At 43.7% G+C, this 144,179-nt stretch overlaps 1 protein-coding gene and 1 pseudogene across 2 annotated transcripts; both read right to left on the reverse strand.

The window, feature by feature from the left end:
- Nucleotides 1–6,316: 6,316 nt before the first annotated feature.
- NPFFR2 (neuropeptide FF receptor 2) lies at nucleotides 6,317–95,095 on the reverse strand. The gene is made up of 3 exons (XM_082253731.1): nucleotides 94,775–95,095; nucleotides 41,399–41,498; nucleotides 6,317–7,178 (listed from the first exon to the last, which is right to left on the reverse strand). The coding sequence occupies exons 1-3, from the start codon at nucleotides 95,091–95,093 to the stop codon at nucleotides 6,320–6,322; spliced, it is 1,278 nt and encodes a 425-aa protein (XP_082109857.1). The 5' UTR covers nucleotides 95,094–95,095; the 3' UTR covers nucleotides 6,317–6,319.
- Nucleotides 95,096–110,764: 15,669 nt separating this feature from the next.
- Nucleotides 110,765–112,674, reverse strand: LOC309557419 (catalase-like; annotated as a pseudogene). The gene has a single exon. The product of its transcript is annotated as a catalase-like (transcript).
- Between the last annotated feature and the right edge of the window lie 31,505 nt (nucleotides 112,675–144,179).

Consider the following 144,179-nt stretch of genomic DNA (forward strand, 5'->3'; position numbering starts at 1 on the left):
TAGTAGTCTGTTTTTTTTAATAACTCAGAATAACTCCTTCAGAACATCTGTTTCAATCCTGTTTACAAAAGTTGCCACCTTTTATGTGTTGGTTACTACATTGCATACACATTAAAATATATTATATATTGTTATGTTTTTTTTTTTAATAACACATCTAATGTTTTAAAATGTGACATTCAATTTAGGAGGCATTCGTTTATGAAGTTTATTTGTTTTCCAGCCCATCTTTAGAGGGTTTTTTTTTTTTTTTTAATGCCCTGTCCCCCAGAAACATATACTTACATTTCCTTTGCTTCCTTCCTTCTCAGCTTAATCGTTGGGACCAAAAAAAAAACTTGTAGCTCTAGGTGCTACTGGAGGAACATGTGATTTACCCCTTGTAACATAGGTCCGAAATTTTTGCTTTTTTTTTTTTCTTTTGTTTTATAAAATTTGCCAGTCTCTACTCTAGATGCAGCTAGTAACAAAGTCAACTTATCTGCATAATTTGGTTTGTGAGTTCCTGTTACCCCACAGGGGGTAGGCCATGAGGCCGCCCTTAGTAAGGAAGAAATAAATAAATTGTATCCTGCTTGAGGATTGAGCCAGATGCCTTCAGTGATGGGACAGAGTAGTGGATGGCTGCAGGTTTCACTAGGAGGCTGGAAGATGCATGGAACTGTGGAGACAGATAGTTCTGTATGGGCTGAGCTTTGCCTTCTGCACAGTTAGGTCTTGTAGTTCTGCATTGTGGAGTAGATTCTGCGGCCAGGACACACAGCCCTCTGAGGAGCTGTGATGTGCCTAATAAAGACCTCTGCTACCCCACCTTCTTTTCCCTGCCAAGTTGCCTGGACTTAATCTGCTGAAGCCACTATTGGCTGGTGAGTTCCCTTAACCATTGCTGTGCCCCTTGCAACGGATTTAACCCTAAGAGCATTGTGTTACAGACTTGGCTCTGATCCTGCCAGAATCCTGCTATCCCTGCTGTGTGCTCAGCCCTGTGTAACAAACTTAGCCCTTTGCCTACTAGAATTCTGCTTTTCATTGCTGTGTGCCCAGCCTTGTGTTAAGGACTTAGCCCTTTGCCTATCAGAACTCTGCTATTCCTTGCTGTGTGCCCAGCCCTGTGTTATGCACTTAGCCCTTTGCCTACCAGAACTCTACTATCCCTTGCTGTGTTCCCATCCCTTTGTTATGGACTTAGCCCCTCTGTTCCAACCCACACCTTCATTGCACCCCTCTACCTCTCATATAACACCACTAGTGTTAGGTGATAGTCCCCATGCTGTCAAATGGAGTGATTAGTCTTTAGCCCTGTGTAAGCTTAGACTAGCACAACTCAGATCTTACACAGGCCTACTGTTCCTTCCTTCTGGAGGCTGAATGAAGCAGTAGGAGAGTGAAGGATGGAAGGTCTGAGCTACTGGGGAGCAGGGCATTAAGGAAAGTGTGCTGCTGTATTTAGCTTTGCATTCCCTAATTTTCATTTTTTTCAAAGTAACAGCTTAAAATATATGTGAATTGAAGCCTTAACACTGCATAAATGTTTTAACATTTTAATTAAATGTTATTTTCAATATATTTTTAAAACTGCTCATTTCATCAAAAGAAACGCCTGGTGATCCTGCCATGTAAGCTTTTGTTCAGGTGACTGTTCTCTGTCCCTGTCTTCCAATTAAGCTCCTATGCTATGTGGGCTTCTGACAAAAAATTTACAAGTAGTTTAAAATTCCAACAAAAATTTACAAGTAATTTAAAATTTACAATTCCTGACAAAATTTACAAGTAGTTGTTTTTATAGATTCCTAATTTTCATTTTTTCAAAGTACCAACTTAAATTGAAGCCATAAAATCTCATTAATGTTTTAACATCTTAAATGCCACATGTATGGTCTTCTTTTGGGATCATCATGAAATCAACCATAAGAAATGCCATGCAGCCAACACTGGAGTGCATGTAATTTCAATGTCATTGTAGCTTCCTTGAAACAATGAACTAATTTCAATATTATTAGTTTTGCAAGCTATCTTCTTGGAACTACAGAATAATGCCTCACTATGTAATGGAGGTGAGGAGAGTTTGAGGAGTTTGTAGACCAATTCATGAGAGCAGCCTAGCGTGAAAACTCTGCCCTTCCATAAATACAATATTGTAACTTTACCACAGAAATTACTGTATGGTACTGGAAGGATCCTCAGATGTAAATAAATTAAAGGAAAAGCTCACATTTTCTTAAATGTAATTTGCAAGTAAAAAAAGGGCACTTTTGAGTTTTAGAAAAAATAATAAATGCACTATTTTGAAGGCTTATATGCAAGTAATTGTCCATAAAAGGGGTATGGGGGTCTGAGTACTGCCGTGGGGTTTAAAAAAATGTAAAAGAATAATTTTTTCAGGAGCAGTGATTTTAATTATGCTTCAAGTGCAACAATAAAAATGAAAAATTCCTTTAATTATAATGCCTGGGGGGTCCCCTTAATGTGCCTGTAAAATGGTGCATCTGTAGCATGCATAGAACATGCTACAGCAAAAATGACATTTCTAAAGAAAAACAAAAGAGTCAAATCCCATTTAAAATGACTCGCGGTTACAATTGGCGGCACCCAGCTATTGAAAAAAAAAAAAAAATGGCATGGGGTCCCCCCTCCCAGTCCCACCCTCAGGGTCTGGTATAGATTTAAAGGGGAACCAAGCCAAAAATTAAAAATAGCATAGAGCCCCCCCAAAATCCATACTAGACCCTTATCCGGGCAGGTCAGGAAAAGGAAGGGGTTGAGCGAGCTCCCCTCTCCCCTTCTGAACCATACCCGACCACAAGCCCTCAACATGGGAGGGTGGGTGCTTTGCCCCCCAGCTCCAAAGCACATTGTTGTTGGCAGGCATCTGTGGGCATCGTAATTGACGATAGATTTACATCGAGGGACACTATTTTTTTATTTTTTTTAACCACTTTACCACCGGAGGATTTTGCTGTCTTCCGTCCAGGCCACTTTTTGCGATTCGGCGCTGTGCGACTTTAACTGACAATTGCGCGATTGTGCGATGCCATACCCAAACGAAATTTACGTCCTTTTTTTCCCACAAACAGAGCTTTCTTTTGGTGGTATTTGATCACCTGTGCGATTTTTACTTTTTGCGCTATAAACAAAAAAAGAGCGTTTATTTTGAAAAAATAACAATATTTTTCACATTTTTTTATATGAAATTCCCCCCCAAAAAAATGTAAAAATCAAATTTTTTTTAAAATTTTGGCCAATTTGTTTTATGCTACCTATGTTTAGTAAAAAAAATCGCAAAAAGCGTATTTTGATTGGTTTGCGCAAAAGTTATTGCGTTTACTAACTAAGGGAAAGATTTCTGTCATTTTTGGTGTTTTTTTTTAACGCGTAATGGCGGTGATCTGCGATTTTTTTTGCGGGACTGCGACATTGCGGCGGACAGATCGGACCCTTGACTGACATTTTTGACACTTTTGGGGGTACCAGTGACATTTCTACAGTAATCAGTGCTATATATATGCACTGTTACTGTAAAAATGACACTGGCAGGGAAGGGGTTAATTTTATTGGAGAGGGAGGGGTTAATGTATGCCTGGTGCTTACTGACGTGTGGGGGGGAGGTGACTGTGTGACAGAAGGACAGATCGGATGTCCAGCTATGCTGAACACTCCGATCTGTCAGTCCCTGTCACTATGGAGATCCGCCCGCTGTGTTTTCACACAGCGGGCGGATCTCCAGACTCGATCCCCGACGATCGGGGCAGAGCTGCGGCAATCGCCGCTGCTCCTCCCCTGGCCCGACTCCCGCTGTGAATGAACACAGCGGGAGCGAGCCTCCGGTGGCGCGCGAGCGCCGCCCACAAGGGGCGGAGTCCAGCGACGTAGGTCTACGTCGCTGGACGGGATCGCGGCACTTTGCCGCAGTAGCCTCCATGTGAGCGGGGCTAAAGTGGTTAAAGGACTTGTCAAAAACTGTATCTTGTGGTTATTACTTTTTGACACTTTTCTGGTGAATAAGTAGGGGTACTATGTGCCCAATACCCATTTTAATGGGGGGCATGAATCTGGGAGCACCTTGTTAAAGGGGGCATCCAGATTCCAATAAGCCAACTGCCCACAGAGCCCAACAACCACAGCCCAGGGTTGTCAGGAAAAGGCCCTTGTCCTTATCAACATTGGGACAAGGGTCTTTGGGGTTGGCTTTGTCCAATCAGGGTGCAGAATAAACTGTGCAGTGCTCAGTGCATTGCAGGGTGTTCTACGGGGCGAACATCCTGCAAATTTGGGTTGTTAAACGAATGGCCAAACAGGCAAATGTTGAGCCTGAACTCATGCTCAGGCAAAACCGTTCACCCATCCATAATAACAGGAAACTGTGAATGAATGACACAGCCATGTGCTTTCAAATTGTGACAGTGGGTGCAGGGAGATGAGATCCTGCCCGCTGTAACAAAGAGGGGAGTGCTGGCGGCGGGAGTTAGGTCACTTGGAGCATGTTACCTGTTGCACCCTCAGTATGGGTGTAACATGTAACATGCTCATAAAGGTGAACTTATCCTTTAAAAACAAAAAAGCCTGAAAAATGTGTCTAAAGCAGCCAACATTCAATTTTACTTGTAAGCTGCTGAAAGGCCAGTAATCCAATTTAAAGCATAACTAAACTCGTAGATTTAACAGTTTAAAAAAAACTGTTACATTTCTGGAATAGCTAACTGTAACATTTGCTTGTGTCCTCAACCAAACTGTCAAACATCCAATGGCTGGTGTCATAACTGATCACATGCGCAGCACTATGACAGTTGCAGATCAAAAAGAAGGAGCTTCCTTGGCTGTAAAGGAAAAGGATAGGAGGGTTTAATTCTGCTTTAAGGCTGTCAGCAGATCGGCCTCTACAAACTCAGCAGTGCCTAAAAATGCCTAAAAATAGAGAGCAACTGAGCATGTGCATAGCAGGTTGAGACAGAGTATTACTGAATTTTAAACAGTATAGGCACGTATCTTTATGTGTTCCATAACTATGCCTAAAAAAGGGGAAAGCCGGAAGTGATCTAACAGGGTTTAATTTTCTGAATTAAGTTTCACTTTAATTAGATACATCAAGATACACCAAGACTATTAATGACAGGATTATAGCTGGTTCTACATCACCTGTTAAAGGGTAACTCCACTTTCATGAGAAAACAAAATATCAAAAAAAGAAAAGAATAATATAGCATATACAACTGCGACTCAAGTCATATTAAATGTTATTAAAAAAGACCTTTCCTTTTCAATCTGCAACTCTGTAATTTTCTGTAAAATGCAATGCAACATGGCTACCTGGAGGTGTTCTGTACACAGAATGTATACAGAACGCTCCCCCAGAAACATAATTTCCTAAATGTGTGATTGGCTTACTGATTTTCCCAGAACTATGCACTAAGATACAAGTCGAGTTTCAGGCATCCCCTGCAACAAAAATGTCATTTTTAGTGAGATACTCCCAATAGGAAAGCCTGTCTAAAAGTATGCAGACCCTGCAATTTTCCTCTTTAGAGACCTTGCAAGTGCAGCAGCTGGTTGACAATTATGAAACCACTCCCATTAGTTTCACTTACCATGTGGACACAAACAAACACACAGGGGTTTCTTTGGAATAGGAAAAGGTAGGAATCTGCAACAAAGTTCGTTAAAATCCTTGTAACGTACATAGATTACCCAGTAGGGAATGTTTTTTTCACAACAAAAGTGGCGTTATACTTTAAGTATTTTTTTACTTTGACAAAAAAAAATCAGTTTACTTTTATGAAGCAATCGGTTTTTCATCAATTATCTTCACAGCCAAAATCATCCATGATAGCAAGCCAATTGTTTTTAGATGCCTTTCCATCTGTATTAATAGCTGTTTTTCTGACATGTATGGCATTTTTACATGCCACCCAGGAAACACACAATGGGTTCAGGGCACCGATTTAGAATGGTACATTGAGAGGAGCCAACTTTCTGAAAATAAATTACATTTTATGTCTTTGTGCAAGTATTTACTTATCCTATGTAATGTACAAATTTCTGACCTTCACAAAAAAAGAAGCAATAGCTTTATTTACAAGTGCTTCAAAACTGTTGTTGCAATACATAAAAACTGACATTATATACAGGAATTCAATGTAATGGCTGTACAAAGCTGTTTACAAAAAGTATGGCACTAGTCAATGGAATAATGTCAATGTGGCTATGTTTGTGATTGTTACTTGTTTGTCATAGCAAATATGGTGGTAATTAAAAATGTTTTTTTTTTTTTTTTTTTTTTTTTACCAAATGGAACACATGCATTAAAGTGTTAATGTTTTATTTTTTAAACCATGTCTTTCTGGATCCCATTATTATTTGACATCTTCTCCAAATCCTCCATGATTAAATCCTGGTCACTTGTTAGGGGCCTTCGTTTGTCAGATTCCTTTTCATCACTGCTCTGCTTTTCAAAAGCTGAGCCTTGACGCCCAGCATTTTGTGATGTGGCTGGTAAAATTGCATTGCCTTGTGCCCGATGTGAGTACATGGTTCTCCTCTCCAGCTCTTCTGAACATAGTTGAAGTTTGAAGGCAGCTTGGAACCCGCGGCGAAAGTTCTCATTAAAGAAACCATAAATGATTGGGTTGATGCTGCTATTAAAAAATGCCAACCAGTGTGCAAAAGGGTAAATGTAAATATTGATAATTTGGTACTGGTGCTCACTCAAGTTGGCGTAGTCTGACAGCATCATCAGTGTCCACAACGGTAGCCAAGATAAAATGAATAGCAAAGCAATAATAATCAGCATTTTAATAACTTTTTGCTTCCTTCGGGAAACAGCGTGCCTTTGCTGTTGGTGATTCTTACTATCAACATTCAGTTCACTCTTAAATAAAGTAATTCCTATCCTGGCATACATAATAACGATCAGGGAGAGAGGAGCAAGGTAGATATTGGAAAAAAGTACAGTGGTATATATCTTTCTCATGTGTGGGTTAGGCCAATCCTCACGGCACCAATAAATAGGAGTGGTTTGATTGCTGTTACCTAGGACAACTCGGAAGTGTTTATCTTCCTTGACATGTGACATAACTGCAGATGGACACATAATAGCGATGGCCAAAACCCATATGACTGCGATAATGACAACAGCAGTAGAGATGGTCAGCTTCTGCTTGAAGGGATAAACGATGCAGCGAAACCTGCAATGACAAATATCAAAGCAGAAAGGCATTGCAAAGTTAGAGTATTTCAACTGAAATATAAGCATTTTATTAGCTAGAGGTAATTAGATTAATGAAACTGAACAGCTTAAAAACACTTCATTTTCTTACACAAAGTATACTTATATCATCGTAATAATTTATTCCTCAGGGTACTCTCACACTAATTAATTTTAAAAGAACTAAGACAGCTCTTGCTGTAAAAAGAGAAAACTTTGTGCAGCCTGAGAAGTTCTACAAACAAGTTCATAGCAAATCAACTAAGAGTGCATATCCAGCTATTTATGATGGCTACATGATGGATGTTCTCTGTTTAACTGCCAAACTGAGATAACAAAACATGGGATACAGAGTACTTGGCTCACCCACACGAATGCTTTAGTGACACTATTCCCCACTAGTGATGTCGCGAACATAAAATTTAATGTTCGCAAACGGCGAACGCGAACATCGGCAAATGTTCGCGAACCGGACGAACCGCCATAGACTTCAATAGGCAGGCGAATTTTAAAACCCACAGGGACTCTTTCTGGCCACAATAGTGATGGAAAAGTTGTTTCAAGGGGACTAACACCTGGACTGTGGCATGCCGGAGGGGGATCCATGGCAAAACTCCCATGGAAAATTACGTAGTTGAGTCGGGTTTTAATCCATAAAGGGAATAAATCACCTAACATTCCTAAATTGTTTGGAATAACGTGCTTTAAAACATCCAGTGTGTGTATACGATCAGGTATGATGTTGTATCGATCAGGTAGTGTAAGGGTTACGCCCGCTTCACAGACCAAACTCCCCGTTTAACGCACCGCAAACAACCGCAAACAGACCAGAACCGACCAAAATGGGACAGGAACTGGGTTTTAAGGGTTAGGGTTAGGGTTAGGTTTAGTGTTAGGGGCTAGGGTTAGGGTTACGGTGAGATACTTAGGGTTAGAGTTACCCCTACACCTCTAACCCTAACAGTCTAACCCTAAGCACTAAAAATAACCCTAACCCTAGCCCTAACCCTAGCCCTAACCCTAGCCCTAACCCTAATTCTAATTTTTTTTCTGGTTCTGGACATGCTACAGAGCTGAAACTTCACAGGTACACTTTTTAGACCCCCCAGACACTAAATCGCACAAAAAAAGTTCTTAAAAATTGTCCTTTTTGATAGAGAGCCAATTATTGGAAAAATTAAAAAAAAAAAATTTCTTTGGACACTTTTTAGACCCCCCAGACACTAAATCCAAAGAATTTTTTATTTTTATTTTTTTAATTTTTCCAATAATTGGCTCTCTATCAAAAATGACAATTTTTAAGAACTTTTTTTGTGTGATTTAGTGTCTAGGGGGTCTAAAAAGTGTACCTGTGAAGTTTCGGCTCTGTAGCATGTCCAGAACCAGAAAAAAAGATAATTTTTCAGTAGAGCAGGGATGGTGGGAACCCCTTTTACACCTATATGATCTTTTTTTTCTGGTTCTGGACATGCTACAGAGCTGAAACTTCACAGGTACGCTTTTTAGACCCCCCCCCCAGACACTAATCCAAAAAAAGTCATGCCTGCCACCGTATATATCAGTGGTGGGTGGGCAGTGGCACTGCAGTGGGCACAGTACACTCTGTGGACCTGACAGTCACTGGCACCCAGGCAACTGCAATTATAATAAAAATATATATATTTTTAATTTTCAAGCTGCTGTGCCACCGTATATATCAGCCCAGGCAACTGCAATAATAAAAAATATTTTTTTTTTTCAATTTGCAACAAGATGCTGTGCCACCGTATATATATCAGTGGTGGGCACTGCAGTGGGTACAGTACACTCTGTGGACCTGACACAGCACTCACTGCAATTATGACAGAGGAAAAAAAAAATATTTTTTAAAATGCAAGGTACTGTGCCTTTGCCACCCGAAATGAGTGTGGTGTGCACACAATACAGTCTGTGGTGGGTCTGTGGCCTCTCACACACAGCGGGCAGGCAACTGCAGTGCACAATAGATATATATATATATATATATATATATATATATATATATATGTATATAAAATACTCAAATACCAGCCCTAAAAAGGTCTTTTGGGGACAATATATATATATATATATATATATATATATATATATATATATATCACAGAACAAAAAAAAATTACACAAATACCAGCCCTAAACAGGGCTTTTTGGGGACAATAGATATATATATATCCAAAAAAAACTCAAATACCAGCCCTAGGAAGGGCTTTTTGGGGTGCTGTCCTTGCAGCAGGAGTGTACCAAGAACACTGACTAACAAGACCGGGAACACTGACTAACAACTGTCCCTAGCTATTAACAGAAGCAGCAGCAGCAGCACTCTCCCTGCTCGCACTAACACACTGCTTCAGAAATGATCTAAGATGGATGCTGCCCTTGCTTATTTATAGGAGGTGGGAGGGTCTGGGAGGGAGGTATGCTGATTGGCCTGGAATGTGTCTGCTGACTGTGTGGTTCAGGGTCAAAGTTTGCCTCAATGATGATGTATAGGAGGCGGACCGAACATCGCATATGTTCGCCCGCCGAGGGGAATGCGAACATGCGAAGTTCGCCGGGAACTGTCCGCCGGCGAACAGTTCGGTACATCTCTATTCCCCACCCCGCAGATTTTTCCCTTTCCATTTACAAACAAAAAGCCTACAAAACCTGATGTCTGCTTTATGTTTTATTAGGTCTTGGTAATGAGCGATGTTTAATGTAAGGTCTTTCAAGTGAAATAAAATATACTATATTACCAGGTGAGGAGTACAAAGATAAGTGTGTCTTGCTTACAGTCAAGCATGGTGGTGGGAGTGTCATGATCTGGGGCTGCATGAGTGCTGTCGGGACTGGAGAGCTACAGTTCATTGAGGGAACATGTGCCAACATGTACTGTGACATACTGAAGCAGAGCATGATCCCCTCCCTTGGGAGACTGGGCTGCAGGGCAGTATTCCAACATGTTAACGACCCCAAACACGCTTCCAAGAAGACCACTTCGCTAAAGAAGCTGAGGGTAAAGGTGATGGACTGGCCAAGCGTGTCTCCAGACCTAAACCCTATTGGGCATCTGTGGGGCATCCCCAAATGGAAGGTGGAGGAGCCTAAGGTCTCTAACATTCACCAGCTCAGTGATATCATCATGGAGGAGTGGAAGAGGACTCCAGTGGCAACCTGTGAAGCTCTGGAGAACTCCATGCCCAACAGGGTTAAGGCAGTGCTGTTAAATAATGGTGGCCACACAAAATATTGACACTTTGGGCCCAATTTGGACATTTCCACTTAGGGGTGTACTCACTTTTGTTACCAGCAGTTTAGACAACAATGACTGTGTGTTGAGGTTTTTTGAGGGGACAGCAACATTACACTGTTATACAAGCTGTACACTCACTACTTTACATTGTAGCAAAGTGTAATTTCTTCAGTGTTGTCACATGAAAAGATATAATAAAATATATACAAAAATGTGAGGGGTGTACTCAGTTTTGTGAAATACTGTAGATAGATAGATAGATAGATAGATAGATAGATAGATAGATAGATAGATAGATAGATAGATAGATAGATAGATAGATAGATAGATAGATAGATAGATAGATAGATAGATAGATAGATAGATAGATAGATAGATAGATAGATAGATAGATAGATAGATAGATAGATAGATAGATAGATAGATAGATAGATAGATAGATAGATAGATAGATAGATAGATAGATAGATAGATAGATTAAAATATACATTTATGTTTGGAAATGGAGCCATATTTGCTCCATTTTAGACAGCTTTTTTTGCTTCTTCCCATAAATAAGAAATGTATTAATGTACTCATTGTGTGGGTTTTTTTTTTTTTTAAGAGACCACCTAAGTAGTTGCACTAAGACACTGAGAGTTCCCTCTATTGGCTCTTCTACAGATATCTGTATTTAACCACTTGCCGACTGCTCACAGTAATCCTACTGCGGCAGTGCGGCTCCCCTGGGTCCAGCGACGTAGAGCTACGTCCCTGGACTCCTAGTGGTCTCAGCGGCGTGCTGTTTTTGGACACAGCGAGAGTCTGGCCGGAGGAGGAGAGGTGGGGATCGCCACCTCCCTTCCCCGATCATCGGGGAAAGTGTGAGAAGACCCTCCTGCTTATGTAAACAAAGCAGACGGATCTTCTCAGTGACAGACAGGGAGAGATCACAGGATTCAGCATAGTCTGTCTGGATTTATACTCTGCATGTAAACTCTCAATTGGCTAAAATGAATGCTTTTAGAAAGCATAAAAAAATCACATGGATTTTTATGAACACTGGTAAAGCCAAGATCCCACTCTACAATAAATGACACTGCAAATGCATGGTTTCTGACCTCTAATATTCCATAGAGTTACAATATTCTATGGAATACACTATTTCAGAATAGTTCAGTTTAGGTAATTTGAAACTATGTATTTCTCAGATAAGCAGCCAGTCAGATCTTTCTTCTAGCACTGTATGAAGGAATGAAGACAGAAGAATCTGATTTATTGAGTTATCATCATGATCAATAGAGTTATTTTTCAGACACGCAGAACTAATGTCAAAGGTATAAGAATAACAGTATTTTTCTACGTTCAGCAGCATGTGAGAGTAAATGCTTTCATTAAAAGGTTTAACAGAGCTACAGGTGAAAAATAAATTACATAAAAATGTCACATATGAAATTCAGGATCACATCATTAGTTAACAAATTTGAATATGTTTTACAGAATATTTTTTCATTATTAAAGGCTAAGTTCACCTTTTCTGGAAAAACATTGATGTGACGTCACCGACTGGTGCATACTAGGTCAGTTTCATCACAAAGGGACAGTGCCACCAGGTGACATCACCAGGTGGCCCCGCCCCTTACCTATTTAAGAACTGTCACACGATGGAGCAGGCAGACATTGGTAACCTTCGTCGCCTGCAGGGCTTCTTTTTTGTGTCTAGTGGTGCGGCGGGCGTCATTGACAATGGATCTACATCAGGGGAATTTTTTTTTTTAAAGGAATTGTCGAAAACAATTGTGTTTATTTTTTTTGTGAAACTTTTTGGGGTGAATGAGTAGGGGTACAATGTACCCTAATATCATTCACATAGTGGGGTGGGATCTGGAGCCCCTTTGTTAACCACTTAAGCCCCGGAAGATTTTACCCCCATTCTGACCAGGGGGTATTTTGCGATTCGGCACTGCGTGACTTTAACGGACAATTGCGCGGTCGTGCGACACTGTACCTAAACGAATTTGGCGTCCTTTTTTTCCCACAAACAGAGCTTTCTTTTGGTGGTATTTGATCACCTGTGCGATTTTTTGATCACGCGCTATAAACAAAAAAAGAGCGTCAATTTTGCAAAAATAGCAATATTTTTCACATTTTTTTATATGAAATTCCCCAAAAAAAAATTTAAAAATCAAAATTTTTTTACTTTTTCGGCCAATTTGTTTTATGCTACCTATGTTTGGTAAAAAAAATCGCAAAAAGCGTATTTTGATTGGTTTGCGCAAAAGTTATCGCGTTTACTAACAAAGGGAAAGATTTCTGTCATTTTTGTTGTTTTTTTTTTTAACGTGTAATGGCGGCGATCTGCGATTTTTTTTGCGGTACTGCGACATTGGGGCGGACAGATCGGACCCTTGACTGACATTTTTGACACTTTTGGGGTTACCAGTGACATTTCTACAGTAATCAGTGCTATATATATGCACTGTTACTGTAAAAATACACTGGTAGTGAAGGGGTTAACTTTATTTGGGAGGGAGGGGCTGTGTGTATCCCTAGGGGCGTGCTTTCTACTGTGATTGGCTGGGGCTTGAGCTGTATGGACACTGATCAACGGATCTACATACTAGATCCGAGTGATCAGTATCCTAACAGCAAGGAGAATGACAGGCAGCTTGTTTACACAAGCTGCCTGACATTCTCCCTCTCCCCCGCCGATCGCCGAGTGACCGGTGGACATCAGGTCCGCCGGTCACACGCGCGGGGGGGTCCGTGACCACGCGGGAGCGCGCCTCCGGGGGCGCGCGCTCGCTCCCTAGACCCTCACAAGCTAGTGACGTAGCCCTACGTCACTTTGCCTGTGAGGGGCTGACTGCCGACGTAGATCGGCGTTAGGCAGTCGGCAAGTGGTTAAAGGGGGCTTCCAGATTTGGATAAGCCCTCTGCCCGCAGACCTCCACAACCACCGCCCAGGGTTGTGGCAAAGAGCCCCTCATCCCCATCAACATGGGGACAAGGTACTTTGTGGTGGGGGGCTGTCAACATGCCCCCATGTTGAGGGCATGTGACCTGGTATGGTTCAGGAAGGAGGGATGCTTGGTGCCCCCCCTTCACTTTTCCTGGCTTGCCAGGCTGCAAGCTCGGATAAAGACCTGGTACGCTGTTTTTTTTCACATTTTTGTGTTTTCTGCAATGGTTTGAAAGCTTGACAGCCACGAAAATCAATTTAAATTTATTTTATATATATATATATATATATGTCAGTTTTGCTGCAGCAGTTTCTATACACAGTGCAAATGTGCCACTTTACAGGCAGACTAAGGGGGCCCCCAGGCACTATATATTACCACTCCTGGACCACCCGCCGCAGTTTTACATCGGTACTTTGACATTAAATACCGGTGTTATGGCAGCAGATAGCTGGTATTTCCTTACAGGGTCGGCGGTCCTCTTTCACATAAAAGTAGTCCCAGCAGCAGAATTTGCGGTGGGATTACTTTTATAAGCGGCGGGAGAGGTGCCCCCCCTCCCGGTCATTTTCCATGCTTACCAGAGCCGTCGGTAGTGGGGAATATGATTCGGTCCATTGCAGTCCCATGCAGGAAGTTGGCCCCCCCACTCGACTCTTCCATAGCCTTGCAGGACCAGAGCAACGTCATACGTCGCTTCCGCCCAACGGCCTTAAAGGGCCCATTTTTTTTCTTGCTGAAAATACATTTTTTTTTTTTTGCTTTTAAGGGTAGATGTGAGTTCTGAGGTCTTTTTGACCCCAGATTTCACATTAAAGAGGACCTGTCCTGTTTATTTCTGTTACAAGGGATGTTTACATTACTTGTAATAGGAATACAAGTAATCAAAAAGGACAGTGTAAAAATAAAAAATAAAAGGTAAAATACATTTAAAAAATATAAAGTGCCGCATCCCCCGGAGCTCGCTCGCAGAAGCGAACACATACGCAAGTCACGCCAATATATGTAAACGGTGTTCAAACCACACGTGAGGTATCGCCATGATCGTTGGACCGAGAGAAAAAATGCTAGCCCTAGATCCCCTCTGTAGCTCTAAACGGGTAACCTGTGAATCTTATGATTGTTACCGTGTACCATATCTCACTTTGCTTCATATACACTGTTGTACTCACTATGTTGCATCCTTTAATTGAAAATTTCAATAAAAATCCTATTGAGTCATAAACTGGTAACCTGTAGAAATTTCTAAAGCGTTGCCCATGGAGATTTTTAGGTACCAATGTTTGTCGCCATTCCACGAGCATATGCAATTTTGAAGCATGATATGTTGGGTATCTATATACTAAAAAATTGGGCTAACTTTTTTAACTAAATTTTTAATTTTTTTCCCACAAAATTGTGTTTGTAAGATATTTGCTGCGCAAATATGGTGTGACATAAAGTATTGCAACAATCTCCATTTTCTTCTCTAGGGTCTCTGCTAAAAAAAAAGTATAATGTTTGGGGGTTCCAAGTAATTTTGTAGCAAAAAATACTGATTTTAACTTGTAAGAAATAGGCCTGGTCCTTAAGTGGTTAATTCATTATTTAATTCATTTTTCATTTTTGTTGTTTCACTTTAAGTATCATTAAAATCACTGCTCCTTCAAAAGCAATCTTTTTAAAAACGTTTGCATTGATACATGTCCCCCAGAGCAGTACCCGGGACCCCATATCCTTTTTAGGCCTCATGCACACTGGACAGTAAAAAAATGCCAGTAACAATGTAGTACGCTTTTCAGCTTTTTTGCATTGGCGTTTCTTAGCATTTTTTAGCTTTTTTTGGCGTTAGCGTTTTTTTGCATTTTTAGCTTAAAAAGACACCTCTCTGCTATTTTAGTAACTCCCACTTTCCCACATTGCATCTCTGCACAGCCTTTGCTATTGTTTAGTCACCATTTTCAGAGCAGAGAGAGCACTAGAGGAGAGAGAACTGCATTGTTCAGGAGCAATTAGGTGTGGAGAAAAACGGGTCCTACAGCATTTTGGTGCAAATGTGATGCAATTTGAGCCATGCAAAATATATGGCTTAAATCGCATCGCACAGACATCACATGTGATATGCACAGGAATGTGGTGTGTTTTTGGTGTAAATCACATGCTGTGTTCAGCATGCACCAGTGTGAACCCAGGCTATGTTCCATGAATGACACCTTTAAACAGAACCCAGGCTTAAAAAAAGCAATAGAATCAAAAACATCAAAAAGCACCAGTTAGCAGTGTTTTTTTTTTGGTGTTTATCAGCATTTATTGGCATTTATCGATGTTAGAGCATTTTACAGCTGAAAAATGCCACTTAACCTCCCTGGCGGTATGATTCTGTCAGGAATTACATACCAAAAGCGGTACAATTCTTTTCATGGAAATTTGGCGTTATGTATTATAGGCCTACAATTCTTAGTAATTACTGACTTAAACCTGACCAAAACAAGAGTCTAGTAGACATCCCAGATGTGATAAATTTGAAACACAAAACACAAACGCATGAATTATAATCAAATCAATAATATAATTGTATTATTTAATATATAATATATAAAATAAAATTATATTATTGATTAGATTATAATTCATGCATTATATATTATATATATATATGTGTGTGTGTGTATATATATATACACATATATATATATATATATATATATATGTGTATATATATGTATATATATATAACGCATAAATTATAATTGAATCAATAATATAATTATATATATCGTGTGTGTGTGTGTGCATATATATATATATATACATATATACACATATATACATATATATATATATATATATATATATATATATAAAATGATAAAATGTGTTTGTGTTTCGTGCAACGTTTTTTGTTTTTTTTTTTCATTTCCCTCCCTAGTTCCGCTCCCATGCAGCATTGCTGCTGCAGGGAACGGAACTAGGAAGTCATCACACCGACGGAGGACGGAGGAGCGTCGGGACTCTCGGCTGGCGGTCACAGCAATGAGAGATCATCGCTGGATCGCCAGGATAAGGTAAGAGAACACCGCTGCGCTCTCTGCCCATCCACCCCGAGCGTGACTCGGGGTTACCGCTCCTGATAGAAAAAATCAACCCTGAGTCACGCTCGGGATCACCGCCAGGGAGGTTAAAACCCACTAGTTTTTGGGGTTTTTTACAGCCAGAAAACGCCCCTACCAAAAACTGATGAAAACATCCAATGTGTGCATGGACACATAGGATAACATGCTGGCGTATTTATTGGCTGTAGAAAAAAATGTCTGATGCCAAAAACAGCAGCTGTAAAAATGTCTTGTGTGCATGAGGCCTTATAGCTTGCATATATGCCTTCAAAATGGGCATTTTTTATTTTTCAAGTTCAGGTCCTATAGACTTTAATTGGTTTTGTGATTCAGGTCCAAACTTTTGCAATGTTCGAGAGTTCTGGCGCGAATGGAACCGGAGGGTGTTCGGCCTAACTCTAAAAATAATGATAATTTTACAAAGCAGCATGTATTTTTATCTACTGGGGCCCTTTGATTCTTGTGGAAAAGGTGAACTTTAAAGATGAACAATAGGTGGATAAAAACACAATTTATTGCAGTAGTGTATTCCTTAAGTACTTGCCAGCAAATCACGTACAGGTAGAGGAGAGAGCTGGGATATATTATATAAAGGGACAGTGTAAAAAGAAAAAAAAATAATAAAACAAATAATAAAAAAAACTTTTTTTTTTTTTAAAAGCTCACTCGTCCCTACGTGCTCAGGCGAATGCATACGAATGTAGTGTATGCATATGTAAACTGTGTTTGCACCACACATGTGAGGTATCACTGCAAATGTTTTAGCAAGAGCAATAATTATAGTGCTGGATCTCCTTTGTAACTCTAAACTAGTAACCTGTACAGGTTTTTAAAGTGTTGTCTATGTAGATTTTTAAGTATCATAGTTTGTCACCATTCCACAAACGTAAGCAATTTTAACCACTTGCCGACCACCGCACGACTATTTACGGCGGTGGTCAGCCCCTCCTGGGCAAAGTGACGTAGGGGTACGTCACTGGCCCGCGAGCCAATAGGGGGCAAGCGCGCGCTGCCGGAGGCGCGCTCCCACCCCCGCTCGTTCACTGTGTTCCCCGTTCGAGTGACCGGTGGCTCCGATGTCCGCCGGCCACCCGCGATTGTCCGCTGCAGAAGGAGAAAGGCAGTCGGCTGATGTAAACAAAGCCGCCTGTCATTCTCCCTGGTGTAACTGCAGAGACCATACGGTCCTGCTATGTAAGATCCTATGTCTCTGTGGTTACATGAAAAGCCATGCCCCTTTACAGTTAGAAGCACGCCCCTAGGGACACATTTAACCCCTGCCTCTCCAATAAAGTTAACCCCTTGCCTGCCAGTGTAATTTTTACAGTAACAGTGCATATGTAAAGCACTAATTACTGTAATAATGTCACTGGTACCCCCAAAAGTGTCAAAAATAACAGTCAAGGGTCCGATCTGTCCGCCGCAATGTCGCAGTCCCGCAAAAAAAAAAAAAATCACAGATCGCCGCCAGTACTCGTTACAAAAAAAAAAAACAATAAAAATGACAAAAATCTTTCCCTTAGTTAGTAAACGCAATAACTTTTGCGCAAACCAATCAAAATACGCTTATTGCCATTTGTTTTACCAAAAATATGTAGCAGAAAATTGGCCTAAAATGTTAAAATGTTTGATTTTTACATTTTTTTGGGGGAATTTCATATAAAAAATGTGAAAAATATTGTTATTTTTTCAAAATTGACGCTATTTTTTTGTTTATAGCGCAAAAAGTAAAAATCGCACAGGTGATCAAATACCACCAAAAGAAAGCTCTGTTTGTGGGAGAAAAAGGACATTAATTTCATTTGGGTACAGTGTCGCACAACCGCGCAATTGTCCATTAAAGTCACGCAGTGCCAAATCGCAAAATAGGGCCTGGTCAGGAAGGTCGGTAAAATCTTCCGGGGCTTAAGTGGTTAAAGCATGACATGTTAGGTATTTATTTGCTCAGGGGGACATCTTTTATATTTTACCATTGGGTTATATATTGTATTTTTTGCATTACAATTCTTTAAAGTGTATTTTTTCCCAAAAAATTGTAATTGAAAAAACGCTGCACAAATACCATGTGAAATAAAAAATTACAACAACAACCATTTTATTCTCTAGGGCTTCTGCTAAGAAAAATATATAATGTTTGGGTGTTACTTTCATATTTAGTAACTTACTAGCAAAAAAATACAGATTTTACATGTAAAAAAAAAAATGTCAGAATAGGCCTGGTCTTCAAGAGGTTAAAAAGGAATTAAAGCCCAACTCTGGGATATCTGATAATTCTGCTTATATATTCTAAGGAACAGTTAAAGCACTTTTACTTAAATACTCCTCTGCTCCCCCGGCAGATGGTGCTCACCCATGCACTGGCGGTGACTACCCCTCATTGTCATCATGTTTAATGCAGAGCTGTGGACACTGTATCAGTCTTGATGATATCAGTCCCCTAAAAGAAACTGCAAGAACCAGTCTAGCAGCACTGAGGAACAGAGGATAAGGTAAGTAAATCTTTTCCATGTCCCCTGGACCTAAACAAAAAAATACAGCAATGCAGTGTGGGCACATCCCAGCTGCAAAGGAGCATTTTCAAGTTTATGGAGTTGGCCTGTAAATGTATGTTTACAAAGTTAAAATGTGCGTAGCACTGTCCCGGAAGGGCTTGCTGTGTGATGACTTTTTGGGTCTCACTCTGATTACCTTCAGTCACTAGGGGATTTTTTCACACATACATCCTTACTCCCAGTTGCTCGTTACTCAATAAACAGTTCAGGGGATTTGGTTTTATATTTATTGTGGAACTTGGATGGGAGAAGGGAATAGTGGGATACTCCAACTTGAACTATTCACAGTAGATAAAGACAACTCTCACTTGGCCTCACCAGGTTATTTGTGGAAGCAGACACACTGCTTTACCATACTGCCACTTGTAGGGAAGAATTAAGTCTTCTTGCTCTCTCTAGTAGCAGACTTAATGCAACTACATTATTTTCAGGACACTCTCTAGCATTCCCTTGACTGACACCCATCCACTGACTCTTCTAGCAGAAGGGGTGACCCTCACAGGACAGGCCCTACGACACAGATCTGTACTCACTGTAGGCAGAATCAGATCCTCTCCAGTGTCTCTCTTCTAGTCAGTTCTGCAGGACATCTTGGCAGCTTCTCTTTGACTCTCAGGCTTTCAGGTCAACAATCTGAGGCAGCATGACAGCTTTTTCAGAGGACCTGCCCCCCTACCTCCGGGACCCTGCTTTCCAGCTGAAAGACCCTGGGCACATGTGCTCTTGGCATTTATACAGTAATCCAGCATGCACCGAGGCACTTTTCCTCTGCCAATCACCAGGGCTGTAGTATATACCTGTGCACTCATTTGTCAGGTTTCCTCTCACTGTCCAATATGCCTCCCTATTGGACCAGTGTGAAACACTTCAGACAAGCTGAGCTGCACCTGAGCATCATGAACAGACCTTACTAACAGATCCTGCTCTCTGGTAGGCAGAAAGACCCAAAATGAAAGGGAGGGTGGGTTCCGCGCTTATGGATATCCAACGGATATATATCAGAAGTAGTTAGGCTGCAGCCTACCCTAAACTACAATCGAAAGACTGTACTAAAGGTATGTGGAGAATTGGGTAATTGGCGCTGCCGTTACTAGAATATTATATAAATCACAAAGTGGTGTACGTGGATAAATAAAAGTGTCTGTGCTGGTGTCAGTAGACACAATAAATAAAACTATCATATAAAACAGGAATAAATTGGTAAGATCAACATATATAAAAAATAAATATTATATCACAGTGGTATAAAAAGTGCAATCAAGTCATATATATATAAAAAACACAATCAAATCGTATATATAAAAAACAATAAAACAATATAAAGTGACAAGTGATGAATGATGCTAGATCATGTGCAAAAAGTAACAGTGTAGAAAGTACAGAGAAATTGCAATACGTGCAATTTTGTGCAAAATAATGAATGATCACTAATTGAAGATATATATATATATATATATATATATATATATATATATATATATATATATATATATATATATATATATATATATGGTCCTATTAGCGAAAAATAATTACAAATCAGAGAATAAAAGTGCAAATAGTGCAATAATGTGCAAAAAGACAATAAATATTAAAGTGACTGGTTAAAAATTAATAAATCCTAATAACCAGTATAAGTGTTCAGAAATAGTCCAAATCCAAAAGAAAGATCCAGAGAGAATCAGTGTACGAATAAAAACGATCGGTGAATAGATGCAAATAAGATTGCAGGTGACCCCGTGGTGGGCAACTGGCGAGGTGAGGGGTAATCCCACTAGTAAATAACCTACTAACCAGATGTTCCCACCCCACACAGGGGTATAGGGCGGGTATTAGGGTATGGATGGAACTCCTTCCCTTCGCTCCTAACTTCTTGGTGGATCGGGGGAATATTAGAAGCCGTCCCTGGGGGTCCCGGATGTCACCGGAGGAAAACCGGATCCTTAGGTCCTCTCCAATAGGGATGGTGGTAAATCCGAAATTTCGTAGGTAAAGGCTGGCCACTCAACAGTGGAATATACAGGGCAAAGAAAAATGCTCGATAGTGTGATACCGTATGACTAATTTTATTATTTAGTACATAAAAGCTGGGTACTCACAGTGTAACAGATAAAAAACAACGTTTTGTCCGCGTTTTGTCATCTGACGTCCTCTGCACGCTGCAGAGGACGTCAGATGACGAAAAGCATACAGCGCCGTTGCATCATTTCCGGTTCCGACTATCTGGTGGAACGCAGTGCGTTCCGAGACGCTACTTCCACGCTGTTTTTTATCTGTTACACTGTGAGTACCCAGCTTTTATGTACTAAATAATAAAATTAGTCATACGGTATCACACTATCGAGCATTTTTCTTTGCCCTGTATATTCCACTGTTGAGTGGCCAGCCTTTACCTACGAAATTTCGGATTTACCACCATCCCTATTGGAGAGGACCTAAGGATCCGGTTTTCCTCCGGTGACATCCGGGACCCCCAGGGACGGCTTCTAATATCCCCCCGATCCACCAAGAAGTTAGGAGCGAAGGGAAGGAGTTCCATCCATACCCTAATACCTGCCCTATACCCCTGTGTGGGGTGGGAACATCTGGTTAGTAGGTTATTTACTAGTGGGATTATCCCTCACCTCACCAGTTGCCCACCACGGGGTCACCTGCAATCTTATTTGCATCTATTCACCGATCGTTTTTATTCGTACACTGATTTTCTCTGGATCTTTCTTTTGACTTTGGACTATTTCTGAACACTTCTACTGGTTATTAGGATTTATTAATTTTTAACCAGTCACTTTAATATTTATTGTCTTTTTGCACATTATTGCACTATTTGCACTTTTATTCTCTGATTTGTAATTATTTTTCGCTAATAGGACTATATATATATATATATATATATCTCTTCAATTAGTGATCATACATTATTTTGCACAAAATTGCACGTATTGCAATTTCTCTGTACATTCTACACTGTTACTTTTTGCACATTATTTAGCATAATTCATCACTTGTCACTTTATATTATTTTATTGTTTTTTATATATACGATTTTATTGTGTTTTTTATATATATATGACTTGATTGCACTTTTTATACCACTGTGATATAGTATTTTTTATATATGTTGATCTTACCAATTTATTCCTGTTTTATATGATAGTTTTATTCATTGTGTCTACTGACACCAGCACAGACACTTTTATTTATCCACATACACCACGTTGTGATTTATAGAAAGACCCAAAACTTTACTCTCTTTTCTAGCATCTACCTAGGAGGGTGCAACAACTGTAAAACCAAAATATCTGTATTTAATGGTGCTAATTGAACGAGTAGACCTGTCACCTAATGTCAGTTCAACTCATGTCACCATGTTTTGCTCTGCAACAGTCCCAGCTACCACTGCTGATCCACCACTGATAAAATGGCAGAAATGCAGCTCTAATGTTGAAACATTGTTACATGTTATGTGGGCCTGCCCATCCCTCACTAGCCTATGGAATCAGGTGTTTAGTTTCATTGCAAAACACACCAGGTGTATACTTAAACCCAACCCAGCCCTAGCTGTTCTGCACTTGGGTATGGAATGACCCCCCCCCCACAATATAAATCTTGGACATCGCATGTCCTACTAGCAACCAGGACACCTATTCTGAGGAAATGGAGAACCCCAGACACACCCAACCTGTCCGAAGTAGTTGTACTATTGCGTATGAACTTTCAGTTTGAAAAATCTTTGGCGATTAATAAGGCGCGTCTTAGGGAATTTAATAAATTCTGGGACTTTTGGTCTACCACTTGACTCAACCTTACTGCTTATGCTTCATGTTGTTGTTTATGTTCTGATATCACTAAGTTTGATGTAACCTTGAGGCTACGTTCACATCTTGGCATTGCTATTACAGGCGTTTTTATGGGAGTTTTTTCAGGTGTTTTTATGGGCGTTTTTGCAGGCGTTTTTTGTGCAGGCATTTTTAGATTGAATAGAGACCAATGGAAACGCCTGTAATCTGCCCAAAAAGAAGCTCATGTACTTTTTTGAGCGTTGGGCGTTTTGCTCACAGCGTCAAAATGCTCAGATGTGAACAGGGGCCATTGAAATGAACAGGATTTGTCTTGTTGGGCGTTTTGAGAGCTGATCCTAGAGCAGAAAAACTCCCCAAAAACACCCCAAAACGCCTACATGTGAACAAAGCCTTACCCATATCTGATAACTGTGTTTGCCATGTACCATGCAGTATCGAGAAGATACTTGTTTACATTTGTAAAAGGTGCAAGTGATGTTGGGACCGGCGCTACCACATAAATATTGTGTCTGTGCAATTCCATACACTATATAATTCATATAAAAACATATAAAAGTGCATATAGTGCTTAAACCAAAGTGCTGCGTGCTGTAAACCTTTTATATATTCGCATGGGCTGTGCTCAGTGTACCATATAAACACATGTGTACATATAAAGTGCTGAGTGCTATTGATAACCACGTGTGTGATTGCGTGCTAAACAAAGTTTGGCGCCAGTGGGTGTACCACCAATTGCACCGTTGCTTACCGCACTCTTAGGATGGTGGCTCAGCACTCCCTGGTCACTAGAACAGAAAACAAGCCTCCATTGCGTAGTATATCCTTGTTAGGGTAAAACAACGTAGCATCCACTCACATTTAGGGAGTTCACTATCAGCTTGAGGTGTTCGCCGGGTCGCTTCCGCGTTCCACCAGCTCAAACCACCGTTCCCGGAAGTGACGTGCTGACGTACGCAAACCACGCCCTACGCGTTTCGTCATACGACGTCATCTGGACGCTCCAGATGACGTCGTATGACGAAACGCGTAGGGCGTGGTTTGCGTACGTCAGTACGTCACTTCCGGGAACGGTGGTTTGAGCTGGTGGAACGCGGAAGCGACCCGGCGAACACCTCAAGCTGATAGTGAACTCCCTAAATGTGAGTGGATGCTACGTTGTTTTACCCTAACAAGGATATACTACGCAATGGAGGCTTGTTTTCTGTTCTAGTGACCAGGGAGTGCTGAGCCACCATCCTAAGAGTGCGGTAAGCAACGGTGCAATTGGTGGTACACCCACTGGCGCCAAACTTTGTTTAGCACGCAATCACACACGTGGTTATCAATAGCACTCAGCACTTTATATGTATACATGTGTTTATATGGTACACTGAGCACAGCCCATGCGAATATATAAAAGGTTTACAGCACGCAGCACTTTGGTTTAAGCACTATATGCACTTTTATATGTTTTTATATGAATTATACAGTGTATGGAATTGCACAGACACAATATTTATGTGGTAGCACCGGTCCCAACATCACTTGCACCTTTTACCATTCTACTACCTCAGTGGTAGGTTGGGGGCAGCTTACACCACCATTTTTTTAGTCCAAAAAGTACTGAAAACTCCATAGCGCTGGTATTTAAACCCTTTTCACTTGTTTACATTTATTATTTGTTATGTACTTAAAACTCAATAAAAATTATTAAAAAAAATGACAGATATGTGATCTGTCTCTAAATAAAAAAAAAAATATATATACAGTATATATACAGTATATATATATATATATATATATAGGGTTGAGCGGACACCTAGATGTCCGTGTTCGACGGGTTCGGCCGAACTTTAAAAAAAGTCCGGGTCCGTGTCCCGGACTTTTACCGAACTTTTCCCGGACACCGAACCCCATTGAAGTCAATGGGGACCCGAACTTTAAGGCACTAAAATGGCTCTAAAACACCAATGGAAAGGGCTAGAGTGCTGCAAATGGCAGCAAAACGTAGTTAAGAGCATGGCAAGTGCTCTGCAAACAAATGTGGATAGGGAAATAACTTAAAACAACAAAAAAAAAACAGAAAAATAAAACAATGTTCTTCATCTCTGAAGGACGAGGCCCATATGGAGTAGGAGGGAGGTTGAGGTGGTGGTGGATGTGGCGGTGTCATAGGCGTGCGCACAGGGTGTGCCTGGTGTACCTGGGCACACCCTAATCACCTAGGGCACATAGCATTATCGCTCTGTTTGCCAGTGAGGAGATGGGAAAGATCTCCCTCGCACCTGCTCTGCTCTATTTCTCTTTGCCAGCAGGGAGAGTAATGTATCGGGGCCATGTACATGTAGGCAAACACATGCATGTGTATTTCAACTTTGGGGTGCACACCCTAATGCAATAGGCTGCGCACACCTATGGGCGGTGTAGGTGGAAGCGGCGGTGGAGGAGGACCAGGGCCGGATTAAGAGCATCATGGTCTTGGTGCTGAGGATTTTGAAGGGCCTTAAGGGCCGTGCCTTGGCATGCACCCAGAGGAGGAAGGGTGCAGCCATGCATGCCTAATTCAACATGGGATGCTGTCTCTGAAGCCCATAAACACATCCATGCATCGGCAACTGTCCCTCCTTGTCTGGCCTTCGCGCTGTGTGGGGAGGTTCTGAGGGTGCTGCCTGGGGAAGCGAGCATAGAAGCCAGACTTCTGTGTTTACAAGTGACAGAAGAGTGGTCACAGTGAATATGGCCAACCCGGGGCCTATATAAAAGGTAGGGGCCTGCATGGAGCTGCAGCTCCAATAGCCCCTACGTTAATCTGGCCCTGAGGAGGAGGACGAGGTAGCCAACACTGCTTCTTTTCACAAATTTTAAATGAGGGTACACCCCAAAAGAGTGAGAAAGAGCAAAAATGGAACAATGGCTGGGTAAGGTCGGTATCCATTGCTATTCTGCACAAGGTACGGAAAAGTCCCGTGGGATCCATGCCTGGTTCATTTTAATGAACGTGAGCTTGTCCACATTGTCTCTGGACAGGCGGCTGCGCTTGTCTGTTATAACACCCCCAGCCGTGCTAAATACCCGTTCAGATAATACACTGGCTGCAGGGCACGCCAGCACCTCCAAGGCGTAAAGGGCAAGCTCAGGCCATGTGCCCAATTTGGAGACCCAGAAGTTGAAGGGGGCAGACCCCTCATTCACTACATGTAGGCGTGTGCACACATACTGCTCCACCATGTTGGTAAAATGCTGCCTCCTGCTAAGACGTTCCATATGAGCTGCTGGTGCTGCTGTTTGTTGTGGCGTGCTGACAAAGCTTTTCCACATTTCGGCCATGCTAACCCTGCCTTCTGAGGTGCTGGCGGTGCCCTGGTTGAGTTGGCGACCTCCTCCTCCTCCTCCTCTGCCTTGTGCTTCCACTGTGGCCCCGCTGTCAGATGGGAATGCCAGCAGCATCGCGTCTACCAGCGTGCGCTTGTACTCGCGCATCTTGCGATCGCGCTCCAGTGAGTGAATTAAGGACGGTACGTTGTCCTTGTAACGGGGATCCAGCAGCGTGGCCACCCAGTAATCAGCACAAGTTAGAATGTGGGCAACTCGGCGGTCGTTGTGGAGACACTGCAGCATGTAATCGCTCATGTGTGCCAGGCTGCCCAGAGGCGACGAAAGGCTGTCCTCTGTGGGAGGTGTATCGTCCGTGTCCTCTGTATCCCCCCAGCCATGATGGCCATGAGCTGGCCTGGGTGCCACCCTGCTGTGAACATGGTTTCATCTCCTCCTCCAGCTCCTCCTCTTCCTCATCCTCCTCATCCTCCAGAACTGTGCCCCTGCTGGACAATTGTGTCCCTGGCGTTTGTGTGTGAAGGAACCCACCCTCGGAGCCCCTTGTGAATGACTGCCCTGAAAGCCTTTGAAATGTTACCTCTTCATCCTCCTCCTCCTCATCCTGTGCCACATCCTCTTCCATCATCGCCCGAATTGTTTTTTCAAGGAGGCATAGAAGTGGGATAGTTAAGCTGAGAACGGCGTCATTGCCACTGGCCATGTTGGTGGAGTACTCAAAACAGCGCAACAAGGCACAATATATGCAAATGTCAAATATGCAAACTATGCCGCAATTTAATGTTTTTTACACCAAAAGGGTGTGTATTGAATAGCGGAATAGGATAAAAAACTGTATCTCACACGTACAAACACAGACTAGGCCCATTTAAATTTTTTCCTACCCTAAAGGGAGGATGAGGAAGAGGAGTATGGAACAGGCAGCACCCTCAAATCTTCAGAAGTATGAGATGAACCCCAAAAACTTGGAAAGGTGGATCTCACATGTACCGACACAGACTATTCCGCAATTTAAATTGAGCCCCAAAGGTTTTTATTGAATAGCGGAATAGGAAATATGATAAAAAAAAAGTGTATGTTTTTCACACGTACAGAAGCACACTAGGCCCCAATTACTATTGTTTGTACACCTAAAAGGATGGATGAGGAAGAGGAGGAGGAGGAGTATAGAACAGGCAGCACCCTCAAAGCTTCAGAAGTATGAGATGAACCCCAAAAACTTGGAAAGGTGGATCTCACACGTACCGACACAGACTATTCCGCAATTTAATTGAGCCCCAAAGGTTTTTATTGAATAGCGGAATAGGAAATATGATCAAAAAAAAGTGTATGTTTTTCACACGTACAGAAGCACACTAGGCCCCAATTACTATTGCTTGTACACCTAAAAGGATGGATGAGGAAGAGGAGGAGGAGGAGTATAGAACAGGCAGCACCCTCAAAGCTTCAGAAGTATGAGATGAACCCCAAAAACTTGGAAAGGTGGATCTCACACGTACCGACACAGACTATTCCGCAATTTAATTGAGCCCCAAAGGTTTTTATTGAATAACGGAATAGGAAATATGATCAAAAAAAGTGTATGTTTTTCACACGTACAGAAGCACACTAGGCCCCAATTACTATTGTTTGTACACCTAAAAGGATGGATGAGGAGGAGGAGGAGGAGGAGTATAGAACAGGCAGCACCCTCAAAGCTTCAGAAGTATGAGATTGTGTTCACTGTACCCCACAAAGATTGTGTTCACTGTACCCCACAAAGATTGTGTTCACTGTACCCCACAAAGGTTTTGTTCACTGCACCCCACAAAGATTGTGTTCACTGTACCCCACAAAGGTTTTGTTCACTGCACCCCACAAAGATTGTGTTCACTGTACCCCACAAAGATTGTGTTCACTGCACCCCAAAAGGATTGTCTTCTCTGCACCCCACAAAGATTGTGTTCACTGTACCCCACAAAGGTTTTGTTCACTGCACCCCACAAAGATTGTGTTCACTGCACCCCACAAAGATTGTGTTCACTGTACCCCACAAAGGTTTTGTTCACTGCACCCCACAAAGATTGTGTTCACTGTACCCCACAAAGATTGTGTTCACTGCACTCCAAAAGGATTGTCTTCACTGCACCCCACAAAGATTGTGTTCACTGTACCCCACAAAGGTTTTGTTCACTGCACCCCACAAAGATTGTGTTCACTGTACCCCACAAAGGTTTTGTTCACTGCACCCCACAAAGATTGTGTTCACTGTACCCCCCAAAGATTTTGTTCACTGCACCCCACAAGGATTGTCTTCACTGCACCCCACAAGGATTGTCTTCACTGCACCCCACAAAGATTGTGTTCACTGTACCCCACAAAGATTTTGTTCACTGCACCCCACAAAGATTGTGTTCACTGTACCCCACAAAGATTTTGTTCACTGCACTCCAAAAGGATTGTCTTCACTGCACCCACAAAGATTGTGTTCACTGTACCCCACAAAGGTTTTGTTCACTGCACCCCACAAAGATTGTGTTCACTGTACCCCCCAAAGATTTTGTTCACTGCACCCCACAAGGATTGTCTTCACTGCACCCCACAAGGATTGTCTTCACTGCACCCCACAAAGATTGTGTTCACTGTACCCCACAAAGATTTTGTTCACTGCACCCCACAAAGATTGTGTTCACTGTACCCCACAAAGATTTTGTTCACTGCACTCCAAAAGGATTGTCTTCACTGCACCCCACAAAGATTGTGTTCACTGTACCCCACAAAGGTTTTGTTCACTGCACCCCACAAAGATTGTGTTCACTGTACCCCACAAAGGTTTTGTTCACTGCACCCCACAAAGATTGTGTTCACTGCACCCCACAAAGATTGTGTTCACTGTACCCCACAAAGGTTTTGTTCACTGCACCCCACAAAGATTGTGTTCACTGTACCCCACAAAGGTTTTGTTCACTGCACCCCACAAAGATTGTGTTCACTGTACCCCACAAAGGTTTTGTTCACTGCACCCCACAAAGATTGTGTTCACTGTACCCCCCAAAGATTTTGTTCACTGCACCCCACAAGGATTGTCTTCACTGCACCCCACAAGGATTGTCTTCACTGCACCCCACAAAGATTTTGTTCACTGCACCCCACAAAGATTTTGTTCACTGCACCCCACAAGGATTGTCTTCACTGCACCCCACAAGGATTGTCTTCACTGCACCCCACAAAGATTGTGTTCACTGTACCCCCACAAAGGTTTTGTTCACTGTACCCCCACAAAGGTTTTGTTCACTGCACCCCACAAAGATTGTGTTCACTGTACCCCCCAAAGATTTTGTTCACTACACCCCACAAGGATTGTCTTCTCTGCACCCCACAAAGATTGTGTTCACTGTACCCCCCAAAGATTTTGTTCACTGCACCCCACAAGGATTGTCTTCACTGCACCCCACAAGGATTGTCTTCACTGCACCCCACAAAGATTGTGTTCACTGTACCCCCACAAAGGTTTTGTTCACTGCACCCCACAAAGATTGTGTTCACTGTACCCCCCAAAGATTTTGTTCACTGCACTCCAAAAGCATTGTGTTCACTGCACCCCAAAAAGATTGTGTTCACTGCAGCCCACACACAGAAAAATGGATGTGGATCACTGACACCTGCCTATCTCCTATCCCACACCACACAGCAATATCGATTGTAGTTTGTAGAACACACTTTCCCTAAAATTCAGCAGACTCTGTCCCTAACAGGATTGAGAAGAGATCGTAGATCAGGAGAACTAAGTGCAGACCCCACCCCACACAGCAATATCGATTGTAGTTTGTAGAACACACTGACCCTATAATTCAGCAGACTCTATCCCTAAAATGCCTACAACTCGCCCTGCCTAAACACTCCGACCTGTCCCTCAATTCTATCCGGACACAAATGTTTTTTTCCTGCCTATCTTTCCCTAATCAGCAGCCAGCACGTTGATGTGTGCTCTGTCCCTGATCTAAGCAGCATAATGACGCCGCTGCGGCTGCCTCGAACTTATAAAGACTTGGTCACATGCTTCAGACGGCCAATCACAGCTACTGAGACATTTGCAGGCATGGCTGGGATGGCTTAAGGCACACCAGTTAAACGATTGTTGATTGGCTGTTGAAAGCCCGCCATGAAAAGAGCGCCAAAGCATGCAAAACCCGGAAATAAAACGACCGAACACGGATTTTTACCCGAATATACAGTAAAGTGTCCGTGTTCGTGTTCGGGTAACAAAAATCCAATTATTCGGTACGAACACGAATAATACAGTCCGTGTTCGCTCAACACTATATATATATATACTGTAATAAAAAAATGAAATACAGTACATGATGTAAAGCAATATGTACAAGACCATGTTTAACAGGAGGGCACATTGTTAAATGCATGTTATAACACATTGTACACATAGGAAGGTACATTTATGTTTTTCAAGATGCAAAGCTAGTCATAAATAGATGAATGTTGTAAGGGGGGATGGGTGCGCTGATAGTGTGTTGAAGCTGCTCCCGGTATTCAGTGCTTTTGAATATAGATAAATGTATATGTGGTGTGGGGTGCGCTAAACAACAAATAAATAATGAATATATAACATATATCTATGTGTGAACCAAATCAACAAAAGTAAATATATATAACATATATCAATCTGTGAAGCCAATTCTTGGTGATTTACACGTGGTGTTTGTTCACAAGGAGATTGGATATTTTTTCAGCACAAGAAAATATAGTTGCACCTTATTTATTTCCGTTTGGTAAGGATGAATTTCACTCGGTGGTGGATACACGTATTATTCGGATAGAATACAATTCTACTCACCTGCAAAATATTTATGGACACTTATGAATTTTTATGTTTATGCACCAATTGATTTGCATTATTAATTGGCTTCACAGATTGATATATGTTATATATATTTACTTTTGTTGATTTGGTTCACACATAGATATATGTTATATATTCATTATTTATTTGTTGTTTAGCGCACCCCACACCACATATATAAATAGATGAATGACTGAGGGGAAGGTCTTTAAAACATATTACCTTTTTTTTTTTTTAGCTAGCAACAAATGCCTTTTTGTGCTTTTTAATGGATGTATATGTCTTAGAGAGGTTCTGTTTCTTTAATATTGTAAAGTTACAGAGTTAAACATGTTTTTCGGTCAAAGTGGGGTCAACCATGTCTAAATGGTTTCTTAGTTTACACAGGTCTTTATGTAATATATTGATTGTTGGCATGCTTTTAAATATCTGTTGTAGTTTGTTATTAACATTTTTACTGCACTTGCTGTCTAATCTCTTACGTATAAAAAACAAAATGACTCAGAAATCCTCACTTTGAGCAATTTTTCACTTACTTCTAATTGATCCAAAACACTGTAAGAATAGCATTTAATCTGGTGAGGATTATAACTTCAGAAGCCATTAATTCTAGAGCATGATATGCACCTGAAAATTGACAGAGTATGGCTAAATCATATTTCTGTTTAAAGATCTGAAGGATTTTAATGTTGCTTATGCTACTCCTTCCATTTTACATAGTTTTTCAAATATATTGGTGTTCTCAATTTATAGTACTGTTCTGTGACTACCTTGCAAAAGTACTTTTCTCTGCTTGCTATATATTTTTACACATTCAATAAAACATATTCCATTTCCTAAGCAACATAACTAAATCAGTTAGCTCATCTCTTATGGAGAACTCTACAAGGAACTTTATTCTGTAGAGTGAAAATTCGCTGGAAGTTAACCACTTCAGCTCCGGAAGGTTTTACCCCCTTAATGACCAGCAGGGCCGGTGCTTCCACTAGGCAAACTAGGCAGCCGCCTAGGGCGCATTGCAACCTAGGGGCTCAGCCATGAGTCGGCACTCTCTGTCCATCATGAATGATCCTTGTGAGCTGAGGGGAGGGGGCGGCAGTGGGGGAGGAAGAATGGACAGAGAAAGATGCCAGGTGTCTGGGGCAGTGGCTAAACTACCAGGCCCTGGCTTTCCACCACTGTTGGGGGGGGGGGCAAGAGGCAGGAAGGGAGCCCACAGGAGTGCTGCCTGCATGATGATCCTCTTTGGCTGGAGCTGAGTGGTGTAAACCCTGGGCAGGAAGTGACTCTCTGCACTGAGCTGGTGGGCAGCCGTTTATTTCCCTGGGTCGGTATTAAGCAGGGAGCGGAGGAGAGCTGAACCTGACCCCAAGCTTGGCACTGGAGGGCGGCACCTTTACTGGAGCAGAAAAGACGAGGCACTGGAATGGTCTGAGGAGGTTGGGGATTAGGGACATGCGGAGCTCTCTGACTGCTGCTTCTCCCTTCACCAGGAGACGATTGGAGCTGTGGTGAGCACTGTGGTCCAGAAGAGGGGCATCCTAGGAAAAGGAATCAGCAGTATCACGGTGAAGGAGGGCAGAGTGTGGGTCTCTCTCTTCATACTGCCCAGTGAGTGTCCCCAGAACAGGGGATCAGGGTCCCTGGGTGTGACATGGAGGTTTCCTGGTGTGAAAGGGAATCAGGGTCACCAGGTGTGCCATGGAGGATAGGGGTCACCGGGTGTAACAGGGTTTCGGGGTCACCAGGTGTGCCATGAGGAATTGGGGTCCCTGGGTGTGCCATGGGGGATTTAGGTCCCGGGTGTGACATGGAGGAACATCAGGGTCCCCAGGTGTGACATGGAAAAACATCAGGGTCTCTGGGTATGACATGGAGGAACATTAGGTGCCCCTGGTGTGACATGGAGGATCATCAGGGTCCCTTGGTGTGGCATAGAGGGACATTAGGGTCCCCAGGTGTGACATGTAGCAATATGGGGGGTATGACAGCATACCATAGAGGAGCCATCAGATCAGGGTCACTGGGTATGACATAGAGGAGTTTTTAACCCCTTCCCTTTTTATTTTATTTTTTTGGGGGCGGGGGTGCAAGTAGCTGGTCTTGCCTAGGGCGTAAAATAGTCTAGCACCGGCCCTGATGACCAGGCCATATTTTTTGCGATTCGGCACTGCGTTACTTTAACGAAAAATTGCGCGGTCGTGCGACGCTGTACCCAAATACAATTGATGTCCTTTTTTCTCACAAATAGAGCTTTCTTTTGGTGGTATTTGATCACCTCTGCAGTTTTTAGATTTTGCACTATAAACAAAACAAGAGTGACAATTTTGAAAAAAAAAAAAAACACAATATTTTTTACTTTCTGCTATAAAACATTCCCAATAAAAAAAATGTAAAAAATCAAATTTTTCTATCAGTTTAGGCCAATTTGTATTTTGCTACATTTTTTTGGTAAAATAAAAACACAAAGCATATTTTAATTGGTTTGCGCAAAAGTTATAGCATTTACAAACTACGGGTTGGTTTTTTTGACTTTTTTTTTGTTTTGTTTTTATTAGTAATGGCAGCGATCAGTGATTTTTGGCGGAACTGCGACATTGTGGCTGACAGATCGGACCCCTAACTGACATTTTTTACACTTTTTGGGGACCAGCGACATTAATACAGTAATCAGTGCTAACTAATATTCACTGTTACTGTTTAAATGACACTGGCAGGGAAGGGGTTAACACTTGGAGTGATCAAAGGGGTTAATGTTTGCCTGTTGGTGCTTACTCACTGTGGGGGGGGGGAGGTCCTGTGACAGGCACAAAGGGATCGGGGGTTTCAGCTTAGCTGAAACTCCTGATCTCTCTCTGCCTGTGTGACAGTAGGCAGGCGGGTCTTCTGTCAGTTTCTCTGACGATTGCGGGAGGCCGGCGGCTATCACCGCCGCTCCTCCCCTGGGCCGCCTCGCTGTGTCTAAACAGATCTACGTGATTTTGCGCAGCCGACCCTCCCTGCCACAGTATATTTGCGTGGAGCGGTCGGCAAGCGGTTAAAGAATGCAAAAGGGACATTGTTGCTCCTAAAGAGGACCCTCTAGTGACTATTTAAGTTTGGATGAATACATTGTCATGTCCCAATATATAGCATCAGTTTAATTTTTTGCAAACACTCCATATTTTATCATTAAAGCGTAGAGATGGGCCAAACACCCCCCCCCCCCCGTTTGGTTTACACCAGAATTCTCGAACATTACAACAGAATCAAAAGTCCCCATTTTAAAGGTTTACATGCAAGTTTTTGGCCTTAAAAAGGGTATGGGGGCCTGGGTACTGCCCTAAAGGGGACATGTATCAAAGCAAAGATTTTTTTTTTTTATAAAATATAATTTTTACAGGAACAGTGATATTAATGATTCTGAAAGTGAAACTATAAAAATAAAAAAGTCCTTTAAATATAGTGCCTGGAGGTTCCTTTAGTCTGCCTGTAAAATGGCGCATCTGTACCATGTATAAAACCCACTGCAGCAAAACTGACATTTATAAAGAAAAAAATGACATTTAAATTGCGGGCAAAACAATACCATTGCCGGCAATACAAAAATGTTAAAAAACATTGTGGGGTCCCCCCCAAAATCAATACCAGACTCTTATCTAAGAATGGAGCTTGGCAGGTGAGGAAAGTAGGGGGATGAGTGAGCGGCCCCCATTCCTGATCCAGGCCAGGTCACATTTCCTCAACATGGAGGGGGTGCTTTGGCGATGGATCTACATTTGGGGACATTGTTTTTTTACTTTTTAAATACAGGAATTGTCAAAAACAGCCTCCTGTGGTTATTTAAATGTGACACTTTTTTTGGTGAATAGGTAGGGGTACAATGTACTCCATACTCATTCGTAGCCATCAACATAGGGACAAGGTGCTTTGTGGTGGGGGGGGGGGGGTGTCAGAGCCGCTCACTCGTCCCCCTCTTTCCTGGCCTGCCAAGCTGCAGGCTCCAATAAGGGTCTGGTATGGATTTTGGGGTGGACCCCACACCACTTTTTTTAAAAATGTTGGCATGGGGGATCCCCTTAAAATGAATACCAGACCCAAGGTTCTGGTATGGATTTTGAGGGGGGCCCACACGATTTTACTTTAAAGGTTGGCATGGGGTTCCCCTTAAACTCCATGCCAGACCAAAAGGGCCCCACACAGTTTTTCTGAGAAAGGCCACCCTCTGCTGGACAAAATATGTAAATAGAAATTATATATGAAAATAGAACGAAAGTGCTGCTGAGGATCCAATTGCCACTTTGCTACTTTACCAACCCTCATGGGAGCCCAGTTGAAGTTCCAAGGGATAGACTTATACTACTTAATGAACTTTATGAAAGAAATTACTTTCTCACCTATTTAAGGTATGACTACCTCATGGGACACAAGGGAGCATCAGGGGCACAACTAAAAGGGCACTTGGAGGAAAGTGTATGGAAGATGTCTTTGAGAACTGTTCAGTTGTTATCCTTAAAGGAGAAATATAGCTTTTATAGCTGTAGTTCCCCTATGGGTCACAGGAGTGCAGTTTGTTCTGCACTTCTGTGACCTGTTTTTAGCTGACACCGACTAAAACCCGCTGTCTTTTGATGTCACAAAACCAGTCCAGGCTCTAAAAAGATCCTAGCCATATGGTCAGGATCAACCCAGATGCTTGGACTGGCAGATGGCCAATGCTGCATCCACCTTCTGGGTTTGCAAACCCCGGCCTTCTGATTGGTGGAGCCACGATGACGTCACTCCTGCGCATGCATGAGGGAGGCTCAGCCGTGGCACACAGCTCGGATGGAACAACACGGGTATGTCCCTCCTTCTGAGCGCATGCGCCGGTGACGTCACCGGATGTTGCTCACTAGAATATCTTCTAAACTATGCACATTTAGGAGATATTAATTTTACCTATAAGCAGGCTTTATTATGAGCTTGCCTTTATATAGAAATAATAAAACAGAGTTTACTACCACTTTAACAGGGGACGATGGGCATAGAAGCTAGGAGGAGGCTATATTGCCATTGCTAATGACTACAGTACTAGTGTCATGTGTATAAGCAGCCAGCCATTCGGGAAGCCAGCAACATGGCAGGGGTGAAGGAAGCCTGGTAGTAAAGGAGCTTGATGCTTAACCACTTGCAGACCGCCCCACACAGATTTACTGGGGCAGGGCGGCTCGGCTGTGCATAATCACATAGACCTATGTGATTATGTGCACACGGTCTCGGAGCTGCGCTCCCGCTGTGATTAGACTGAGCGGGAGCCAGACCATGAGAGGAGCAGGCTCGATAGCCGCTGGCCTCCCACGATCTTCAGAGGAACTGACAGGAGAGAAGAGTGCCTATTTAACTACTTGCCTACTGTGCACTTAAACCCCCTTCCCATCCAGACCAATTTTTATCTTTCAGCGCTCTCACACTTTGAATGACAATTGCGCGGTCATGCTACACTGTACCCATATGAAATTTTTATCATTTTTTTCACACAAACAGAGCTTTCTTTTAGTGGTATGTAATCACCTCTGGGTTTTTTATTTTTTACAAAAAAAAAGAAAAAAGACAGAAAATTTTGAAAAAAAAAAAAAAAGTTTTTATTTTCTGCGAGTAAATTTTGAAAATAAAATTTTCTTCTTCACTGAAGGGCGCTGATGAGGCGGCACTGATGGGCACTGATAGGCTGCACTGATGGGCACTGATGAGGTGGCACTTATGGGCACTGATGAGGTGGCACTTATGGGCACTGATGAGGAGGTACTAATATGCCGCACTGATGAGCACTGATAGGCGGCACTGATAGGCGGCACTGATGAGCACTGATAGGCGGCACTGATGAGCACTGATAGGCGGCACTGCTGGGCACTGAGAGGTGGCACTGCTGGGCACTGAGAGGTGGCACTGAGAGGTGGCACTGCTGGGCACTGAGAGGCGGCACTGATGGGCGGCACTGATGGGCACTGATAGGCGGCACTGATGGGCACTGGCGGATGGCACTGATGGACACTGACAGGTGGCACTGATGAGCACTGATGAGCATTGATGGGCAGCACCATTAGTGCCCACACTCAGTGCCCATAGTGCTGCCAGTCAGTGCTCATCAGTGCCTAGATGAGCAGGCACTGATGGGCACTGACTGACAGCACTATGGGCACTGATTGTGGGCATTGATGGGGGGCACTGATGGCGGGCACTGTGGGCACTGATGGGGGGCAATTTATGTATGCTTTTTACCTTTAGTAATCAGGGCACTGGTGATCAGTGCCCTGATTACATTTCTTCTGTGTCCCCGGCGCTGTGAGGCTCCCCCTCCTTCCTCACACTGCAGGCTCCGTGTGAGGAAGGAGCGCCGGCGATGAGAGATGATCTCATATGTTTACATATGAGATCATCTCTCATTGGACGGTCCGATCACGTGGTGAATGGCCGCTGTGATTGGCCATTCACCGCGATCTGTGATCGGCTGTGTCCAAGGGACACGGCCGACACAGATTTTCCCCGATGCGCGCTCGCGGGAGCGCGCGGGGAGACTCTTTCTGGGAGGCTGTTTAAAAACGGCCTCCCGAAAATTCAAGTCCGCGCTGCAGCCGTATATAGGCTGTAGCGCTGATGGGAAAAGGTTAAACAAAGCAGGTGGCTCTTCTGTCAGACAGGCACAGTGAGATTGTGTGTTTCAGCTAAGCTGAAACACCGATCTCTGTGTGCCTGTCACAGAGCCCCCCCCCCCCCCACAGTTAGTAAGCACAATTAGGCATACATTTAACCATTTGATCCCCCCCGTATTAACCCCTTCCCTGCCAGTGTCATTTATACAGTAACAGTGCAGATTATTTAGCACTGATTACTGTATTAATGTCACTTATCCCCAAAAAGTGTAAAAAATGTCAGTTAGGTGTCCGAATTGTCTGCCGCATTGTTGCAGTCCCACTAAAAATCGCTAATCGTCGCCATTACTAATAAAAAATAAATAAATAAAAAGTCCAAAAATCTATCCCATAGTTTGTAAACACAATAACTTTTGCACAAACCAATTAAAATACGCTTTTTGGGATTCTTTTTACCAAAAATATGTAGCAGAATACAACTTGGCCTAAACTGATAAAAAATGTTTATTTTTTTTTTTTTTACTGGGAATGGTTTATACATAAAGTAAAAAATATTGTGTTTTTTTTTCAAAATGGTCGCTCTTTTTTTGTTTATAACGCAAAATCTATAGCGCAGAGGTGATCAAATACCGCCAAAAGAAAGCTCTATTTGTGGGAAAAAAAGGACATCAATTGTATTTGGGTACAGCGTTGCACAACTGCGCAATTGTTAGTTAAAGTAAGACAGTGCTGAATCGCAAAAAATGGCCTGGTCATTAAGGGGATAAAACCTTCCGGAGCTGAACTGGTTAAAGAGTAACTCCACTTTCGTGGGGAAAAAAAATAGCAAATAAAGAAAAAATAATATTGCGTATACCATTGCGACATAAGTCATATTTTAATTGAATGTTTTTAAAAAATACCTTTCCTTTTCAATCTGTAGCCGCTGTATTTTCTGAAAATGCAATGCAATATGGCTACCTGGAGCTGTTCTGTACGCAGAATATGTACTGACCACCCCCCAGAAACATAATTTCCTGCTTGTGTGATTGGCTCACCAATTTTCCCAGAAGTCTGCCTAAAATACAAGTCAGATTTTAGGCATGCCCTGCAGCAAAAATTTAATTTTTTGTGAGATACTCCCAATAGGAACATGTCTAAAGGGATGCAGGCCCAGCAGATTTCCTCATTAGTGCCCTGCAGCTGCACAGCTGATGGATAATTATGGAACCATTCCCATTATACCCACTCAGCCCAGAGGCACAGATGAACAAACAGTAATTTTTTCAGAATAACAAAAGGTAGGAATCTGCAACAAAGGTTTTTATAATCCTTGTAATGTACATAGATCACCCAGATGGGAATTTTTTTTTCTTCAACAAAAGTGGAGTTACGCTTTAAGGCTAAGTTTTTTTCCTAAATTCCAGCTTCCATATGTGCCATATACCATTAATGTACCTCAGAAAGGAAAACAAATCTCCCTATATTCTAGGGCAGGCTTACCAGTGTCTCCTATAGAAAACTCCTCCATTACTTTCTGCTATTTGTCCTTGGGACATGAAAACCATTAGTACTTCAGCAGCTGGCCTCATTAACAGACACCCTGCACCTGCCCTCCTCCTCCCACCCACATCTGCAGTTACTTGTAGTCATTATCAGTGTGCACCATTCTCACTAAATACACAGCCAGCAGGTTCCTCTGCTGATCGATTGTTTAGTACTTTACCTTCATCTTGCACAGATCCAATTTTCTTTCCACATTTTCAAAAAAGTCTCACACATATCGTATGGCCATACTCAGGAGGAGTAGCAGAATGTGTTTTGGGGTGTAGTTGCAAGTATGTATATGCCGTGTGAGAGAAATAACCTGTTAATATGACAATTTTGTAAAAAAAAAAAAAAAAAATCTTAATTTTGCAAAGAGTTATTGGAAAAAATTACAACTTGAAAAAATCCACCATAGTTCTAATTAAATACCTTGGAATGTCTACTTTCCAAAAAGGGGTCCTTTGGGGGATATTTGCACATGTTAGTGTCTCAAGAAATGAGATAGGCCGTCATTTCCATAGACACACTCCTAAACATTGTGGACAGCCTTCCCAGAAGAGTTGAAGCTGTTATTACTGCAAAGGGTGGGCCAACTCGATATTAAACCCTACGGACTAAGACTGGGATGCCATTAAAGTTCATGTGTGTGTAAAGGCAGGCGTCCTAATACTTTTGGTAATATAATGATTATGATTACTATGATGATTATTATTATCCTTTATGATTTTTAGGGTTCTCTAGAAATATCATAACATATATACATTTTCGCTTTGTTGCGTTTTTGCTTTTATGTCTCGTTTTCATATATGCAGTATGTTTTATTGTGTATTTCTCTCATGCTTGTCCAATAGCTCCGAAGAAGGGGGAGTGCTTTCCACCGAAACATGTTGGCTTTTATGTACTTTTACTTCAAATCTGCATTCGTTTGGAATGGCTGATACTTCCTACTTCTCCAAATCTAAAATGAAAAAGGTAACATACATGCAACGACTGGCTCCAAACATTGGAGGCAGCTCCAGATGACGTCTGCATGACGAAACGCGTAGGAAAGAGTTCTCGTACGTCATACGTCACTTCCGGTTTTGAAGAGTTGAGCCATGGAACGCGGAAGCATCCCAGCATCTCGTACTGAATGTGATCAGCCTGAATTGTGAGTCATATACACTTGCTTTCACATGTTATTATATACTGCACCATGGGGATTCTTGTCTGTTTGAGCACCTAGATCGTGTGAATATCTGTTGGAGGCCCACCTGAGCCCGCTCATTTCAGACACTAAGAACCCCCGGATTATTCATTCCTTTTGTGGAGATTACCATACAGCAACAACCAAATACCCTGTTAATAAGGGTGTGAAGGGTGAGTGCGATACCTAGTGGGCTTCACGGGTATAGGCACTAGACTCACCAGCATCATCCACTAAAGTAGCCTTTTGAATTTTGTCACTGGCACTTTCTTTCTTCTCTTTTTTTTCACTCAAAAGGTTGGATCTATCTCTTATTGAAGGAGAAACATTTTGTTCTCAAACAAACAATAAGCATTTTAGCCACCCTTAGTTTTTGAGATTTATACAGTGGCAAAAGTTATATTAGGTATAATTTCAGGGGTAGTGGGGTCCTGTAAGCTCAAAAGAGATGTTTTAGGATGAAATGGAATTCTTTAGCCGGTACTTCTGTATTCTTTATTGTTACTTTAGTTTAAAAACAACAACTGGGGACTCGACCAATGAATATTTAAAAAAACAGTATATTTACAACTCCAATATTTCTCATAAAAATAGGTTTTAGAAATATATTTAGAATTATATACTGTATATGTCTTTTTTTTTTTTTTCTTACAACAGTACACAGAGCTTGTAAGACCAATCAGCTAAATACACAGATAAGCTACGCATGTGGGAACCATTTTACTTACCAAATAATTTGTAATTTTGTACAACCAAATTCTTGACCTAGAGTGCAACATCAGTATGGGTTGGTCAAAAGCACACCCAATCCTGTTGAATGTCCAATGAAGTGTAATATTTCAGTTCACTTTCAGAACATGTGTATTAAGGAAAGTCCTTTTTGGCTATTGGTATTAGGGATTATAGGACACTGATATTAATATGCTACTCACAGTTGTTGCATTTAAACATAAGGGTAACAATTTAAAATTAAATTATATAAAGATATTTATATAATAATGCATTTAAATTACATAATTGCATCTACTGTTTTTTTTGTTTTTTGCATTATGTCATTGAAGTTCAGCTTTAAATACCGATTCTCCACTTACCTGTCCACAGCTATTGCCACCAATGTAAAAACAGATGCAGACACAGAAATTCCTTGAACCATGCCACTCATTTTACAGATCGTATTGCCAAATGGCCAACCTGTTCAAAAACAAAAAAGCACTTTACAGTTTGAACAATCCATTAAGAAGGAACATTTAAGGTGACACTTGCTAACACATTACAGGATTAAGTAGTCTTTCATAAACAGCATTTTGCACATAACCTTGATGCCCAGAACACTAAAGCTTCTAAATCCCATTTTAATGACAATAACCTTGTGTAAGTGCTACAAATGGTTTTCATTAAATGCTGCACAAAAAATATATAGGAACACTAAAATAACACTTCTCTGTATTTGATTTACATTTATGTACATATTGTAGTAACCTACAATATACATTTATAAGGACTCCAATTTCATTTATGTTTATTATGCTTTTAAAATCGAAATCCACAAGTAACGTAATTGCAACAACTTTTCACTTCACTGTGTTTGTGTGGAAATGCCCAGTGCAGTAACCATAATTACTATGAAGTAGACCTAAAATGCAAATACATTTTCTGGCTTGGGAACTTTATTCCAATTGAAATAGCATGCATCAAAAGGTCAGTCTATATCTATTATTGCTTTTCATCCACGCATAGTTGCAATTATCCAATACTATCCACTCTGTTACCAATTATTCCTATAGATGTCAGCACTATAAAATAAGTCCTTTAATTGAAACATAGAAGTAGATAAATGTATACACCCTAAGATCTGATGCGCTATGACTATTTCATTTTAATTCATTTTTTTATTATCTATCTTTGATTTTATTTTTTATTTAAATTTTAGTTTTATCAATTACTATAACCCATTATGATTTTGCTGATTATGATTATTATTATTATGATTATGATTATGATTACTATGATGATTATTATTATCCTTTATGATTTTTAGGGTTCTCTAGAAATATCATAACATATATACATTTTCACTTTGTTGCGTTTTTGCTTTTATGTCTCGTTTTCATATATACAGTATGTTTTATTGTGTATCTCTCTCATGCTTGTCCAATAGCTCCGAAGAAGGGGGAGTGCTTTCCACCGAAACATGTTGGCTTTTATGTACTTTTACTTTAAATCTGCATTCGTTTGGAATGGTTGATACTTCCTACTTCTCCAAATCTAAAATGTAAAAGGTAACATACATGCAACGACTGGCTCCAAACATTGGAGGCCGCTCCAGATGACGTCTGCATGACGAAATGCGCAGGGCGGAGTTCTCGTACGTCAAACGTCACTTCCGGTTTTGAAGAGTTGAGCTGTGGAATGCGGAAGAATCCCGGCGTCTCGTACTGAATGTGATCAGCCTGAATTGTGAGTCATATACACTTGCTTTCACATATTATTATATACTACACCATGGGGATTCTCGTCTGTTTGAGCACCTAAATCGTGTAAACATCTGTTGGAGGCCCACCTGAGCCTGCTCATTTCAGACACTAAGAACCCCCTGATTATTCATTCCTTTTGTGGAGATTACCATACAGCAACAACCAAATACCCTGTTAATAAGGGTGTGAAGGGTGAGTGCAATACTTAGTGGGCTTCATGGGTATAGGCACTAGACTCACCAGCATCATCCACTAAAGTAGACTTTTGAATTTTGTCACTGGCACTTTCTTTCTTCTCTTTTTTTTTTCACTCAAAAGGTTGGATCTATTTATTCATTTGGATAGGTCATTTCTCATATGCACATTGTCCCCTTATAAATAATGAGATAAAAATTAATCGATTTTTAATAACATTGATATTTATTTATTTTCCCACTGAAATAATCACTATTAAGCACCGCGTCAAATATTAAATTTGTATTACACTTTGTGCACCTTTGATTTATTTATAGTGCATATTATAATATTATTTTGGGCACTGAGCACTTTTTAGGGGGCTTTGCCATTAAGCCCAGTCAACGTTTCTTTTTGACACATGCACTTCACTCACTATCAGCATACCGTTTATACATTTATTTATTTATTATATGTTGAATCTTTTTCATGATGGAGATGGTTTTATAAGTTTTTTGCACATACAACTTTTAAACAGGTAGCGCCCTTCCCAAACTTTTTCTTCCTTTTTTCACATTTGTACCCTTGTTTCCCAGGGGTAGGTTGGTGGCAGCTCACACCTGCATATATATAATTATTCTTATTCCATATACTGGAATATATATGCTGGTCATCTCTGCTTTTTTATTGGATATACAATTGTATAAAATAATTGGTTCCCTAGAACTTCATGGTCTAAGCACTCTTTATCGTGATCTTAATTAGCCCTGCTCCCTAATTTTTGTCCACCCCCCTGGATTTATTAGGAGGAGAACCCCTGATTACATAAATCTGCTGTAATGCACCTGCAAAGTTAAAGATCAACTCCATAAATTGGAAAATATCTACCTTTGCACTGGGATTACCTTGCAACGCAAAGGTTAAATGCTCTTTATGCCTAGGGGTGCTGGAATAAGGAGAAATATTTCCTAAATATGTGCTCCAGCAGGTTCCTTCAGTGGTGTAATCGCTCCCCTACAGGTTCCTCCAGTGGTGTGACTGATCCTCCTCTCTAGGGAACTCCTGATCCTGGTCTCATGCTCTCCACCACCATGTAAAATACAGGGCTAAAAGCCCTGCATTGTATGTGATGATGCTGAGGGATTGCCCATGATTGCCAGACAGACATTTGCCTTATTTCCCACTCTAGCTGACTCTGGTACTATCCTCTTCTCTCTTGTTCTGTGGGTGGGGATTGATGAATGTTATATTGTATGGCAATTTTTCAAAAGGACTTTTGGACAGTGGATCTACCTTATCCTACTTTCCTTGATGGGGGTCTGACCACAGAACAGGCACTATATAGTAGCTGGAGAAAATCAAAGAAACACTGACAGCTTTTTTTTAACTTTGAGCTTCCAGTGGAGAACAGGTAGGAACATCTGCTAAATTCTAAAACTGTGGCAGTTTACACAGGTATCTCTGTTGTTGGGTATTTTATCCTGCTAGTCTGTGACATGTCCACAGCATGTACAACATTTACAAGAGATGTGATCCATTCTACAACCTGTAGAGTATTTAGCAGCCTCTGCTTTTACTCATTAAGTTTTGTCTAATGAAACTGCAAAACACACTGAAAGGATGGGTGTCCAATTGTCAAGGACAATCATCACACTGAGAATTAATTTTGGATATTTCGAAGGCTGCGATTCTTGGAAACGTAAGTGGGTGAGAACTGTGTGAGCGTGCACTATTAGGCCAACTAGAGCTACAAACCCTTGCATATACATAATACAGCTAAACTTGTTGAAAACACTATAGTTCCACTTTAATTGTCTTTGACTATGCCTTTTGGAAGCAGCTGGCTAAGCAGTTGCAACTGGTAGTATTTTTGTAACAAAAATGATGATAACCATTTGGATTAGTAGGTATTATGGTACCCACAAAGACTGTCATGTTCATTTGTGACTTTAAACAAATGCCTCGCACACACGATGAGAATATATGATCATCTGTTTTTTTTTTTGCATGCAAGTCTCATAACGAAAACAAATAGGTTACTATTCTATAGAGTTACTAAGATTCTTGTAAGACCGAATACCATGGCCTGTGATGATGTAATGTAATGTATTGCATTTTAATGTATTCTTAGATTTCTGAGCATGCATGGTCTTGTTCATTGAATTTCTTATGGACAAATACTGTACTGATTAAACAAAAAGTGTTTGTTCTGTTATCAGATGTGAAATATTTTCATGTTGGCCCTTTGGATAATTTTGCATGAACTGTCGTGATCGGAATTCAAAAGCTGTGTACTTACGATCAGATTATCAGACGATTGCCCCGAAAGCCGTATTTTTCATCCGATTTTCTCATTGTGTGTACTAGGCACTAGTGTACAGTGTTTGTATTTTTTATTTGTAGAAATACAATATAAGGCAGTGTATACAAAAATATATATAGTAAAGAAAATTCTAGTAACAGAGACTAGAGCGCCATAATAGTTCTGGGTATATATAAAAAAATAAATAAATAGGTTGATATGTTTTTTTCTGATGCTTTGTACCTGTGGTTAGTAGATATACAACATGCATGTTCCTAAAGACAAACATACAGGCTACACCAACGACATAGTATTCACAAAGCATTGTGTTTTATAAAGGGAGATGTGAGTCACCTGCCCCATCCCCATTCTAAGCCGTATTCTAACTACCCTGTAGCGGAAAAGATGCTTATACTTACCTTTTCCTTAGGTACTCCTGTCTGGGCTGGAAGCAGTTTAAGATTTTTGACAGGACTTCTACTTTATGGCTGAAATCCATGTGAATCCTAACAATGAGCATCTTTTATTTGGTCACATGGATCCAAATTTGATGCATCTATGGCTGTTCCTGCTCTAAAGAATAACTTCTGGCAAAAGGGAATGTTGGAAAACTTTTGTAGATTAGGATCAGAGTATTCGGTTTTAATATGCTTATTAAAGTTTTACAACCATAACAAAGAAACGGATCATTCTCAAAATCACAAATCTGTGTAGTGGTCCCGCAACACAAGCAAAGAATATGTTCAGTATCAGCATACCGATAAGGCACAAGCGGTAGGTGACACAAATATCCTCATCTCGAATTGATGAGAAGATCAAGTAGTATTATCAAAGTAATATAATTCAAACTCATGAGTGGGATATCCCAATGTTATGTAATGGTATACCCCCCATTCTGTAATAATGAATTGGTGTCCACAAATTCGGTATCGATATCACAATCTCAAACAGATGATGGGGGTTCTGTTTTATCCATGAGTGAGAATGAGAAAATGAAAAGGAGAACAAAATGGAAACGAAAAACCTGGACCGGTCCAAAGACCATCCTAGCTGCCACCACACCGTTCTCATGTAGGAATTTGATGGTAAGTATCTAGGGGTTCTAAACTCTCCCAATACTCAATGACGTGTCTTTCAGAATGCTATCCATCTTTTCGTTGATCATTATCTGTGTCAAATTGCATTACATCACCTCCTACCACTGGACTTTACCAGGCGGTCACTTTTGTGATTTTGGCCACTAGGAGCATAGAGTATATTAGGATTTTAATGTGTCTGGAAACCCCATCAATGGGTTCATTAGGAAGGGCAACCGTGGGATCTTTAAAAATATTTATCATGGTCACTGGGAAAATCAATGCATGCATACAAAATTGTTGGACCTTGGCACATGTCCACCACATATGATACAGGGTTCCCACCCGCCCACAGCCCCGAAAGCAAAGCAAAGAAGATGTTGGATACATCTTAACCACTTAAGCCCCGGAAGATTTTACCCCCTTCCTGACCAGAGCCTATTTTGTGATTCGACACTGCGTGACTTTAATGGACAATTGCGGGGTCGTGCGACACTGTACCTAAACGAATTTGACGTCCTTTTTTTTCCCACAAACAGAGCTTTCTTTTGGTGGTATTTGATCACCTGTGCGATTTTTTGATCATGCGCTATAAACAAAAAAATAGCGTCAATTTTGCAAAAATAACAATATTTTTCACATTTTTTAATATGAAATTCCCCCCCCAAAAATGTAAAAATCAAAATGTTTTAACATTTTAGGGCAATTTTTTTTTTTTCCATATGTTTGGTAAAAAAAAAAATCGCAAAAAGTGTATTTTGATTGGTTTGCGCAAAAGTTATTGCGTTTACTAACAAAGGGAAAGATTTTTGTCATTTTTGTTGTTTTTTTTTTTTTTTAACGCGTAATGGCGGCGATCTGCGATTTTTTTTGCGGGACTGCGACATTGCGGCGGACAGATCGAACCCCTGACTGACATTTTTGACACTTTTGGGGTTACCAGTGACATCACTACAGTAATCAGTGCTATACATATGCACTGTTACTGTAAAAATGACACTGACAGTGAAGGAGTTAACTTTATTGGAGAGGGAGGGGTTAAGTGTGTCCCTAGGGGCGTGTTTCTAACTGTGATTGGCTGTGGCTACTAATGTAAGAACAGAGATCAACGGTCCTACATAGTAGAACCGTGTGATCTCCATTCTTACACAGGGAAGAATGACAGGCGGCTTTGTTTACATTAGTCGCCTGCCTGTCTTCCGGTGTAATGGAAGATCGCGAGTGCCCAGCGGACATCGAGAGCCTAGAGCCTCACAGGCTAGCGACGTAGCCCTACGCCACTTTGCCTGTGAGGGGCTGACTGCCGACGTAAATCGTCGTGCGGCGGTCGGCAAGCGGCTAGAGAGGTGTTTGGGGACCAGATACCATTGAGAGAGTAACAATTAAAAAGTGGCAGCACTCCTTTTGAATATAATTTTGCAACAATAAGATAGTACCTTGTAGCTGGCCTCAAAAAAGATGACATTCATGAAACCCCTATACAGTATGTTCTGAGGGACCAGGCCCTCCATTCTTCTTAAGCTAATCTGCTCCCAGGTCTCGTTCCTGCCAAGAATATGAGCTAGCTTAGCATTCGTGAAAAGGTTGTAACAAATGAAAAACATCAATTACAAAGTGCGCTAAAAATTATGGAACACAAATGTTCACAAAAAATGGTGATTGCTGATGTTCAGCTAAAAACAAAGCCTATATTCCAAATGGTGAGACTGTGCAAAGGTCTTGAAAATCCAAAGAATATAGTGGGGTTGGGGAGTGATGGAGGGTAAGGGTAGCCTCTTCCCAAACGGTGATCCAGACAGTGCTCTAATGTACACGTGATGCACCCAGTGTTAAGAAGGGACTCTTACCAGATGATGGAGAGATGCAAACATATAATGTATAACCCTGGAGTCCGTTAAGGTCAGCTTGTAGGAGACAATTCACAAGAGGAATGAAGCGACCATCTGCTTCCAAAATGTGGGGATCTAGAGGCTTCCACTCAAGGGGATATCGCCACCAAGAACATGCCCAAGGAAGAGAAGGGGACTATAGTGCATTACCTCACTTTATTGAACCAATAAGATAGAGTAACACTTACATTTTCAGGAGAAAAAACAGCATATGTATATATTTGATCGAGGACCTCTGCAGTAAGTCCGGGATCAATGGCAACACGGCTAGCTCCCCCCGACGCGTTTCCACTAACAAGTCGGCTTCTGGGAGACAGCTCTGTGTTTTCAGAAGTATGTTTTAGAATAGATTTGAGTCAATTGGGTCATCAGTGCTGCCCTATAATATTTTTTTAAGATCTGGGACTTCCAACCCTCCGGACCCGAGCCAGTCTGTGGCCCCTGGGACCCCAATCAAACTTTAGCAATCTGGCTTAAAATTGATGAAGCTCCGTAGACAGGATTGTTACCAGCAAGATGCAAAAATAATATAACATTTTAGGTAACTGAACCATTTTAATGGAGATAATTCTACCCATCCAGGATAAAGCATAGGAAAACCACATCTTCACTTCCAGTAATAACTGTTCAAAAAGATGCAAATTATTAGCTTTGTATAGGGATGCTATAGAGGGGTAGTGATGTACCGAACGGTTCGCCGTCGAACTTCGTACGTTCGCGTTCGCCGCTGCGGGCGAACATATGCGATGTTCGGTCCGCCTCCTATACATCATCGAGGCAAACTTCGACCCTGAACATCACAGTCAGCAGACACATTCCAGGCCAATCAGCATACCTCCCTCCCACCTCCTATAAATAAGCAAGGGCAGCATCCATCTTAGATCATTTCTGTGTTACTGAGAGCAGGGAAAGTGCTGGTGCTGCTGCTGCTGTTATAGCTAGGGACAGTTCCCGGTCTTGTTAGCCAGTGTTCTTGGTACACTCCTGCTGTAAGGACAGCACCCCAAAAAGCCCTTCCTAGGGCTGGTATTTGAGGTTTTTTTTGGATACATATATATATATATATATATATATATATATATATATATATCTATTGTCCCCAAAAGCCCTTTTGAGGGCTGGTATTTGAGTATTTTATATATATATATATATATATATATATATATATATATATATATATATATCTTCTATTGTGCACTGCAGTTACCTGCCCGCTGTGTGTGAGAGGCCACAGACCCAACACAGACTGTACTGTGTGCACACCACACTCATTTCGGGTGGCACAGGCACAGTACCTTGCATTTTAAAAAATATTTTTTTTTTCCTCTGTCATAATTGCAGTGAGTGCTGTGTCAGGTCCACAGAGTGTACTGTACCCACTGCAGTGCGCTGCCCACCACTGATATATATACGGTGGCACAGCATCTTGTTGCAATTGCAAATTGAAAAAAAAAATATTTTTTATTATTGCAGTTGCCTGGGCTGCCAGTGACTGTCAGGTCCACAGAGTGTACTGTGCCCACTGCAGTGCCACTGCGTGCCCACCCACCACTGATATATATACGGTGGCACAGCAGCTTGCAAATTAAAAATATATATATATTTTTATAATTGCAGTTGCCTGGGTGCCAGTGTGACTGTCAGGTCCACAGAGTGTACTGTGCCCACTGCAGTGCCACTCCGTGCCCACCCACCACTGATATATACGGTGGCACAGCAGCTTGCAAATTAAAAAAATATATATTTTTTTTATAATTGCAGTTGCCTGGGTGCCAGTGTGACTGTCAGGTCCACAGAGTGTACTGTGCCCACTGCAGTGCCACTCCGTGCCCACCGACCACTGATATATACGGTGGCACAGCAGCTTGCAAATTAAAAATATATATATATTTTTTTATAATTGCAGTTGCCTGGGTGCCAGTGTGACTGTCAGGTCCACAGAGTGTACTGTGCCCACTGCGTGCCCACCCACCACTGATATATACGGTGGCACAGCAGCTTGCAAATTAAATATATATATATTTTTTTATAATTGCAGTTGCCTGGGCTGCCAGTGACTGTCAGGTCCACAGAGTGTACTGTGCCCACTGCAGTGCCACTGCGTGCCCACCCACCACTGATATATACGGTGGCACAGCAGCTTGCAAATTAAATATATATATTTTTTTATATTTGCAGTTGCCTGGGCTGCCAGTGACTGTCAGGTCCACAGAGTGTACTGTGCCCACTGCAGTGCCACTGTGTGCCCACCCACCACTGATATATACGGTGGCACAGCAGCTTGCAAATTAAATATATATATTTTTTTATAATTGCAGTTGCCTGGGCTGCCAGTGACTGTCAGGTCCACAGAGTGTACTGTACCCACTGCCCAACACTCCTATAGGGTGGCACAGCACCTTGCACTCATAGTACAACACATTAAAAAAAAAATGACAGGCAGAGGCAGGCCACCCCGCAAGGGCCGTCGTGGTCGTGGTGCTGTGATTTCCTTTGGCCCTAGAATAATGCCCAGTGTTCAGAGGCCACAGACCCTGAACTCAAAAAATTCTGAGGACATAGTTGACTGGCTTACACAGGACACCCAATCGTCTACAGCTTCCGCTCGGAACCCTAATGCACCATCCTCCTCTAGCTCAGCTTCGGGCACCTCTCAAGTTACCTCTCGTCTGCCCGCCGGCACCACCACCAACACTAGCACCACAGCCGCTTCACTTGATCTGTCAGAGGAGTTATTTACACATGAGTTGGAAGATATAAGTGATTCGCAACCATTAGTGCCAGAGGATGTAGATAACGGGGATATGTCTCAGTCAGGCAGCATTATACACATGGACGTACATTGTGATGATGATGATGTTGTACCTGCTGCTGCTGCCTTTGCTGAGTTGTCAAGTGAAGCGGCTGATGATGACGATGTGTCCGTGGATGTCACCTGGGTGCCTGCTCGAAGAAGAGCAGAAGAAGAGGGGGAAAGTTCAGATGGGGAGACAGAGAGGAGGAGGAGACGACGAGTTGGAAGCAGGGGGAGGTCATCGCAAGGAGCTAGTGGCACAGTCAGACAGCATGATGTAGATTCGGCACCCGGGGTCAGCCAGACAGCACGCCAAGCAACGCAAGCTGTTGCCACCACCAGAATGCCGTCATTGGAAAGCTCAGCAGTGTGGCATTTTTTTTGTGTGTCTGCCTCTGATATCAGCGATGCCATTTGTAACCTGTGCCAAAAGAAACTGAGTCGTGGGAAGTCCAACACCCACCTAGGTACAACTGCTTTGCGAAGGCACATGATCTCACATCACAAACGCCTATGGGATCAACACATGAGTAAAAGCAGCACACAAACTCAAAGCCACCATCCTCCTCCTGGTCCAGCATCTTCAGCCACGTCAACCACTGCTGTCCTCCTTGCCCCCTATCAACAACCCACCCCTCCGCCTCTCACCTTCAGCAGTTCCTGCTCATCTGCCCACAGTCAGGTGTCTGTCAAGGAAATGTTTGAGCGTAAGAAGCCAATCTCACAGAATCACCCCTTTGCCCGGCGTCTGACAGCTGGCTTGTCGGAACTCTTAGCCCGCCAGCTTTTACCATACAAGCTGGTGGAGTCTGAGGCCTTCAAAAAATGTGTCGCTATTGGGACACCGCAGTGGAAGGTATCCGGCTGAAATTATTTTTCACAAAAGGCAATCCCCAACCTGTACTCTATTGTGGAAAAGGAAGTCATGTCATGTCTGGCACACAGTGTTGGGGCAAGGGTCCATCTGACCACTGATAGCTGGTCTGCAAAGCACGGTCAGGGCAGGTATATCACTTACACTGCGCATTGGGTAAATCTGCTGGCGGCTGCCAAGCATGGAATGCGTGGCTCTGCTGCAGAGGAGTTGGTGACACCGCCACGACTTGCAGGCAGGCCTGCTGCCACCTCCTCTACTCCTACTCCATCCTCTTTGCTAACCTCCTCCGCTGAGTCCTCTTCTGCTGTTTCGTCTTGCTCCACACCAACTGCACCCCCCCAGCTCCCCAGGGGCTATTCCACATGCCGGATACGACAGTGTCACGCTGTCTTGGGGTTGACTTGCCTGAAAGCAGAGAGTCACACCGGACCAGCACTACTGTCCGCCCTGAACGCACAGGTGGATCAGTGGCTGACCCCGCACCAACTGGAGATCGGCAAAGTGGTGTGTGACAACAGAAGCAATTTGTTGGCGGCATTGAATTTGGGCAAGTTGACACATGTGCCGTGCATGGCACATGTGTTGAATCTGATTGTACAATGCTTTGTGCAGAAGTACCCAGGCTTACAGGACGTCCTCAAGCAGGCCAGGAAGGTGTGTGGCCATTTCAGGCGTTCCTACACGGCCATTGCGCACTTTTCAGATATTCAGCGGCGAAACAACATGCCTGTGAGGCGCTTGATTTGCGACAGCCCGACACGTTGGAATTCAACGCTGCTAATGTTCGACCGCCTGCTCCAACAAGAAAAAGCGGTCAACGAGTATTTGTATGACCGGGGTGCTAGGACAGCCTCTGCGGAGCTGGGTATTTTTTTGCCAGGTTACTGGACGCTCATGCGCAATTCCTGTAGGCTCATGCGTCCTTTTGAGGAGGTGACAAAGCTAGTCAGTCGCACCGAAGGCACCATCAGCGACATCATCCCATATGTTTTCTTCCTGGAGCGTGCCCTGCGAAGAGTGCTGGATCAGGCCGTAGATGAGCGTGAAGAGGAAGAGGAAGAGTTGTGGTCACCATCACCACCACCAGAAACAGCCTTACCATCGCTTGCTGGACCTGCAGCAACACTGGAAGAGGAGTCTGAGGAAGAGGAGTCAGAGGAGGAATGTGGCTTTGAGGAGGAGGAACACCAACCACAGCAGGCATCCCAGGGTGCTCGTTGTCACCTATCTGGTACCCGTGGTGTTGTACGTGGCTGGGGGGAAGAACACACCTTCAATGACATCAGTGAGGACGAGGAATTGGACATGAGTAGCTCGGCATCCAACCTTGTGCAAATGGGGTCTTTCATGCTGTCATGCCTGTTGAGGGACCCTCGTATAAAAAGGCTGAAGGAGAACGACCTGTACTGGGTGGCCACGCTACTAGACCCCCGGTATAAGCAGAAAGTCTCTGATATGTTACCTAATTAGCGGCAGTCGCAAAGGATGCAGCAGCTACAAAATAAGTTGAAAAGTATGCTTCACACAGCATATAAGGGTGATGTCACAGCACAACGGGAATCCAACAGGGGAAGAGGTGAAAGTAATCCTCCTCCTACCACCACAACCACGCCGGCAAGGACAGGACGCTTTACAGACGTCTTGTTGATGGAGGACATGCAGAGCTTTTTTAGTCCTACGCATCGCCACAGCCCTTCGGGGTCCACCCTCAGAGAACGACTCGACCGACAGGTAGCAGACTACCTTGCCTTAACTGCAGATATCGACACTCTGAGGAGCGATGAACCCCTTGACTACTGGGTGTGCAGGCTTGACCTGTGGCCTGAGCTATCCCAATTTGCCATTGAACTTCTGGCCTGCCCCGCTTCAAGTGTCTTGATTACCTCACCTTTATTAAGATGAATGAGGCATGGATCCTGAAGGGGCTGACAGTGGGGGATGCATTTGACTAAAAAAGGCCTGATGAGATGCCTTGGGCTAAAAATGGTCCACACACTGCTGTATTTAATCTCTTCATGCCAGATAACTTACGTGACGTCTCCGCCACCAACTACGGTTCAAGCCGCAATGTTTTAGTGCACTTTCTGCCTTGAAAACCTCAATTTTTCCGGCCGCTGCTACAGCAGCGGCTGCAACAATACCTACTTTTTCATGCATGTGTACATGCCTAATTTTTCTGGCCTGTGGTGCTACACTACACGGTGGCTGCAAAAAAAAAAAAAAAAAAAGGCACATACATGTGTCAATTCCCCTTCGTGATCGTTACCTTGTTGTGGTGAAGGGGCTTGCGTATCACAATGAAGCGATCACCTCTAGGAGTGTGTTGGCAATGTTGGCACACCCCAGATGATAAGGTCGTTGCTTCATTGTGAACAGACCAAAAGCGATCAGCGTGATAATTTTTCATAGAAAAAACATTAATTTTCTTTAATTTAAAAAAAGAGGACAGCCTCTGCGGAGCTGGGTATTTTTTGGCCGCGTTACTAAAAGCTCATGCACAATGGCTGTAGGCTCATGCGTCCTTTTGCGGAGGTGACAAATCTGGTCGGTCGAACCCAAGGTAACATCATCGACCTCATCCCATATGCGTTTTTTCTGGAGCGTGCCCTGCGAAGAGTGCTGGATCAGGCCGTAGATGAGCATGAAGAGGAAGAGTTGTGGTCCCCATCACCACCAGAAGCAGCATAGTCGTTATCGATTGCTGGACCTGTGGCAACGCAGAGAGAGGAGTCTGAAGAAGAGAAGTCAGAGGAGGAAGGTGGCTTTGAGGAGGTGGAAGACCAACCACAGCAGGCGTCCCAGGGGGCTTGTTGCCACCTTTCGGGGACCCTTGGTGTTGTACGTGGCTGGCTGGGTGGAGGAAGAGACCTTCAATGATGTCAGTGAGGACAAGGAACGGGACATGGCTAGGTTAGGCTAACACTAAACTGAACCCTAACCCTCTAACCATAACCCTAACCCTCTAACCCTAACCCTCTAAGCCTAGCCATAAAAATAACCCTAACCCTAAACCTAACCCTAGCCCTAACCCTAATTCGTAATTTTTTTCTGGTTCCGGACATGCTACAGAGCTGAAACTTCACAGGTACACTTTTTAGACCCCCACAGACGCTAAATTCAAAGAAATTTTTATTTTTTTTTTATTTTTTTATTTTATTTTTTAATTTTTCCAATAATTGGCTCTCTATGAAAAAATGAAAATTGTTAAGAACTTTTTTTGTGTGATTCAGTGTCTGGGGGTCTAAAAAAATGGATTTTTGTAAGAACTTACCGTAAAATCCTTTTCTCTTAAGCTCATTGACAGACGTAGTCTTCTTGATTCTCAAGAGCTGGGTTATGTTGTCTCCGCAGGAGTAGGACTAGGCAGAATGACAAAACGTTCTGGCTCCACCCTAGGGGCAGTCCCTGAGGGTATATCCTCCCTCTCTCTGCTACAGGGAATCAGTTCTGTTTAAAGCAGTACAGAGAATTTAACCCAACCCAACTCAATGATAGAGGGGCGGGTACTACGTCTGTCAATGAGCTTAAGAGAAAAGGATTTTACGGTAAGTTCTTACAAAAATCCATTTTTCTCTATCGCTCATTGACAGACGTAGTCTTCTTGATTCTCAAGAGCTGGGACATCCAGAAGCAGTGCCACAAATGAGGGGTGGGATTGACAAAATCAAATCCAATCTAGAAGGCCCAACCGGTGCCAAACTAGAAGTTTTAAAGGCTCATTATAAACAAAGAATGAGGCTAAAGAAAAAATTTTCCAACGGAAAAAAACCCTCGAGGTAGACCACTGGTCTCCTCAAATTGCGGCCTGCAAAACCTTGCGGCCAAATGAGGCATCAGACGATGCCATTACATCAACTTTATAATGTTTAGAGAAGGTATGCACCGACGACCAGGTAGCCGCCTTGCACACCTGGACCACTGACGCCTGATGGCGAAAGGCCCATGACGCACTAAGTGCCCGAGTGGAGTGCGCCTTAACAGGGAACGGGGGCTCCCGACCCTTAATAGAATAAGCCTGCACTACCGTCTGTCTGATCCATCTGGAAATGGTCGCGGCAGATGCAGGCAACCCCTTTTTGGGTCCATCTGGGATCACAAAAAGTGAATCCGTCTTGCGAAACGAGTCTGTCGTTTTCAAGTATACCCTGATCGCCCGGACCACATCCAAGGAGTGCAAAGCAAATTCCCGAGGATGACTGGGCTTAGGACACAGGGAAGGTAATACAATTTCTTCATTCAGATGAAATTCTGAAACCACTTTTGGTAGGAAGGATGGATTCGGACGAAGAAAAACCTTATCTCTATGAACCACCAGATATGGTGAACGACAAGATAATGCGGCCAGTTCTGACACCCTGCGTGCAGAAGTAATAGCCACCAAGAAGGCCACCTTCTGGGACAACGTGGGTAGAGGAATCTCCCTAATATCTTCAAAGGGAGGTTTCTGAAGAACCGACAACACTAAATTAAGATCCCAGGGGGGTAACGGCGCGTGCACTGGCGGAGCCAGATGTCGCACCCCCTGGATGAAATTCCGCACCAAGGAATGAGTAGCCAAAGGCTTCTGAAAGAAGATGGCTAATGCTGAGACTTGACCCTTGATAGTACTCAAGGCCAGTTTCTGCTCAACCCCTTGTTGCAGAAAAGCCAATATTCGACTAATCGAATAAGACCGAGGACGGAACCCCAAAGGTTCACACCATGCAATGTAGGACTTCCATGTGCGATGATAAATCTTTCTGGAAGTCGCTTTCCTTGCTTCAACTAGAGTAGGAATAACTGAAGCTGACAAACCTTTGTCCTTCAGCACCTGGGTCTCAATAGCCAGGCCGTTAAAGCCAGCGATCGTAAAGCAGGATGGAAGATCGGTCCCTGAGACAGTAGATCCTCCCTGAGAGGAAGTCTCCATGGGACGTCCGCCACCAGTCTGACCATGTCGGCGTACCAAGCTCGACGAGGCCAGTCCGGAGCTACCAGGATTACTGGGATTCCTTCCTCCTCTACCCTGCGAAGAAGTCTTGGCAGTAACGCGAGAGGAGGGAAGGCATATATTAGCTGGTATTGCCCCCACGGGGCGATCAGTGCGTCTGCGGTTTCTGCTAGAGGATCGCGGGAGCGAGCCACGAATCTCTGAACTTTCCTGTTGAATCGTGATGCCAACAGATCCACATCCGGGGTGCCCCACCGTAGGCACAACTGGTGGAAAACGTCTGGATGGAGGGACCATTCCCCCTGATCCAGGGTCTGACGGCTGAGATAATCTGCCTGCCAATTCTCCACCCCCGGAATGAACACCGCAGAGATTGCTGGAACAAATCGTTCCGCCCAGCGAAGAATGCAAGCCACTTCTTTGGCCGCTCGGACACTCTTGGTGCCCCCCTGATGATTGACATAAGCCACGGCCGTGGCATTGTCCGACTGGATCCGAACCGGGCTGCCCTGGAGCTGCTCGGTCCAGTGAATCAGACAAAGTCTGATCGCTCTCAGTTCCAATACATTTATCGGTAACCTGGATTCTTCCGGGGACCAAAGTCCCTGGACAGATAACTGACCAAGAATTCCTCCCCATCCGGATAGACTGGCATCCGTGGTCACTATCGTCCAATATATTGGCAGAAATGACTTTCCCTGGCTGAGCATTGGAGACCGAAGCCACCAAACCAGAGACTCTCTGGTCCGTTTGCTCAATCGTATCTGATTGTCCAGGGATTCCGGATTCCGATTCCATCTGAGAAGAATCTCTTGCTGAAGAATTCGGGTATGGGACTGGGCAAATGGGACTGCTTCGAATGAAGCCACCATCAACCCCAGAACCCTCATGCATGTCCGAAGGGAAGACCAGCTGTTGGACAGTAACAACTGGACTGCTGATTGAATCTTTCGAAGTTTCCCTACCGGAAGGAAAACTCTCGTCCTGACTGTGTCTAGAATTAGACCCAGATATTCGAGCCTCTGGGTGGGAACCAGAAATGACTTTTGCTGGTTCACCAGCCACCCGAATTCCTGTAAAGAAATCATAGTAATTTCTATGTTTTGTAACAAGGTCTGAGGAGACTCTGCATGAAGCAGAAGATCGTCTAGGTAACCTAGAATCGATATACCTCTTTGGCGCAGAAGTGCCAACATTGGGGCCAACACCTTTGTGAAGACCCGCGGAGCCGTGGCGAGACCGAAAGGTAACGCCACAAACCGATAGTGGTTCTCCTCTACGGAAAAGCGTAGAAAACGCTGATGTCCTGCGAAAATGGGAATGTGAAGATAGGCGTCCTTGATGTCTATGGACGCTAGGACATCCCCTGGATGCAGGAAGGCTGCTACCGTGCGAATGGACTCCATTCTGAATCTTCTTATGTTGACGAAAGAATTGAGTGCTCTTAAGTCCAGAATTGGACGCACTTTGCCCTCTTTCCTGGGTATTGTAAACAGGTTTGAATAAAACCCTTGAAACCGTTCTGTCCAAGGAACGTGGACTACCACTCCTTGTTGTAGTAAATCTGTGACTGCTCTCCGCAGATCTTCTAAACGATCTGCGGATAGACGGATATTGGAAGGGAAGAATCGCGCCGGTGGGAGAGATCGAAACTCGATCTTGTACCCTGACCTTATGACTTCGCAAACCCATTTGTCCGGGATTCTGGAAAGCCATGGATCCGGGAACCGGCGAAGACGTCCCCCCACCCCAGTTATGGGTGGGGGCGCACCTTCAGGCTTTGGATGGTTTATCTTCAGGTCTGGAGGGGGCGGGCTTTTGCTTGCCCGACCAACGACCCCTGACGCCTCCTGCAGGAGCTTTGGAGGACTTAGTTTTTTCACCCGCTGGACGAAAAAACCTCTTGTGAGCAGAAAAAGAAGGCCCTCGTCTTTGACGAGTTCCTCTACCTTTAAAATTTTGCGGTAAAAAGGTGCTTTTTCCACCGGTGAGATCCTTAATGATCTCATCTAAGTTGGCTCCAAATAGACGCTCTCCTGAAAAGGGGATATTAGCCAATGCTTTTTTGGAACCTTGGTCGGCTAACCAACCTTTTAGCCACAGTGTACGCCTGAGAACCACTGCTGAGACTGATGCTCGCACCATTAATGGAGTGGCGTCTAATGCCGCATCACATACAAACTGTAACCCCTGTATCATTTGTTCCAACAAATCTGATACCGCCTGAGGGACTTCTTCTAAGTCCCGGCGTAACCACTTGGTCCATTCAGTTACAGCCTGCGAAACCAGACCAATAGCAATTATTGGTCTGAAAGCTGATCCAATCAAGGAAAACATGGTGCGAGACATAGCTTCTATCTTGCGATCCACTGGATCTTTAAAAGACGGAGCGTCTTCTAAAGGAATAACCGTGGCTTTATTCAATCTAGCAATTGGTGAATCCACCACAGGTGGTTCTGTCCATTTCTTAATAAGGGTTTCCTCAAACGGATAACGCCTGTCAATGCGTTTAGAAATATTAAAAGTGCGTTTTGGCAGACGCCATTCTTCTTCGATTGGATTGCCAAAACATTTGGGCAATGGAAAAACCTTCGCCACTTTGATGCGCTTTTTAGTCCCAAAAGGGATCTCAGTTTCAGCTATTTCTGATGGAATACCCTGTAACCTTAAAGTCTCTTGAACAGATACAATGAGTGCGTTTACCAACGCTTCCTCTCGGGCTATGGCGGATGCCGAAACATCCTCCTCACTGTCTGAAGAGACAGGACCCGAGACACCAATACCAGATGAAGTACCTGCAACTGCAGAAATAGGCTCAGAGTCTGAATCCGAAGTTTCAGATAATAAGGGGTTAGGCGGGGGTCGCTTTCTTGCGCCCTGTCCCTGACAAGCCACTTCCACCCGGGACACAAAAGTTTCCATAATAGCTGACAAAGATTCAATTGTCAATGGGGTGCTGGAGGATCCCGCAGACCCCTCGAGGGGATCCGGAGGAGATACATGAGTGGCAGGGTCCATGTTAATACAGGACACCTTTGCCAGCAAAAACAAAAAAACTTTTTTTTTTTTTTTTTTTTTTTTGTGTGTCTCCCCCTAGCGCAATAGCGCCCCTCAGAGTACCTGCTTCTCGATCCCAGAGAGAGAGAGAGGGACCCCCAAGGCTCACCAACCAATGCAGTGCAGTTTCCAACAAACTGCAGTCAGCGTCTGTCTTACACAGACTGGAAGGAGCTGTTTGCTTTTTCCCGGGCAGAAGGCGTGGCTCCGCCCCCTGTGTACGCCTTCCGGCGTTCCCAGCCCTCCACGAGGTAGCTGGGCTCACAAAACATGGCCGCCCCCATAGAAGAGACATAAGACTCCAAAAACATGGCGGCCGGCGTGACCTGAGGACATACATGCATTCGGTCTACGGCAAAATGGCGGCGGACCGCCGATATCGTCTTCCCAGCACATCCACCTGCACTCTGCTAAGAGGTGACATATGGATCTACAGAGATACACTGCACATAAGGTAGGATTATACCTCCTATGTCTGCTGTAATGTTACAGTCTGCTGGGTAGAGTGTTAGCTCTTGAACCAAGTCCACTTCCCACAAACACATGCTGTATTACAAGGGGGACTTGTAAGTATCAGATATATACTGACCATATATGGAGGGGCCCATAATATATACTGCCTCATAATGAGGAAAAAGGGAACGTTTACTCACCATACCGAACCGACAGGCACCCTCTCTTCACAATACCCTCTCCACCGGGGTGGGGGTTTGTGGACGCCTCGACTCTCTGGTACCTGGCGTCCAAGCGAGCTTACTCGCAAAGTCAGTCCCTTTACTGGGACTCCGTCGCGGCCGACTCAGCGCACTGGTCTGCACGCGCTCTTAGGCAGAAACCGGGGTGACCACTGGATCTCAACATCCAGCCCGTCGCCCGGCCCCGCATACTTACTTGAATATGTCGCGGCCGACCAAGCGCAATGCCATGGTCTGCGCGCGCTCGTAGGCCGGCTGGGGTGACCACAAGTGTCGCCCAGTCCGGCATTTTTGCTTGAAGATCTCACAGGAAAAAAACACTGGAGAAAACTACCTAAAAAATGTCTTTTTCTTAAAGAAAAAAAGTCTTGCCAGGACCAAAAGATCCCAGCAAGGAACTTAGGTCCTTACTCCTGACTAGACAGAAAAAAACTGATTCCCTGTAGCAGAGAGAGGGAGGATATACCCTCAGGGACTGCCCCTAGGGTGGAGCCAGAACGTTTTGTCATTCTGCCTAGTCCTACTCCTGCGGAGACATCATAACCCAGCTCTTGAGAATCAAGAAGACTACGTCTGTCAATGAGCGATAGAGAAAGTGTACCTGTGAAGTTTCAGCTCTGTAGCATGTCCAGAACCAGAAAAAAAATTAGAATTAGGGTTAGGGCTAGGCTTAGGGTTAGGGCTAGGGTTAGGGTTATTTTTAGTGCTTAGGGTTAGACGGTTAGGGTTAGAGGCGTAGGGGTAGGGTTACTAACTCTAACCCTAAGTATCTCACCGTAACCCTAACCCTAGCCCCTAACACTAAACCTAACCCTACCTAACCCTTAAAGCCCAGTTCCTGTCCCATTTTGGTCGGTTCTGGTCTGTTTGCGGTTGTTTGCGGTGAGTTAAATGGGGAGTTTGGTCTGTCTCTGTGAAGCGGGCGTAACCCTTACACTACCTGATCGATACAACATCATACCTGATCGTATACACACACTGGATGTTTTAAAGCACGTTATTCCATACAATTTAGGAATGTTAGATGATTTATGCCCTTTATGGAATAAAACCCGACTCTGCGTCAACTACGTAATTTTCCATGGGAGTTTTGCCATGGATCCCCCTCCGGCATGCCACAGTCCAGGTGTTTGTCCCCTTGAAACAACTTTTCCATCACTATTGTGGCCAGAAAGAGTCCCTGTGGATTTTAAAATTCGCCTGCCTATTAAAGTCTATGGCGGATCGCAATGTTCACCGGTTCGTGAACATACGCTAATGTTCGCGTTCGCGAATGGCGAATTTTATGTTCGCGACATCACTATAGAGGGGGTAAATTTAATTCCATGATAAGGCAGTGAAGCCTTTTGCCAAATGAAATTATACTGATGTTTAGGGCTCTGAATGGCATCCCCCTCCAAGTTAACATTTAAAGCTTCAAATTCATCCCAATTAACCGTTAGGTTCAATATGCAGCCAAAATGTCACAACAGCTCCAGTAATGATGGAAAGGAAGTGTGTGGTGAGATAAGGAGAAGCAGTGTGTCATCTGCACATAACACACATTTATGTTGTTTGCAGGATCAGTGTATTCTGACAGCAGAGGAGTCCAGCTTTCAGAATACAGTGGTGCAGCAGTGAGGATTCATCCACCTTGTTTGTATAGGTGGGGGATATGGTTCAGCTAGAAGACAGAGATTATTGCTAGTGGCTATAGCAGCTGCTAGCGATAATCGCAAGAGAATCCAGCAGGCTGGTTGTACCCAAGTTGCCCATTAACGGTTCGAATTTCAGCTGGTTCCTACAGAACTGGCCAAGATTCAAACCATGTATGGCCGGCCTAAGTCCTTCTTGGTCTTGCCAGAAAACTTGTGAGCTAATAACTTTTTGTTTTCTCTACCTCTGTTGCAGTTTAATCAGTTAGCATTGTTCCCAGCTCATTCTGTGCACTTTAAAACACCTCAACCCTTTATTATTGAGAAGAGGAGGAGTGTTCTGTAGTCCTAAACCACTTCCTGCTTTAAACCACACTGATCCCTAATAGATACTCTACAGTACTGTAATTGAGCATTGTCATCCTAGGACAGAATCATTAGGTGAAAATAAAGGAAGAAAGCATAAAAAATAAAATGAATGCAGCCATTACATTTAAGGACTGGTAACCTGAAATATATTACATTTTTGCTTTTGGGTTTAGATGCTCTTTAAGTTATTGAGTTATGTAAATAGGTGGCTTTTTATCATCAGTTGAGCTAAACAGGACTGGGAAGCATGTTGGACATAATCAAAAGAACTGCTGTCTGAATATTAAAAAAAAATCATATTTATTACTTTAATATTACCTAAACTCTGCATTCACCTAAATCTGAACATCATAAATATTATTGACATAATATATTTGCATTTTCCTGTGAACAAATGTACATTTAGTAGAAATTAGCACCTTTCAGAATTCAGTTGAGCAGTGCTAAAGGTACTAACAAAACCGACAGTGTTAGGTTGTCTAATGGTTTAGGTGTTAATGAAAAATTCTATTTCTCAGGTCAGAGTGAGTGCAAAATTAAGAGGATTCCCTTTTTACTGGAAATACTGCTTTATGCCTTTTATGTAGTATGTTTTTTATTTAAAGTAGTATTAAACCCAGAACCAAAAAATGTAATATATTGCAGCTTACCAAATCCTTAGATGTGATGTCTCCTTTCGTTTTCTATATTAGACTTTATTAGCTGGTTGTTAAGGAGTGGTCCAGGAATCTGTCAACAACAAGCGATGACTCATCATCTGTAAGCTGGCTTCCAATCTGACAGCTGAATGTAAACCGAAATGCCGGCAAATACAAATTTAAAAAAAAAAACAATGTGGGGTCCCCCCAATCCATTTTAGGCTCTTTGGGTGTGGTATGGATTTTATGGGGAACCCCACACCCAAAAGAAATTGTGGGGTCCCTCAAAAATCCATACCAGACCCTTATCCAAGCTTGCAGCCTGGAAGGCCAAGAAAGAGGAGGGGGTATGTGCAAGCGCCCTTCCCTCCTGAACCATACCAGGCCATATGCCCTGAACATGGGGGGGTGCTTTGGGGCAGGGGGGCTCTTCCCCCCAAAGCACCTTGTCCCCATGTTGATGAGGACAAGGGCCTCTTCTCCACAACCCTTGCCTGGTGGTTGTGGGGCTGCAGGGGGTGACCTATGGAAATATGGAGGCCCCCTTTAACAAGGGGCCTCTAGGATCCACCCCCCATGTAAATGAGTATGGGGTACATTGTATCCCTACTCATTCACTAAAAAACTGTTAAAGTTAATAAAAACACCAGTTTTTAAGCCCTGTATTAAAAAACAAAAAATGTCCCCAGAAGTAGATCTGATGTCAATCACGATGAAGGCCAGCTGCTGACCCCCAAAAAAAGAGCTCTGTACCCGATGAAGGCTTCCATCGTCTGACAGTTCCGCTGGCTGACAGTTCTTAAATAACTAAGATGTGGGAGCCACCCGATGATGTCACCGGGTGACCCTGCCCCCTTGTGACAATTGTCCAAGCATAGCTGTCAGACGATTGGAGCCTTCGTTGGGTATAGTAGCAGAAATATATTACTGTAAATGATTTCATTAGCGCAAGCATATATTTCTGCTACTATCACACCTATATATGTCTAGGTGTGTATATAAATATATGTATGTGTGTATATACACCACTATACACAAGTTCAGATGTTTTGCCTGCCTCAAAAGAACTCCTAAAAATGCCCAAAAAAACGCTAGCGTCAAAAAAAAAAAAATGCCCAGGTGTGTTTTTGCTGGCATTTTTTGGGGGTTTTTGGAGGCAGGCAAAACATCAGAACTTGTGCACAGTACCACTATACACAAGTTCAGATGTTTTTCCTGACTGCAAAGAACCCAAAAAAATGCCTTCTATTAAACCGGCAAGGTGTTACAGCAGCGAAGCCATACTCCTGTGCTGAAAGTTTTCTAATACAAACAATCTTTTTTTATGGTTCTGGACATGCTACAGAGCTGAAACTTCACATGTACACTTTTTAGACCCACCAGATCTGAAATCCAAAGTAAAAATTAAAAAAATCTCTTTTTTTTTTAATTTTTTCAATAATTGGCTTTTTTATCAAAAATTACAATTTTTAATCACTTTTTTTGTGCGATTTTGTCTCTGGGGGGGGTCTAAAAGGTGTACCTGTGAAGTTTCAGCTCTGTAGCATGTCCAGAACCAGAAAAAAAAGGATTGTTTGTATTAGAAAACTTTCAGCTCAGGGGGTTAGCTTCTCTCCTCGGTTTTCCCACCTTGCCGCTTTCAAAGCAGGCATTTTTTTGGGTTCTTTGCAGTCAGGAAAAACATCTGAACTTGTGTATAGTGGTACTGTGCACAAGTTCAGATGTTTTGCCTGCCTCCAAAACCCCCCAAAAAATGCCAGCAAAAACACACCTGGGCATTTTTTTTTTGACGCTAGCGTTTTTTTGGCATTTTTTTGGGTTCTTTTGAGGCAGGCAAAACATCTGAACTTGTGTATAGTGGTATATATACACACATAATTATATGTATATAGACACCTAGCTATATATAGGTGTGATAGTTGCAGAAATATATTACTGTAAATGATTTCATTAGCGCAAGCATATATTTCTGCTACTATCACACCTATATATGTCTAGGTGTGTATATAAATATATGGATGTGTGTATATACACCACTATACACAAGTTCAGATGTTTTGCCTGCCTCCAAAACCCCCCAAAAAATGCCAGCAAAAACACACCTGGGCATTTTTTTTTTGACGCTAGCGTTTTTTTGGCATTTTTTTGGGTTCTTTTGAGGCAGGCAAAACATCTGAACTTGTGTATAGTGGTATATATACACACATAATTATATGTATATAGACACCTAGCCATATATAGGTGTGATAGTAGCAGAAATATATTACTGTAAATGATTTCATTAGCGCAAGCATTTATTTCTGCTACTATCACACCTATATATGTCTAGGGGTATATATACAGACATGTTGTAAGGGGGGATGGGTGCGCTGATAGTGCGTTGACGCTGCTCCCGGTATTCAGTGCTTTTGAATATAGATAAATGTATATGTGGTGTGGGATGCGCTAAACAACAAATAAATAATGAATATATAACATATATCTATGTGTGAACCAAATCAACAAAAGTAAATATATATAACATATATCAATCTGTGAAGCCAATTAATAATGCAAATCCATTGGTGCATAAACATAAAAGTTCATAAGTGTCCATAAATATTTTATCCACCACCGAGTGAAATTCATCCTTACCAAACGGAAATAAATAAGGTGCAACTATATTTTCTTGTGCTGAAAAAAATATCCAATCTCCTTGTGAACAAACACCACGTGTAAATCACCAAGAATTAGCCTCTTACCAGATGGTAATAGGTATGCACTTGTTCAGTGAAACCACCGCCTTGCTTCCTCTTTAAAATCCTGAAGTGGGATGTAGAACCGCTCTACCTTTCTTTCTCCACTAGATGGCAACGAGTACCAGCAAGAAACACAGCCTCATCCTTTACAAGCTCACAAAACCACCGTGTATTAAAGGAAAAAAGAGGGCTAATAGTGTATTACCCTTGAGATTTATTCAAAAAACAGTTGATAATGCACTTACAATTAGATGTCTTGTATTCAGCATAAACATAGGCATACGAATTCCTGCAAAGGCTTGCGGCCGGCTGCAGCACGGACCGCAAGTTGTGTGTGACGTGTGCGCCTCCTAATCTGACCGGTTTCTTCCCATAGGACTTCTACTGAGACAGGACTTTCTGCAACCCCTGGTCCAAGAAACCCCTTCATATCTTAAAGATACGGCTCAATGTATCCAGGAAGTGACACAATTAGAGGTGGAGGGAGACGTACTGCTGGTCACGGCAGACGTGACGTCTTTATATACCGTGATACCCCACCAGATAGGATATGAAGCGGTATGCACTTTCTTGGACACTGATTATGAAATACCGATGGACCAGAAGAAGTTCATCCTGGATCTACTCATTTTCGGCATGGAGCACAACTATTTCTATTATGGCGAAAAGTTCTACCTACAGAAAATGGGCGTAGCAATGGGGGCCAAGTTTGCCCCCAGCTTAGCCAATTTATTTATGGCACTGTGGGAAGATAGAAACATTTATTCCAACAGACCCAGGCAACTGGTTATGTGGAGAAGGTACATAGATGACACGCTGTTAATATGGCAGGGAGAAGAAGATTCACTGAGAAGGTTCATGAGAGATCTGAATTGTAATAATTGGGGGATCAGGTTTTCTTATGAATTTAGCAAGACCTCAGTGAACTTCTTGGACCTAGTCATATCCAGGGTAGGTTCCAGTTTTTCCACCCATACCTATTATAAGCCGACTGATAGGAACGGCTTTATAGCCCTGGACAGCTGTCACCATCCAGCCTGGCTCAGATCTGTACCCAAATCACAATTCAGAAGAGTCAGAAGGAATTGTACCGACAGCCAAGTATTCCGGAAACAAGCTATGGTCCTGAAAGAAAAATTTCTGGAAAAAGGCTACAAACCAGAAGTGCTAGAGAAAGAAATTCAGACCCTGGAGTTAGTTGAGCAAAGAAGTTTGATACAACCTAAGAAAGTTCAGAACCCAGGAAAAACCAGTTCCAAGTTTGAATTTGCTTTCATTACGAGATTCTCACAAAACTACAAGTGGCTAAATCATGTATTCCGGAAACACTGGGGAGTCCTACAGAAAGATAAAATTTTAGGACCCATGCTACCAGAAGTTCCACCTATCATTTACAGGAAGGCACAGAACTTACGAGATCTGGTAGCCCCGAATCCCATTGATCCTCCTACCATCCCAAAATTTTTTCCTGATATGAAGGGCTTCTTTCCCTGCAGGAGTTGCAGAGTGTGTAAAGAAGCTCAAACTATCAGGACTAATAAATTTCATTCAACTGTGACAGGTAAAGAGTACCCCATTAGAAATTTTATTTCCTGCCATACGAAAGGGGTTGTATACCTTTTACAGTGTGAGTGCAATTACCAGTATGTTGGAAGAACCATACGTACTGCCGCCATACGTATTGGAGAACATCTGACCAACATACACAAAGCTTTTCCTGGGCATAGTGTATCCCAACACTTCGCCCAATGTCATAGAAAAAATCCCAAGAGGTTAAAAATCATCGTTATTGAGAAATATACACCACACTGGAGGGGGAGCAATCTGAGGAGGTCTATATCCAGGAGGGAAACCTTCTGGATATATGAGCTCGGCTGCTCCAGACCCCGGGGACTCAACATAGAGTGGGACATAAACGCACACATTAATAACTGTTGATCCCCACATATATTTTGGCAGGTTTTATATTTTAGTTATCTTTTAACATTTATTTTAAATTTGTATTGGAGCATGTGGTTTAATATAGTTCAATACATTTTATTATACACCTATTTCCGGTGTCACCCCTTTCCCACTACGCTCCTAAAGCAGTGTGTTGTAGGACAGGAAGGAAAGTGTTTACTTCCGGTGTCACCAGGATGTGCCATAGATCGATGTTTTTATACATTTGTTTTTAACAAATAATAAAGTATGTTTTTATACATTCCTTTTAACACAAGGAAAGTTACCCATATTTAAGTAATTTGCCTTAAATTTCTATCAGCCAGAAGTTCCAAAGCATACCTGCTCTGCAGACACTTGCTCTGCAGACAGGAAGTAAAGTGTTTGCTTCCTGTGCAGACAGGAAGTGAAGTGTTTACTTCCTGTGTCACCAGGATGTGCTATGGATCGATGTTTTATAATACCTGCTCTGCAGACACCGGAAGTTAGACAATCTGCTTCCACCTGTATAAATAAAGCGGAAGTGACGATGCGCCAGTACTCCTGTCTCAGTAGAAGTCCTATGGGAAGAAACCGGTCAGATTAGGAGGCGCACACGTCACACACAACTTGCGGTCCGTGCTGCAGCCGGCCGCAAGCCTTTGCAGGAATTCGTATGCCTATGTTTATGCTGAATACAAGACATCTAATTGTAAGTGCATTATCAACTGTTTTTTGAATAAATCTCAAGGGTAATACACTATTAGCCCTCTTTTTTTCCTTTAATACACGGTGGTTTTGTGAGCTTGTAAAGAAGGATGAGGCTGTGTTTCTTGCTGGTACTCGTTGCCATCTAGTGGAGAAAGAAAGGTAGAGCGGTTCTACATCCCACTTCAGGATTTTAAAGAGGAAGCAAGGCGGTGGTTTCACTGAACAAGTGCATACCTATTACCATCTGGTAAGAGGCTAATTCTTGGTGATTTACACGTGGTGTTTGTTCACAAGGAGATTGGATATTTTTTTCAGCACAAGAAAATATAGTTGCACCTTATTTATTTCCGTTTGGTAAGGATGAATTTCACTCGGTGGTGGATACACGTATTATTCGGATAGAATACAATTCTACTCACCTGCAAAATATTTATGGACACTTATGAACTTTTATGTTTATGCACCAATGGATTTGCATTATTAATTGGCTTCACAGATTGATATATGTTATATATATTTACTTTTGTTGATTTGGTTCACACATAGATATATGTTATATATTCATTATTTATTTGTTGTTTAGCGCACCCCACACCACATATATATACAGACATATATGTGTATATATACCCCCTATACACATGTTCAGATGTCATGTCTGACATCAAACATGTCCTCAAAAAAAGCACTGGCAGTGGCAGCCCCTGCAGCATAAAAAATGCTTGGCTGGTGAGAAGCCATATTCCAGTTCCGAAGCAACTCAGAGAAATGATCATTTCTCTATAGCGGTCACCCTGCTATGGAAGGGTTTTGTCACCCTGCCATAGCAGTCACTGCCAGTTAACCCTACACTACACTACGGTCCCCTTACACTTAACACTTTCCCTACAGAAACTAAATTTTTGAAGCTAACTTAAGTGTAAAGGAGCACTCTAACTACACTAGATATCCCTTTCCTCACACTAATAAATAGCTAAATGACACTTTTAAAGTAAAATTAACAGAACTGCTTCCACTCTCTTCCATGTCCAGTATAACAATGCTAGGAATATGGCGGGGGCGATCTTATATACTGGGGGGCGTATTCACTAATGATTGGTCTAGGGACCCCCTAGTCACTCCAATCACATTCCTAGCATTCTCCTGCCCCCTCAATTGGCTTTTGCTAATGGTTCTGGTCCAATCACGGGCTTTTAAAGCCCATTTCCTGAAGCATTGCATTTTGGTCGGTTCTGGTTGCCGAATTCCGAACTTTTTGGGCAAAAAGTTCTAAATTCGGCCGAACCTCGAACACCCAATGTTCGGGCCGAACCGATGGTCGACCCGAACCGTTCGATCATCCCTAATCAAAACACCACCTCCAGGATGGTCACAGACCCCTACCACCTTACACTACCCAGTCGGTCTAGACTGAATCAGACCAACCATAGGACTCCATACCTGGGATGGGTCCCCCCATTTTATTGTTGGTCAACACCATGTTTTGGACACTCGTCAAGGACCCCAACCGCCAACGTCCAACCTCCTTAGCAGAACAACAGAAAATGGCATCACCAGGGCGGGCGGGAGGGACGTTTCTCCTATGATCTCCAGTCTGCAAGTGAAGCCCCTTCACTCCTCCCCTCCAACTACTCTCTTTCCTGCTCCTCCCTATCGTCTACTCAGCCAATAAGGTAAGACTGCTGACCCCTCATATCCCAACAACTAATGTAACCCCCTACTGCCTGGTTTTCCTTCCACCCTGTCATGTATGCCCTCTACTTATCATTTCCTTAAAGCTCTGGGCATGTATTGACTAGGGTAGTTCAGATCCCACCTGTTTAACCATATTACCTGGATCAGTACCCAACACCACCCACCTTTACCTATTTTTTAAACAAAACCATAAATAACAGAAAAACATAAAACAGTCAAACTAATCCAGATCAAAGAATGGTTGCAGATCCTTGATGATACCATCTCCCACAACTTTGGAGTCTGGGGTACCATTAAGTTAGGTTCTGTCCCCAGCCGCTAAAACACCACCTCGAGGACAATCCTAACTGACCACAGACCCCTACCACGTTACACTGCCTGGTCAGTCTAGATTGAACCAGACCAAGCATAGGACTCCATACCTGAGATGGATGCCACAATTTTATCATTCGACACCATGTTTTGGACCCTCATCAAGGACCCCAACCGTCACAGCGGCACAAGTGTCAAACCTTACACATGTACCCGCTGCCACACCTGGAAAGCCCTCTGGATACCATCCTGTAATCCCAAGGCCCACAGGTCAATACCCACCGCATTGAGATGCACGCCATCCCCTCAGGTACAACCATGTGTCCATCTCCAGCTCCACATGCCTAACCAATAATCCACCATTCCAAATAATAAAGCTTTTCACCTCCTTATTCACCTTTATCCGGACATTATTCAACTTCTCCACCGACCTGGCCCCTCTCTATGCAGTGTGGGCCACCTTGTCTGACCATACTATGATCATGTCAGGGAAGGAAGACCTAAGGAAGAAAGGAAGTCCAGTTTCACATCCCAAATCAGTTCCCTCATAAAAAGTACACATGAAGTCGTTCCCACCAGCATGTAAGACCAAAAAATCCGGCGATCTGTCCAGCCGGGCAAATCTGTGAACCTCAGGTAAAACCCTCTGCCAGAGTATCCCTGGCACCCCAATCCATCTAACAATGCCCTCCTCTCTTGAAACTCCCAACTGCCATCCATTGGGCCTAACCTCCTCCCTCTTTGCCCCCCAGAACACATAAGAGTGCCCCAGAATCCAGATGAGACACCGGGGGAAAATGTGTAAAGACATAAAGATGACCATGCACCAACTGTACCAGAAGTTCTGGCAACAAACAAAATAAATAATACAAAGAACGACAGGAAAAACAGACAGGAGGAAACACACCACCCATCACTGATAGACTACAGCAGGTGAGGTCGCACATATATTTTGTATCTTCATGACTCCCTCATGCCTATTTGTTTTACCACCCCCTTATTAAGACCCCACCGTGACGCCTCGGTGGCTGCCCCTATGTGAAAAGAATGAGAGGAACAATCTCCAGCAACCAACCCCATCTCCAATAGACACTTACAGAAAACTGCAAGGAATTGAAACTTGGACAGAAATGAACCACCCGAGTGGACGGGCAAAGCAACCTCCTCTCTCGGCCACATATTCAGAAATTGTTCCATTGCTAAGACTGGACAAAGCTGAGTGCTATTGCCACTAAACAAGTCAACCTGCACTCCCTTGCTTCTCTGGTCAATCTTGGATCACCTAATCCAAAGCTTTACCGACGAGGCAGGATACATAGCATCCCCCATCCCTATTCTGGAAAGCACCAAAAAAAAAAAAAAAAGGCCACCAAAAAAGTGGCCCGAAACAAAGTCACCTCATAAGGTGATGAACAAACCATAGGCAAATGGTCCAGCACTGAACTCAATACTGAAAAGGAGACTGGTCGCCTAGATTTACAACTATGTCTTCCCCTCCGGTAAGCTTTAAGCGCCTGACACAACACAAAAGGCTTGGTGAAATCTGTGATACCTGCCAACTTAAATAAAAAGGCAAGTCCCAACAATTTTCGATTTACCATGGACACTGAGGTACCCTGCGAAAGATTTTAGGAAACTAAATATAGCACCAAAGATGATAGGGCCACCCCAAAATCCTCCCCACCTTCCTCCTCCCCATTCCTTCCATGCTTTGGAATAGGACACCCATGTTTCCACACTGAGCGAGTCCTGTACCAGTCCAGCGGCGACTCCAATGTAATCCTCCATAGACTTCGAGGACAGGGCACCCCATGTTGCTCCGCCTCCAGTGCCAACATGCAAAACCTGTCCCACTGTAAATGAGACAAAACTTCTGCTAATTTGTTGGTAGCTCCCAGGATGTGAACAGCATAAATAAACTTATTCAATCACAAACAACTCAAAACCAAGTACCAACCACCAATGGGAAGGAAGCGGAGATGTTATTAATTGCTAAAACCAAGCCCATAGTGTCACATTTGAATCCTCTTCTTGCGTTCTGAAAATCCCCCCCCCCCTCAAAAGTTTCACTGCCAAGACACTGGGAAATAGCTTGAGTAACACTAGGTTTCTCAAAAATCCAGTGGTGCATCACACCAACACCCCTGAAAATAAGCCCCATATCCCACTGAACCCGCCGTATCTGTGAACAGGACCAGATCCGCATTGCTGACCGGACCCTCCAGCCGTAAAGAATGGTCGTTAAAGGATTCAAGAAAAATATCCCAAATACGCAGGTCAGCTGAGCCTCATAGAAAGCCACACATAATGGGCCGGGGGCCTTGATGTCAGATGAAGCAGCAGCAAATCATTCCCATGGGAAAAATTCTGCAAGCAAAATTTAGCTTACCTAGCAGGGATTGTAATCCTCCGTCGACCGCATGCTTTTCTCACTTCCGTTCACAGAGCCAATAATTTATCCATAGGCAATCTGCATTCCATGGCCACTGAATCAATGGTTATTCTGAGAAAAACCTGTTCCGTGGCCGCACCTTCCATCTTGTCCGGTGCAAAGGGAATGCTGAAAAATTCCGCAGGATGTTGCAATATCCCCAGCAGGATCTCACAACTCTAGCGGTCCAATGCACAAAAACTCCTCCAGATAGTGGATGACCGAGTTCACCTCCAAGACAACCCCTAACCGTCCACTCAAGGTACAAACTAAACGTTTCAAACAGGGCACACGAGATAGAACAACCCATCTGCAAGCAACGATCTTGCCAACAGCATCCTAGCAAATGGAAACTCTGAGGATGGACTGGAAGCAGCTGGAATGCAATTTAACATCAGATTTAGCCATGAGCGAGCCTTGGCTGTATCTACGTACCCAGGAAACAGCTATAATAATAATGCAAAAACTGTCAGGATCAGGGCTGGCCTTTGGGGTGTGGTAGCTGTGCGGCCGCACGGGGCGCCATGGGCAACAGGGGAGCCGTGCGGCCATCACAGCTCGCACATGATCAGGCCGAACAGCGGGAGGTAAGCGGCGACCACGGCCTGGAGAGGGTCAACACAGGCCGCGGCCGCCGCTTACCTTCTGCTGTGCGGCTGTGCCTGTGTGTGTCTTCTACAGCTGCAGTCTGAGCCGCCCTCCGATCCACCACCACTGACAGATCCCTCCTCTCCAGGGATGCCAGAGGAGAGATCGTCAGCTCCTCCTCCTCCCACCCCTTCTCCTCCTCCTCCCACCCTTCTCCTCGTGGTGAGCCTCCATACTAAGGTAAGTAAGCTCTCTCCTGCATCAAATGTAAGGGGGGGCTGTGTGGGGGGGGCTCTGTGTGTGGGGTCTCATGTAAGGGGGGGCTCTGTGTGGGGGGTCTCATGTAAGGTGGGGCTCTGTGTGGGGGGTCTCATGTAAGGGGGGCTCTCTTATGTAAGGGGGGCTCTCTTATGTAAGGGGGGCTCTGTGTGGGGGGTCTCATGTAAGGGGGGCTCTGTGTCGGGGGTCTCTCATGTAGGGGGGGCTCTGTGTGGGGGGTCTCTTATGTAAGGGGGGGGGCTCTGTGTGGGGGTCTATTATGTAAGAGGGGGCTTTGTGTGGGGGTCTCTGATGTAAGAGGGGCTCTGTGTGGGGGGTCTCTGATGTAAGGGGGGCTTTGTGTGTGTGGGGGGGGTCTCTGATGTAAGGGGGCTCTGTGTGTGTGTGGGGGGGTCTCTGATGTAAGGGGGCTCTGTGTGGGGGGTCGCTGATGTAAGGGGGCTCTGTGTGGGGGGTCTTTTATGTAAGGGGGCTCTGTGTGGGGGGTCTTTGATGTAAGGGGGCTCTGTGTGGGGGGTCTCTGATGTAAGGGAGCACTGCATGTGGGGTCTTTGATTTAAGGGGGCTCTGTGTGGGGGGTCTCTGATGTAAGGGGGCTCTGTGTGGGGGGGTCTATGATGTAAGGGGGCCTCTGTGAGGGTCTCTGATGTAAGGGGGCTCTGTGGGGGGTCTCTCATGTAAGGGGGGGGGCTCTTTGGGGGTCTCTGATGTAAGGGGGTCTTTAATTTAAGGGGGGGCTCCGTAGGGGGGTCTCTGATGTAAGGGGGCCTCTGTGGGGGGTCTTGTAACGCTCCTGCGTTTTACGTATGATGTGGATTTTCAGCTGCAGAAATATTCCACTTCAGTAGTCATGTAGAGAAACGCTGAGACACCATTCCCAACTCTCAATGACTCATCATGTGTGGATGATCTCAATTCAGCAAGTAAATACACACACTCAATAAGATGTTTCCTAGAGTGACTTATGTATATAGTAATACAGTGATGATAGGCTGAAGAGACAGGTTGGGTAGGGATGGTAGATGACAGACACTTGAAAGGAAATGTTCTTGAAAGTAAGATAGTAGCAGATGGGATGCAGATAGGTTTAGCAATCATGTATGGTAGTAGATGACAGAGTAGCAGGTGGACATACAAGAGAGATCAACCCAGTGCAAGAACAGGTGGTAGTAGGCTCAAGAGCTAGCAATCTTAGATAATGTAAATGAGGAAAATAGGTGCGCGAACCTAGTGGCAGGATACGGAGACACGGGGAAGAGGCAGGATCACAGTTTGGGAAGAGGCCCCACCCACCTCCCATCACTCCCCAACCTTCACCATTTTTGGACTGAAAGACTTTTTATATTTTTTATATTCTTTTGGATATAAAGGTTGTGCACTTACTGCTGGTACAGCAGACATTTCACATGAACATTTGTGTTCTCTTCATTTTGTTTAGCGCACTTTTGTAATTTATGTTTCATATATTACTACCCCTTCACAATCTTAGATAATGCAGATGTAGTAATAGTCCTTAGTATGCAGAGCTAGATAGTGTAAGCTTTAGTATAAAGGTTATAGAGGTTTCCCCTGTGGGGTACTTATCACTAATAGCAATGTAGCAGAGGAGAGGTTCGGCAAGAGCGGATGATCCGGTAACGGGATACAGGGATCAGCGCAGCGTGGTTCCGACAGCGAGGTATGCTTGCAAGCATGTGAGCTTCAAGACAGGTTAGCATCAAGGCACAAAGCAGTTTGAACGAACACATGTGAGTGAGAGCCGGCGATCTAAATAGCCATCCAGTCCGGCGCTCAGTGATGACAGCATCAGTCTTAAAGGTGTATGCGCACCTTACCAAAAGAGAATGGTGGGGCGCATACACTTATGAAAGAGTAATTAGGGTACCCAAAAGGTACCAGAACATTACAGGTCTCTGATGTAAGGGGGGCTCTGTGGGGGGGTCTCTAAAGTAAGGGGGTGCTGTGTTTGGGGTGTTTGATGTAAGGGGGCTCTGTGTAGGGGTCTCTGATGTAAGGGGGTCTTTAATTTAAGGGAGGGCTCCGTAGGGGGGTCTCTGATGTAAGGGGGCCTCTGTGGGGGGTCTCTGATGTAAGGGGGGCTCTGTGGGGGGTCTCTAAAGTAAGGGGGTGCTGTGTTTGGGGTCTTTGATGTAAGGGGGCTCTGTGTAGGGGTCTCTGATGTAAGGGGGCTCTGTGTGGGTGGTCTTTGATGTAAGGGGGTGCTGTGTGGAGGGTCTTTGATGTAAGGGGGCTCTGTGTGGGGGGTCTCCGATGTAAGGGGGCGCTGTGTGGGGGGTCTTTGATGTAAGGGGGCGCTGTGTGGGGGGTCTCTGATGTAAGGGGGCGCTGTGTGGGGGGGTCTTTGATGTAAGGGGGCACTGTGTGGGGGGTATTTGATGTAAGGGGGCGCTGTGTGGGGGGTCTTTGATGTAAGGGGGCTCTGTGTGGGGGTCTTTGATGTAAGGGGGTGCTGTGTGGGGGGTCTTTGATGTAAGGGGGCTCTGTGTGGGGGGTCTCTGATGTAAGGGGGCTCTGTGTGGGGGGACTATGATGTAAGGGGGGCCTCTGTGAGGGTCTCTGATGTAAGGGGGCTCTGTGGGGGGTCTCTGATGTAAGGGGGGGTCTCTGATGTAAGGGGGTCTTTAATGTAAGGGGGGGCTCTGTGGGGGGTCTCTGATGTAAGGGGGGCCTCTGTGGGGGGTTTCTGATGTAGGAGGCTCCGTGGGGGGGTCTCTGATGTGAGGGGGACTAAGTTATTAGTGATCATAAAAAAGAAAAGTCAAATGAAGTGCATAAAAAGTGCAAGAAAATGTGCAGGGCGCTACAGGATTAGCTCGCACAGGGCCCCTGAACACCTAAGGCCGGCCCTGGTCAGGATCAACAGGTATTATTATTACAAATCTGCAATTATGTTTTAAAACCAATAGACTCTGCTGGTTTATTTTAGAAATGGCTTTAAGGTTTACAAAAATTAGTTTAGGATTCACATACACTTTAAGAACAAAAATTTCAGTAAACAGTTTCTTATGCTTCCGGCAAAGCAGAAGTAAATAAAAATTGAAAGCTAATAAACATTACTAGCTAATGTCTTTATGCCAGAGCGAGAACCAGAAGTAAAATGTCGGAGTCATAAATCAGAAAAGCCCTTCAGGAAGACTCTAGCATTTTCAAACTATGTTCAATGTCAGGTATAAAGAAGGCTGGAATTGTTTTCTAAAAAGAAAAACATTGAATGTGGTTGCTTCATTGATCAATAAACTCATAAATTGCTTTTCTTTGTAGAATTGAAATCAGGAATCAGACTAGTTCAAATCAGGAAAATTGTCTGTCTCTTCTGCCAAACTCTAATTAAATACTTGAAATCAAGCTTTTTTTTTGTTTAGTTGATTGTTTAGACATTTATTGATCTTATCCCAAATTATCTCAGTACTGTCATTAAAAATGTTGTGCTTAGATATGGTAATTTGAATGAGAACCTCAAAACAAAGATAAATAGTAAAGCCAAAGGCCTCCTGCACATGGGTCATAATAAACTCTGCTTTTACAAGCGTACAGCATGTTTTTTGTTTTCTTATGCCTCTAAGTGCAGTTCTAGGTTAGCCTATGTGGCTATGCACATCAGATACTTCAGTATGTGGCCATGTGGCACATCCGGCACAGATCAGTATTTTATGAGTAGTGCTTAGAGGCATAAAATAAAACGTACAAATATACAAAATGTAAAAGGTTAGAAATGCAGTGCTATTCACATATGAACAATAACCCTAAAAATATGCATAAAATGTCATATTTCAAGAAATGCCCATATAATGCAAGATGAAGAGTAGGTTGAAGATCCCTACAACAACTTCTTTGCAAAGGAGAGGCACACAGCACCACCGTGCTCCCAGGGGGTCTCCTTACCAGATAAAATCAGCCCTCCGATTATAGAGTGGCCACATAAGCAAATATCCAAAGGAAATCCACTATTTAGCCCAGGACATCCAGTCGAGCGATTTGGAAAAACCTTCACAGGATTGGACCTCCAACCCCTCATCCACATGAACCTTACTTTTCTCATTAGCAGTCTATAGCAGCCTTGTGACTTGTATCAGTTACTAGTAAAGCTTGTAAGAGCAATAAAACCATACCAAAGCTGCTTTTTAAGAGGAGTGTATAAGCATTATATACGAGTGTACATGCATAAATGCACATGTATAAGCACAAATGTATTTCAATGGCCATAATAAATGAACATTCTGTTCAGTAGAATGTGCTTTTGCTCAATGATATATGCACATAGACCAGTGTTTCTTAACTCCGGTCCTCAGGGCACACTAACAGGCCAGATTTTAAGTAATACCTTGGGGAGATGCAGACTAAAATACTGCAATCACTGAGCAACAAATTATATCACCTGTGATGTATTTCAGTTTTCTTGCAAACCTGGCCTGTTAGTGTGCCCTGAGGACCGGAGTTGAGAAACACTGACATAGACACATGCACATACATACCTCCCAACATTTGAACTTCAGAATGAGGGACACTTGAGGGAAGAAGTGACCTACTACGTGCTCCGTGGCAAAGTGTGGGTGTGGCCAAAGGTGTAAAGGTGGGAGGGGTTTAAGGGGCGTGGTTAAACAGAAGTTTAAGTTTGTTTAGCGCACCCCACACCACATATACATTTATCTATATTCAAAAGCACTGAATACCGGGAGCAGCTTCAACACACTATCAGCGCACCCATCCCCCCTTACAACAGTGGTTAAACAGAAGCCAAGCTTCATTGTACTTAAAAATATGCTTTGATTGCTTTTTCTGAGCCTACCTTAAAGAAGAACTTCATTAAAATAGTCAGGGACTGCATAGCAACCAGCAACTGTTGAGACAATGAAGTCTTAGGTGAGAAGTATATAATGTACAGTATTATGTATATAATGCAGGAGTGTGTAATGCAGAGCACAGGGACTGGGGAGTGTTGCAGTCAATGTTAGGTTTGGGTTAAGGAGTACAAGACAACACAGAGGAGGGTCCAGGAGTGTTATCCACAGAATGCAGGGGTCAAGAGTATGTATTGCACAAAATGCATGGGGGACAGGAGTGTGTAACGCGCAGTAGGATACGAACAGGGGTGTGTGTCGTTTAGTGTAGGGATCAATAGACTGCAAAGTTCCCCCCTTAACCAATAGGGTCTACTCGCTTTACCCTTTCAGCTAAAATATGCACTCTCTTCTCCCGAAAAAAATCCAGCACTAATCTGCACACTCATCTCCCCCAGCATAAATTCTCTTCCCTCTTCTAGCATGGATCTTCTCCATCCCAGTCCCCCCTACCATCACAATTTCCCAACCCAAATCCTCTTCTACCCCTCCAAATTCCCCTTCTAGTACAAATTTCCTTCCTCTCTAAATCCACCCAAATCTCCCCTCCCCTCCTATTTTCCATCCCAGCACAAATTCTCTCCCCCTCCATGTTCCTATTCCCAGCACAAATCCTCTTCCCCTTCCAGTACACCTACCCCTCCTCCTCACCAAATCCCCCAATTACCCCCTTTTTAGTACAAATCCTCTTCTTCGCCACCCCTCACCCCCTCCAAAATAATCTGCACAGTACAAACACTCCCCAATATTTGAATACCAATCCCCCCTTGTAGCGCAAATTCTCTTATCCCCCCCCCCCATCACTACCACCAAAAATCTGCCTCCTGACACAAATCCCCCCTCCCATCATAAATCTCCCCCACCCATCCTTCTAGCATAAATCCTCTTACTTTACCACCCCCCCATCACTCCAAATACAAATGCTCTTGCCTCCAAAGCACACTTGGAGTGAGGGAAGTTGTTTGTGTTTCCATATTGGATGTGGAATCTGGCTTACTAGGAGATGACGTAGCAGAACTGTTAGCCTGGGCATATTTGCAGCACGTTTGCCTTTTGTCATACCCACAAAAAAGCAGGAGACAACTATACAGTCAACAAGCTTTTGCAGGGTGTGCTGACAGATAGATGTGTGTAAGAATTTGAGAAGCCCTCACTGCTCTGGGGAGCGCCGAGACTGCAGCCAGAGGAGTGCAGGGGAGAGGACATTCTCAGCAACTTGGAGGTAGTGGGGTCAGGAAAGACAGTGGCAGAATAGGAGCTCTGGACAGAAAGAGACCAGTACTGCTCTTCAGCTAAAAGGAGGAGTCCAAGAGAGAAGCCTATTGCATGCATGTGTGGACAGGAGGGCTAGCAGAAGCAGTGGCAGGGTGACAGGGAGTCGTGGCTGTGGGCTTATGTACTCTGCAGCCTGAGAGAGAGGAGAGGTGTGGGGAGCGGCAATGGAGAGCCTGACAGTCCTAGAAGGTGGCAGCTGTCCCAGCACAGGTGGATCAGTGGAATTTACTTACAGCTTCTAAACTTCAGAAAGGGTGGCTGGGGAGAGGAGAGGTGGCCGAGTGTTGATCTTCTGGAAGGCATGAAGTCAGGGAGCGGAGCAAGGAGGTCCTGAAGTGCTTAGACTAAGGTAATTTCTTCTTTGTGTGTGCCTGCATCGCACAAGATCAGTTGCTAGGACGCCAGCGGTCCTAGCAGCCAATGACTGAAAAGAGAATTGAAGGGAGGGAGAAAGAGGCAGAGAGCACACTTAATGCAGGCATGCAGGAATGCTCACTGGGTGCATTGAGGCAGGATCAGGAGCCGAAGACGGGGGCAGAGCTTGGAGGAGGAGGGGGGAGCAGAAATGGCCGGCCAGATTTTCCAGGACTCACTTCAAATTGCGGGACAGTCCCGCAGATTCCGGGACGGTTGGGAGGTATGCACATACTCAACATTAGAGCCATTTTTTTCTGCCAGAATTTGGATCATATTTTGAGGATAAATGTATAATACCATGGGCATAGGGCCAAAAGCTGCACTCTAGATTACTGTAATTGTTAACTGTGCAGTGGGCTGCTCCTCGCTCTGCAGAGTTAAAATGCTCTTAGCTGTTCTACGCTGCTTGACTGGTTCCACCCCCTTAAGTTATCACTTACAATGCAAAGCTAGTGGTCCTGCATTGTATGGAAGGATGTCAAGGGCTCTCCCCTATCCTGGTAGGATTGGAGAGAATTGGCTGTTGGGGGAGCAAGGAATAAGGTAAGTACTGTATTGTGCTTATTTTTATCCTCATAGACAAAACGAACATTTAAACTAAGAAGCGTGTTAAATTTTACAGTAACCGAAGTTCAGCTTTAAAGTGCACCTGTGCCCAAACTATAGACATTTAAGTTCATACATATTTCTAACAGGCAGTAAATGAGCTTTAAAACAAGCCCCCACAAACCTCTCTAACTGCTTGTATGATGAACTAATTAATGCTCAAAAATCCTCAAAGATCACAACAAAACGTTAAAGTCCTGTTTAAGTTTGTTTCTACCAGCTTACAGGACCTGCTGTGTGCTGTGTATTTTCATTAGAGGGCTGCTCTGAAAAGAATGTAAAGGGAAGAGTAACTGATTTCAGTGCCTCAGGTAGGAACTTTCAAAATTAATTTCTTCACAGTACCTTTAGCTACAGAAATCAGTGGGGGGCTTGTTTTAAAGTGGTTTTCTGCTTACTCAGAATATGTGAACACTAAATGTGTGTGGTGTTATTGTCAAGCAGGCAGACACATATTAAATGAATGACTCTTCAGCTACTCAACATCTACATTACAAATGTGCCCATGATAAATGTCCATGCACATTCCTCTCAGGGTGAAATGCTTGTCCTCAGGTTGGTTAGGATGATGAGCATTAGTCCCTTTGCTGTAGGTCATGGGTGTCCAACCTTTTGGCTTCTCTGGGCCACATTGAGTGTAGAGAAATTTTCTCGGGCTGCATATTAAATATATATACTGTAGTTAAGGTATATAAGTAATAAAATGCTGCCGCGCCCTTCCCGCGCCTCTGCGCCACCCGCACTGATTTAACACAACTAGAGGATGATCAAATGAAATGGAATCAGTATACAGAGGTTTACTTCTTCTGAGTGATAATAAAGGAACACTCTAACCACCATGACCACTTCAGTGATTTGAAGTGGTCATGGTGGTAGGAGTCAGAAACACTGCACATGCTCCCCTCCCCCCTCTGAGGCAGCCTCTGCCTACCGTTAGTTGGAAGCTGCTGTGGCCGTGCCCCTGACCTGACTTCCTTCCTCCCCAGCAAAAAACAAAATTGACAGGGGGCAGTGGGCCGCATTGCCTGAGGTTTCGGGCCACATGCGGTCCTTGGGCCGCAGGTTGGACATGCCTGCTGTAGGTTTTGAAGATTTATCACACAGGTGCATGAAGAACGGGGAAGAAGGGTGAAGGGTTAGGAGTGTTTTCCCTCAACACAGTCTTTGGTGTTCTTGCTTGTCTCTTTAACTTTCCAGATCCCACTCTAACTAAGCTATATTGGCTAAGCACTGATTTTTTTAGGTTGGATCCTTGACATCTGAGATCCATCTGGGAACACAGACTTGAAGTTCAAGGCAGGACAGCATTCGGAAATCTCCTGTGTTTCTTCCCTACTCAGAAGTCTCTCATTCTATATGGAGGACATCTGCAGTTTGTTTCCTCTAGAGATCCCTGTAGCACACCATTGCAGCCAACAAATTCACGGAGGTCTCCTAGGAGGGCAGATCCCTGCAAAACTCCTAATCTTTTGGCCCAAAGGCCTAAGAGTAAGACTGGTATTATAGCACCATCCTCTAAGGTGAAACTTTGGAGAGAAAGGTCATGTGCCAGGAAGTGCCTCATATATATAGAAGCTCTCCCTGCATGCACAACAGACCCCCCGCCCCCCTTCCCCATGCTGCTGATTTGCGAAGTATTAAATATCCTAAACTTGTTAACTCTAGCGCAACCTGCTGGAGCAAACCCAACACAACATGTGCCTGAGATAATTCACTCTATGCTTAGAGAACACCAGCCAGCACACAGCTAACAAAGAAACATACTGTAGAAAAGTGACATCAGAGAAAAGACCAAGTAGTCCATAGAGTTTGCCCATTTTTTTTTGTTTGTTTTTGGGGAGGGTTTTGGCTAACTTTTTTGTCTGAGTATGGATCTATATTTGTCCCAAGCATGTTTGAAACTATTTACTGTTCACTGTCTTACTACCTCTACTGGAAGTTTATTCCAATTATCAACTACCCTTTCAGTAAAAAAATGCTTTCTAAGATTAGTGTTTAACTTTCCTCAAGTTAGTTTGAGGTCATGTCCCTGTGTTCTTGATTTTAGTTTTTATATTGAAAAAACTGCCCTCCTGAACTTTATTTACCCTCTTGACATTTTCAAAGCATTCAGTCATGTCTCTCCTTTCCCTTCTTTCCTCCAGACTGCACATATTCAATTTCTTAAGTCACTCTCAATATGTTTTACCCCCCAGACCTTTCACCATTTTTGTTGCTATGCTATGTCCACAGCACCACCCTGGTCCAAAACATTGGTAATATACTCAAAAAATTCAATCAGATTAGTCTGACATGATCTGCCCTCAGTAAAGCCATGCTGCTTTGGGTCCAGCAAGTTGGGTGTTTTTAAGTGATTAATGATCCTTCTTTTCAGGATTTATTCCATTAACTTTACTATGATGTTAAACTCACTGGTCTGTAATTGACAGCTTCTATCTTGCTGTGCTTCTTGGGGATAGGTACAATATTCTTCTCCTGCAATGGCAACCGGTGTACTTAGGTCACCCCCCCCATCCATGTGTCGGGCCCCCTAATCTGCATGCAGGGGCGCCGGACGCATGGAGTTCAATGGGGATTTTTTTTTTTGGCATCACCTGATTAATAGGGCGATGCAAAGGGTGGGCCCGGGGTGCAGAGCAGTGCGTCCCGAGCCCACCCATTGTGTGACAATAGCGAATGAAAATTCGATATTGTCACACCGATCCTCCTCCTGGCCAATCAGAAAGCACGTCCGATACGCGCTTCCTGATTGGCCACAAGGCAAACCCCATGACATTGGCCAAGGAGGAGGCGGGAGCGGAAGGACTGGAGGAAACGCGCCGCCGGTCACCGTGACTGAAGAGAAGCCGCCCGCCGCTGCTCCAGGTAAGTAAGGGGGCACACACGCTGATCTCTGCATTGGGGGCATGTATGCTGGTCACTGCATTGGGGGCATGTATGCTGGTCACTACATTGGGGGCATGTATGCTGGTCACTACATTGGGGGCATGTACGCTGGTCACTGCATTGGGGGCATGTACGCTGGTCACTGCATTGGGGGCATGTATGCTGGTCACTGCTTTGGGGGAATGGTATGCCGGTCACTGCATTGGGGGAATGGTATGCCGGTCACTGCATTGGGGGAATGGTATGCTGGTCACTGCATTGAAGGGGGCAAGTATGCTGGTCACTGCATTGAAGGGGGCAAGTATGCTGGTCTCTGCATTGAAGGGGGCACGCACGCTGATCTCTGCATTGGGGGCATGTATGCTGGTCACTGCATTGGGGGCATGTATGCTGGTCACTGCATTGGGGGCATGTACACTGATCTCTGCATTGGGGAATGGTATGCTGGTCACTGCATTGGGGGCATGTACGCTGATCTCTGCATTGGGGGCATGTATGCTGGTCACTGCATTGGTGGCATGTACGCTGATCTCTGCATTGGGGGCATGTACGCTGATCTCTGCATTGAAGGGGGCATGTACGCTGGTCACTGCATTGAAGGGGGCATGTACGCTGGTCACTGCATTGAAGGGGGCATGTACGCTGGTCACTGCATTGAAGGGGGCATGTACACTGGTCACTGCATTGAAAGGGGGCACGTTGGTCACTGTGCATTGAAAGGGGGCACGGTGGTCACTGTGCATTAATAGGGGGCACAGGAGGTATATGAAAAATAAAAAGTAAAAAGCTCATGTTGCATACTCACCTTGCTTCATAGATGTTTCACCAACCCCCCCCCCCCCCCCATAGTAATCTATTTTCCCCACAAGCTGTCCTCATTTCTTCTAGGTCTCTTCCAGTGATTGAGGACATATTGTAAATGCAGGGTGTCATAGGCTTGGCCCCTGAGGATATTTCACCAAACCCCCCTGCATTCACTAACATACTCCAGCCAACCTACCTGCCACTTGTTGCAAGGTCCGGGGAAACAAAAAATTGTTTTGTATTAACTGCCATATTTAAACTGCATTTGTGTTTGAGGGTTGGGGAACCCAGGTACTGCCGGTATCAGCCGGGCTTCGTGCCAAGACAAAATCAGGCAGCATGCACTCCTGTACTTTCCAGGAACGCAGGCAGCAAGGTGTGTTCTGTGCACGTTATTGGAACACTTGCAGCACGCACACACACCGGTGTTTTTTCCCATACATGTGCCTACCGTGAGGGGAAGTTGCCTCTTTTGACTGGTCGTTTTCTTCTTTGTTGCCATACATGTTAATTAATAGGACCGATTTTTCTTTGATTGATGTGTGTTGATTGATTGACGTCTCCCTACAGGAACCACATTATTCTGGTCACATTCACATTAATACTTCCCAAGGGTGGCACGGCCACGCCAAGGCCATCACTTGCCATGGCAGGGGCCACGCATTCACACCGCCCTTTAGGATTCTCGCCTGTCGCGCCGGGCCCATGACACCCACAAGGACTTGCTCCAACCACGATCCTGGTTTCACGTCCTGGTTTGAAAAAATAAATAAAAATGGGGGGGGGGGGGGTTACTGGGGGGTGCTATGTGGGGGGTGGGGGGGGTTTGCGGTCCAGGTCCAGCTCTCTTTCCCTCAGTCGCAGGTTTTGGGGGGCACACTTCACAGTACAGCCCCTCTCAGTATGTTAGGGTTGGTCTCCACAGGGAACGTCAGTTGCTGAGTCAGGCGCTCATGTCATCTCACATCAGGCGCCAACTGTTTTCGTTTCACTTACCAACAGGCGGCACGCACAAACATTACCAGACATTCAGCCAAGCCTTTCAGACCCCTCGCAGGTTATCACAGGTGTGCTGTCTCACATGGTCAATACCCTTCCTTTGTTACCTGGCGTTGGTGGGGGGGGGTCAGGAGGATAGGTAGGTAGGTCACTTTATAGTTATCCCAAGACCAACACCCATCCTTACGCAGAGGTATTTTGCCCGTTGGCCCAAATCATAGCTAGAGTCTCTATCATCCCGCCAGTGTAGTGAGGGTGTCACCTTCCAGAGTCCTACACCCCGCTATTTCATTACTTGGCACAGCACAGGTCCAACTTATAGACAGCGCCTCTACCAGCCGCCAGGTTAGTAGGGCCTCATGTCCCACTCGCAAAGTTCTTGTCACCTCTCGAAAAAAAAAAAGGGGTATTACGCCAGTTAACGTTTTGTCCGCTTAAGTTCCGTGACCTTTGCCTTAAATTTTTTCAGGCTGTCCCAAGCATTAGACATAGGAGATATCTTCTCCCTACCCAGCACACCAGTCAGGCCTCCTACCCTGGCTTCGGTCCCCACCACAGCAGGAAGCCAAGTCCTGTAAAGCCCTGGCCCATTGAGTTCATGGACCATCCCGAAGATCACCACCAAATTAAGACGGAGGGGAATTCCGTTTCTTGCCACTGCCAGAAAGGCAGATTTATTAAGGTTTTTTTATGTCCAACACGTTTGTTCCTCAGTCGGGGTCCAGCTCGCAGGACAGTCTTCACTACACCTTAGCCGGGATCCAGGCCCCGATGGCATACACTCTTTCGTCAGTCAGTAGCGTGAATTAGAGGATGGAAACATTGGAAACCCCAGCTCCTGCCCCCATGTTGTCTTCCAACCTCCCAGGTCATCACCCTAGCCGTTTTTCAAAATGTCATCACAGGTACTCCTACCACCCCAGCCTCAACTTCACACATAATCACGCCAGCTCACATGGTCCCTCCTAGTGTCAAGAAAGACATCCTGGTGGGCAAGGACGTGAATCTCATGACCTTGTTGATAGCGTCCCAGGACATTGTAGAAAGCAAGACCTACAACATTGGCGACCTTTCCGTTGTACTCAAGGCCAAAGACCCCAGATTGAACAAGAAATTATCCATCCTGGAGTGGCTGGCTTTTGGTCTTTACAAGGACGTGATCTGCTTAAATTTCCCTATTTTGCAGGGAGGAATTGGATTTGTATATGCACAAGTTGGATCGATTTGGGGTACAAGTACGGTGGCTCTGCCTTTTATGATTACCATCGTTCTTTTTCAGCCAAGGCAACCGCCACCTTCGCACATTTTAACATCAGGGCAGACTGGGGCCAATTGGATACTGAGTTGTTCTGCCACCACTTTGTTGGGCTCGTTCCACCGGCTTGCGCCAATTGTGCTTCCCTTTCCCATTCCACCAACTTGTGTGCCTCCGAATACAAGTCCACCATCACCAGCGACATCATCTCTGGTACCAGCAGAGTCCATCAGAGAGATTCAGAGACAGGCTAGGCAGACCAATCGTGTTCTTGGGCAAGATGCAGGTTTGCCACAATTTCAATGCAGAAGGTTGCAGTTTCAGCGCCTGCAGATTGTTGCATATCTGCTCCACCTACTTCCAGGCGCACACCAAGACCATGTGCTCCAACCGACTCTTTCCCAAGAAATGACTAGCCGAGATACACATTGACACCTTGGCTTTCTTTCTCAGGTTACACCCTTCGCAAGATTTAGTCAAGTCCTTCTACCAGCAGCGATGGTGAAGTGCAACAATTTACAATCTGCCTCAGCCGACCCTGCCACAGTCAACACTCTGTTACAGTCTGAAGTAGACAAAGGCTTCATGATTTGGCCTTTTGGTACTCCTCCTTTTTCTTGTTGGCGTACCAACCCGTTGGGCATCACCATAGGGAAGTATAATAATAAAAATCTTTTGATCATTGACTTTTCGGCTCCTCATTCTGTCGTAATGCCTAGCCTTAATTCAATCATTCCTTCCGAGGATTTTTCCTTAGAGTATGGCTCCATGGACAAAGCCATCCAGGCTATCCTGCAGGCTAGGGAAGCAGCCTGGCTCGAGAAGACGGACATATCCAATGCTTTCAAACTACTGCCCATTCACCCGTCATTGTGGCATCTGCAGGTTGCTAGGTGGGGGTGTTTCTACTATTTTGCTGTCCGCCTGACTTTCTGGGTCAAGCGCAGCCCCAAAATTTTTAATTTATTCGCAGAAACCCTGTGCTGGCTCCTTTTGAACGTAAGCCGCTGTCCGGTAGTAATCCATTACCTGGATGATTTCCTGACTGTGGAAAGTCACACTTTGATGCTAGTCAGCATAACCAAGACCGTGGAACTTTTTTCCACTCTAGGGGTTCCCATGGCTGCAGCCAAGACCATAGGTCCCACCACCAAGCTGACCTTTTAGGCATATGCCTGGATTCGGTCACTATGCAGGTGAGCCTTCCTGCAGACAAGGTTCAGAAAATCAGGGCAGAGGTCGAATCGTTCCTCCACAAAGGTTACACATCACAGAGAGACCTCCAGTCTCTCTTGGGTTCCCTGAACTTCGCCATGAGGGTCATTCCCCAAGGCCATGCATTTGTTTCCCGACTACTCGGTCTGCTCTCGGGCCTTCTGGACTTGTCTATGTGGAGCGAGTTCCTGGCTCACTGGAATGGCTTGAATATGTTCATCCTGCCTTTTACACACATCTCCCCTGTCTTGTGGACTGATGCGGCAGGCCATTCCAGGTTCGTGGCCATTTGGGGCAACAGGTGGTTCAGGGATAGTTGGCCACCATAAACCTTTAATCTGCCATCTTTAAACACCACCTCAACCCTTTTTGAGATTTACCCCATAGTGGTAGCAGCCAGGGTATGGGGGCACCTTTGGTCAGGTCAAACCGTAAAGTGCTTTACTGACAGCGTGGCAGCGGGCGACATCATTAACAAGGGCCGGTCCTCCTCCCTCACCATTATGAGTCTAGTCAGGAGGGTTACTTGGCTGGCCGCTACACTACATTTCCACCTGGTTTGCGACCACGTGCCAGGCACTCTCAACACAGCAGCTGATGCCCTCTCTCATTGCAATTTACAGGTCTTCTTCCAGGCACATCCCATGGTAGCAAGAATCCCGCACAAATCATCGCCGTTCCAGGAACTCATCCTGGATTAGCAATTCTCATGGCCCACGGGAACATGCTAGCCCAGTCAGCGCTCTCACCCAACACCAGATGCTCTTACACTCGAGCTCTGACCATTTTCGTCAGGTTCATCACGGAGTTCAACATTTTGGACCCATTATCTTTGAACTCCATCGGGGTGTTCTCTTTTTTTTTGCCATTTAAACCTAAAGCTTGTGCGCAGTACGATTAAACTCTATCTCACTGGAGTACAGTTTCATATCGTCAATGTGTACCCAGTCACGGTACCTTCATGGCGTGAAGCCCTATCAAAAACATTTTAAAAGGTATCCTTCGGTTTGAAGGCCGCAAGCCCATGAGTTGTCAGCCAATCGGCGGCAGCAGGTTCCGTGCTTTGTCCAACATGTTGGATGCAAAACCGGTCGAGTCAGGGACCAACGACACCATCAAGACAGCCATATTCCTGGCCTTCTACAGGTTCTTACGTCCAAACAAGTTTACTGTTGGGAACCGCCAACATGTTAAGGAGGGAAGACCTAGTCAAGGTGGACTACCATTTTGTCCTGACACTCCGGCAGTCCAAGACCAATCAATTGGGGCCACCAGTTGACATTCCACTGTATCCCACTAACAATAAATGGTGCCCAGTTCAGTCACTGGACCATCCTTATCCAAGTTTGTCAGGACAGGTTAGAGATGCTCCCCTGCTGAGCCATCACAGAATGCCTCTCACTGTGCCAAGGTTCGTCAAGTATTTAAGAACTCTTCTGGGTAAGATAGGGTGCGATCCCGCTGCCTTCCCTGCACATTCTTTTCACATAGGGGCAGCCACGGAGGCCTCCAGCCGCAATATACCCATTCACATCATCAAGAGACTGGGGCGGTGGAAATCCTCCGTTTACTACAGTTACTTACCCCAACCAGAAAGCAAGCTCAGACAGGCGTTTAGAGAATTAGCCAAATGACATCCAACACTTCCTGTCTTATTACTTTGTAAAACGATGCACATGTATTAAAGATTACTTGAAATCTCTCTTTTGCCCTCTTTATTTTACAGGCCTGCCCAAACTACAGTTTTGGCACGCTACTACCGTAGTTTTGTTAATACATCAAGTTCCCTTTCTCGGCTCTATTCCCTGACCACAAAACTCTTCTAACCTAAGCTGACTAAAGCTAACTAAAGCATACTAACCAATTACACAATACAAAAAGAGGAACTTCGAAAATACTAACTCTACACGTGCATAGTCTGGGCACAGGCTAACTTTAAACATTTTTCTTTATCTTATCAATTGCTAATTGTTATATGCATAATAGATAAAGGGGGTAGAATCAGGATAATAATAGTACTCAAATGAGTACTAAAACTGTGCATGATGTCTTTTACCCTTCAGTTTGTAATTTCCTAAATAGTGTCAGATGAAGATCAACCATAAAATCTAAACAAAACCTTGAATAAAAAAAAAAATATATATAAGTTTATATCATAAATGAAGAATGTTTCCTATTTTTGTTTCATTGTTCTGAAATAATATAGAACAATAGCTTTTTCTAATACTTTAGGTATTTCGTTAGGACTTTTGCTTTCAGGCAATTAGGGGTCCTCTGGTACATTAAAGTGCCAGTCTGTGAAAGATCTATTAGATGGCAGATTCCTCCCTTCTGCAGTAGCTGTCATACTGACAGCGTATCAGTGGATAAGACATGGAGAGGGTAAGGTAGTCCTGCAGTGATGATTTCTACAGGACCAAGTTGCCTGTACAATGTGGGACATGCTTTATTAGAGGTTAGTGGTGTGACCAAAACTGTAGAGATTTTTTTTTAACCTGTGTGCAAATATAGGGGGTTATTTACTTTCGTGCAAAGTGAACGCATGAAGAAGTGTGGATGCCGCTGTGTTCAGGCTGTGTTCATGGTGTTGCTGAGTTACCAGCCTCTAAGAGCTCCAGCATTTATAACTACATGTGATTCAACTTCTGATTTATTGTAAGTGCAATTATTGGGATATATTTAATAAAAAGTTTGAACATACTACACCATTGGACTCTTCTCTGTCTTCCATGCCGAGTATTGGACAATAGGAGACATCCAAGAAACCCCATCCTCCACACTTACCAGCCAAAGCCTGTTAGAACCCTACGCAATACTGCCCAGGGGTCCACATTGTCTGGTAAGTGAATTCACTTTGGGGGGCGTGGAACACAGACACTTTGCAGATTTTCATATTTTTGGATTTTTTTTTTTTTTATTGTATCTCCTCCCATATAATCATATGGGAATATGGACTCACTTCATTAGCTTGCTATTACGGGTTGATGATTTAGCACATCTTATTATAAATTTTATACACACAGTGTGAGATATATATATATATATATATATATATATATATATATATATATATATATATATATACTGTATATATATATATATATATATATATATATATACACATATTGTGTATTGCACTGTTTTTTGCGCTGTGTTATGGTTATTTATTTTTTAATCACTGAGTGATGAACAGCAGCGGCAGTCTTTGAAGTGTGAAATATATACGTAGCGCAGGGAGGACGTTTTAAGTAATTTATTTATCACAACTAAAGCCATTGGTTCCCGCTGCTATCAATCTGGCCTGTCAGGAGGGACAGAGCAGAGAGAGCTGCTGCTGCTGCCCTCTACCACAGTGCTCAAGTAGGTATGAGGGGGGGCTAGGGGGGATCCTTGACACAATAGTTTATATTACATTAATGAAGAGAATGCACTAAAGTAAAAAAGCATTGAGGCTTTAAAACCACTTTAATATTTTCTTTAAAAGCAAACTCAGCCTCAGCAAAGTCTATGAGACCAGGAAGTAAGGGGAGAAGAGCTGCATATGGGCACATCGCTGGATCGAATGAAGGCTCAGATAAGTAAGGATGAGCAGGGGATACTGATGCCTCAATGTTTTTTCCTTAATGCAAGGAATGATTTATATCCACTCTGATAGTGGGTGAGAGATGGAAACTTTTGTACGGTACGCAAATAAAGAAAAATTCCATAAAAATATCCCATAGTTTGTAGACGCTATAACGTTTGCGCAAACCAATCAACATACGTTCCTTGGGATTTTTTTTTACCAAAAACATGTAGTAGAATACACATTGGCCGAGGTGATCAAATTACACCAAAAGAGAGCAAAAAAAAAAAAAACATTTTATTTGTGTACAATGCCGCAGAATCGCGCAATTGTCAGTTAAAGTAAGGCAATGCCGTATCACGACAAATGGCCTTGTCATGAAGAGGGGGTAAATCAGGATTAGACTTTCTTAAACATTTCAACATGGAGCTTTCAGGTCTTAGAGACCTCTGCTAAAAAAAACTATCACTCATGGGACATTAGTGTGAATAGCAAATTGTGGAAGGAAGAATGAAAAAAAGAATAATGAATGTGGTATGTTATGCATATTTCACACCCTTGGCTGCTCTATATAACAAACTATTTTTTGTTAATATTAATTAAATTAAACAAATAATAGTACTGTCTAAAAAAAAGTGCAGACCATGAAAATTGTAGCATTCACTTATACTGGTGGTCAGTGGAGAAGTGATTCCTTGCATTGTTAGTGAGTGTAAAAAATGCCTCCTTACATATGTGGTCAGTGATGTGTGCCTTAATACTTGTGTTTAGTATAATGTGTAGAGTCTCCTTAAATTTGTGGTCACTGAAGTGGTCCATTACATTGGTAGTCAATGGAGACTGGAGAAGGTTCCCCTTAATTTTGGGTGGTCTCTGGAAGAAATACACACTTATATCGGTGGTCAGTGGAGAAGGGTGAACTTACATTGGTAGTCAGTGGGAGAATGCTCTCTTTACAGATAGGTGAGAAGATCATTGGTGACAGTGATAACTTATCTACTGTAGGTGGCAGAAATTGCTCATTGTTCTACGAACCCCTAGCAACTACTGGAGGAACCCAATGGTTCCATGGAACACTGGTTCAAAAGGGTTAATCTAGAAGATTAGAAAACACAGTTCTGTGTTTATGTAAACACTGTACTGAGGTAAAACAAGCAGATTAAGAGCCGGTTCACACTGAGGCGATCCGACTTCGGGGGGCGACGTGTGAAGTCGCGTGCACCGCTGTGGCAGGGCATGACAGAAGTGAAGTTAAGGCACCCCTCGGTGCAATACCATTGCACGGAGCAGATAAGTATAGTATCTCTTTTATCTTTAATAAAAACAGACTTTCCAACAACTTTAAGCCTATCAATTGATCACCAGCTAATTTAAAGCTGAACTAAACCATTCTATCGTTTTCAGCCATGGAATCTGCCATCTTAGCTTTTATTTGATCTGCAACTGCCATTGTGCTGCACATGTGATCAGTTATGACACCAGCTTTATGATCATCTGAGGTTTATCCTAGCATGCCTTGAACGTTACTGGTTTTTGAAACCCTTAAATCGATGAGTTTAGTTCCGCTTTATAATGCAATCAACACAAAGTAAAGGGTGTTAAGAAAATGCAAACAAAATTTGCCCCACTCCTTTTTTAACGGATGTGACTGCCTCCAAAATTGAAGGACTACAAGTCCCAGCATGAACCCCTGAGATCTAACGAGAGGGAGTTAAAGGGGATGAGAGAGAGAGGGGGGGTGAGGGAGGGAGAGAGAGAGGGGGGATCAAACAGAGAGAGGGGGTGAGGGGGGGGTGAGAGACAGAGGGGGGGATAAAAGAGAGAGAGAGGGGGATGTGTGTTAGAGAGAGAGAGAGAGGATGAGACAGAGGGAGGGAGGATGAGAGAGAGAGAGGGGGGGTGAGAGAGAGAGAGAGGGGAATTGTAGAGAGAGAGAAGGGGGTGAGAGAGAGAGAGAGGGGGGGTGAGAGAGAGAGAGAGAGGGGAATTGTAGAGAGAGAGAAGGGGTGAGAGAGGGGAATTGGAGAGAGAGAGAGAGAAAGGGGGTGAGAGAGAGAGAGAGAGAGAGAGAGAGAGAGGGGAATTGGAGAGAGAGAAAGGGGTTTAGAGAGAGAGAGGGGAATTGGAGAGAGAGAGAGGGGGGGTGAGAGAGAGAGAGAGAGAGAGAGAGGGGAATTAGAGAGAGAGAGAGAGAGGGGGTTGAGAGAGAGAGAGAGAGAGGGGGTTGAGAGAGAGAGAGGGGGAATTAGAGAGAGAGAGAGAGAGGGGGGTGAGAGAGAGGGGGGAATTAGAGAGAGAGAGAGGGGGGTGAGAGAGAGAGGGGGAATTAGAGAGAGAGAGGGGGGGTGAGAGAGAGAGAGACGAATTAGAGAGAGAGAAAGGGGGAGAGAGAGAGAGTGGGGGATGAGAGGGATTAGAGATGGGGGATGAGAGAGGAGGATGAGAGAAAGAGAGGGAGTGAGGGGGGGTGAGTGAGAGAGAGAATGGGGGGGAGAGAGAGGAGGTGAGAGAGAGGGGGTAAGAGAGAGGAGGCTCTAGCAACCAGTGACCAATAGAGTCTCAGGTGGAGGGGGGGGCTTTTTTGCTGCCCCCCTGCAAAGTGCCTCCCTAGGCCTGAGCCTTGTTGGCCTAGGCCAAAATACAGCACTGGGGGGGGGGGGGGTTAAAAGTGTTGTCTCATCTCTGTTTAAAGTAGATTGCAGCCAATCCACTTTCAATTTTAATTTTCTAAGCCGTAAAAAAAATGAAAGGTAGAAGCTGATTGGTTGCTATGGAAAATGGTGCCAATTGAGCTAGAAATTGTCTCAGACACTTTTTATTAATCCCCCCATTATACAGTATATCTGAGCACTTGTTCTTTTCTTAAAGGCCATTTCTTGACGGGTCAGTCTATGGACACTTGTGATAGCCTGGTGTTGGCAGTGCAGACATCCAGTTTTGATTTTCAAGTTATAAAAATGCCATTATTATCTTTTGTTATGCAATAATATGTAAGAGCATTACCTGCAATGATGTTATCCAGTAGTGTTGTGGGCATGCAGAAAATCCCAACTAGTAAATCGCTGACAGCCAGATTTAAGATAAAAAGATTAGTGACTGTTCGCATATGTTTGCTGCTGAGAACAATAAAACAAACCACTCCATTGCCAAGCATACACAGGATAAAGATTAACAGGTATGAAATGATGAAAACTGCAGCTACTGATGGCCGATGGAGGTAGAAATCCACATATGTTATGTTTGGGTCTATGTTAAGATGTGTCCTGTTCATGGCTTTCCTCGGAGTCCATATAGACACATTTACGTCCAGTTTTTCATTCATGATGTACCTAAAAGATAAAATAAGCAAAAGTAAAAATCCTAAAGGCAAATAATTAAATCTATTATAAACTTTACATTAATATATTCCTGACATACTGCATCACAATATACAGCAAATATAATATTTTTAAATCTTTTTTAAAAATAAGCTAAAACTTTTATTATTAAAAACAGAGGCTGCAGAAAATCTGCTAATCTGGGTCAGACTTTAAATTTAGCTAAAGACTGCACAGGCATCAACAGTTCTAGTCAACCAATTAAATACCCCATTAAGCTTTGCATTAAAATAACTCATGCAATTTTTTCCTAAAGTAATAATTGCATTAAAAAAAATTCCTGATTAATGAATGTGCGTTTTTTGTGTGCTATCTTCAATCTTTAGTCTATTGTTTTAGTAGTTAGCACCTTGCAGCAGGAAGTGAAGCATTTGACAACAGTGTTACTAGCACTGCTAAACTTTTTGAGATGGGAAAGAGGGACACCTGTTAACCAATGTATGTAGGCAAGGCATAGGACACAACCCCTGCCATGCCCCTTAACCACTTAAGCCCTGGAGGATTTTCCTGCTAAAAGACCAGGGGGTATTTTGCGATTCGGCACTGCGTGACTTTAACGGACAATTGCACGGTCGTGCGACGCTGTACCTAAACGAATTTGACGTCCTTTTTTTCCCACAAACAGAGCTTTCTTTTGGTGGTATTTGATCACCTGTGCGATTTTTTGATCACGCGCTATAAACAAAAAAAGAGCGACAATTTTGCAAAAATAGCAATATTTTTCACATTTTTTTTATATGAAATTCCCCCCCCAAAAAATGTAAAAATCAAAATTTTTTAAAATTTTTGGCCAATTTGTTTTATCCTACCTATGTTTGGTAAAAAAATCGCAAAAAGCGTATTTTGATTGGTTTGCGCAAAAGTTATCGCGTTTACTAACAAAGGGAAAGATTTTTGTCATTTTTGTTGTTTTTTTTTTTAACGCGTAATGGCGGCGATCTGCGATTTTTTTTTGCATTACTGCGACATTGCGGCGGACAGATCGGACCCTTGACTGACATTTTTGACACTTTTGGGGTTACCAGTGACATTTCTACAGTAATCAGTGCTATACATATGCACTGTTACTGTAAAAATACACTGGCAGTGAAGGGGTTAACTTTATTTGGGAGGGAGGGGCTGTGTGTGTCCCTAGGGGCGTGGTTTCTACTGTGATTGGCTGTGGCTCTAGCTGTAAGGACACTGATCAACGGATCTACATACTAGATCCGTGTAATCAGTGTCTTTACAGCGAGGAGAATGACAGGCAGCTTGTTTACACAAGCTGCCTGACATTCTCCCTCTCCCCCGACGATCGCCGAGTGGCCGGCGGACATCGGGTCCGGTGGTCACACGCGCGGGGGGGGTCCGTGACCGCGCGGGAGCGCGCCTCCGCGGGCGCGCGCTCGCTCCCCAGACCCTCTCAGGCTAGTGACGTTAATTAACGTCACTCTGCCTGGCAGGGGCTGACCGCCGCAGTAAATCTACTTGCGGCGGTCGGCAAGCGGTTAATGGAGAATTATACAAAAACATTATTAGTTAAACCCACAAGTGCTTTTTTTTTTAACTACGACTATTCCTTTATATTGCCTTTTGAAATTTACAAATGCTGCAATTTAGAAATTGGTTGAAAGGTTTAGCACTGGGAAACACATTTGGAAAAATAAAAAATAAACAGTGCATCAAACTAACTATAACTAACAAACTATAGTGCATTAAACAAAGGGGCACAGTTCCTCGCAACTACACCAACCATAAGGCCCAATGACACCAATGATGGGGTACCTTTCCTCCCAATGACACCAAGATGGGGCGAAATTCCTCCCAGTGACACCAAAGATGGGGCACAATTCCTCCCAATGACATCATCAATGGGGCCCAATGACACCAGTGATGGGGCACAATCCCTTCCAAAGAAACCAAAGATGGGGGATTGTTCTACTCCCGATGACCACAGTCTGGCCCCCCTAACATCTTAAGGACAGTAAACTGTCCCTTTCTTTAGCAAGTTTGGAGACCCCTGACATAGATCATACTACAATGAGGGACAAATGAGGAGGTAAGAGGGACAAATTAAATCAAGGACAGTCCCTCAGAATCAGGGACAGTTGGGAGCTATGCCATTCAGCTTTCAACTGGGAATTGCCAGCAGAGAGGTGAATGTAAACAAAGGGGCATGGATTGTTTTTTTTTTTTTGTTTCTACAAAAATAATTCCATACCAGACTTTTCAGTTCAGGAGGGGTCAGGAAAAGGGGGTGACAAGCATGTGTCCCCACAATGAAAATCCACTTTAAGCTACATCATCAAGCGATGCAGATCCATGTCAATCACAAAGAGCAACACCTTCCAACATGCCAAAAGAAAATAACCCAGCGAGCACCAACATGATCCACACCTGCTGACTGCTTGCACTCAATGATATGTCCTAGTCCCTGGAGCTGAATATAGACAAAGGGCTGGAATCATTAATTTATTCCTTTTCAGTAACATAGGCTGCATGCATGCAGTTCCAGACAGCTCCAACTGCATAAACAAACAGCTCATTCACCCTGTTTCTAGTAAATGAAGCCTTATGGTTACCAGGAAGGTTAGTGTAAGGATGTCCATATGTAAGAGCTCTATGCTAAAAACTGCCAGCTGGTGCTGAAAACAAATGTATTGCCAAAATCACATTTATTGCAATTATTTCTCTTGTTTATTTAGTAGTACAACTGATGACAGTCCGTAGAACTGAATTGTTCCCTCTGTGGTTAGAGAGCTTGTTTTGTCAGAAGTATAATGTGCAATCATTTTGTTCCCCACCTGCATGAACTTTGTGTGAGCTCTATTACAAGTGAACTGAAGTTAGAACACTCACAATTGTCCATTGAGCTATAAATGGAGTCAGTACTTAAGATAAGAGCCAAAATAAATATGTCTGAAAATAATAAATATGACTTTCAATGCTTGAATTGTTAACCTTTGCATATTGCGCATTGTTTCTGTTCTGTTGTGTACATGAGCCCTGAACTCACTAAAATAAATAAAATGAATCATGGCATTTCACTTAGTATGATTGTTTGCATGTGTATGAATATTTTTCAGTACTTTTGAAAAATGAATTCCAGTTGTGTAGAACATTTGCTCCACCTACAGCTACTGTGGTCACTAAAGAACTTGGGGAGCTTTCACACACTGGGCTGCAGTTTGGCCAGAGCGGGGGTGCAGTTAAATGTACCTGCAGTCAGTGGTGAAGCTACACGTTCGTTTACCCAGGGAAAAAGCTCAGTTCACCCAGCAACCACTACCGAAGCAAGTCAATTCAGTGCCCTGGGCAAAGATGCCAACTGCCAAAAATGCCTAAGCAGGCCCCTGATGTGTGATTTTTGAGACACAGAAAGGGACTGAGGACAGATTCCCCATTATCTTTCTCTGCAGCCTCAGCTGCACTAGACAATGAATGAGTGGCTGTCACAAAGTGTTCTGTGCTGAGCGGCTTCCTGATCATTCACAAACTGAAGCACAGTAAAAAGGAAGACATATTTACCAGCCTCTTCACATACAGTGTGCAGGGTTCAAGGGTGCACTGTGCACAGAGTGCAAGGTTTATGGGTGCACTGTGTACAGAGTGCAGGGTTTAGAGGTGCACTGTGTACAGAGTGCAGGGTTTAGAGATGCACTGTGTACAGAGTGCAGGATTTAGGAGTGCGCTGTGTACAGAGTGCAGGATTTAGGGATTGACTGTGTACAGAATGCAGGGTTTAGGGGTGCACTGTATACAGAGTGTAAGGTTCAGGGGTGCACTGTGTACAGATTGCATGGTTCAGGAGTATGCTGTGTACAGACTGCAGGGCTTAGGGTGCACTGTGTACAAAGTGCAGGGTTTAGGGGTGCACTGTGTAAAGAGTGCAGGGTTAAGGGTGCACTATGTACAGAGTGCAGGGCTTGTGAGTTCATTGCGTACAGAGTGCAGGGCTTAGGGGTGCACTGTATACAGAGTACAGGGCTTAGGAGTACACTGTGTAAAGAGTGCAGGGCTTAGGGCTGTACTGTGTACAGAGTAAAGAGTTTAAAGGTGCGCTATGCAAAGTGTGCAAGAGCTGATACAATAGACGGAATAAGAAGAAGCTCAATAAGTAAGGAAAGCGAGAAATTCCCAGACTCCCAGGCAAGAGCTGTGCAGTCAGCTGTCTGGCCCTGTGCTCCTCTGGTCAGAGTGCAGGGGCCGCCACCCCTCCCCTCCACCTATGCTCTTCTGGTTCCCCCGCAGCGCTCCCCTCCTCTATTCCCATTGGCTGGCTGGCTAGTGGGTAGGCTGAATAAAGGCATAAATAAATCTATTCAGGATGGAGAAGGGGGAAGGAAAGACCAGGAGAACGAGTGCTGAAGATGGTTATGTTGCAACTATTTTGTGGCTGTCTTACTGATCTTGCTGAACTTCCCTATGCTGAGGATTATGCCTTCATTCAGCCCGCCCGCTTACTGCACAGCCAGCTAGTGGGAGGAGAGGAGAGTAGCGCTGCGTGGGGGACTAGAGGTGTACGGGAGTGGGGGGACCAGAGAAGAACAGGGTCGGACAGCATAAGAAGGTGTATAGACAGGAGTGACAGCTGGGGCAGCATACTGGCATCAATCCCTGTATTTTCCTCCTGCAGCAGCTGAATGCTGGAGGGAGAGGAGGAGAAGAGGACTTTCAGCTGCTGCTGGAGGATCAGTACCAGCCGCCGCAGTGCCTTTCTCAATGCCACACCCAGGTCACATGCCCATAGTTTTTAACGTTACCAGCTCCTTCCTATAGACTTCTATTGAATTTGGCGTTTCTGGTGGGTTTTCTGAAAGCTAACCAAAGATGCAGCATGTGGGACTTTTGGTGCTCTTTTAGTAAATGCACCAAAAACACCAGATCAATAGAAGTCTATCAAAAAAATGCAGGTACGCTGCATAAAAAACTAGACATGGGCCGAATGTCCCCCGGTTCGGTTTACAGCAGAACTTTCGAACATCGCAAATGTTCAGAACTGAAAAACAAACCCCATTAAATTCTATAGGATTCAGATTGGAAAATTAACAGTGCCCATTTGAAAGCTTATATGCAAGCAACGTTTCCAGATCCCTGCTATTGACCCACCTGCTATTGACCCATTTAGTAATACAACTAAACCTTTTACAGATACAACAATCTCTCCAACCTTAAATATAATGGGTTGAAATATAATGGGTTGAAATGAAATGAAATTCTCGCGCTGTCACTCTATATAAATCCTTATCTCCTTTAATGCTGCAGGTACTATTATTGGTAACCTACACAATACAGATATCTATAGCGGGGGGGGGGGGGGGGGGGAGTACCGCGCTTTAAAGGTGCTTAGTGCCTAGTGCTTAGTGCATATTATTCATATAAATACATTTGCTTTCAGTGCTATTCAGATATTAATAATATAAATTCCTATGTGCTTAAGCACATAGGAATTTATATTATTAATATCTGAATAGCACTGAAAGCAAATGTATTTATATGAATAATATGCACTAAGCACTAGGCACTAAGCACCTTTAAAGCGCGGTACTTCCCCTCTGCTATAAATCTCTCCAACCTTCATTAATACTTAGCTCCAGAGGCAACCTCTATTCAGTCCTTCAGTTCACAGAGAGGGTCAAGGAACCTCATGGACGATTCCATCCATTTATCAAGAAACTCATTGAATACAGTACTCCTTCAGATTTTCAGCTCCTTGATCTGTACTTCCTTCATACCAATGACTAGACAATGTTTTTAGGTTTATATGCCCAAGCTTATTATTACTATCAGTATTATTGTTCTTCTACTGTTCACAATACTGTTATTGTATTGAAAACCATTTTGTCTGTTCCACATTTTTAAACCAAGACACCTTGTTGCTATTGTTGATATCTGTATCTCTTATGCGTATACAAATAAAATTTTATTGGAAAAAAAATAAATAAAAGAAAGCTTATATGCAAGTATTTAGGCAAACAAAGGGTATGGGGGTCCGGGTACTGCCCTGAGGGACATATATCAATGAACACAAAAGTTTGTGAAAAACAATTTTTAAATGAGCAGTGATTTACTGATGCTTAAAGTGAAACCATAAAATGAGAATTACCAAAAAAATTGAAAAAAAATATTTAAATATAGTGCCTGGGGGGTCCCCTTAGTCTGCCTGTAAAGTGGCACATCTGTACAATGTATAGAACCTGCTGCAGAAATAGTGACATTTATAAAGCCAAAAAAATGAAATTTTCCCTGCAAGTTTCTTTATTTTGTAAACAATGGCTTGGGGAGCCAGTCTGTATTAATGAGGCCGCAATTTAGTGCACTTGGAACAAGATTAGAAATGTTTGGGATAATTTCTGGTTTCTCTTTCACAGACTTTGGATAGAAGTAACAGGTATGAAAAAATTGGGCTTTGGGTGTTGGTGGTGCCTTCACACCCTAACACTATAGAGGCACTCTTAAAGAAAGCAAGAACTGGCCTTGCTATCAAAAATTGAAATTATATGCCTGGGTAAATAGTGGCGTAAAAATTGGGCTTTGGGTGTTGGTGGTAGACAAGGAGGCAGAATGAGCCACTCTGGCAGCTGCGGTGGACTACGCACTAGTCTCTACTTGGGTGATGTAGGATGAGGGTTGTTTAGTAAGCCAGTCCACCACCTCCTCTGCATGCTGTGGCTGGATAGCACAGGCAACATAACTAAACTGAGGAAATGATGCCCTGGGTTGGGTTGGGTTGGGTTGGGAGGAGCAATGAGCCATGATTGGATAGAGTCACAGTGTTCAATCATGGCTCTGACGGTGCTATGTGCCCTGACTGGGCAAAGCTTTCATTGCTTCAGCCAATCAGGACTTCCAATGTACTGTGGAGCAGTGCAGCGCATTGTGGTTGTTCGACGGGCCGAACAAACGGTCAAATGCCTCGATAATTTGGGTGTTCATCGAACAGGTGAGCAGCCAATGTTTGGCCCAAACTCATGCTCGGGCCGAACCGTTTGCCCAATTCTAAATAATACCCTGGGTAGACTGCACTGTACCCATGCTATGGCCAAACCACAACGCAGCATGTGAATGCATGCTTACAGGCTAGAAAGGGGGGCCAAAACTTTTGGTGGGAGGAGCAAGTTTTCTACTCATATGACTGTTGAATACTTGCAGCAGCTAAACATCAGAGATGCAGTGCATTTTCTTTACACAGATCCATGGAAAGGTGACCCTATGGGCACAGTTAATGTCACATCTGGAGGCAACATTAGGCAAGGATCTGGGGCAAAGGAACACAGCTTCCTACTCCTTTAGGGTCCAGTCAGTAATTCAACCACTATTCTTCCGCCACCCAAGAGAGGTGAAAATTAATGAAAAAAATAATTTTTAAATAAATAGTGTTTTGGACATGCTGCTGAGAGACATCTCTTGTCATGAATTAAACAACACTGACATTCATAGTTACATAGTCAGGTTAAATTCACTATATGATAAAAGTCCATCTAGTTCAACCAATAGAAAAAATAATAATCAGGATAAATAAATATAAAACCTCCATATACAGAACCTTATATTCATAGTTGATCCGAAAGGAGGACAAAAAAAACTACAGTATCTCACAAAAGTGAGTACACCCCTCACATTTTTGTAAATATTTTGCGATATCTTTTCATGTGACAACACTGAAGAAATAACACTTTGCTACAATGTAAAATAGTGATTGTACAGCTTGTATAACAGTGTAAATTTGCTGTCACCTCAAAATAACTGAACACACAGCCATTAATGTCTAAACTGCTGGCAACAAAAGTGAGTACACCCCTAGGTGAAAATGTACAAATTGGCCTCAATTAGCCTTTTTCCCTCCCCGATCTCATGTGACTCGTTAGTGTTACAAGGTCTTAGGTGTGAATGGGGAGCAGGTGTGTTAGATTTAGTGTTATCACTCTCACTCTCTCATACTGGTCACTGGAAGTTCAACATGGCACCTCATGGCAAAGAATTCTTTGAGGATCTGAAAAAAAAAGAAAATTGTTGCTCTACATAAAGATGGCCTAGGCTATAAGAAGATTGGCAAGACCCAGAAATTGAGCTGCAGAATGGTGGCCAAGACCATACAGTGGTTTAACAGGACAGGTTCCACTTAGAACAGGCCTCGCCATGGTCGACCAAAAAGTTAAGTGCACATGCTCAGCGTCATATCCAGAGGTTGTCTTTGGGAAATAGACGTATGAGTGCTGCCAGCAATGCTGCAGAGGTTGAAGGGGTGGGGGGTCAGCCTGTCAGTGCTCAGACCATGCACCGCACACTGCATCAAATTGGTCTGCATGGCTGTCATCCCAGAAGGAAGCCTCTTCTAAAGATGATGCACAAGAAAGCCCGCAAACAGTTTGCTGATGACAAACAGACTAAGGACATGGATTACTAGAACCATGTCTGGTGGTCTGATGAGACCAAGGTAAACTTATTTGTTTCAGAGGGTGTCAAGTGTGTGTGGCGGCAACCAGGTGAGGAGTACAAAGACAAGTGTGTCTTGGCTACAGTCAAGCATGGTCGTGGGAATGTCATGGTCTGGTGCTGCATGAGTGCGGCCAGCACTGGGGAGCTACAGTTCATTAAGGGAACCATGATTGCCAACATGTACTGTGACATACTGAAGCAGAGCTTGACCTCTTCCCTTCGGAGACTGAGCCGCAGGGTAGTATTCCAACATGATAACAACCCCAAACACATCTCCAAGGTGATGGACTGGCTAAACATGTCTCCAGACCTAAACCATATTGTGCATCTGTGGGGAATCCTCAAATGGAAGGTGGAGGAGCACAAGGTCTCTAACATCCACCAGCTCCGTGATATCATCATGGAGGAGTGTAAGAGGACTCCAGTGGCAACCTGTGAAGCTCTGGAGAAACTCCATGCGCATGATACTTTGGGCCCAATTTGGACATTTTCATTTAGGGGTGTACTGAAGCAGAGCATGACCTCTTCCCTTCGGAGACTGAGCCGCAGTTTTTTGTTGCCAACGGTTTAGACATTAATAGCTGTGTGTTGTTATTTTGACGGGACAGAAAATTTACACTATTATACAAGCTGTCAATCAGAATACATTCATAGCATGATATCAAAGTAGATTAGCTGTGCTACCAGATTTCACAAACAGGTTGTAGTGGAAGTAATTTGTGGAATCGATTAATCCAAGCAGGCCATGTTATGAAAAAGATAATGTAAAAGCATATAAAGATTTCCAAATGAACCATAGGCGTGCGCACAGGGTGTGCCAGGTGTGCCTGGGCACACCCTAATCACCCCTTGTGGTGCAGATTCCCCCTGTTTAGACCCCTGAAATTTCACCAAAGCTCCCTAACTAGGCTAACAACAACAAAAAAAAGTTGTAAAAAAGAATAAAAAATAACAATAAAACTACAGACACTGATCTCTACCCTACTGGCACTATCAGTATATACACACGGATATGTGTTTGGCGTGCAAACCCTAATGCAATAGGCTGCGCACACCTATGAAATGAGCACTAAAAGCAGAAGAAAAGGGTCCAAGTGGGGTATATAGTGGCAGGGCCGGCGTTAGGGGGGGGGCAAACTGGGCAACTGCCCAGGGCCCCGAATGTCCAGGGGCCCCGGGTCACTGTCAGCAGCGGGCTCCAGGGGCGGACTGAGCGGTCGCCGGTCGGGCACTTTGGACGGGAAGGGAACCCGCCGCCCAGTACAGCACTAATTCACCTGATGTTGTCTCAGAGACAACATCGGACTATCGGGAACTGCCGCTCGGCGACCAGCGCTATGGAAGTGGGAGGAGGGGAGGGGCCCTGCGGCCGCCGCTATAGAACTAGGAGGCGGGGCCCGGCGGCCAGTTCTATATTGAAGTGTGAGGAGGGGAGGGGCCCGGTGGCTGTCTCTACTGAAGTGGGAGGAGGGAAGGGACCCGGCGGCCAATGGCATTGAAGTGGGAGGAGGGGAGGGACCCGGCGGCCATGCTATGGAAGTGGGAGGAGGAGCCCGGTGGCCAGCGCTGCATCTGTGGGAGGAGGGGCCCGCCGGCGCTGCCTTATGGTGTCCTCATAAGTGGTGACAGAGGTCAGTGAGTAGATAATAAGCAAGCCCAGCTAACTACCACATCCACTGACACCCCCACCAACATGTGATCTCCCCTAAATTCACCATAGTGCCAGTGGTGAACTTGGGGGAGATCACATATTGGTGGGGGTGTCAGTGGTGAATTGTGTGGTGGGGGGACAACGACACAGCAGTGGTGAACTTGGGGGACATCACATATTGGTGGTGGTGTGGGGGGTATGACACAGCAGTGGGGAATTTGGGGGACATGATCAAATATTGGTGGGGGTGTCAGTGGTGGTGTAGGGGTGGGAATGACACAGCGGTGGTGAATTTTGTGGGGAAATCACATATTGGTAGGGGGTCTGTCTGTGGCACAAACCCCCTACCAATATGTGATTTCCCCACAAAATTCACCACTGCTGTGTCATTCCCCCCCCCCACCACACAATTTACCACTGACACCCCCACCAATATGTAATCTCACCAAATTCACCACTGCTGTGTCATTTGGAGGGAATGACACAGTAGTGGTGAATTTGGTGAGGAGATCAGTGGTGAATTGTGTGCGGGGGGGGGGGGGGGGGTATGATACAGTGGCGGTATAGCCCCCCCCCCAAAACCACACAATTCACCACTGACACCCCCTTCCTAATATGTGATCCCCCCCCACCAAATTCACCACACCTTCCTGTCCGCCATCAGAGAAGAGGCAGCGGGCGGCGCTGACCGAGTCGCAGCGCCATGGAGGAGGAAGAAGTTGACTCCCGAGCAGCACGGTCGCCAGGGAGTCGGGACGGTGACGGGCGGCGCGCATGCAGGTCGAGACGAGGACTCGGAGGGAGAAGACGTCCGACCGAGTCCCAAGCAGCACGCCAGGCACGGTGACGGCGGTGGCACCAGAGGTAAGTGAAGTCCTCCGGGGGGGTTACGCATTGATGGGGACATGCTGGAAACTGCATTGATGGGGGACATGCTGGTCAGGTCACTGTGCATTGATGGGGGACATGCTGGTCAGGTCACTGTGCATTGATGGGGGACATGCTGGTCAGGTCACTGTGCATTGATGGGGGACATGCTGGTCAGGTCACTGTGCATTGATAGGGGACATGCTGGTCACTGTGCATTGATGGGGGACATGCTGGTCAGGTCACTGTGCATTGAATGGGGGACATGCTGGTCAGGTCACTGTGCATTGAAAGGGGACATTCTGGACACTGCATTGATGGGGGACATGCTGGTCAGGTCACTGTGCATTGAATGGGGACATTCTGGACACTGTGCATTGATGGGGGACATGCTGGTCACTGTGTATTGATGGGGGACATGCTGGTCACTGTGCATTGAATGGGGACATGCTGGTCACTGTGCATTGGTGGGGGACATGCTGGATACTGTGCATTGATGGGGGACATGCTGGACACTGTGCATTGATGGGGGACATGCTGGTCACTGTAAATTGAATGGGGACATGCTGGACACTAAATTGAATGGGGACATGCTGGACACTGTAAATTGAATGGGGACATGCTGGACACTGTGCATTGATGGGGGACATGCTGGACACTGTGCATTGATGGGGGACATGCTGGACACTGTGCATTGATGGGGGACATGCTGGACACTGTGCATTGATGGGGGACATGCTGGACACTGTGCATTGATGGGGGACATGCTGGGCCCTTGATTTATTTTGCCCGGGGGCCCTGAGGGTTCAGTCCACCCCTGGCGGGCTCCATTTTACAAAGGGGCCACGTCACTGTCAGGAGCCCATAGCACCGATCTTACAGATTCCTAGCGCACCTGTGGAAGGACACGGCCCCTCTCTTCCCTTTCCCTTGCCGGTTGGTGCAATTGGGTGCCGCGCAGCATATCACCATATATGGCGCCTATATTTTTGATAGAATATAAAAAAATTTGGGGCCCCACTTTTAGGTTTGCCCAGGGCCACACTTTGTCTAAAACCGGCCCTGTATAGTGGGGCTATAGTTCTGCTATAGTTACAAAACTTTTTTTATCAATTTTTTGTTCATGACATATTACATACATATGTATTGCCATGTATTCCATAAGGCTCTAATTAAATGAACCGGACCCCCAGAACCCCCTAGGGCCTAGTGATGACCCTCAGAGGTAGAGAGAGCCTACATACCTCCTGTGGGTGTGGATTGTCAGGCATGGTGGGTAGTGATGCAGGTAAAAGAAACGATGGGCGCCAGTCACTTTTATGCTGAAGTAACAAAATTGTTTATTTCTTCTCAACTGGACAAGAATAAACTGGGGGAGAGAGGGGTAGGGCTCAGGACACCCTTGGAGAACACTCAATTAGGCAGACTCCGATTACAAAAGACAGGTACAGGTTCAGACAGCGGTACAGGATAACAGACCTTGAGGTTCATTCAGTATCCATAAAGCTTCAGATTGATCTGGGAAGCAACTCCTCTCCACCAGATTCAATCTCTTTTGTGGTCTGTACTGGCTGGACAGCTGTCTTTCATATGAAACAGGCAGATTACTCACACAGGTTATTGGATGTCTGTGGATGTTCTTTTCCATGTGGGTCGCTGGCTCTCCTCAGCAGAATCCCAGGCATGTGACTAGGCCCCAGGCTTCAGGCCTAGCCAGCAGCAGCACAGCAATACACACCCACCCCAAGGAGGGTCCGGGCGGGAAGAGCGCAATTATTGAACCTCCCCTCACTTAAATAAGGTCTCCCAGAATGCCGCAGTGACACTGTAATTGGCTGAGAGAGACATGGACATTAACAGTTTGTTTAACTGTAACTCTCACTCTAGTGTCAGAGGCAACAGCGCCACCTACTGACGGAACGGAGAAATGCAGTCAAACCCAGATTAAGAGAGGACGTTCAATTGACCACAATATAATTTCAGCCAGGCTAGTTACTGCCCAGCAAACTAAATTTCAATAGCAGCTTTGCATTAGGACAAGGGTGCTACATAAAGGTTTCACTAAATATTTCTATTAATATGCTGTAACTTACAATACATTGTAACTTCTAAAAAGCAGAAGTGTTCTTTTAAAGAAAATATTAAAGTGGGTTTAAATCCTGAGGGTTTTTTACCTCAATGCATTCTCTTCATTAGGGTAAAAAACCTTTTGTGTCTAGGATCCCCCTCAAGCCCCCCTCATACCTACCTGAGCACTGTGCAAGAGAGCAGTGGCTTTCTCTGCTCTGTTCCTCCTCACAGGGCAGATTTATGGCAGCGCAAGCTATTGGCACGAGCCCACACAAGTGCCCCTAGGAGCACTCTTGTGGAACCCGAGAAGAGGAGGTTTAGGGCTGCTCTGTGCAAGACCATTGCGCATAGGAGATAAGTATGGCATATTTGTTATTAAAAAATAAATAAAAATGAAAAAACTGGAATCAGAATTAAATCTTTGTTGAGGGGGGGTGGAGGTGGGTTGAGAGCTCTCAGCATAAGCTGTAAGTAGGCTATGCATACTTGCACAATATGTCACACCTACCTCCTACTAAATCCTGTCACTGCTGCATCTCCTGCTGTGACCAACTCTGCTGCAACATCCTTTGGGTTCAATCGGACGGCCACTGATGGTACAATTCCCATACCAAAAATAAAGCCAATATATACTCTGCATAATACATCTGTAGTGCACTATACAGAGAATGAAAAAAAAAAAATTACCAAGGGTCGGGGAAAAGTTTTTCTGGCAAAAGAGGCTTTGCATTTCTACCTGCCAATGCGCATTCTTTTTTTTTTTTTTTTTTTGTAGAAATGTGGTTCAGTTTTAAAATAAAAATGTTATTTTGTGTATGAGAGCTACTAAAAATGTAATACCCGTATCTATACAGAAATTGAGATACTTGACATTTATGCAGCTGTGCTATGCAGCTATTGCTCTATAATAGCGACTATTTTAAGCACAAATTGACACCAAAAGGATAACTGGGAGTTTTGTTCATGGTATTACAGAACAGTAAATGTGAAAGACGTTTGAAAATATCGTATGCCATTATTCCCCCTTCCAACTAAACTCTCAATTAACAATAAATATTTTAATTCTGATGCTGAACACAGTAGATACATAGAAAGGAACTTTTTATTATTTGTTTGAAACCTTTTTTAAAAAAGTTTTTCAGTTGCTTTCTGGTTTCTTGACTAGGGAAAAAAGGATGTCATACATCCCAGGAGTCTACATGGATTTTATTTTTTCTTTTATCTGGTGGAAAAGAGGAGGGTCTTTCTCAGCTAAGCACACCACCCTGCCCGCATGCCTGAAGTAAGGGCAGATAGATTCCAGGAAGTAAATGTTACATGAATCATTTGTCCTTTCTCAAGATGGCCACAGCTAGAAATGCTAGGGTTGTTTTCAAAGTAATTTATTAACAAAATAAAGCATGGAGACATGGATGGATTGCATGAGTTTTCTGTGAATTAAAAATTCATTAAATTGTGTTTTCAGTTTGTGGTGCTCAGGCACAGTTAAGTTCTACTTTAAAAAAATATCTAGTAAATACAAAGTTAATATGTGTATTAAGTAAAATCAAAATGGGATTGAGTAGCAAATGTATCCTGATTTTCCAGCTTAGATATTTTTACTTCTTTATAAACCAACCCTGAAAAATGAAAGCTCTATGTCGAAATGACCTAGCAGACTGCTGGATAAGATTCCGTGAACAAATGCTATAACTTTATGCACTCTGCTATTATTTAGTTTATTTACTTGTCTTTCATTTCTTTTTTTTTTTTTTTTATTAGCTGCAGGTAAGTTTATTGTACAAAACAATTACATAATTAGTTCACATTTGCAGCATGCTTCCAACTGACTACCAACAAGAAGAAACCAGTTAGACTATTGTATATGCAAAATATTTTTTGCTATCATCTAGTAGACAGTCGTAGGCTTAATGAACTACATTTGCTAGCCACTGGATAGTCAGCTACTCCCACAACATTCATTGTGTAATGTAGGAGCTGTACGATTATTTGCATCACCTTTATTGCAATCAGCTGAATCTGTCATTTAAAGGCACAGAGTAAGGCCCCTTTCACACATACGGTCCGTTCAGTTCATCAGTTCAGTCACGTCAAAATGTATCAGTTTTCCATCCGTTTTTCATCCATTTTTCATCCGTTTTTCATCAGTTGTCATCCGTTTTTCGTCAGTTGTTATCCGTTTTTCATCCGTTTTTCATCAGTTGTTATCTGATTTTCATCCGTTGTCATCCGTTTTCCATCCGTTTTTCATCCGTTGTCATCCGTTTTCATCTGTTGTCATTCGTTTTTCATCCGTTTTCATCCTATTTTCATCCGTTTTCATCCGTTGTCATCCGTTTTTCATCCGTTGTCATCCCATTTTCGTCCGATCCGTTTTTTTGAAAAATGAACGGATGAAAAATAGGGCATTCATCCATTCAAAAAAACGGACATTGACGGAAGCGGATGAAAACGGATGTTAACTGATGATCATCCGTTGTCATCCGTTTTTACATAGAGATACATTGATGTCCGTTTTTCATCCGTCAACGGATGGATAAAAAACGGACAAACGGACAGCATGTGTGAAAGGGGCCTAAGACGTTATTGTCAGCGGTGCTCAGTAAAGTCAGCTATTGGAAATGTTTGGACAGAAAGTTAGTATTATATACACAAGCTGTGTTGCATATTCGGTTATTTCTTTTCCAGTATCATTCGGTTTATATCTGCCTTTGTGCGATTATTGGTTCAGCCTGGAAAATACAAGTGCAGGATGTTCCTGAAGCCAACAGCAGCTTAGTATAAAAGTTTATTGATTAACCAGAAAGATTTTTGGAATTCTGTAGCACGGTTTTTAAACAATCATTTAGGTCTTAAAGTTAAAAAAAAAAAAAAAATAGTGGACGGATCATTGAGGAGCAGGAGGATGATGAGGACGGTTACAGGTTGGTCTTGTCATTGGCGGTCACATGAGCAGAATGCTGAGTGTAGGTCTTGATCACTCTCTTATGGTGTCCTTCAGCGTTATACTTGTCAAGCAGAGCCTGGATACGGTTGCCGTAATCCGGGTGAACGTCTGTGAAATTCTTCACCGCTCTTTTCTAGATGAAGAGTTGGGCACCCTTCAGGTGACCGGCAATGTTCTAACAGAGCCTCTTGCGCTCTTCTTCACTCAGAACTTTGGTGTAAAAGTCCCGGACCTGAGAGACGAGGTCATCATTAGAGCTGTTGTAGCGGGCAACATCTGCGGACACCCGGAATTTTCTCTCCCTGGCTGCAGGCTGGTTATCTGGGGCAGAGAAGCTGTTGGGGAAATAATTGGGAGCTCCCCCTTGGTTATCGCTGAAGCACATTGGGCCGTCGCGTTGGTAATTGGCCACTTATGCTTTGTAAGCGCAATTCACAGGTAACTGGAGGTAGTTGTCTCCCAATCGGTGCCTGTGTGTATCTGGGTAGGAGAATAGATGACCCTGCAGCATTTTATCCGGGCTCGGCTCGATTCTGGGAGGCATGTTGCTTGGATCAAAGGCAATTTTCTCCACTTCTGCAAAGTAGTTGGTTGGGTTACGGTTCAGAACCAACTTTCCCACGGAGATGAGAGGGTAGTCATTGTGAGGCCAGATCTTAGTTAAGTCAAAAGGATTGAATGGGTATCTCTCTGCTTGCTCGAAGATCATAACCTGGATTTAGAAGGTCCAGGAAGGATAGTTCCCATTGGCAATGGCTACATACAGATCGTGGATTCCGTAATCAGGATCTTCAGCAGACAATCGATTGGCTTCCTCCACCGTCAGATTACTGATGCCCTGATCAGTCTTGTAGTGGAACTTGCAGTATATAGGTTCATCCTTGGCGTTAACCAATTTGAAAGTGTGTGAGCCATAACCATTTATGTGTCTGTGGCCATCTGGGATACCTTGGTCCGAAAACAGGAAGGAGACCTGGTGGAGAGCCTCCGGACGCAGGGCCCAGAAATCCCAGACCATATCTGGATCCTTCATGTGCTTCATGTGGGTCTGGGGGTTCCTCTTCTGAGAGTGGATGAATGATGGGAACAACATGGCATCACGGATAAAGAAAATGGGGGTGTTATTGCCAGTCAGATCCCAGTTCCCATCCTCAGTGTAAAACTTCACAGCAAATCCTCATGGATCACGTACAGTGTCAGCAGAGCCGGCCTCTCCAGCAACAGTGGAGAATCGCGCAGCAATCGGAGTTCTCTTCCCAATGTACTCAAACACTTTAGCCTTGCAATATCTTGTGATGTCATGGGTCACCTCGAAATAGTCAAAAGCCCATGCTCCTTTAGCATGCACCACCCTTTCAGGGATCCTCTCCCGGTCAAAGTGTGCCATCTCATCTGTAAACACCACATCCTGCACCAGTAGAGGCCCTCGAGGTCCAACAGTCAGAAGGTTCAATTTATCAGACACAGGATTGCCACCACCAGTTGTGAGGACGTCAGGTTTCTGGTTGCCCCGACTCTCCTTCCACAGCTTCATCTGATCCGTACTCTTTTCTCTTTTCTCCACCATGATTGACCTGCCACTTGTCTTTCATTTTTAAGAAATAACATGACTCTATAGCATTAGAGGCAAATGAAATGTGGAGCACTTCCGGTTCCGGCGCCGCATGGAGTAGGTGAGCGCTCTCCAGCTCCCGCGGCGTGACCCCCAAAAAAACTGCTTAAAAAGCCTGCCCACAGCCTAGAATCGGCTCCTACCCCCCCATCGGAGGTCCATCGAACCCCAGGGACCCGGCAGCACCACTTCAAATCCGGCCAGATGGAGCGGTTTCTTGAGAAGGCCGCGCCCCGACCTCCGCCGGCCCCTCCACAAATCGAGGCCCCGGTCTCGGCCTGCTCTGGCGCTGCTGCGGAGCCCACAGCTATGGACACATCCTTGCAACAGCCGGGCACAATACAGCAGCCCCCTACACTGACTCTATCCCCCACCTCGCAAGGTACCTCCACTGAGCAGATTGCTCAAGCAGTAGTGGCTTTGTTAACCCCTACCATCTCGGCCTCAGTGGAGAAAGCGGTGGCTGCTGGCATGGCCAGCATAAAGAAGGAGCTGGAGTCACATTCCAAGAGGCTCAATGAGGCTGAATCCCGCTTATCCAATGTCGTGGATGAGCTATATCAGATGCAGGGATCTGAACAGTCCCAGGACAAGCTTAATCGCATCATAATGGATCAACTGGAGGATTTGGAAAATAGATCGTGTCGGAGCAATCTGCGATTTATAGGGATTTCGGAGAACGTTGCCCCCTCTGCTATACCTGAACTTTGGGCAAAAAAAATCCCCGCTGCTTTGGGGCTTCATGGCACATGTGTGGTCGAACGGGCTCATAGGATGGGGCTATACTCCGAAGATTGTAAGACTCCACGCCCGATAATTGCGAAGTATCTGAACTACGCGGACAAGTCTGCTATCTTACAAAAATTTCGGCAAACTTCCAATTTCCAAATTGAGGGCATGAAGATTCTGATATTTGCGGACTATTCGGTTGATGTCGCAAAAAGACGCAAAGACTTTCAGACCGTATGTTCGAAACTGCATCAGGACCACCTGAAATTCACCTTGGCCTATCCGGCGACTCTGCACCTTCATGCACCTAACGGCGACCAAATGGCGTTTCAGGATCCAGAGGAAGCAGAAGCTTTTGTTCGCTCGCTCCGCCTGGGGGATCAGGGCCCCTCATCATCTGCTAAAGCCCTTCCCTTTTCCAGACCGTTGGACCAAAGGAGCCCCAGGAAGGAATCTCCCAAACGCCAACGATATGCCGACGTGGTCAGCTATGGTCGCCCGAATGTCCCGCGCTGAAAAGGACTCCCCGTGGTTGGCTGTGATTTGCATTATTGGGCTGACGCCTGGGACTGTTCCCACTAGGCCGTGGGCCTAGAGGACTCGTGGCGCCCCTGTCATTCTCTCAGGTTTGGTGTTTATGCTGCTTTTGTTTTCAATGGAATGTTACTCCTGTTTGTACCATTGCCTAGATCTATAGTTCAGTGTACCGTTTGTCTTATCACTATGTGCTCACGCTCTTTTTCTGCTCTGCACATCTCGGCTGTCCAGTCTGCCAAGATAGGCTGGGAACCCGGGCTACTGTGACCACTCGGGCCGCTCAGTGGGTCTTGACATCCCTGCCCGACTCAGGGGGCATGCTTGGTGGGCTGGGCTCCGTGTTGTACACATGCGGAAAAAAGAGAGGTTCATACTGTATATAGTACTGATCTGCTATGGTATTTTATGTGTTTATTCATGGTTCCATCCCATTCTCCCACCTGTCTCATCCCCACCCCATCCCCCTATGAAGGTGTGCTTATGTCTTCAGCCTGCGAGCTCACGGATACATGAGTCTCTATGGGTCAGCAATCACATCTCGGTATACTCCATTACGCTGTCTCAGGGTAAGGCTAGGTCATATATGATTGCCTCTGGTCTAAAATCCCTCTATCCCGTCCCATGCCTATCGTAACTTGGAACGTTAAGGGCCTCCGATCCCCGGTTAAGAGGATGAAAGTCTTGCGCCACCTTAAATGGCTTAAGGCAGATATCGCTCTCATCCAGGAATCGCATTTGCTTGCGGAAGATATGAAGCGCATGGAGAAACTCTGGGTGGGCGAGGTCGTAGGGTCACCCGCCTCCGGCCGCAAAGCCGGAGTGCAGATCTTATTCCACAAACGCCTCCCGGTGGAAATCCTTTCCACGGAAGCGGATAATGAGGGGCGGTATGTATCTGCGCATATTCGCCTTTACAACACTGAGCTAGTCATATCCAACATATACGCCCCTAATGTCCTGGATCGTTCCTTCCACGCCGCAATTGCGCCTCGGCTCCTCACCCTTCCCGATATCCCCCGTATTGCGGGCGGTAATTTTAATGCGGTAATGGACCCTGTTCTAGACAAATCCTCACCCCGGCAGGGACCGCCTACCACCCCACGAGATGGCCCCACTCCACTGGCGTTGGTAATAGAATCACTCTCCCTGACAGACGTTTGGCGACATTCGCACCCCACGGATCGGGAATATTCCTTCTACTCCCACCCCCATAAAATATTTACGAGAATCGATTACCTGTTCTGTACTGACTCCCTCCTCCCCCTCCTGCGCAATGCCACCATACATGACATAGCGATCTCAGACCACTCCCCAGTTTCCGTATCCCTAACACTATCGGAATCCCCCCCGACCCCTCTTATCTGGAGATTCCCTTCCTACCTGAAAAACAATTCGGATTTTGCCTCATACTTACATCGAGCGTGGGAGGAGTACTCGGCGACAAATTTGCAACACAGTAGCTCCCCTCTCCTCTTTTGGGAGGCGGGGAAGGCCTTTCTGAGAGGCCGTATCATATCCTATGCGGCGGCTTTTAAGCGGCACACTAATAGCGGGTTCAAAATGGCCAGCGAACGGTTGACGAAAGCCCAGCAGGCATTGGTACAGGCTGATACCCCCACGGCGCGCACTACATGGCTGGCGGCTAAACAGGACTTCGACACTTGGGCCGACAGGGTAGAAATGATTCATAAAGCGCACCTCGCGATGACACTACACCGCTTCGGCAACAAGGCCGGGAAATTGCTAGCCAGGTTGTGCAAGGGCCCGATGTCCACCACACACATTGGCTCATTACGTAACAAATCGGGAGCGGTAGACTCTACCCCACGAGGGGTGCAGGGGATCATGCGTGATTTTTACGCCTCGTTGTATGCCCCCGAGGACATGGATAGCTCTGTGGCCGATTTTTTTCTCTCTGGGACCGAACTCCCCAAAATCTCCGAGGACCACTTAGGATCACTGAATGCCCCAATCACGGCGGACGAGATTGCATCGACGATTAAACATCTTGCGGCCAATAAGTCACCGGGCCCCGACGGTCTCTATGGGGAATTTTATAAGACAGCCTCCCCCAGTATGATCTCGACTCTAGTGGATGTATACTCCTCCATCTGGAACGGCGGACCCTATCTTCAGACGGGTAATCAAGCCATCATCAAGCTCCTGGCAAAAAAGGGGAAAGATCCACTGGAGCCGGGTTCATACCGACCTATATCCTTGTTGAACCTCGACGTCAAGATCCTCTCAAAAATTGTAGCCTCCCGCCTAGCTAACATTATGCCCCATCTGATACATCCTGCGCAATCAGGGTTTACCAAGGGTCGCTCGGCCACTGTAAACATAAGGAAGGTCCTGGTTGCATTAGACCAAGCTCGTGTGCACCCGGAGCGAGACATGGCTATTGTAACTCTTGATGCCGAAAAGGCATTTGACAATGTCAACTTCAAGTGGCTGAGTCGTGTCTTGGACAGCATGGGTTTTAGCGGACCCTTCGTCAACCTCATTACCTCGATGTATCTCACCCCTTCAGCCAGATTGTGTGTAGGGGGTGCCCTCACGGACGATTTTAGACTATACAAAGGCACCAGACAAGGCTGCCCCCTATCGCCGCTGTTATTCAATCTTGCGCTCGAACCCCTCTCTCGGTATCTACTAACCAAAGCCCCTCTACATGGGATACAAATAGGCTTCCAGGAGCTGCGCCTCTCCCTCTTCGCTGATGATGTTTTACTGTTTACTTCTAACCCCTCGGCCGATGTCCCAGAGATAGTCTCCGCATTTGACAGATTTAAACAGTGCTCGGGTCTCGAGATAAATTATTCCAAAAGTGAAATACTCCCATTGGGAACAGGTCCCCCCCCCCCCCCGCTCATGGGAAAGGGAATCCCCATTCATGATTGCATCCCAACACATCACCTATCTAGGGATCAAAATAGGATGTACCCCGGCATCAATTTACACTCTAAACTACCCCCCCCCTATTCTCCAAGATAATGAAGGAACTGGACAATTGGATGGAACTGCCGCTGTTGCTTTTGGGGAGATGCCACCTCATTAAGATGGTTAGCTTTGCCCGCCTCCTCTATCTCCTGCAAACTCTTCCTTTACTAATCAGACATAAGGATGCGTAAATCCTGCAGAAAGCTTTCTCCCGTTTTCTGTGGCAGGGAAAGAGACCAAGAATTTCGTATAAAAAACTGCAACTCTCCAGAAGCGACGCGGGTATCAACCTGCCTAATCTGAGAATGTATAACCTGTCTTGCTTGCTCAGGGCAGCCTTGGATTGGGTATCTCAGACCTCACAATACTCCAACTTTGAGCTGGAGTCTCAGATGGCCAGTCCTCTCTCCCTAACTGCTCTTTTGCATACTAAATGGGCGACACTATGCCCGGAACTCCGCCACAACCTACTACTAAGAGACACTGCCATAGCATGGAGGGAGATATGCAAACTCTTGAAACTGCCAATACATTTCTCCAAATTCCTTCCGATCCGGGGTAATCCTACCTTTACTCCAGGCCTAACCCAATCCGTGTTTCACCAATGGGAGGAGAAAGGTTTATTGACCTTTGGACAACTATGTGATATCAGTTCTGGTACCCCCCTTCCCTTCCGTGCCATTAAGGACAAATTCGATCTACAGGACAAGGACACTTTCTACTGGGCGCAATGCCTCCATTACCTCTCTTCAACAACTGGGAAACCAGAGACCCGCTTTAAAACGTCATTAATTGACTCCCTGCTGGACTCTAACACCTTTACGATTTCCTCGAACTACAAGCCCCTTTTGAAGCAATGCCCGCCGGCACTGTCCACCTCAACTGCCTCCAACTGGCTTAAGGACTTTCCAGGCGATGATACCTTACCCAACATGATCAAAGGTCTCAAAACCACCCTTGCTCTCACACCCAACTCGATATGGAAAGAGACCCAACTGAAGATCTTCCATCTTGCACATGTGCCTTTTCTCTCGGATAAAACTATCCCGGATGCTCACAAATGCCCTCTTTGTGCAGCAGAAAGGCCCATTACTACACCACAAGTTTTGGTCTTGTCCCGGTATAACCATCTTCTGGGATCAAATCCTTTCCTTCATAAAGGACGTGACCAAGATTAACCTACCCAAGGACCCTCTGTTACTCCTGTTCGGCTATTGGGACAAACGCCTCCAAATTGGTCTAGCACACCTACGAAGCCACACCGGATGTGGATCCTTTCTTGCCTACTTATCGCTAGGAGGACTATCCTAAGCAATTGGATTTCCACATCTCCTCCATCACTCACTCAGGTTAGATCAGAACTCTCCACACTTCTCACCATAGACAGCACCAATACGGACTTCTCAGCCCCCTCTTCACGTGAATCATTCTCTTAGAAATGGGACAGTTACGTCACATATACTTTTCCTCGGACTGACCCCACTATGGCTCATTTTAGGTTCCACTTTCGAGTCTCGCCTAAGTCACCACCCCTGATCTCACGTTCACCTTCCAGCCTCATGAACCACTGAGGCGCTTCCCCCCCTTTCCCCTTTTCCCACCCCCCATCCTCTTCGCCCGCAGCCTTTATCTGCAGAAGGTACCCTACTGCTTAGAGTATAAGTATATTTTTGCTACGAATGTTGTTATATTTCATGTGTTGTATGGAAAAATTTTAAATAAAAAAAAAAATGAAATGTGGAAACTTTTGAGAATCAGCTGCAAGGAGAACACTATGACCAAGGAATTAGAGGGATACAATGAAAATTTGCTTTAGCTCAAAGACCCCTACCGAGGAAGTCAAAGGAGCATTACGCTCGACGTAACGCGTATAGGGGAGCGGAGCGTGCGTGGCCGACGCAGAGTCTCTCTCTGGTAACAGATCACTGACATCGCTTATACAGCAGGCACGGCTGAGTGCCCAACAAATGTGAGTTGATCTGCCTTTCTCTAATAAAGCACACCCTTATTAGTAAGCGGAGAGCACTAGATTTCTTCATCTGTTTTCTATATGTCCCGGGATCCCTCGAGGTGCAATACAGTGTGGCTCTTTCCTGGAAGTCTGATCCATGATACATGTGATTGCTGGCCCGTTTGGGTCCTTTAGGAAGGTGAGAGGCTAATTCACCTGGTGGAGGGATTCACTATATTGGTGTTTACAACTTGTTTTCATCACTGGATTTCTTCAACTGGATACGGGGACACTCTTCATATCACTTTATTGGAAGCACACACATTGCTATGTGCCTTATGAACTGGATATGATTTATTGTATTTAAAGTCATCACTTTTTGATTATATTTCTGGCGCATCACATTTTGGTATGATTTATAGTTTATTGTGATTTGTGAAACACGATTGGTGCATGCTGCCGGATACCACTTTATATACTTTCACACACCTGATTTATACACAGTGAATTGGGGTTGAGTTATTTTATCACATATATTGGGTTTGCGCTGATAGTTTTTTTGTATTTTAGCTCAAAGTAAGCCTGCTTTAAAATGGACTTGAACTCAAAAAGCAAGGATGTGCTATGCTATAGGGAATATCTTGGAATATTAATTGTGCCTAAGCAATACTCTGAAAAAAATACTGAAATAGTACCTGATTAGGGATGAGCTTCCAGGAATACAAATGAGGTAATTGACCATAAAAGGGGACAAACATCTAAAGGGTGTTACTTATACATGTAGTACCATCCTAGGTAGGGGCTAGAAGAGAGAGTATAGTTTTGGATCTTTTCTGCTTACCAGAGAGATTGCCAGGTAAATCTATATTGTTCTCTGCCTACCAGAGAGCAGGATCTGCTAGTGAGGTCTGCTCATGGTGCTCAGGTGCAGCTCAGTTTGTCTGAAGTGTTTCACACTGGTCCAATAGGGAGGCTTATTGGACGGTGGGAGAAAACCTGAAAAATGGGTGGACAGACATTTAGTACAGCCCTGGTGATTGGCAGAGAAAAGTGCCTCTGTGCATGCTAGGATACTGTAAAAAAATGCCAAGGGCACATTTCCTGAGGGTTTTTCAGCTGGAGAACGGGGTCCTGGAGGGAAGGGGCGGCTGCCCCTTCCCTGTAGAAGTTGCTCTCTACAGAGGTGGTCGACCTGAGGGCCTGAGAGTCAGAGAGGAGCTGAATCCAGATGTCCTGCAGAGCTGACTGGAAGGTAGACACTGGAAAAGATCTGATTCTGTATGCAGTGAGTACAGATCTGTGTCAAAGGGCCTGTCCTGAGAGGGCCATCCCTTCAGCTAGAAGAGTCAGTGGACGGGTGTCAGTCAAGGGAATGCTAGAGAGTGTCCTGAAGATATTGTAGTTGCTTTAAGTCTGCTGCTAGAGAGAGCAAGAAGACTAAACTCATCCTTACAAGTGGCAGTATGGTTAAAGCTGTGTGTCTGCTTCCACAAGTAACCTGGTGAGGCCAAGTGAGAGTTGCCCTTATCAACTGTAAGTAGTTCAAACTGGAGTATCCCACTATTCCCTTCTCCCATCCGAGTTCCACAATAAATATAAAACCAAAACCCCTGGACTGTTTATTGAAAAACAAGCAACTGGGAGTAAGGATGGATGGATGATAACAAGCCCTACGGGGACAGTGCTACATAAGGAAAACCCATTTTGCAAAGCAGCCATCGCCCGCCCCCCTTTAAATCTCAAGTTTCCCCAAGAAAAAGCCAGAGTTCTCATTGCCATACACTCATCCATTTCTTTCCTCCATTTCCTCCAATGTTTCTTTATGTAAGAACTTCACAGTAGGAGATTATTTTAAGTATTAGAGCAGGAGATTTTTTAAAAACAAAGGTAGTTCTATTCCAGCACACAGCTGAAGGCTGAATTCATGCCCAGCAATCCTATAGAAGAAACATACCAACTGTCATTTTGTTGTTTCATTTCGCCCACACTGGCAGCCCACATAGAGCAAATAGAGAGCAGTAAATAAGAAAACATTAATGTATGTACAGGTATGGGTACTTTTACATACATAGTTGTCAACACTATTTTTAGTTCTCTACTATAAAATAGTGAGCGTAGTAACTGTTTTAAATACAAGTTGACCTTTACATTTGAACTGTAATAAATGTAAGTGTTCTGCATTTTCTATTTTCTCATTAAAATATTTAACCATTAGTTCCCCCCCCACTTTCCAAGCTTGTTATATTACTGCCTTGCTTGGCCCTCTTGGTGTTTTATATTTGGTGATCTGGCAGCTATTACTAAAGAGCCTTAAAGTGGTATTGAACCCAGAGTCAAAAAATGTATTATATTGCAGCTTACTCATCATTAGATGTAGTGGCTGTATTAGTTTTCTTTTTGCAGGCTCTTTTCCTCTCTGTTTTCACCTGGTGATCTGGCCATTAACACACCTCCTTGTATAACACAGACACAGCTCTGGATGAATGAGCACAGGGGGCAGATTTGGACAGTAGCATTGTCTGTCTGGGAGTGTTAGAAGTACTAGCAGATTTAAATACAGTAACACGTGGAAGCCAAACTCCAGCTAGTACTTTATAATCAGTTACACCAAACATGTTTTTTTCTTTTTGGAATAAAGGTTTTACATGAATAAATAAAACCTGGTGATTTCTCATCCCTGTAATTGCAAGAGAGCTTTTATGTTGAAAAAAACAATAGAATTACTGGTCTGGTCACCAGATGAAAAATGGAAGAAAGAAAGCCTAAAAAAGGAAACGAATGCAGCCACCACATCTGCAGTAAGCAATGGTAAGCTGCAATATAACATAAATGTGTGTGTAAGTTTGTGTTTTAGACCCCGTTCAGACAGGGGCGACGCGACTTGCTGGGGCGACCTGTGAAGTCAATGCAAGTCGCCTCCAGGTCGCCCCAAAGTAGTACAGGACCCTTTTTCAAAGTCGGAGCGACTTGTGTCGCTCCTATTAGAACGGTCCTGTACTATTCAATGGCGAGCGACCCACCGTGACTTGTCAGGCGACCAAGTCGCCTGACAAGTCGCGCTAGTGTGAATGGGGTCTAATACTGCTTTGAAATGTATCTTTTAGAAAAAACTATTTTATTATTTTTTGATAGAAACATGACAGAAGGCCTAACCCTTCCCCACTCTATCTCAATTGGTGACTAATGTCCCTGAGAAAGAAAAGAGAAATCCAAAAATGTGCTCAAAACCAGAACAAGAGGTGAGGGGAAATCATTCTAAGGGGAAACCTGTTGAGTGGGTCAATTTTCTAAGAGGAGAATATGCTTCACTTTAGGAGAATTGGTTGTCTAAGTGGTATATATACTGCAGCAAAAGAACTTGGTGATGGGGAACGTGGGGGTTGACTCTTCCCTACTCTACCCGAAACTAAAAGAAACATTTTGGCTATGCATTGAATGCAATGCTTACTGTGTCATGCCTGATGAAGTTCAAAGTCTAAGACTTTAGCAGGGATCGGCAGAGATTTGATCCCCCGGGAGAGCACAATCCCTCTGTGGTAGGGCTTACTTCATCAACACTGACTGTGTTGATGGGGGAATTAAATGATTTTCAGTGGTTGCAGGAAAGAAAATCACTCCAGCCATGGCTGGCTTAAATCTGGCCAAACATTTGTTTCAATTTTTAAGTGTTGGGTTAAACTTCCTGTCAGGTTTTCAGTTATCTCTGCTACCCCATTTGAGAGACCTTCCCACATTGTTTGTCCCTGTGACACCTTTACAAGAAATTGGGTCTACAGGCATCACCAGGACAAGAATGCCCATACAGAAACAGAAACATTGCCAGAAATTCTAACCTATCCACATCTTCGAAAAACATGTTTTGTTTCTCTTTACTTGTACCTGTATAATTCCCCATCACTCTCTCATCAGAAAGTGGGGGGAAATCCTCCCAAAAGGGACACAAATGGAAATAAAAATCTGACCATGGCTTTCACCTTTCTTGGCTCTATCTGAATAAAGAAAAAAAATAAAATTGGCTCGAGTTGCGCTTTTAACACTTTTTCTGCAAGAGCAGTTTCTGTGTTTTTTTTTGCCACAAATGTTAAAATGTTTGTTTTAGATTTGAAGATTAGTTGAAACCCCCAAACATTAAGAGCCCATTCACACTAGCACGACTTGTGAGGCGACTTGTGTAGCCCCAGGTCGCTTGACATAACAAAAGCAATGTTAATCAATCAGTGCCGTCTTAATTGGCACTACTGAAGTTGCTCCGACTTCAGAAAAGGGTCCTGTACTACTTTGAGGCGACCTGTGATCCGACTGTCCCATATACTTCAATGGGAGTCACCTCCTTATCTTAATTGAAGCGACTTGTTTTCAGACTTTCCAGGAAGAAGAAAGAGATTAGCCAGGCATTCCCCACAGACAAAGTCGCCTGTCTCTTCAAAGTAGTGCACAAGTCTCTTCCAAGTCTCTTCCAAGTCTCTAAACAAGTCTCTTCAAGTCACGGGGCGACTTTCTGGTCGTGGTAATGTGAACCGGCTCTTAAAGTAATAGTTACATTTCCAAAAAAATAAATAAATAAAAAGCACCCTCACAATTAGGTATAGACCGATATGTTTTTTTAGGGCCGATAATGATACTGATATTTTGGTCACAACGTATTGGTATCGGCCGATATTTTGAACATTTAAAGTTTTGAAAAATAAAGACAATTTTTGACACAAATCTGGTACTGAACATGTTCATTTTTGTTTAATGCCTAATGGCTAGCTTGCTTGCACCCTGTGGTGGATGGCTGGCTGGCACCCTGTGGTGGGTGGCTGGCTGTCTGGCACCCTGTGGTGGGTGGGTGGGTGGCTGGCTGGTACAGGGCCTGTGGGTGGTTGGCTGGCTTGCTGGTACAGTGCCTGTGGCTGGCTGGCTGGTACAGGGCCTGTGGATATGGGTGGATGGCTGGCACCGGGCTGCTGTGGGTGGGTGTATGGCTGTGATACACTCCCTCGAGACTATTCCCAACTCCATACGAGGCTGTCCAAGGCGAGGGATACGGCCTAAGAAGGCAGAATGACGTCAGAAAAATATCGGCAACATCGGCCAGTTCCGAGGCCAATACCGAAAGTGCATATCAGCCCCCTGATATATCGGCCTTGCCGATAATTGGTGTATCCCTTCTCACAACCCCCCTTCAAGTTCCCCACTGTATTTATCTCCCGTAAATGATGCACTCTCTGTGCCCACGCAGCCGGTGAGGCAGTCTGGGGTTTGTATTTAAAATTCAGGTCATCTCCCTCATTATTCTGCAAGGATTCTAAGGAAGACTGAGTGCTTCAGATTGGTCAGTGCAGGAACGTGCGCCAGCAATTAAAATAAATAAATTGATAAATAAAAATACAATAAAATATAAGGGGTTTTATCCATTAGTTACTGTATGGAACATTTAAAAAGATGTTTGCCAATTTAATAATTATAGGAAAATATCAGATTTGTATATAATATTAGCTGTTTGTATATCTGGATCTGCTGATCATTTTTACATGAAGCTTTCACTGATGGTAACAGTGTTTTGTGACTGCTTTACTTTCATTTTAAATATAGAGATATATGATAAAGAGATCAGATATTAGATCCTGACTCTTTATTTTAATTCATTAACTTTTACTTAATGCTGAAAGGCACATTAAGATAAACTGGCCAAAAAAGGTTTCAGCATTGATCTTTTCTACTATTTTCTCTAGCTGCCTGGTTGTGTGTTGCATTAGCCCTTTATCTCTCTTTACTCTGAACTGGGTCATCTTCTGTGCTTCATGATTACATTTACTGAACCTATTAGCTATGGCCTTGGTTGATCAATTCCATCAGGTTAAAGGCACTGCTGTGCTGTGCTGCTCCAAGAAAACCTTTGCAAGTATATACTGTATATGCACCGATCCAGCATATCTCACACCACTTTGTTTGCTGGTAACTCTTTTGATGCTTTTGGTGTTTCAAGTTTTTCAGCTCTGATATCTAGGATGCTTTTCAGTACTGTTTCTAAAGTGTTCTACTAAATGCATGAACTACCTGCAGAGGCTGACTGGCAACTTTCGGGCCGGGGGGCAAATATAAACCAGAGACCAATGGCACAGCGACTCGGTCCCCCTCCCACTCTCCCTCTTCCCGGCCTCCTCCTGATCCCCATTCCGGACTAAAGCTCAGCTCCAGGTACTCTCTACTCACCGTTCCCGGCCTGGCAAGCAGGGGGGCAGTTGGGGGGAGCTGGGACAGCTCGGCCAGGCCTGCCTGGGGGAGGAGAGTCTCCTGTGGGGCACGGAACCAGCCTCTGGTTTACACCATCCATGCTAGGGGGAGGCCTGCGCTCTGACCTTGTGTTCATCCTGCACTGGGGACTTTTTACTTCTTTTCACCAAGAATCCTTTCGGCATGTATGTGGCAGAAGCGGTGCAGCCTTTTTATAGGGGATTTAGAGTGGCCTGGAGGGAAGTTGCCCCCCTGCCCCCTGACCCAGTCCTCCCCTGACTACCTGCACATTCCCTCTGTGCACTACTGTATGTCTCAAAGAGAGAGACCGCACTCAAAAGATGTTAAATAAAAATCCTTAGGACTCCTTTATTCTCCATAAATCCAACAGACAGCAGACAGACAGTGCAATACACGGACAGACGTGTCGGGTTGACGCGTTTCACGATAAAAATCGCTTACTCATAACCACACACAGGTGTGTGGTTATGAGTAAGCGATTTTTATCGTGAAACGCGTCAACCCGACACGTCTGTCCGTGTATTGCACTGTCTGTCTGCTGTCTGTTGGATTTATGGAGAATAAAGGAGTCCTAAGGATTTTTATTTAACATCTTTTGAGTGCGGTCTCTCTCTTTTGGATGTCTACATGCTTGGATGGCGGATCTGACCTGCACCGAGTGCTGAACTTGCACCTGAGCGGCTTTCTTCCTTGTTTTTACTACTGTATGTCTCGTCAACTTGTGCCTTTCCACTGCAAATAATTTGAAGTTATGTTTTTCTTTTTTATGCCAAGATGGTTTTCCCACACAAACCACTAAATTATAAGACCAAAAGCATTTATAATGCTGTAAATGTAATGAATTTGCTGTACTGAAAATGTATTGAAAAATTCCTGATTTTACCTTAACCGCATCCATAAAGTTAACAAAATCAGCACCCAACAGCAATGTGACACTGACAGCTGCACATTCTCTCTGTACAGCTGCTGTGCTCTGATCATTATAATAATCATAGGCACACAGTGGGGAGTTTTAGTACTCAGTGTCATTGTATGAGGCTGTGCACCGCCACCCGCCATCGGATTAAGCCTGCTGCGCCCTCTCAGCCTCCAGCCCACCTCACATCAGTCTTTCCCTCTGTCCACAGAACCTACTGAGGGAGCAGTGTACAGGAGCAGTGTACAAAAGAATCACTCCGCCAGTGAAAACATAGGCAGTGGGTGGCCGTGACCGGAACTATAATATGGGCAGCGCATGGGCTTATCTGCCTGTGCCCCGAAAAAAGGAAAAAAAGTCCCTCCTCTGCTGACACCTCCTGGGCCCCTATGTTAACCTGATGGGGCCCAGGAAATTACCCTCTGACAAGCAAGTAGAAGAGGTTATAGTTTAGAAAACCTTTTTATTTATTTAGGCAGAAATAACTATAAACCTGCCCGGACCCCCTGCTGGACTGATAGAGCCCGGGCCCTGTACAAAAGGGCTGGTTGTACTGCCTTATCAGCGGCCCTGACTTCAATATAAGACCTAACCTTTAGGCTCTATTCACATCGAGGTGTTGCTATTTATACAGGCACTTTTCTGGTGTTTTTCTGGCGTTTTTGTACAGGCGTTTTGAGTTGACAAGTGACCAATGAAAACCAGTAAAATGCCTGTAATCTGCCAAAATAGAAGCTCATGTACTTTTTTGAGCGACAGGCGTTTTGCTTAAGGCGACAGAATGTTCAGATAGGAACAGGGGTCTTTGAAATGAATAGGATTTGTCTTGTCATTGAAATTAATAGGATTTGTCTTGTTGGGCATTTTTAGAGCTGAGACTTAGAGCAGAAAATTGCCCAAAAACGCCTATATGTGAACAGAGCCTTAACGCTGAACTATAGAAAAACAAATAATGCAGCCCTGTAATTATTGATGTATTTTATTATAACGCAAGCAGCTTGAGTACCTAAAGCCAGCCATAGACGGTTCGAATTTCGAATCTCACCCAATTCAGCAGGGACCGGCTGAGATTCGAACCATGTATGGGTGGGCTGGTTGTATCCAAGTTGATCGATTGATCAATAACCTTGGCCTACCCCTTTAATTTAACACATATTTGCATCTAGAGCCTAGAATTTTTTTTTTTTTTTTGTAAATCTTGTCAGGTTTGTGTTTCTTTTTGTAGCCCTATGAGGCTCGGTTCACAATACGTCGCTCCGACTTAGGGGGCGACCTGTGAAGTCGCGTGCAGCGCGACTTCGGCGCGACTTGCACGGACTTCATAAAATGAATGTCTATGCAAGTCGCTCCAGGTCGCCCCGAAGTAGTACAGGACCCTTTTTCTAAGTCGGAGCGACTTGTGTCGCTCCTATTAGAACGGCTCCTGTACCAGTCAATGGACCGCGACAGTGCGTGACTTGTAAGGCTGACCAAATCGCCTGACAAGTCGGACTAGTGTGAATGGACACTAAGGGAGATTTACTTTATTTACCCTGTTGATAATTGTAACTGGGACTAAAAGTGGGGAAAAATTCTGGTCACCAGAAAAAGAGTAGATGAGAACTTGTTCAGGAACAATTATCTAAGAGGGAATTTCTCTTACTTTACAGGACAGGAAAAGTAATCTCTCCAATAGGACACTGATGGCAAAAAATATCCAGTAAGGTTTTTTAACATCAAATAGTCTAAAAAAAAAAAAAAAATTGATACATAGCTTTAAATATACATTAAGCTAACTGGGCTATCTCTGAAGCTTAAAACAACCCTAACTAAAGAAAAGTTATAATTTTCAATGGAAGATTATTTTGCTAATCTGCACGTAATAATTACCAATATGTGCATAGTTTGCAGAAGTAAATTTTAGATGTCATTTTTCCTGTCAGTGTGACAGAGCAGCGATGGTGATGGGGAAGGACTATTCCACTATTCTCCCTACTGCTGGGTAGTTGACCGTTGACCTGGCAATAACATGGGAAGAGACAAGTTGCGAATATTTAGCTTCGCCCTGGCCACCCACTAGAAGGTTTATGGTCAGTGATGGATGCTTGGGGAAGGTATAAATATTTGGGGTAACTTAGAGAAATCTCATTTGCCTCCAAGACTCTGCCCTTGGGAGAATGTGTGTTGTTTCTCTTCCCCCCAGCCCCGTTATCTGGAGAGGACATTAGCTAGACAAAAGGCCTGGGTCCATAGGGCTGAAATTTATTGCAGCCTCTCAGAAAGACTCCAGGAGGGGAAGAGAGGGATGGCTGCATCATCAATAACTGTGGAAACTTCACACTGGACCTCATACAACTTGGGTTCTGTGCTTATCCACTCTTCCTCCAGACTCTGGGCCTTGATTTCCCAAATGGAATGCAACATTTTCCACAGTCTGTAATGATTTGGGGAGCCATGTCATCTTGTGTTGGTCTACTGTGTTTTATCAATTCCAAAGTCAGCACAGCCCTCTAGCAGGAAATTTTAGAGCACTTCATGCTTTCCTCTGCTGACCAGTTTTATGGGATGCTGATTTCATTTTCCAGCAGGACTTGGCACCTGCCCACACTGCCAAAAAGTATATCTGGTTTAATGATTGTGGCATCACTGTGCTTGATTGGCCAGCAAACGTGTCTGACCTAAACCCCATAGAAAATATGTGGGTTTTTGTCAAGAGGAAGATGAGAGATACCAGACCCAACAATTCAGATGACCGGAGGGCCGCTATCAAGGAAACCTGGGCTTCCATAACATCTCGGCAGTGCAACAGGCTGACCACCTCCATGCCACGCCGCATCAATGTAGTAATTCATGCAAAAGGAGCCCCGACCAAGTATTAAGTGCATACTATACTGTACATGGAAATACTTTTCAGTAAGCCAACATTTCTGTATAGAAAACCTTTTTTATTGGTCTTATGTAATATTCTAATTTTCTGAGATACTGAAATTTGGGGTTTCACTATCTGTAAGCCATAATCTTTTAAAATTAAAAGAAAGAAATGCTTGAAATATATCACTCTGTATGTAATGCATCTATACAAAATAAATTAATTTTACTTTTTGAATTGAATAATTGAAAATAAAAAACTTTTTAATGATATTCTAATTTTATGAGATGCACCATAATTTGTAGACTCTATAACTACACTAGTTTGGGTTATTTTTACAGAAGAAATATAGTAGACTATATTAGGCCTACATTTAAAAAGAAAGATTAATTGTTTGCAAAATTTTGTAACAGAATTAAAAAAAGGAAATTACAAAAAGGAAAACGTGTTTGTTTAAAAAATTTCAGTATGTTTTTGTTTATATAGCAAAAAAAAAAAAAAAAAACAGTGGTGATTAAATACCACCAAAAGAAAGCTCTATTTGTGTGAAAAAAATATAAAAATGTAATTTTGGTATAGTGTTGCATGACCAAGAAATTGACAGTTAAATTGGAGCTCCATCCAAAAGGAGAATCTCTGCTTGTTTGCACCCCCCCCTCCACTGCCACATTTGCCACGTTTTTGAGGGGAGGGTGGAGCGGGTACCTGGTTTAGACAGTTACCTACTGCCACTTTGGGATGATATTGCCGCAGTGATGATGTTCAGCCCCTTCTCCTTTCCCCCGCAGCCTTCGGGGACAAACACAGGTCCCAGAAGACTGCGGGACCATCGCTAGATCCATGGACAGGTAAGTATCCTTATATTAAAAGTCAGAAGCTACAGTATTTGCAGCTGCCAACTTTTTTTTTTTTTTGGGGGGGGGGGGGACTGGAGCTCCTCTTTATAAAGGAACTACAGTCTCCTCACATAATTTGTAATAAAAACATCTTTGCAATTCTGAAGCTTCCCTCCAACCTCTTTGCATATTCATTTATATATACGGTGGTTCTGTACTTGCCAAACATGCTACAGAAATCACCCTCCACTATGTCTGGCTACAGCCATTTTAACTGTGGGCAGCTGAAGCTGCTGCCTGTTCACTTCCTGGATTTACACAGACACACAGAGGCACACAAACACACACATGCACACATATACAGACACACATACACATATATACAGACACATACACATATATACAGACACACACACACACATACAGACACACTCACACCACTGCTTTCCTGCACATTTCTCCTCTCTTGATGAATGCACATGGATTTCTGCAGTCCTCTGTTATCTCCGCCCTCATCCAGTGGGGTTCCCCTGTTGACAGATGAAGTGTAAACAAAGTCCAGGTAATTGGAGCTGTCAACAAAAAAAAAAAAGCAGCTGGGCAATGTTTATCAACAACATTGCTCAACCTCTGAAACACTAAGGCTACGTTCACATGTGGGCGTAGCCGATCGCGGGCAGAATCACCGCGATTCTGACCGCGATCCGGAATCATTGCAAATCGTGGGACGCCTGTGCAATGCCCATGATTTGCAATGGCACCCTAAACGCTGTGCGATGTTGCCGCGATTTTCGCCTGCTGAATTGTGGTAACATTGTGCAAACAGAATTGCGGGACGCATGATGCACAAAAGAAGCTCCTGTACCTTTTTGGGCGTCATGCATCCCGCGATTCTGTTTGCGCGATGTTACCGAGATTCGGCAGGCGGAAATCGCGGCAACATCGCACAGCATTTGGGGTGCCATTGCAAATCAAGGGCATCGCACAGTTGTCCCGCGATTTGCAATGATTCCGGATCGTGGGCAGAATCGCGGGGATTCTGCCCACGATCCGCTATGCCCACATGTGAACGTAGCCTAAGATAAAAAGAAACATTGTTTCTTTTTGTATTTTTCTGTTTCTTCATCTATAGATCAAAGGGGCAAACTTTGATCTGCTGATGAAGTCAATTTGAAGCAACCTGTCAAGTAAAAAAACAATGTTTGTGTTTTTTATTAAATGTTCCTCTGTTTAACCCCTTATTAAAGCAGAGTTCCAGCCATTTACTCACCTGTCCAACGGTCCAGCGATGCGGCCGCCGGAAGCCTCGATCCTCTCCCACGGCGCCGGCATCACTGCTGTGGGCACCCGGCTGTTACAGTTTGCGGCTTCACAGCCGGGTGCCCACTGCGCATGCGCGAGTCGCGCTGCGCGCCGTGATTGGCCGGCAATCTTCTGGGACCTCTGACGTGTCCCAGAAGATTGCAGGGAGGGAGGGGGAGAGGAGAACTTCCGCTCAGGGCGCCGCGGCGCTCCGAGCGGAAGTGGGAGCGGGTACCTGTCAAAACTAGGTACCCGCTCCCCCCCCCAAAAAATGACATGCCAAATGTGGCATGTCGGGGGGTCAGGACTCCCTAAAGCGGAAGTTCCACTTTTGGGTGGAACTCCGCTTTAACTCCTAATTTACTGTAATCATCCTTAATTAACTTCCTATTCTCCTCCATTTGATTTTTATTTTCCTGCTGATTTTTTTTTTTTTTCACTTCTATTTTATAAACTATTAATAATTCTAACTTTTTTTGCTTGCTTTGTTTGTTAATATTTTTTTACACCTTTCACATATATCTATGTTTCATATAAAAAAAGCACACAAAAAAAAAAATGTATTTCATTTGTGAATAACATTTCAATGCTTTGTACCATTGCAGACAGCTGAAGTATAAACAAAACAGTTGCAGTAGGTTTCGGTAATTGGTATCAGTGATTACAAATAAAAATTGGTATCGGTACACGTACTCGTAAAATAGAAATTGATATCGGGGGAATCTCTATATTTAATAGATGAATAAATTATTCAAGAGCCGCTTTAAAGTAGCACAGTGCTGAATGGCAAAAAAATTTCTGGTCATGGAGGAGGTAAAATCATCCAGTGGTTAATATACCATGAGTCAGATTAAAAGTTGAACAGAGTTTTCCCAAGACCTGAAACTTCAATGGTTACTCTGTAGCAAAGATTCAGGAAGGCTGCTATAAAGAATATTTTGTATGTTTATTTCTCTTTGAAAGAAAGAATATTAACGACCATGACTGAACAAAGCTATCAATGCCATTTTCTTGAGATCAGCTATTGTAGAATATTTATAGCAATTTCCATTATTAAGGTGGATAACAGTATTAAAATACACACTTTGGAATAATACATTAATAAAACTGTACTTTAACAAATATTACTTTGTGCTTCAAAATGTAATAAAAAAGAATTGCATCAAGTGTAGCTCCTGGTTGTTTACACTGAAATAAAATATATACAGATAAAGCATATGCGGTGCAGAAACTAAGGTTTTCATCTGTTTTGCCATAGAAACACCGAGCTGTTGTCAGGGAACTCATAAATATCCATCTGGAAGGAGAACCAGAGCATGTCTGATGTGTTTTTCTAGCATGAATACAACTCCAGCAGTGCCACAGGTTTACTACACTTAAAGGGTAACTCCATTTTCGTGGGGAAAAAATCAGCAAATAAAGAAAAAACAATATAGCGTATACAATTGTGACACAAATCATATTGTAACTGAATGTTATTAAAAATGACCTTTCCTTTTCAATCTGCAGTGGTTGCGATTTTCTGAAAATGCAATGCAATATGGCTACCTGGAGGTGTTCTGTGCTCAGAATGTGTACTGACCACACCCCAGAAACATAATTTCCTGCTTGTATGACTGGCTCACCAATTTTCCCAGAAGTCTGCCTAAAATACAAGTCTAGCACCCCCTGAAACAGAAATGTTATTTTAGGTGAGATACTCCCAATAGGAACATGTCTAAAGGGATGCAGGCCCAGCAGCTTTCCTCGTTAGAGCCCTGCAGCTGCCACAGCTGATAGATAATTATGAAACCACTCCCATTTGACCCACTCAGCACAGAGGAACAAACAATGATTTCTTTAGAATAACAAAAGGTAGGAATCTGCAACAAAGTTTGTTAAAATCCTTGTAATGTACAGAGATCACCCAGAGGGGAATGTTTTTTTCTCAACAAAAGTGGAGTTATGCTTTAAAGCTAAACTCCCAACAAGCTGCTAAATACACAGATGGAAAACATACAGCATACGGGAGCTGTTTTGCCTGCCAAAGGATTTGTGTTTCGAGGCAAAAGACCCTATTTATCTCTATTACAGATACAGGTCTCATCCCTTCTCCATCTCACTCTGTTCTCTCCTCCTATCAGCATGCTTATTTTTAGCACAAGGACACTGCAGCAGAATTGACAAATCCTTTGTTCGGCTTCTTCCTATCCCAGTCTGAGCTCTGCTATACAAGGAATTGCAAACCAACTAACATTTAGGTTTTTACAATGCTAGCATTAAAAAAATATATATGTATTAATGAATACAGAGCTGTGTTAAAGTGGTTTTAAAGGCTCAAGGTTTTTTTTACCTACTTTCATTCTTTGTGCAACCCCCCCCCCCCACCCACGTTCCCCCCTAATACTCACCTGAGGTCCCTCCAGATCCAGTGATGTGCACGAGAGCTGAGCTTCTCCCGAGTCTTCCTTATTGACTGAGACAGCAGCAGAAGCAATTGGTTCCTGCTACAGTCAATCACAGACCATGAGCCAATGAGGAGAGAACAGGGGGTGGGGCAAAGTCGTGGCTCTATGCGTCTTATGAATGTATAGAGCTCAGGAGTGAGCATGCACCGGTACCCCAAAAGCAAGCAGCTTGTTATTGGGGGCACTGGCTGAAGAGGAGGAGAAAGGAGAGCTGGCAAGGGAACCAAAAAGAGGAGGGTCAGGGCTGCTCTGTGCAAAACCACTGCACAGAGCAGGTAAGTATGACATGATTGTTATGATTGCGCTTTTTATGTTTCAAAAACTGTTTCCCTGACATATACCTTCACATCTACTACATATCGTAGCTTGGCACTCGCAAAAACGCAAAAAAAAAATGGGTTGAACTGGAAGACTCATTCTCTCCCATCCCTATTTAATGCACTCCCTGGATAGATTACTCAACCTTGCATAACTCCCTCAAAAATTATCCACTGATTAACCCAACTTTACGTTGTTTCCACTTAGCCAACTCCAAACACCAACTATCACGACAACATAGCCTCCTGACACCAATTTTAAACAACCCCTGATTCCTCCCAGGCCAATCCACCCATTCCTTGCATAAAATCACGAACGGAACAGGGTGGCGTATCACTCATCTTTTACAACACTGGAAATTCCCAAATTTTAAGGACATAAAGGATTTAACACATAACCCATTTCTGACCTCTTGGGAATATATACAACTACATTATTTTGTCACCCCTCTTATTAAAAAGCTCCCTAGCGAATCTACACTGTCGAAGTTCGAACAACTATGCATGCTCCAACAACCTCAACAACATTTACTGTCGAAAATGCACTCCTTATTATGGGACTCATGTTCGGCACACTCAGGCAAACTCTGCGACGACTGGTGCAACGATCTTGATTTAGACATCCAAGCCAAACATTGGGAAAAAATCTACCATAACATTTAATAAAGGCTCGGTAAATGTATCTATACAAGAAAACAACTACAAAATATTAACTAAATGGTACTGCACCACATCCTTGCTTAGCAAATTTAATAAAGGAACTACAGATCAATGTTGGCAGTGCAAACAATCTCCTGCTGACATGATTCATATCTGGTGGTTGTGCCCCCTGGTGAATACATTTTGGCACATGGTCAAAAACTATATATTGAGTAGAAATGTGGGGCTAATCTGGGACAATATTCTCATAAAAAGTCCATATATTAATGGGAGATACCACAGTCCATATGTGTTCAAAAATGCACAAAAGGTGAAAAGATCCGTAAGCCCGGAGAACCACCACCAAGGAACAGTTCACACTGTCTCTTACCGAAAATATATGACCACCATCACAGAGGTCACATACAGCAAACAGATCAATCTAAGATAGGGTCCTCCTCTCACTCCACAAGGATGGCATATGATCCCCTTCTCCACCAACAGTAGGCTCAAAAGATAAGAAGAGCACTCCACATATTATAATACTGTTTAGGTAGTTTATTTGCGCATACACATAAAATTAAACTTACAGGATTGTAGGTTTAATGGAGCGTGGTATGTATCCTCTCATGGTAATCGGTTACCGCCGTAACCAACCAACAAAATGGCCACCGTGTCTCCTCCTCGTGTGGCGTGCGTCTCCGTAAGCTCCACCCGATGCGTTTCGTCATAGGCTGACTTCGTGAAAGGCGACACTATTTTTACACCTTATGGCGGCGACACTATTTATACCAATTGGAGATGGGCGGAGACGGTCATATACATCGGAACCCAGAAGCAAACTCAATGCGTTCCAGGAACCGGATGCAGCCTAATACTAATGATCCTTACACATCGGGACCCGGAAGCAAGCTCAATGCGTGCCAGGAGCCGGTTAAGCAACCTAAATAGAAATAAATAATCCTTTCACGGCAGGGCCAGTAATCTCAATATCAATAACGATACGGAAACCACAGCAATCCCGCTAATATGAGTGTAATAATTTAATATGGTACTAGTTATAAAACAATGAAGCCTTATTTCTTACACCTGAAATTAATATACCACACTTACAGAGAGCGGCTCCATCTAGTGGTCACAGAGCAGACCACCAGAGAGGAACACAGCACAGCTCCATATTCAAATACAAAAGAAATATTTAATACAATAAATACACATTAATAATACATGTTAAAAAAACAATTTTACATAAAAACAGAGACAAAATTCCATATAAATTTTAAGGATGCATAGATATATAAAAAATTCATAAAACCAGGATATCGCTTAACTCAATATATACCACAGAATAATAATGTTATTAAAAAGTTTTAAAAATTTTCATGAATTATTGATGAATGCGTTCAGATCCCATTCTATGTTTAACCCTAGAGGGGTATAAGATTTTAATCTATAAATCCAGCTAGTCTCTAATATGGACACTCCGCGGGTTAAGTTACTTCCCCTTCAATTACCAGAGAATTTATCTATTCCCAAAAATAACGTGCCTTTGGGATTCCTCTGGTGATATTTGTCATAGTGCCGCGAGACACTATGTTTGGGGAACCCTTTAACTATGTTCTTTAAGCCTAGCATGCAGTTCTCTAATCGTGCGACCAACATAGCTCAGGCCACAGGGACACCTGATCAGATAAACCACATATCGGGTGGTACAGGAAATGAAAGGCTTAATATCATACTCCTGCCCTGTAGACCCTGATTGGAATGAACCCACTCTTCTGTGTTTCTCGGTATTGATTTTACAGATGGCACACCTTCTGCATGGATAAAAACATCCACGTTCCTGAAAGAACGGGAGTTTCTTAGGTGGATCCCTCACATTAGGGGCCACCTGTAACTTTAAAGGAGGTACCCCCCTATAAACCACCTGAGGACGGTCAGGAATTAGGGGGCCCAATATACCATCATTTTTCAAAATATGCCAGTGGCGGCGCAAGATCCTTTTTACAGAAATATGCTGCAATGAGTATGAGGAGAAGAAGGCACACCCAAAAGTCTAATTTTTTTCTCTAACCCTTGGTAGTAAGAGATCATCCCTTTCACATGAATCAGCATGCTCGATTGCTTTATTCAAGGCCTGTTCGCTATACCCTTTCTCAAGGAACTTATTCTTGAGTATTGAGGCCTCCTTCAGGAAGTCACTTTAAAGCGAACAGTTGCGCTTTAATCGGAAAAATTGACTGACAGGAACGGATCTAGGCCACGCAGAGTGATGACAGCTAGAAGTGTCAATAAATCTGTTCCTGTCAGTCGCTTTGAAAAATGTGGAGGTCATGATTTGGCCCTCCTCCACTCTGATATTTAGATCCAAAAAATGAATTTCAGTGCTACTGAATTCATATTGCAGGCTGATACCTCTTTCATTATTGTTTAGGGTTAACATGAATTCATTCAGAGATTCAGAATCACCTTCCCACAGGAGAAGGATGTCGTCTATGTACCTACGCCAGAGCACCAGCTCCGGCCTAGGCACACCCAAGACGACATCCTCCTCCCATTTGGCCATGAACAGGTTGGCCATACTTGGTGCGAATTTTGCTCCCATGGCCACACCCCTGTTCTGTAAGTAAAAATTGTCCTTAAACCAAAAATAATTGTGGGCCATGGCAAAATCCAACAAAGACAACACATAATCTTTTTGGAAACTCAGCAGGGCATCACGTCCTAGAAAATGTGATACTGCTTCTAACCCATGCTCGTGGGAGATGATAGTATACAGAGATGAAACATCTGCTGTAACTAAAATGTATCCCTCCTTCCACCTGATGTTATTAAGTTCATTTATAACATGCATGGAATCCCTAAGATATGAGGGCATTTTGGACACCAGGGGTTGTAAAAAGGGATCTATATATTTGCCCACCTGGGAGGTCACAGAATCAATACCACTGATAATGGGCCTCCCGGGGGGCACACCGGATCTTTATGCACTTTGGGCAAAAAGTAGATCACCGGAATCCTCGGTGCCACTGGTACCAAGAAAGCCTTCTCTTTCTTAGTAAGCAGTTTTAGTTGAAAGCCCTCCATGATCAGAACTTCCAAGTCCTTTTTATAGGCCTTAGTTGGATCTCCAGGTAGAGGAATGTAAGTATCTCTATCTGCCAGAAGTCTAAAGATCTCTGTGTCAGGCATCAGAATCCATAATAACAATTCCTCCCCCCTTGTCAGCGGGTCTCACCACAATATCTTTTCTTTGTTTAAGTGATTTAAGACCTCTGGTAAAGGCTGGGTCAATACCACTCTTTTTGATTTGTAGTTGGTCAAGATCCTTGGTCACCAAGTCTCTAAAGACAGTCAATTAGCATTAGCATAGCTTGTACGTTTCACTCCCATAGTATACTCTTGCCTCGATACAATCGGGTTGGTAATCAAGTACCTTTTGATATGCATCTTCCTAATATACTTTTGGAGATCAATAAAGGTGTCAAATTAGTTTAATGCTCTTGGACTATATATGCAACTATATATGCAAAATTACATCGTATGATCTGCAACTCCATCCAGCACAATTTCTTCTCCACCACCACCCTAATCCCCCACATACGTACTTTAAATCTCTTCAAATGATTATGATTAACGCTGCTAAACTATGTATACCCAGAATACGGGGATCTCCAAAGGTTTCATCTCTTTTCGCATGGTTCAATCAGATCAACAAAATTTCAGAAACGGAAGAACTGATTTCTACGGCACATGACACTCCCAACAAATATGCAGAAACCTGGAGGGATTGGATTATTTTCTGCTCCTTACAAGAGTATACTCAGCTTACTAGCATGAATGGCAGTTAAACAATACCTAAGTATCAATATGCTGATTGATTTTATTCTCTAAAATTTGATGCATGGGCTTGCTCTCCCTTGAAATCCCTACCCCTCCCACTTTTCCCTTTTTCTTTCCCCTTTGCTGGCAACAGGGCCCCCAATAACCACCCATTTCTGTAAACTTCCATACGCTTTGCAATATATAGCTGACAATTATCCTGCAACTATGGCTTGATGTAAGTTTACCTGTTCATGAACATGAAATCAGTCTAAAATGATCTCATCCCTACTGTTACAAGAGCTCATATTAATGAATTCCCCATAGTACTATCACCTATTGTTGTATCATTTAATTAGATATCCATCTTTATACCTAATACTTGGTGTTTTTTTTTTTTTGTTATATTGTCACTTCATATGTGATCGCAAATATTTTTATTTTATTTTTTTTTCACAATGTTCACAGTGTAATTTGTTGTAAGTTGTATTCATTATTCTTCAATAAACTTTTTGGAAAAAAAAAGCACTTGTGGGTTTAACTAATCATTTTTTTTTGTATGACTCTCCTTTACGGGGGGGTGTGGCAGGGGGTGTGTCCTATACCTACATACTTTTGCTAAAAGGTGTCCCTCATTTCCATCTCAAAAAGTTGGCAGGTATGAATTTGTGTCCTTCAAAGCTGCATGAAGTTCATTTATTTTATTTATTGCTCACACACCAATGTGATCATAAATATAATGTTAAAAAAAAAAAAAAATAGAACTTTTACTGGTCATCCATTTTTCAGTCAAACTGTATGCGTTCTCTCCAATTGCCTTTATATACTAAAATAGCACTACTATTATACTAAAATAGCACTAAGTATTATCCCATAGGATCTGACATCTCCAATATCTAAATTATTGGTTATACACCTGCTCTTCCTACCTCGCAAAATAATAGTTTAGCAATAGGTGTCCCTTACCCCTATATCATTTACGCAATAGAATAATGCGGTCAATTACAATATAGAAAGAGAAAAACTGACCTACCCGCATTGGGGATGTCCTCAACATTTTTTCAAAAGTGTGGTTTCCATGGCTGTCTGCGGGCAACTAGACCCTACCTCCACTATGCTATCTTGTATGCTTTCCTAATGACTTATATTAGTTTCTTGTAATGGGAGTTTGGATATAACAGTCACCACAGAGTCATTATTTACCCTTGAATATTTGCCTGAGGGCCCTTTCACACTGGCGTTCCGCATGTCCGTATATAATCCTATTTTTTTGCGGATGATATATGGACATCATGTATGTCAATGGCATTGCGGATGTCAGCGGATGACCATCCAATGACATCCAATTTTCGTCCTTTCAGTTCTGTTCCGTTTTTTGGAACGGAACAGAACCCTATTTTTGTTCCCTTTAAAAAACGTAACGGATGCAAAATCGGATGTCAGCGGTGTCATCCGCTGACATCCGCAATGCCCATAGACATACATTATGTCCGCATATCATCCGCAAATGGATGGGATGATATGCGGACATACGGAGTGGATGACACAAGTGTCATCTGCTCGGTAAAAAAAAAAAAGTGCCGGTGCGGATCGCAATGCGGTCCGCTCCGTGTGAAAGAGCCTTTATATATCAACTTAAAATCCTGTGTTTGCTATTGAAATTATACAGTGATTTTCAGAGCCCTCACTGTAATTGTATGCTTTGTTTTTCACTTTCTTCATGCATCTCTAGTGAATAGAATGGATTGTATTATTTTGCTGTTTCATGCATATGAAACTTATAAAGTTCAATAAAAATCACTTAAATTTATCAAAAAAGAAAAAAAAAAAAAAGGAATTCATATTAGTATGATGCACAATGCACAGCTGAAATATGTGCATTGTACACAATACACACACAAATAAATACCCACATATATTCACACATAAAATGTTGTTTTGAATATTTAATGACATACTATTTAATGCCTATACATTTTTACAGAACCTTTAACATGATGATAAATCAGAGTCAGACAGCTGCAGACATTAAATATGCCATTACTGTAGCCATTACTATCAAAGAGTCCAAAGCAAGTCAATACTTTTAGCTCAAAATATAAAACATTTGCACTGGGACTGAAAGTGCTGCTGTATATTTACTGCATTTTGAGTATGTGTACATACATGCATAATTAAATAGGGATATAAATGAGAACAAAGTGTGTTTTATCATGGATTTACACCTTTGTCATTGTTTAGATTTTATTATGTACTTATTCAGCAGTAATAACATGATACAGCTGGGGTGGAAGCTAGTGTAATGACAGCAGTGTCGCTGACTGACTGTTAATCAATTCTATTTTGCTAGGATAATCAAAAGAGATGTCCTGGATCCACTGAGTGTCAGAGATAAGAGAACACAGCTGAGTAGAAAATAAAAGTCCTCTACCCCTGCTATGCCATTTCTGTCCTGCAAGCTCCCTAGCTAGAGGACCTGTTGTACCTCAAATACATCATTTTCCCATTTGGGTTTTTGCAATGTTAATACAGTGTTTATTTTCTTACATTTTCAAAAGGGTGTTTTGCTAAAAAAAAAAAAAACTGTATAATATCTGAATTTTTCCTTGGTCATTTAATCATTTGGCATTTTTAGTGCATTAGCATCCTGTATAGCCATAGAACAAATAGGGAGTGTAGGAGTGGAGATAACCCAGGTCTCCTAGCTTTTCCAGAGCACACTAACAAAATTCAGGATCAGTCTAGGGGTGTCTTTTGGACACAGGGGAGTAGAAGAGTGAGGGTGCAGGATACTCATAAGTTTCACGCAGCCATTGAAGGGTAGATTCTTAGGCAAAGTTCTTAACTAGCAGCCTAAACTATTGTCGGGTGGTACAGGGGGCAGCCAGCTAATCTGAAACTCTGTAAGAGCAGTCATAGTCCTTGTAGCAACATCTGACATCTAACTCTCAAAGCACAAGCACACCTTGAGCTCTAGGCAAAAGGTCCTACACACAATGTCCAAAGACAACTTCCCAACCAGCTTCCCTGTGGCACTCTACAGTAGAAGGGGTCCTTCTCTTGCCCAGATTCCTAAGGTAGTATCCTCCAGCAAATTCTTCTTATTTTTGTCCATTAGTATGTCCTTTTGGCTTTTTTTTTTGGGGGGGGGGGCGAGCTGTGGCCAGTGGGAGTAATCAATGCCCCATCCTTGGATTTAGTGGGAGAAATAGTGTCCCATTGTTGGCATCAGGGGAGGGGGAGGATTGGTGCCCCATTAATGGTGTCAGTAAGAGGAATGGTACCCTATCATTGGTGTCAGTGGGAGGAATGGTGCTCCATCATTGGTGTCATTGGGAGGAATATTGTCTCCATGGTCATAAAAAGGCAAATAAAGAGTGGCATTTGGCCCTCAAGCCACAGTTTGGAGACCACTGCTGTATACCCTCAGCCAAGCACATGCTTAGGTCTGATAACAACAGCTCTTCAGTAACACAGGTTGCCTTCCAAGGTCAGAGACCCCGGAGGAGAGAGTTCTGAACAGCCCCTCCCCCCCTTCCAAACCTTTTTCTTTTCCCCAACCATGCCTTCTGGGGTTATCTCCCAGGGATTGTCTGAGATCAGATAGAAATTCATAACTCAGTGGCTAATCCTCCTTCACTATTTCTGGAAGCTTCTTCCAGAGGCAGGCAGAAGCAATCAACCACTAGTCTTAGACAGACCCGACAGACCTAGAAAATAATTTGCTGCTCCTCTAAGTACAGCAGAGGCCAACCCTAAATTTATCCTGCCTAGGGCAGGGAGCCAAAGGAGAATTTTTACAATATGTTTTTAAAGGATGCATCACATCACAGTGCCAACCTTGGAGGACAATTAATCTTAGAAACTGGTTCAAGAAACGGATTCTTTAATGCAATGTGAAAACTGCAAAGTCAAGCATCTTAGACTGTTACCAATGTTGGGCAAAGCGATACACAAGAAAATATTTGTCTGGGGGTGTGATAGCACATGAGCAGTCATTAGTGATGGACTTTTACTCATGCAGCAGGATAGATCACTATGCAATAGAACAGTTAATCATTTTGTATAGAAAAATGATTTTTCCAGGAAGAAGAGAGCAATAAAACTAAATCAAAGCATCAGCAAGAATGGATGATGCTTCGAGAAGGGCCATGAGATGCATCAATAATTTTTTTCTTAATAGCGACAGCACAACATGATTGATGAATTTGGTGCATGGCGCAGACAAAGTGGCTATGAAGTTAAGATTTTTTTTAAAGATGTATTTCTGGGGGGTTAGAAATTAAATATTTTCAAAAGATGTTTTAGCCTTGACATAGAAGAACTTATTGATGAACTCTGACCCCTTCCAAAAGGTAAATGATACACATTGTGTGTGTTTGCATAGAAAGACATCCAAGGACAGCACTATATTTCAGTAATATTACCATGCAACACAGAGTCTTGTAAGAAATATTGCAGAAGATTGGTATAATCCACCTTTGCTGTGCACATTCCATAGGTTTATGAACAAAGCTTGCTAACAACAGCTGGTACAACAGGAACTGTACCACCAGCATTTTGATCATGTAAATGTCTAGTTAATAAATAAACGTTGGTGCAAAGCACCTGTTCCCTGCGCTCTGAGTGGTGCAATCCTCTATCCACCTGAGCTACAGTCTTGCAGCTGTTGAGAACTATCAAACCGGCAACACTGGATAGCTTCGGCCTTGCAGCCCCTTACAAGACCAGGGTAGTCTGGGACCACTGAAAATGACAAACAAACACAAGGGTGCACTGGCCTAGTGCATTATCCTTTAAAATATTTATTTAAATAAAAGGTGTAAAAATACTCACAAATGAGTTCTTGATAAAAGCATATAAAACATGGTACACGATCTTCAGCATCAAGATCCAAGGGTGTACCATCCCTTGAAGCTGTAAAGGCTTAGGCATTTCGAGGCTTAGCCTCTTCCTCAGAGCCTTCGGTCCTCCAAGACCATAGAGTCGAGTGGGGGCCATCTTGCCCTTACTCGACTTCCTGCCAGTGAGGAGCTCAGACTGGATAGTTTTTCCCGCTGCCGGCAGGTCTGGTAAGCGGGAAAAATGACTGGGACATGGCGGGAGGGGGGGAGCACCTCTTCCTCTGCACCGTAAGGGTGATCCCATGGCGAATCCGCTGCTGGGACCACCCTTATCTGAAAGAGGACCGCCCACCATTTCCAAAAATACTGGGGTTATGGCAGCACCCGGTATTTAGCGTCAAAGTACCAACGTAAATCAAGGGCGGGCGGTCGCTAAGTGGTTAATGTACAGGTAGCCGGAGTCAACACAGCAGCTTTCAAACTAAAAGCAACCAGATTTGTTTACTATTCAGTGTCATATAAATGAAGCAGATAAAGAAAGGTCTCCCTGTGGCCACACATCCATACCATCCCTTGGATGAGTGTGTGAGTGGCAAACTCAGCCTGGACTCTGACCAGGCCATGCCCTCAATGCATTTCACTCTGTCCCTCAGAGCTTAGTCATGGGGAATATACTGTAAATGAAGTAGCTTTGCCCACAGCAAAGAAATACACAAAGAAAGCCATAAAACGTTTTAGATTGTAAGCTCTAATTACCAGCATTCCTACTGTACTAAAGTGTATTGTACTTGTATTGTCTACCCTCAAGTTGTAAAGCGCTGCGTAGCCTTTCGGCGCTATATAAATCCTGTATAATAATAATAATAATAATAATAAAACTAAAACCTAGCCTGCCTGGCACTAACTAGACAAACAAAATCTATTTCAAGCAAGCAAATGGATTCTGTGGTCAAATCCCCAAAACAATTAATTCCTACTTGTCAAAGCTGCCACCAGAGGCATGGAGGACCTCAGCTATGAGAAACAATTATAGGAATTCATTTATTCTCTTTTGAGAAGAGGAAATTAGGGGGGATATGATCAACGTGTATAAATACA

Source organism: Pelophylax lessonae (assembly GCF_965119305.1).
Source record: "Pelophylax lessonae genome assembly, chromosome: 1".
Lineage (NCBI taxonomy): Eukaryota > Metazoa > Chordata > Amphibia > Anura > Ranidae > Pelophylax > Pelophylax lessonae.

Coding starts and splice junctions, on each gene's coding strand:
- NPFFR2 (XM_082253731.1), bottom strand. CDS start 95,093: ATGAATGAAAAACTGGACGTAAATGTGTCTATATGGACTCCGAGGAAA. Junction 41,499..94,774: donor ACTGGATAACATCATTGCAG/GTAATGCTCTTA, acceptor GTTTTTGAACAG/GTTGGCCATTTGGCAATACG. Junction 7,179..41,398: donor GTGGCAATAGCTGTGGACAG/GTAAGTGGAGAA, acceptor TTGTCATTGCAG/GTTTCGCTGCATCGTTTATC.